This window comes from Salmo salar, chromosome ssa28 (genome assembly GCF_905237065.1).
Source record: "Salmo salar chromosome ssa28, Ssal_v3.1, whole genome shotgun sequence".
NCBI lineage: Eukaryota > Metazoa > Chordata > Actinopteri > Salmoniformes > Salmonidae > Salmo > Salmo salar.
Genome location: NC_059469.1, coordinates 15,670,168 through 15,773,664, shown reverse-complemented (window position 1 = coordinate 15,773,664; position 103,497 = coordinate 15,670,168). Strand labels below are relative to the sequence as shown.

The following is a 103,497-nucleotide window of genomic DNA, read 5'->3' as shown; positions in this document are numbered from 1 at the left end:
GTGTGGCCATATTTAATACTGGAGCTCATTACTGAGATGCAATCAATCAAAATTCACATTTATTCACACATTTCTAATTTGTGCTTCTGCTTCTGCATTGATTGCTTTTTGGGGATTTAGGCTGGGTATCTGTAAAGCACTTTGTGACAGCTGCCAATGTAAAAAGGCTTTATAAAATACATTTGATTTGAGATGCAAGCAGCATAACATCCGTTTTTCAACAGCAGGACAAATATAGCTTACATCAAACAAAGGTATAGCCAATAAATTCAATGATATACTCCTCCTAGATAGAACATGGGTGACTTCATAACTAATAAATAACGCTGGTCATTCCTAAGAAGTGTCCAGCAGATGTTTGTTGTGGGCCATAAACTAATTTCTTAATACCATGGACAACGACTTAGAACACAGCTCTTTGTGTTCCTAGAAGCACATGGTTAAAACGCATGGGAATTATTTCAGGCTTTTACAGGAATTTGGGAAACTTAAAGGCCATGAACAACTTTTTGGCAGCAGCTGACAAGACAGTTAAAGAATATATTATAGGTTGTTCATTTGAAGTGTCCACATTCCTTTGTTCTGGAGTAGCCTATACCAGTTGCCTCATCTGTGAGTGGACAAGCGCATATGTATCGGTAAATATGTGAGTTGCATGCGTAATATTCGAGTAAATAAGTAGAATTGTATTAAATATCAATTTTAATATATACTTTTATAAAATTCTGGTTTATGTTTTCAGAAATATAATTGTGGTGGTCTTCGTGTCACTTGCCCTGATTCTGAGCCCCCGGGTTTTGTGGCTCACAACAGACGGTTTGATCCATCTGAGTAAGTTGACTTTACGCGCATAACATTATTTCAATATAATAGATTTTTTAAAACAATTTATAGTAAACTCATGTTTTTGTAACTTTTTTCCTTCAGAAAATGTTTCGGGAAGCTCAGCTTCATTCAGAGGGAAGGGAATGCGACTTACGTGCGGGACAGGGAGCTGGCCTCGGAGGTTCCAACCGAGACAAAGTTCGAACCGTTCGATCCAAGGAACACTTTACGCACCGCCAAATTCAACTATACCTGGGACTTTGGCAACGGGTATATCTGCCTGTTTATCATCGAATATATGTTTTGTTGTTTTCCTTTTCGCAGGTTAGGCTATATATTTAAATATTATGTGGTTGTTTTATTCTGGTTTTGTAAGGGCGGTGCTTGAGGGATCGGAGCTGTATGTGCACCATAACTACTTGTCCTCTGGAAAATACACTCTGCGGCTGAGAGTGGGGGCCCAAGTGAACAAAAGCTCTACTCCACTAACTGGGGTATACACCATGGACATTACAGTGTTGGGTAGGTTGGCAGAATACACATCATTTTTGTTTAGAATTATTTCGTTTGAAATTGTATTGCATATCTCTGTTATTTTCCAGACCCCATCAGAAATATTGAGTTGAAAGGCCCTTTGAGTTTTCAAGGTTTCCAGAAACAACAGTCTGGCTATTCATGTGGATGGAAGGTGGATACAGTTTCTCAGTAGAATTAACACACATACAACATCATAAACATGCATAACACATCAAATAATCAACTCATTTATTCTCTCTCTTCCTCTCTTTGCTTCCCAGTCCTCCAATGTGGGCGTGCTATATTCATTGTCATTAGCTTTATCCTTCTCTCTCTCTCTCTCTCTCTCTCTCTCTCTCTCTCTCTCTCTCCCCTCCAGTCCTCCCATGTGGGTGTGTTGGAGGTTCCTACAGAACTGTGTATCAGCAACCCCCACAGGCTGTCACCTGGCCATGCTGTATGATAACACATTCAGACTGAACCGCATATTCACGGCTTTAGGAGTCCACTGTCTTGACATCAGTGCCCGCAAATACATCAGCAAACTGCAGACCTCCTACAGCATCTTTGTGAGGAGAGATCGTAAGTCAGGCGTTATCATGTGGTCTGTGGAGATACGGTCCAGTTTAGTCATGCTAGGCTGAAGCGACAGTACAGTACACACTCTCTCCTCTCACTATGAATACAGTATAGTATAGTATAGTTTGATATAGTACAAATGATCCATCTATTAGCATAGTGTCGCTCAGCAGTTCTGGTGGCACAAGGGGTTTTGATCTGAATTTATTTCATGGTTCTCCTTGTAATCTTAAGGGGATACTTTGGGGTTTTGGCAATGAGGCCCTCTATCTACTTCCCCGGAGTCAGATGAACTTGTAGATATACTTTTTATGTCTCTGCATGCAGTTTGAAGGAAGTTGCTAACTAGTGTTAGCGCAATTGCTAAATTATATTAGTGCAATGACTGGAAGTGTCTATTCATTGCGCTAACGCTGGTTAGCATTGGCTCGCAAACCTACCTTGAACTACCTTCATACTGGACACAGAGACATACAAATAGTATCCATGAGCTCATCTGACTTTAGGGAAGTAGATAAAGGGCCTCATTGCCAAAACCCCGAAGTTTCCCTTTAAACTGAACCGAGTGATAGTGTTTTTCAGAGAAATGAAAAGACGTCAATGGGACAGTGGCCAGGGTTGAGGAATTCACTAGGGAGTTCTGGAGGAGAGTAATTTAACTCAGGGACCCACAACCCATACTGTACATGTCTCCTGTGGTGAACTGATTCGTGGTGGGTGGTACACCTACAGAGGAGTTTCAGGAAGCGTGTGACCTCATTTTAATGCATATACAAATAGATTGTTTGAAACCAGAAGACTAAAATAATGATGAATGATGGCTATTGTAAATAGGAACATGATTCAGTGGTGTACAAAGTATGTCAAGAGGAGACATGCTGTGGTGCTTGAATAATCATGTATGCAGAAACTGGGGAGTATGACAGTTACTAATTGGGAGTGAATTGTAAATAGGAAATCAATTTTGCTTGCACAACTTCTGACCAGTTTTCAAGCTTGTCTAACTGCATCATGTAATACTGTAGCATTACAGTATGTGAAGAGTTTTCCCTACCTTGAACTATGGTAAAAACAGTTATCTCTGTCTCCTAATAGCCTCCAATAACCTACTCTTCATCCTGAAGGTGTGCTGGGATCATGTTAGCAATCCTCGCCTTCATCACTGTTATAGCCAGTCGCCCTAAGAAGGGAAACAACAAACCACAGGTAGGAGACTGACAGAATGTTAGGCCCTGTTTCAATACTCCTCCCAAAGAAATGAGGCTATTCTACAACATGTCCACAAGGGGGTGTTCTATACCTAACAAATTGACTTCAAATAATGGCCGTGGCTGTAGAAAGCACTGTCAAGCAGTGTCGTGGTACTCGAGTACAAGATTCAGACTTGACTCGGACTCGACCAGTGGTGACTCGGACATGGACTCGGATTTGACTGGTAGTGACTTAGTTGTTCGATGGTGATTTGCTCAGTGTATTTGTTCTTGTTCTGTATAAAATTGCTAGGACATGTTGAGACACTGTAGCCCAACAAATACCCCAAAAAGTGTCAGTGTAAATGTTTATATTTGTTTGTTTATTTTATTATGTTACAGATGTCTGGGTACAGTAATGCCACTTACTCCAGCATTAAAATGGAACTGCAGCCCCATCAGGACATCCCTGATATTAGTACGGATCTGTATGTGTCCAGGGCAGAGAAAGGAGAGGTCCAAACCCTTCTGTTGCAGCACGGTACCAGAGCTGACACCTACTCGTACCGCAACCAGTCTTCGTTTACACACTTTTGATCTGGGCTTTGTGCTGGTCTGATTCAAGTCCAATGCTAATAGTTTGCTAAAAATGTATGGTTTGAGATTAATATACATGTAAAGTAACCTTGAACTATAAATTATTTCACTGATGTACAAGTATACTGAACAAAAATATAAATGCAACATGCAACAATTTCAATAATTTTACTGAGTTACAGTTCCTATAAGGAAATCAGTCAATTGAAATAAATTCATTAGGCCCTAATCTATGGATTTCACATGACTGGGGAGGGGCGCAGCCAGTGGGGAGTCAGGCCCAGCCAATCAGAATGAGTTTTTCCCCACAAAAGGTCTTTATTACACACTGAAATACTCCTCAGTTTAATCAGCTGTCCGGGTGGCTGGTCTCAGACGATCTAGCAGGTGAAGAAGCCGGATGAGGAGGTCCTGGGCTGGAGTCGTTACACGTGATCTGTGGTTGTGAGGCCGGTTTGATGTACTGCCAAATTCTCTAAAACAACATTGGAGGTGGCTTATGGTAGAGAAATAAACATAACATTCTCTGTCAACAGCTCTGGGAGACATTCCTGCAGTCAGCATGCCAATTGCACACTCCCTCAAAACTTGAGACATCTGTGGCATTGTGCACATTTTAGAGTGGCCTTTAATTGTCCCGAGCACAAGGTGCACATGTGTAATGATCATGCTGTTTAATCAGCTTCTTGATATGCCACAGCTGTCAGGTGGATAGATTATCTTGGCAAAGGAGAAATGCTCACTAACAGGGATGTCAACACATTTGTGTATAAAATTTGAGAGAATAAGCTCATTTGGAATAAGATTCTACCAACTTAGCATAACTCTTAGGGCAACATATATCCACTGAAGTAAAAATATGACAGGAGCAAAGCTCAGGTAAAAAGTTAGTGGAAAACCCACATCAGTCTTCTGAAAACCTAACCCTGGGATAGGTTTTTTTTCTGTGGGACAATTACACACATTTATGCAAAAGCCACACCAGAATGGCTTTCCAAGAGGTGTTGAGTGTTCCTTAGTGGTCTAGTCTCAGTCCTGACTTATACTGAACAAAAATATAAACGCATCATGTAAAGTGTTCATGAGCTGAAATAAAAGATCCCAGAAATGTTCCATACACACAAAAAGTGTCTTTTGCATAAATGTGTGTAATTGTCCCACAGAAAAAAAACCTATCCCAGGGTTAGGTTTTCAGAAGACTGATGTGGGTTTTCCACTAACTTTTTACCTGAGCTTTGCTCCTGTCATATTTTTACTTCAGTGGATATATGTTGCCCTAAGAGTTATGCTAAGTTGGTAGAATCTTATTCCAAATGATTCACAGCTGTAATGGCTGCCAAAGGTGCTTCCACCAAGTATTGACTCAGGGGGGTGGAGACTTCTCCAATTATATACAGTACCAGTCAAAAGTTTAGACACACCTACTCATTCAAGGGTTTTTCTTTATTTTTACTATTTTCTACATTGTAGAATAATAGTGAAGACATCTAAACTATGAAATAACACATTTGGAATCACGTAGTAAGCAAAAAAGTGTTTTAAAAATCTAAATACATTTTATATTTGAGATACTTCAAACTAGCCACCCTTTGCCTTGATGACAGTTTTGCACACTCTTGGCATTCTCTAACCCAGCTTCACCTGGAATGCTTTTCCAACATTCTTGAAGGAGTTTCCACATATGCTGAGCACCTGTTGGCTGTTTTTCCTTCACTCTGCGGTCCAACTCATCCAAAACCATCTCAATTGGGTTTAGGTTGGGTGATTGCGGAGGTCAGGTCATCTGATGCAGCACTTCATCACCCTCCTTCTTGGTCAAATGGCCCTTACACAGCTTGGAGGTGTGTTGAGTCATTGTCCTGTTGAAAAACAAATGAAAGTCCCACTAAGTGCAAACCAGATGGGATGGTGTATGCTGTGGTAGCCATGCTGCTAAAGTGTGCCTTGAATTCAAAATAAATGACAGACAGTGTCACCAGCAAAGCACCCCCACACTATCACACCTCCTTCTCCATGCTTCACGGTAGTAACCACACATGCAGAGATCACCCGTTCACCTATTCTGCATCTCACAAAGACACGGTGGTTGGAACAAAAATCTCCCATTTGGACTCATCAGACCAAAGGACAGATTTCCACCGGTCTAATATGTCCATTGCTCGTGTTTGTTGGCCCAAGCAAGTCTCTTCTTATTATTGGTGTCCTTTAGTAGTGGTTTCTTTGCAGTAATTTGACCATGAAGTCCTGATTCACACAGTCTCCTCTGAACAGTTGATGTTGAGATGTCTGTTACTTGAACTCTGTGAAGCATTTATTTGGGCTGCAATTTCTGAGGCTGGTAACTCTAATGAACTTATCCTCTGCAGCAGAGGTAACTCTGGGTCTTCTTTTCCTGTGGCGGTCCTCATGAGAGTCAGTTTCATCTTAACGCTTGATGGTTTTTGCAACTGCACTTGAAGAAACTTTCAAAGTTCTTGGAATATTCTGTATTGACTGACCTTCAATTCTTAAAGTAATGATGGACTGTCGTTTCTCTTTGCTTATTTGAGATGTTCTTGACATAATATGGACTTGGTCTTTTACCAAATAGGGCTATCTTCTGTATACCACCCGTACCTTGTCACAACACAACTGATTGGCTCAAACGCTTTAAGAAGGAAAGAAATTCCACAAATTAACTTTTAACAAGGCACACCTGTTAATTGAAATGCATTCCAGGTGACTACCTCATGAAGCTGGTTGAGAGAATGCCACGAGTGTGCAAAGCTATCATTGAGGCAAAGGGTGGCTACTTTGAAGAATCTTGAATATAAAATATATTTGGATTTGTTTAACACCTTTTTGCTTACTACATGATTCCATATGTGTTATTTCATAGTTTTGATCTCTTCACTATTATTATACAATGTAGAAATTGTAAAATAAAGAAAAACCCTTGAATGTGTAGGTGTGTCCAAACTTTTGACTGGTACTGTATATACATATTTTTTATTATTTGTAATTTTGAAAATGTACTATAATTTCTAACAGTGGAGGCTGGTAGGAGGAGCTATAGGCGGATGGGCTCATTTTAATGGGTAGAATGGAATATTGGAACGGAGTCAAACATGGTATCCATACGTTTGATGTATACCGTTCCATTTATACCAATAATATATGCCATTTAACAGACCAATTTATCCAAAGTCATGAGTGCATACATTTTTACATATGGGTGGTCCCATGAAGCCAATCCACTATCCTGCCATTGCAAGTGCGATGTTCTATCAAATGAGCTACAGAGGATCACATTTCTGTACTGTAGGCCCTAAATATTTTCTCAAACAGAGATTGTCTATTCCCATCTTGTGGCAAAGGATTTGTTTCAACATCTAAGCAAGGACTATAGGACTGAACTGTGTTTGCTATATTGGATATATTACTACAGGGGACATTATTCACCGTAGGCCTATAATCACAAACTGACTTCTTGTAAAATGATCTTTATAGGGGCTAATGGCCAATGCTGGCTTAAAAAAAGAAAGACATAGCTACATACTTAAAAACATATATGACACATGCATACATTGTCTATATTTATATTTTATAATTCTATGCAACCTAAACACACAGCCAGCAACAGACCCAAGTGGGCAGACCACCAGAACTTTACGCTACATTGGCGCGCTCCACTGCATGCGTTGCGCAGTTTACCGCATAATTGTTTGCCTAGTAACAATCCGTAGAGCAGAAAAAGACCATCGAAAACGATGGTCTTACAACATCAAGCCGTTCCTGAATATCATTCCGCCAAGTACTATATTGATGAGGATTGTTGTAGGAACCTGAATAGATATCACATTACGGTATTATTTATGCATATATAAAAAATATGTTTCAAAGAATAGCATATGGGAATATAATTATTATCCTAGTAAAGTGCAAAAGTGTACATATATTAGACTGGCTCTCGGAGACCGGAAGTCACAGAGGTACTATTTCCTGTCTGTGCTAGTTGGTAAGTTTAAATGGGATGCTTTCTTTTTCAATTACTTTCCTTAAAATATAATGTATATTTTGCTTTGCATGCTCATTTTCGGATGATGAAGTCGTTAACTAGCGAATGCGTCCTCAAAAAGTAAAACATATATTTATTTTGTCGCCATACTAGCTAAACGGGGATGTGAGGGGTTAGCGCGAGTGGTTTCTTTCTCTTTGGGAAGCAAGCTAGCTAGCCTGGTTACTAAACCACAGAGTTTGTCTTTGACTAAACCATCTAATATGGTCACTTTCTAAGTTTGATTTAATGTGTGTAGTTTATAGCAGTAATTATGTGAGGATTGTCCGTGTTCGAAATATCCATATCTTACTGTTTATCTATTTATTTTATTCTACCACTTGCATGCTAGGATGCTATAGATTATGTCATCTTTGTGCGCCTGACTTGAACGAGAGGCACGTTGCTAGTATTTTATTTTTATTTAACTAGGTAAGTTAGTTAAGAACAAATTCTTATTTACAATGATGGCCTAGGAACAGTGAGTTAACTGCCTTGTTCAGGGGCAGAACAGCAGATTTTTTTTTACCTTGTCAGCTCAGGGATTCGATCTAGCAACTTTCCGGTAACTAGTCTAACCACTAGGCTACCTGCCGACCCAGTATGTTATGCTAGCTAGTTGAATCCTAGATCGCTGTGGTGGAATAGTAGACATTTCGTTACGTTAAATTCAGCCGTACGCATTTGCTCACTGACCATAGTACTGGAAATGGTCATACGGAGAATACATTTGTAATTTTATGAATATACAAAGACTGCGCGGTTCCTTGCTGTCATACTATAGAGAGTTTGCCTGTTAATTGTTGACACGTTCACTTGACTTGTTTTGTATGTTAGTTACTCATGCAAATCAAATATCGTATTGTCACTGATTTCTTCCATTTTCTCACACGCAGCGCACATTTATTCTCTGTGAGATAGGCAGACTCTTGTCTGCTCTACCCCATCGTAACCCTGTCTCTCCCGGCGGGAACCATGGCCTTCGTGCCGACCCCCAGCCCAACGGTGGTGGACCAGACCACTCTCATGAAGAAGTACCTGCAGTTCGTGGCAGCCCTCACGGACAACAACACCCGTAAGTGAATGAGAAACTATGATAATTGAGTGTGCCATAGTCCGAGAGTCAGCATGAGCCTGAGAATTCTCCTGTTCTCAAACATAATTATTTGCGTGATTTGATGTATACTGTAACTGTAGGTGCTATTGGTGAGTTGTGGCATAGTTATTCAGTAATCTATGGTTTAGGTATAATCTCTACAGCAGGGGCAATGTGATGAGAGCGATATTCTTTAGTCCAGAGTAAGGTACAGTGTGTTTGTGAGTGACTGAGTGAGTGCGAGTGTGTCTGATAAAGTACCTTAAAACAATCTGGGCGCTGTAAGTAAAACTGATAAGATCTGAGTGTCCCTGTCTGCTAAGAGATGAGAAGTATATGAGGACTCATTGTGTCATATGAACTGTTTTAATGTTGTTACTGTATCCTCCAACACTCAGCTGATGAAACAAAGTTGAAGATGATGCAGGAGGTCAGCGAGAACTTTGAGGTAAGTTTATACCGTAGAATAACTAGAATGGGTATACCCATTATGTCTGTGTTTCTACTACAGCTGTAAGTCACAACACTGTTCACTTATCTTGTCTACATAATGAAAACTGGTCTTATGTTAGTGGTGACGTCTTTTTCAGAATGTGACATCATCACCACAGTACTCCACCTTCCTGGAACACATCATCCCTCGCTTCCTTACCTTCCTCCAGGACGGAGAGGTGCAGTTCCTGCAGGAGAAGCCCACACAGGTAGGAGGACATTAAATAATTGTAATATTTATTTGCTTAAGGACAGATAAATTTAAACATGATGGCATTGAATGCAAAATAATCAGATTCACCTTGTATTACTTTAAAACAGCAACTGAGGAAGCTGGTGCTGGAGATCATCCACCGGATCCCAACTAATGAACACCTGAGACCTCACACCAAGAACATTCTGTCTGTCATGTTTCGCTTCCTGGAGGTAAGTTGTCACTCGCGTCTATGACAGACATGATTTATGTTGCATATCGTCTTTTCAGCAGAGGCGATGTGATGAGATCGATATGCTTTAGTTCAGAGTAAGGTACAGTGTATTTGTGATGGTGAGTGACTGACTGAGTGAGTGCGAGTGTGTCTGATAAATGTACCTTAAAACACTCTGGGCGCTGAAAGTAAAACTGATAAGATCTGAGAACGCCTGTTTGCTGAGAGACGGGAGCTGTGTGGTGGTGGAATGTTCCATAGGAACCAATAGTTTCAGAAAGGTATTGTCCACACATGTACTGAGTGGACAAAACATTAGCAACACCTTCCTAATATCGAGTTGCACCCCCTTTTGCCCTCAGAACAACCTCAATTCGTCAGGGCATGGACTCTATAAAATGTCGAAAGCATTCCACAGGGATGCTGGCCCACGTTGACGCCAGTGCTTCCCACGGTTGTATCAGGTTGGCTGGATGTTCTTTGGGTGGTGGACCATTCTTGACACATACGGGAAACTGTTGCATGTGAAAAACCCAGCAGCGTTTCAGTTCTTGCCACACTCAAACCAGTGCGCCTGGCTTGTACACCATACCCCGTTCAAAGTCACTTAAATCTTTTGTCTTGGCCATTCACCCTCTGAATGGCACACATACACAATCCATGTTTCAAGGTTTAAAAATCCTTCTTAAACCTTCCTCCTCCCCTTTATCTACACTGCTTGAAGTGGATTTAGAAAGTGATATCAGTAAGAGATCATAGCTTTCACCTGGTGAGCCTGTCATGGAAGGTGATCTTAATGTTTTGTGCACTCGGTGTATTTAGTCCAGATAGTTATCGGTCCCTAACCTGAACTGATTGACTCAGTGTTTTCTTTGCATTGCATCGCTCGTTGTTTGCTTTCAGATTGAGAGCGAGGAGAACGTGCTGATATGCCTGCGTATCATCATTGAACTACACAAACAGTTCCGTCCACAGATCTCTCAAGAGGTGAGAACCTTAATATTCTCCAATCTCACTTTGTGTTGATGAACAGAAAACCTGCCTACAGTGTCTTGCCATGACTCTATCTCAATTCCTCTTTCCGTGATTCTTCGCATCTCCTTGCCTCCTTAACTGTATTGGATCAGACCTTCTTCTCCAATGTGTTTTGAGAATAAAGCGAGGAAAGAAGATGTGAGCAATCAAGCAAAGATTAATTGCGATGGAGTCCATATCTGGATGCTGAACTGTGCTCCTCTGATCAAGGTATTAACTGTCTGCTGTAATCCTTTATTCAGATTCATCACTTTCTGGACTTTGTGAAGCAGATCTATAAGGAGCTGCCTAAAGTAGTGGTAAGACAACAGAAAAGCAGGTGGATTATTGAGCAGGGAAATATTTGGTCTCTGAGGATGTAGGAATCATGTTCTCACTTTTGCATTCTCCTTCCCTCTTGTCTTTTCTCTCTGTTCTTGTCCCTGCTCTCTCTTAGGCTCGGTACTTTGAGAATCCCCAGGTGATAGCTGAGAACACTGTGCCTTCTCCTGAGATGGTAGGCATGATCACCTCGGTGTTGGTGAAGACCGCCCCCGAGAGGGAGGACAGTGAAACACGCACAGTGAGTAGACCTGTCCTGGATACTTCTATCAACTGTCTGGAACTCCTCTTGTTACCACTTGGTGGTGTAGAAGCACTGGCAAAGCATCTCAGACCAGGGCTCGTTTTCCAGGTAGAAATGTAAGGCACAGATCTCATGTGATTCATCATAGAAATATACTGTGTAGAACAGACATGATTCAATCTGAATGTTCCATACTGTTGTACCGATCCTGAATATAGGCTGGCATTGCCCTTGCCTGACTGTCTTCTCCTGTTTATTTGTTACTCCAGCATACCATCATCCCACGGGGGTCCCTGTCCCTGAAGGTGCTGGCTGAGCTGCCTATCATAGTGGTGCTCATGTACCAGCTGTATAAACTGAACATCCATAACGTGGTGTCTGAGTTTGTCCCCCTCATCATGAACACTATCATGCTGCAGGTTTCTCCTCAGGCCAGGTAAGAAGCCTGTGTGTGCGCGATTGAGTCTGTCTTGATTCCGTCCTGTAGACAATCATAATTGTTCTTTTTGCTAAACAAGACCATGAAATGGTATTAAAGCATAAATCATTATTAAGGGTACAGTGGAATTGTTTGCTTTGTATATAAGGAGTTATTGTAAACCCTAACATGTAACTTTCAGGCAACACAAGCTGTATAACAAGGAGCTCTATGCTGACTTTATCGCTGCTCAGATCAAGACCTTGTCCTTCCTGGCCTACATCATCCGCATTTACCAGGTACGTATACCCATGTTGTGCTCTTCAGTTCCTGTGCCTGTGTTCAATTTCTCATTTCCTTTTCTGTATTGTATTTACCTGGCACACAGAGTACTTAATGCCCGTTTTCATGGAACTTTCTAAGCTATATTGTGTTTGTGTGTCCCTCTGACCAGGACCTGGTAGGGAAGTACTCCCAGCAGATGGTAAAGGGCATGCTGCAGCTGCTGACCAACTGTCCCTCTGAGACAGCCCATCTACGCAAGGAACTGCTCATCGCTGCCAAACACATCCTCACCACAGACCTGCGCAGCCGTACGCATTGACGCACGCACGAGCGCGCACACAAGCATGCACATACAAATGCAAACTCATTCACTCAGACTCATTCTGACACTTTATTTTCATTCTGTGTTGCAGAGTTCATCCCTTGCATGGACAAACTTTTTGATGAGTCCATACTGATCGGGTCTGGCTACACAGCCCGGGAGACACTGAGGTAAGACCATCCTCACCCTAAACCCCTCATCAAACACCAGCCTTCATCTTTCATTAGTCTCCATGTGAAACAAGCCGCAGCTATCAGACCTGGCAGATCTGTCGATGGTGGAGTATAATAAAGGTGTCTTCTAATGCTCTTTAAAGCTCAGTCACCTTCCTCCATGCACTGATTATAAGTCACTCTGGATAAGAGCCTTTAATGTCTGCTAAATGACAGATGTTACGTAAACTGTAAAAACTTTCCATTTGATAGTGAACTCTTCTGACCTCTCCCTTCCCCTCTCTCCTGTCACTCCAGACCACTGGCCTACATGGTAGTTGGTGATCGGACTCCCTTTCTCCCCTCCAGACAATGTCATGTAAAATGTAACCTTCCCGTTTTGATAGTGGTGAACTTTTGCAACTCCCTCCCCAGACCCCTGGCCTACAGCACGCTGGCAGACCTGGTGCACCACGTGCGTCAGAACCTGCCTCTCACAGACCTGTCTCTGGCCGTGCAGCTGTTTGCCAAGAACATAGATGACGAGTCTCTCCCCAGCAGCATCCAGACCATGTCCTGCAAACTGCTGCTTAACCTGGTCGACTGCATCCGCTCCAAGAGTGAACAGGAGAACGGCAACGGGCGGGACATACTGATGAGAATGCTGGAAGTAAGTAAAGCGAGATGGGAAACGACTCAATTATAAGGAAAGGGGCAATGTTGTGCCCAATCACAAATCAACTGTGCGCTTTTTATACTATCTCTAGGTTTCCCAGGTAAGATTGTTCCTTTTTATGATTAACGAGACATTGACTTCAATACATCTTCAATCTCCTTCTTCCTCAAGGTGTTTGTGCTGAAGTTCCACACCATCGCTCGCTATCAGCTCGCCACCATCTTCAAGAAGTGCAAGCCCCAGTCAGAGATGGGTGTGGTCGAACCTCAGGGGGCGCTACCCGGGGTCCCCACAACTCCTGCCCTCCCAGCCACCCCTGTCCTCCCTGCCCTGCCTCCCCTTGCGCCCCCTAACCCCGTCACCCCCGCCCCTCCTGCCCCCGCCACCCCCTTCGACCGGCTGGGAGAGAAGGAGGACAAGCAGACATTCCAGGTGTCGGACTGTCGCAGCCTGGTGAAGACGCTGGTCTGTGGGGTGAAGACCATCACCTGGGGAATCACTTCCTGCAAGGCTCCTGGAGGTGAGGAGCCAGAAAAATGGCCCTTAATACACGCAGAGGAGAAATGGACACTTGAGTTACGATGTCAACACTGACCCTTTTTCCCCCATCGATTTCCATAATTTCATGAAGATAACTCAGGATAAACTAACCTCACTGATTGCTTACCACTCCTTTTGTGTGTTGCAGAGGCCCAGTTCATTCCTAACAAGCAGCTTCAGCCCAAGGAGACTCAGATCTACATCAAGCTGGTGAAATACGCCATGCAGGCCTTGGACATCTACCAGGTATGACTGCCAGTGTACCAGTAGGGCTTTGTCTTATGGAGTTATGATTATATAGCCATACATTATACATATATACATTGCACTGTGTATAAGAGAGCTCCACTGCCCTCTGAGCTAGCTACAGATTGATCAGGATATAACCAGATAGAAAACGCTGGGTCATACCACTATATACTGTACATGTGTATACCAGCTCTCTTCCCCCTCCTGGCTAGGTACATTGCCCATGGTATTACCAGGGCCATACAATGTAGAAACTCCAGGTCGTACCACTATCAAGTCCAGGGTGTAACGAGCCATACATATTGATCAGCGTTGGTGTAATAACCATAATATAACAGCGCCCCATCCCCCTCTCCTGGCTAGGTACAGGGTACAGATTGATCAGGGTTGCCATAATAACCATAATATAACAGCACCCCATCCCCCTCTCCTGGCTAGGTACAGGGTACAGATTGATCAGGGTTACCATAATAACCATAATATAACAGCACCCCATCCCCCTCTCCTGGCTAGGTACAGGGTACAGATTGATCAGGGTTGCTATAATAACCGTAATATAACAGCGCCCCATCCCCCTCTCCTGGCTAGGTACAGGGTACAGATTGATCAGGGTTGCTATAATAACCATAATATAACAGCACCCCATCCCCCTCTCCTGGCTAGGTACAGGGTACAGATTGATCAGGGTTGCCATAATAACCATAATATAACAGCACCCCATCCCCCTCTCCTGGCTAGGTACAGGGTACAGATTGATCAGGGTTACCATAATAACCATAATATAACAGCGCCCCATCCCCCTCTCCTGGCTAGGTACGGGGTACAGATTGATCAGGGTTGCCATAATAACCATAATATAACAGCACCCCATCCCCCTCTCCTGGCTAGGTACAGGGTACAGATTGATCAGGGTTGCTATAATAACCATAATATAACAGCGCCCCATCCCCCTCTCCTGGCTAGGTACAGGGTACAGATTGATCAGGGTTGGTGTAATAACCATAATATAACAGCGCCCCATCCCCCTCTCCTGGCTAGGTACAGGGTACAGATTGATCAGGGTTGCTATAATAACCATAATATAACAGCGCCCCATCCCCCTCTCCTGGCTAGGTACAGGGTACAGATTGATCAGGGTTGCTATAATAACCGTAATATAACAGCGCCCCATCCCCCTCTCCTGGCTAGGTACAGGGTACAGATTGATCAGGGTTACCATAATAACCATAATATAACAGCACCCCATCCCCCTCTCCTGGCTAGGTACAGGGTACAGATTGATCAGGGTTACCGTAATAACCATAATATAACAGCACCCCATCCCCCTCTCCTGGCTAGGTACGGGGTACAGATTGATCAGGGTTGCCATAATAACCATAATATAACAGCACCCCATCCCCCTCTCCTGGCTAGGTACAGGGTACAGATTGATCAGGGTTACCATAATAACCATAATATAACAGCGCCCCATCCCCCTCTCCTGGCTAGGTACAGGGTACAGATTGATCAGGGTTACCATAATAACCATAATATAACAGCACCCCATCCCCCTCTCCTGGCTAGGTACAGGGTACAGATTGATCAGGGTTACCATAATAACCATAATATAACAGCACCCCATCCCCCTCTCCTGGCTAGGTACAGGGTACAGATTGATCAGGGTTGCTATAATAACCATAATATAACAGCGCCCCATCCCCCTCTCCTGGCTAGGTACAGGGTACAGATTGATCAGGGTTACCGTAATAACCATAATATAACAGCGCCCCATCCCCCTCTCCTGGCTAGGTACAGGGTACAGATTGATCAGGGTTACCGTAATAACCATAATATAACAGCGCCCCATCCCCCTCTCCTGGCTAGGTACAGGGTACAGATTGATCAGGGTTGCTATAATAACCGTAATATAACAGCGCCCCATCCCCCTCTCCTGGCTAGGTACAGGGTACAGATTGATCAGGGTTGCTATAATAACCGTAATATAACAGCGCCCCATCCCCCTCTCCTGGCTAGGTACAGGGTACAGATTGATCAGGGTTACCATAATAACCATAATATAACAGCGCCCCATCCCCCTCTCCTGGCTAGGTACAGGGTACAGATTGATCAGGGTTACCATAATAACCATAATATAACAGCACCCCATCCCCCTCTCCTGGCTAGGTACAGGGTACAGATTGATCAGGGTTGCCATAATAACCATAATATAACAGCGCCCCATCCCCCTCTCCTGGCTAGGTACAGGGTACAGATTGATCAGGGTTGCCATAATAACCATAATATAACAGCACCCCATCCCCCTCTCCTGGCTAGGTACAGGGTACAGATTGATCAGGGTTGCCATAATAACCATAATATAACAGCACCCCATCCCCCTCTCCTGGCTAGGTACAGGGTACAGATTGATCAGGGTTGCTATAATAACCGTAATATAACAGCGCCCCATCCCCCTCTCCTGGCTAGGTACAGGGTACAGATTGATCAGGGTTGCTATAATAACCATAATATAACAGCACCCCATCCCCCTCTCCTGGCTAGGTACAGGGTACAGATTGATCAGGGTTGGTATAATAACCATAATATAACAGCACCCCATCCCCCTCTCCTGGCTAGGTACAGGGTACAGATTGATCAGGGTTACCATAATAACCATAATATAACAGCGCCCCATCCCCCTCTCCTGGCTAGGTACAGGGTACAGATTGATCAGGGTTGCCATAATAACCATAATATAACAGCACCCCATCCCCCTCTCCTGGCTAGGTACAGGGTACAGATTGATCTGGGTTGCTATAATAACCGTAATATAACAGCGCCCCATCCCCCTCTCCTGGCTAGGTACAGGGTACAGATTGATCAGGGTTACCATAATAACCATAATATAACAGCACCCCATCCCCCTCTCCTGGCTAGGTACAGGGTACAGATTGATCAGGGTTACCATAATAACCATAATATAACAGCACCCCATCCCCCTCTCCTGGCTAGGTACAGGGTACAGATTGATCAGGGTTGCCGTAATAACCGTAATATAACAGCGCCCCATCCCCCTCTCCTGGCTAGGTACAGGGTACAGATTGATCAGGGTTGCTATAATAACCATAATATAACAGCACCCCATCCCCCTCTCCTGGCTAGGTACAGGGTACAGATTGATCAGGGTTGCTATAATAACCGTAATATAACAGCACCCCATCCCCCTCTCCTGGCTAGGTACAGGGTACAGATTGATCAGGGTTGCTATAATAACCATAATATAACAGCGCCCCATCCCCCTCTCCTGGCTAGGTACAGGGTACAGATTGATCAGGGTTGCTATAATAACCATAATATAACAGCACCCCATCCCCCTCTCCTGGCTAGGTACGGGGTACAGATTGATCAGGGTTGCCATAATAACCATAATATAACAGCACCCCATCCCCCTCTCCTGGCTAGGTACAGGGTACAGATTGATCAGGGTTACCGTAATAACCATAATATAACAGCACCCCATCCCCCTCTCCTGGCTAGGTACAGGGTACAGATTGATCAGGGTTGCTATAATAACCATAATATAACAGCGCCCCATCCCCCTCTCCTGGCTAGGTACAGGGTACAGATTGATCAGGGTTGCTATAATAACCGTAATATAACAGCGCCCCATCCCCCTCTCCTGGCTAGGTACAGGGTACAGATTGATCAGGGTTGCTGTAATAACCGTAATATAACAGCGCCCCATCCCCCTCTCCTGGCTAGGTACAGGGTACAGATTGATCAGGGTTGCCATAATAACCATAATATAACAGCACCCCATCCCCCTCTCCTGGCTAGGTACAGGGTACAGATTGATCAGGGTTACCGTAATAACCATAATATAACAGCGCCCCATCCCCCTCTCCTGGCTAGGTACAGATTGCCAACAACCAGCAGACGTACATCAGAGTGGCCAACTGTCAGACGGTGCGTATGAAGGAGGAGAAGGAGGTGCTGGAGCACTTTGCTGGGGTCTTCACCATGATGAACCCCCTCACCTTCAAGGAGATCTTCCAGACCACAGTTCCCTACATGGTGGAGAGGATCTCCAAGAACTACGCCCTGCAGGTAACCATGCTCTCTGGGGTTGTGTCCTAAATGGCACCTTGTTCGCAATGTAGTGCGCTACTTTTGTTCAGGACTCTAAGAGCAATTTCAGATCTGGGTTTAACGGAACATTTCGGGACGGTTTCCCGGACCCAGATTAAGTCTAGTCCTAGACTAAAGATAACTTTCAATTAAATGTGTGTGTATGTTTTTAAAGGCTTGGTTTTGTTTGGGGACTAATGTGTAAACCCTCCCATCTCCTTTATCCAGATCGTGGCTAACTCGTTCCTTGCTAACCTGTCTACGTCGGTCCTGTTTGCCACCATCCTGGTAGAGTACCTTCTGGAGAGACTACCTGAGATGGGCTCCAACGTAGAGCTGTCCAACCTCTACCTCAAGCTATTCAAACTGGTCTTCGGCTCTGTCTCGCTGTTCGCTGCTGAGAACGAGCAGATGCTCAAGGTTAGAGTGACGTTTATTTTCATAAACCATGTCGCATAGTTTCGATGCCTCTTCCTCTTGGAAGCCCTGTCCTAAATTGACAATGGTTGTTGAGAACTATCCTGACTGAATTGAAATGCAGAGGAACCAACATTAGTCTTGTCTGAAGGCTAAATTGTGATGTTCACCATACTTTCAAAACCAAATGTATTGATGTCAAACACAAATCATCTATGTCAAACACAAATCAGTCTCTTCCTTCCCCCAGCCCCACCTCCACAAGATCGTGAACAGCTCCATGGAACTGGCCCAGTCTGCTAAGGAACCATACAACTACTTCCTGCTTCTCAGGGCTCTCTTCCGTTCCATTGGTGGAGGCAGCCATGACCTGCTTTACCAGGAGTTCCTGCCCCTACTACCCAACCTGCTGCAGGGTAGGTTGCGCCACACACAAAAAATAAATTCCAATATTGTTTTGTAGTTTTTCAAGTTTGTAGCATGTCATTTCATATGCACTGATCTGAAGACAGGATAGATGGGTAAAAAAAACATGGTGGATGCCAAGCAGGAATTTGCTTTACAGCATGTCTCCAGTCCTCTCTCCTCACTTTCTCCTTTGCTCTCCTTCCCTTCTCCTTCCACCAGGCCTCAACATGCTCCAGAGTGGTCTCCACAAGCAGCACATGAAGGATCTGTTTGTGGAGCTGTGTCTGACGGTGCCTGTGAGGCTGAGCTCCCTGCTGCCCTACCTGCCCATGCTGATGGACCCGCTGGTCTCTGCTCTGAATGGCTCCCAGACGCTGGTCAGCCAGGGCCTCCGCACCCTGGAGCTCTGTGTGGACAACCTGCAGCCAGACTTCCTCTACGACCATATACAGCCTGTCAGAGCAGAGCTTATGCAGGTAAGGACGTACACACGGATGCAGGCACAAATACAAGCAAGCAAACACAACAGAAGCGTGCGCACACACATCCCTTCCCCCCCACATTCAATCTATACACACATCCCAGTCTCTGCTCTCACTTCCTAACCTTTGACCCCTCTTCCCCCCTCTAGGCGTTGTGGCGGACGCTGCGTAACCCAGCGGAGACCATCAGCCATGTGGCGTACCGGGTACTGGGGAAGTTTGGTGGCAGCAACAGGAAGATGCTGAAGGAATCCCAGAGACTGCAGTACGTGGTGACTGAGGTCCAGGGACCCAGCATCAAGGCAGAGTTCACTGACTGCAAGGCCTCTATACAGCTGCCCATGGAGAAGGTATGTGACTTGTCGGCCATTACGGGTGTGAATGGGGCTTGGTATGGTAGCCATTTTGGATCATGGTAGTGGTTAAGGTATTCGGCTGCTGTGTTGGGCTTTAAGTCACAGTAGCAGGGTATTGTAGTATGTTCTCAAAGCAAAACTCAAGTGAGCAACATTTTTTAAATCTAGGCAAGAGACCACTTCAAAACCCCTCTGTTAATTCCACTTATCCACCACTTTCTCCTTTTCTATTTCAATGTGATTACAAAGAAGAGAAAGTAGTTAGAGAACAGTGGAAGTAGCGAGAATAAGGGTTTTTTCCTCTATAGAGCTCGCCAGCTTGAAGTCTTAAAATCTGGAAATGAGTTCTCTGGTTCGTTCTGCCATCTCTATGGGGGAAATGAATGGGGTTTTGGGATAAATGCCGAAAATAAGGTCCGAGGTGAGGTTTACCACAGACCTTATTTTTGGCATTTATCCCCCCCACCGAAAAACAAAAAAACAATTAATTTCCCCATAGGCTTTGACCAAAGAGCTGTGGCGGAGTTGGTGCCTTCAAAAAGACACCATTACTATTGCCCTCCATTCTCACTCATTTTCTCCCTCTATCCCCTTCTTTTCCTGCTCTCTCTTCTCCCACTTACCCATGTCCTCTTTATCTCCTCCGGTCCCCTCTCTCTCCCCTGCCTCCTCCTTTTGAAGTGAGACACTCTGTCTATTTAAAGCGTCTGAGTCTCTCTTTATTCAAAACACTTTCTAATGTCTTTGTCTTTATATCTATGTACTTTGTTGAGATGGGATGAGTGCATGTCAGCCAGTAGCAGTGTAGCCCTAATATGCTGACAGGGCTAAGCCAGTAGAATTCAATTATGCACTCTTCTCCTCTTCTCCTTCCTCTTCCACCAGACAGACCTTCCCTCTCTCTTGTTCTTTCTCCCTCGCTCCTCTCTCTGAGTGGCGTTAATTAGTTCATTTTCTCCCTCTAAGTGTCCGGCCGCATTGGTTTGTCAGATCATAATCTGGCAGTTGAAATGGCTTCTGCTGGGCTCGGGCCCGGCACCATGTGTAGAGTTTCTCTCCATGACAGGTTACGCATAGTGCCGGTCTCAGGCATGAGTTAAACACACTGCCTGAGTGCAGCAAGGTTGTTATTCTACACAGGGTACAGGGCTCCAGTCTGCAACCATTTTGTCGCATTTTGTGACCCTGTTACTTGTCTGTGCGAGTTACGGTTAGATAAACTTCAAAGATTCTCCCTAATGTGACTAATTTATGTGTATGGATATATACAAATAAATATGATATTTAAGGCCGTCTCTCACTAATTGATTGTACAATGTAAACACACATTATGGTTTGAGTGTGTGATATGGGAATACATGTTTTTATTTTTGACATTATAAAGAACTTTTATAAACAATGGCAACACTGCCATGTTGATCTGAGCCTTGCTGTTGGAAAACCAGATTACTGTCTGACTTTTGGCTGTTGCAGATGCACCTCACCCGACTTCGCTCCCCGATTTTCATCTACAATCGGTTACTTTAGCCGTACCATTTTTAAACACGCCCAATATATGCAGTGCTGCTCGTGAATTTGACTTCATCATTTTAAAGGTAATCTCAATTTGACCCGCCAGATTCAGACGCTTGACAACACCAACACTACAACTGAACATAATTCATGATTCGTTTTTATTTTAGTTACTTTAGAGCCAAACATTATACGTTTTATGTATTCAAATGAGTTTGTTCATTTTATTTCCGTTTACTCAAGTGTTTTTTTCGTTTTAGTTTACTATAACCTTGGCTCAAAGCACCCTGTTTTACGATCATGATATCTGATATGGCTTTGAAATGCGGAGTGCATGGGGAATGGCATATTGGCCATCGCAAGTGAACGAGGGCTCATTGCAAAGTTTCTTTTTAGGGTTATATTTAGAGTTGGCGATCTAGATCACGTGTTTTGAGTTTCCACTTCCTCGGGTGGTGAATTAGCACATATTGAGTTAGGCCTATACAGTATTTAATACTGTTAGTGAACATAAAGATTAAGGCAAAAAAATCTTAATATTCTGGAGCCCTGTTTTGACAGTAAAATATAACAAAACCTTTCTCTGGATACACCAAAAACATTCACTGCATTAGGTTGCATATCAAACTATTTACAATCATTTATTCCTGCATTGACATGTTAGATGTAACAATCTCAATAGTCGATTAGCCTTCTTAATAAGGCATTGTGAATTACTTTATCACTTTCATAAGATGACGACTTGAATGTATTCTATTGTGATGCAGATTTACATTTCTGTGTGTGTGGGGGGGCACCAAATCATGGGGAAATGTTAGCCTTGAACCCTGGGGTATTTATTGTTCTACACAGATTATTTTAACTTTCAATTGATTATATTACATTTGTTAACTTGGTTCAAAGGGTCGTTTTAATGGGATGTTTTGAGAAGTGCTGAGCGAATAACAGAAATGTTAGTTATATTTCTGTTTTTAAACAACTCATTGATGAACATCAGTTCAATTATTTGAATTCCATTTCCTTCTGTTTTTTCTGTAAGCTCAATGCGAGCATTGCGTAGTTTCTATAGCGATAAATCTGCTAGGGAGTTGTAGTTTCCAACAGGACAAAATGCTACATACGTTTTGCTCAGAAAACCTGAAACTACAATGACCATAATCCATTATGTGCCGGTCTGTCTTTAACGCCTGTTATATTAGTGTCAGGCAGACACTGAGAGAAGAGACAGAAGAATGAGGGATAGAAAGCTGTTGCGTGGAGGTATCTCTGCCTGAAAATACATGATGTAAGTGATTGATAGTTGGTATTCAGCAGTCATAAAAGTATGTCTTATTTACTTTGAAGAACTACTAAAATAGTGATTTTTGTCAGGCAACGTAGGCAGCACATCTATGGAGATGAGATGATGACTTGGAATGAAATAATAACGTCCTCAAATAAAACCCATTTTAATATACACGACTGAAATATCTGATTTAAAGTAGGCCCTAAGTAATGTGAATAAATGATGGTTAATAAGTGATAAGCAGTAATGGACAGTCACTAGCATCATGAGGCTTTTATTCATTGTTTGATTCTGTTACAGCATTCAACCCACATAATGCATTTCATGTAAAAAATAACAAGAATCAAAAACCGTGATTTATTTTTAAAATAATCAAACCGAACCGACTTCAAAAAGCACTATTCGCTCAGCACTAGCGTTGAACATTTACATTTGGTTTTACTGCGTGTCAAGTGTCCTTTGTAAGTTCACAAAAACCAGCTCTTTCATCTTATAATGAATCCACCATGGTCAAGTAAATGATTTACTGTAGGATCTTATTTTGAAGCCTTGTCTGTATGGATGTTGGAAGGTAAACGTCTCTCTGTGTACGTTTCCCCTGCAGGCTATAGAGACGGCTCTGGATTGTCTGAAGAGTGCCAACACGGAGCCGTACTACAGACGGCAGGCCTGGGAGGTCATCAAGTGTTTCCTGGTTGCCATGACCAGCCTGGACGACAACAAACACGCCCTGTACCAGCTACTGGCTCACCCCAAGTAAGACTACACAAACACCCTTAACCCCATATGACTTCAGGTCTTTCTCCCTCTGCCCTAATTCATCTCCATATATCCCCCTCTCCATCCCTCCCTTCCACTTTGCCCCTCCTCTCTCATGTCTTCCATCACGTGTCAAGCTGCTTCATCAGCTCTGTCTGAAGTGTTACAGCTGCTGATTACTGATAGATGCTTCGGCAGAGAGAGACAGAGGGGGGGGAGGAGAGTGGGTCTCATTACTATCATTGATCCTCACCAGGGGCTAATTGACTTTCCCCTCTCTGTTTACACTCCTCCCTGCTCCACACACACACACAGTCCCCCCCCACCTCTGTCAGATGTTTTGATTCATGACTTCTGTTCTCTCTCTCGCTCCCTCCATTCTCTGTCTTACCGGTTGGTCACCGTGAAACGGGCCTTTCAGTGACCAGCATCAGAGCTTTTCTTTAATATCACCAAATGCCAAGAAGTGAGAATGGAGCTCCATCAGAGTGGCAGGGGCTGTAAATGAACAGAAATTGATCTGGCAGTCTGTCTGGCAGTCTGTCTAACTGCCCCCCCCCTCTCCTAAATCCCTCCCTCCCTCCTCTTCTCCCTTCTCAGCCTCTCCCTCTCCTAAAGCAAAAGTATTTTAAATGGTGATAATGAAATGGAGCAATCCATCAGGGGTAGCCATGGCATCTGGCATTATAAAACATAAGCTCAAGCATGGAGAAAACAGCCTCTCAATCAAATCAGGCTGTCCCCTTCAGCAGGGCTAAATAACACACACACCAGGCTGTCCCCTTCAGCAGGGCTAAATAACACACACACCAAGCTGTCCCCTTCAGCAGGGCTAAATAACACACACACCAAGCTGTCCCCTTCAGCAGGGCTAAATAACACACACACCAAGCTGTCCCCTTCAGCAGGGCTAAATAACACACACACCAAGCTGTCCCCTTCAGCAGGGCTAAATAACACACACACCAAGCTGTCCCCTTCAGCAGGGCTAAATAACACACACACCAAGCTGTCCCCTTCAGCAGGGCTAAATAACACACACACCAAGCTGTCCCCTTCAGCAGGGCTAAATAACACACACACCAGGCTGTCCCCTTCAGCAGGGCTAAATAACACACACACCAAGCTGTCCCCTTCAGCAGGGCTAAATAACACACACACCAAGCTGTCCCCTTCAGCAGGGCTAAATAACACACACACCAAGCTGTCCCCTTCAGCAGGGCTAAATAACACACACACCAAGCTGTCCCCTTCAGCAGGGCTAAATAACACACACACCAAGCTGTCCCCTTCAGCAGGGCTAAATAACACACACACCAAGCTGTCCCCTTCAGCAGGGCTAAATAACACACACACCAAGCTGTCCCCTTCAGCAGGGCTAAATAACACACACACCAAGCTGTCCCCTTCAGCAGGGCTAAATAACACACACACCAAGCTGTCCCCTTCAGCAGGGCTAAATAACACACACACCAAGCTGTCCCCTTCAGCAGGGCTAAATAACACACACACCAAGCTGTCCCCTTCAGCAGGGCTAAATAACACACACACCAAGCTGTCCCCTTCAGCAGGGCTAAATAACACACACACCAAGCTGTCCCCTTCAGCAGGGCTAAATAACACACACACCAAGCTGTCCCCTTCAGCAGGGCTAAATAACACACACACCAAGCTGTCCCCTTCAGCAGGGCTAAATAACACACACACCAAGCTGTCCCCTTCAGCAGGGCTAAATAACACACACACCAAGCTGTCCCCTTCAGCAGGGCTAAATAACACACACACCAAGCTGTCCCCTTCAGCAGGGCTAAATAACACACACACCAAGCTGTCCCCTTCAGCAGGGCTAAATAACACACACACCAGGCTGTCCCCTTCAGCAGGGCTAAATAACACACACACCAAGCTGTCCCCTTCAGCAGGGCTAAATAACACACACACCAAGCTGTCCCCTTCAGCAGGGCTAAATAACACACACACCAAGCTGTCCCCTTCAGCAGGGCTAAATAACACACACACCAAGCTGTCCCCTTCAGCAGGGCTAAATAACACACACACCAGGCTGTCCCCTTCAGCAGGGCTAAATAACACACACACCAGGCTGTCCCCTTCAGCAGGGCTAAATAACACACACACCAAGCTGTCCCCTTCAGCAGGGCTAAATAACACACACACCAAGCTGTCCCCTTCAGCAGGGCTAAATAACACACACACCAAGCTGTCCCCTTCAGCAGGGCTAAATAACACACACACCAAGCTGTCCCCTTCAGCAGGGCTAAATAACACACACACCAAGCTGTCCCCTTCAGCAGGGCTAAATAACAACACAGCTTTGTGAGAGAGTCGGAGGGGACAGGGAGGCAGATACCAACCAGTCAGGCACAAAGACTGTCTGTCTGTCGATCCTCAGGGTTATTAGGGACTGGCAGAGACAACAGATGATTTACCCAGAGATATTTACCGCAGGATAAAAACATGATGTGACAGGCCCTGTAAATGATGCATTACAGTTTTAATGTCATATGATGCAGTGTTTCCCGTATATGCATTCAGCAGCTGCGCACAGCCGTTGCTAAATCTTGGCCGCCACTAACTCTTCCCTCCTGAAAAAAAATCCTAGGGGAAACACTGTGAGGAAAATGTTAATGTGAGTGTTTTGTCTATTGAATGTCCTATGGCGGCATGTTCATTTAGTGTGTTTTGTGGTATGTCCAGTTTCACAGAGAAGTGGATCCCTAGTGTGATCATCTCCCACCGCTACAAGGCCCAGGACACGCCGGCCCGCAGGACTTTTGAACAGGCACTGACCGGTGCATTCATGTCTGCTGTCATTAAGGACCTCCGCCCCAGCGCTCTGCCCTTTGTGGCCAGCCTCATCAGACACTACACCATGGTGGCTGTCGCTCAGCAGTGTGGTGAGAGAATGAATCTTTCTCTCTCTGCTCTCTCCCTGTGTTTTTGTCCCACTCACCTTTTGGACTTGACAGTCTCTCCACCCTTCTCTTCTTTTCTCTCATTTGGCTGGAAGCTCTGCAGCTCTTTGTCTCTCTCCTTCGGTATCTCCTTCTCTCACTCTTTTCTCCTCCTCTATGCTCCTCATGGTTGTTGTGTTGGTCTCCCCCACCCCCAGGTCCGTTCTTGCTGCAGTGCTACCAGTTGGGCAGCCAGCCCAACACAGCTATGTTCCACAGTGAGGAGAACGGTTCTAAGGGCATGGATCCGCTGGTTCTGATCGACGCCATCGCCATCTGCATGGCCTACGAGGAAAAGGAGCTGTGTAAAATAGGAGAGGTGGCTCTGGCTGTTATCTTCGACGTAGCCTCCATCATCCTGGGGTCCAAGGAGAGGGTGAGTGAAAGGGGGCTTGGGGGTTTACCAGTGGGATTGCATCACTTTAATGCGTGCTGGTGGTGATTTCTAAAAATGGATATGTTTTAAGTAGGATGTGAAGTCTTGATTACTGTAAGTGTTTTCAATTTTGTCTGTGAATAAGTGCTTGCTATGAGTTGATTCTGCTAATCTTTCTATTCCCCCTCGTCCCCCCTCTCCCCTCCCTTCTCGTCTCCGTCCCCAGGCGTGCCAGCTGCCTCTGTTCTCCTACATCGTGGAGCGTCTGTGTGCATGCTGCTATGAGCAGGCCTGGTACGCCAAGCTGGGCGGGGTTGTGTCCATTAAGTTCCTGATGGAGAGACTACCTCTCATCTGGGTCTTGCAGAACCAACTCACCTTCCTCAAGGCTCTGCTCTTCGTCATGATGGACCTCACTGGAGAGGTGCAGTTACCTGTGTTAACCAACTGTTGCAGACCCTAGTTGTATGATTTGTGTTGACACACAGGGTTAAAACAATCAAATCAAAGAAAGATGTGTTTACGGGGAGGGTAAAAACAATAGTTAAATATATAAAGTTTGACCTCCAGGTGTCTAACGGTGCAGTAGCCATGGCTAAGACCACACTGGAGCAGCTCCTGGTCCGTTGTGCCACCCCTCTGAAGGATGAGGAGAAGACTGAGGAGCTGCTGGCTGCTCAGGACAAGTCCTTCCACATGGTCACCCATGACCTGGTGAGAGAGGTCACCTCCCCCAACTCCACGGTCAGGAAGCAGGCCATGCACTCCCTGCAGGTGCTAGCTCAGGTCACCGGGAAGAGTGTCACCATCATCATGGAGCCACACAAAGAGGTGGGTCTAAGATGCTGTACCAGGGTTTTGTGGCACATTTTGTATTTATTATGGATCCCCATTAGCTGCTGCTACTCTTCCTGGGGTCTGGCAGAATTAAGGCAGTTCTCCAATTTTTTAAAACATTCAAATACTTTCATTACAGAATTCACCATGCACTGTGTGTCATCAGGCCCCTACTCTACTACCAAATATCTACAACACAAAATCCATGTGTTACATGTGCGTATGTTATCGTGTGTATGTATGCATTCACCATCATAGAAATTGAATGGGTAAAACAGGATGTTTCGTAGCTCATAAAGTGGTGACTGTTAGGCAGTGGTAGATATGGTCCTTGCTCTACACATGCTACAGATATTGTGTGTATCAGTGGTAGATATGGTCCTTGCTCTACACATGCTACAGATATTGTGTGTATCAGTGGTAGATATGGTCCTTGCTCTACACATGCTACAGATATTGTGTGTATCAGTGGTAGATATGGTCCTTGCTCTACACATGCTACAGATATTGTGTGTATCAGTGGTAGATATGGTCCTTGCTCTACACATGCTACAGATATTGGGACGAAGGTCTTGGTGATCATTACCAACTGGTTAACAAGAATGGAATCACGGATGCGATTTCAACTGCACAACACAAACTAACCTTGTGTGTAACGCCCCCCCGACTGTAACCCCAGGTGTTACAGAACGTGACCCCCCCCTTAAGAAGCACCTGTTGATTTAACCTCCCACCCACAGGTGTTATAGGGATCCCCCCTTAAGAAGCACCTGTTGATTTATAACCTGTTAAACTCCCACCACAGGTGTACAGACGTGACCCCCTAAGAAGCACCTGTTGATTTATAACCTGTTATAACCCCTCCCACCCACAGGTGTTATAGGACATGATCCCCCCCCTAAGAAACACCTGCTGATTTATAACCTGTTATAACCCCTCCCACCCACAGGTGTTACAGGACATGATCCCCCCTAAGAAACACCTGCTGATTTATAACCTGTTATAACCCCTCCCACCCACAGGTGTTACAGGACATGATCCCCCCCTAAGAAACACCTGCTGATTTATAACCTGTTATAACCCCTCCCACCCACAGGTGTTACAGGACATGATCCCCCCTAAGAAACACCTGCTGATTTATAACCTGTTATAACCCCTCCCACCCACAGGTGTTACAGGACATGATCCCCCCTAAGAAACACCTGCTGATTTATAACCTGTTATAACCCCTCCCACCCACAGGTGTTACAGGACATGATCCCCCCTAAGAAACACCTGCTGCGCCACCAGCCAGCCAACGCCCAGATCGGCCTGATGGAGGGAAATACCTTCTGCACCACTCTGCAGCCACGCCTCTTCACCATGGACCTCAATGTCATGGAGCACAAGGTCTTCTACACAGAGGTGAGAGGTCATGGGCGTAGCCATGGCAACGGACTGAAAGGAATAGTTTACCACAAAGTCAAACGTTTATCATAGGTTTTGTTTTCATACCTTAAAAGTGGCCGAGCCAATAATTATCACAAACTGTTGTAAACAATTTGCCCTATTGAGTTAACAATGTATTGAGTTGACTGTATTTCCATCCCCTATTGATCCATATTGATTCCATTTCTTGCTCTTTCTCCAGCTGTTGAACCTGTGTGAGGCTGAGGACGCTGCTCTGATGAAACTGCCCTGCTATAAGAGCCTTCCCTCTCTGGTTCCCCTGCGCATCGCTGCCCTTAGTGAGTACATGACAGGAGTCGGAGTACTTACTACACTGAAGGACTCCAAATAATTCTGCCATTCAACATGTAGAACAATCAACTTGCCAAAATGGGGACAACATTCTTTCTAATTCTGCTTTGTTCGTCATCTACTATTCTACAGCATCTCAAAACAAATGTGTTAATCCAACATTTTGTCTTTTATAAAGCAGTAAATTGACAGTTGTTCTCTGTCTGCATAGATGCCCTGGCAGCTTGTAACTACCTGCCTCAGTCCAGAGAGAAGATCATTGCTGCCCTGTTCAAAGCCCTCAACTCTACCAATTCTGAACTGCAGGAGGCAGGAGAGGCCTGTATGAGGAAGGTTAGTATATTACACACCTCCCAGGTAGCCTAGCGGTTAAGAGCGTTGGGCCAGTAACGGAAAGGTCGCTGGTTCAATTCCCTGAGCCGGCAAGGTGTACAAATCTGCTGTTCTGCCCAACAACTGCTCCTGGGCTGATGATGTGGACGTCGATTTTAAGACAGCCCCCCCACCTCTCTGATTCAGAGGGTTTGGGTTAAATACGGACAGCCCCCCCACCTCTCTGATTCAGAGGGTTTGGGTTAAATACGGACAGCCCCCCCACCTCTCTGATTCAGAGGGTTTGGGTTAAATACGGACAGCCCCCCCACCTCTCTGATTCAGAGGGTTTGGGTTAAATACGGACAGCCCCCCCACCTCTCTGATTCAGAGGGTTTGGGTTAAATACGGACAGCCCCCCCACCTCTCTGATTCAGAGGGTTTGGGTTAAATACGGACAGCCCCCCCCACCTCTCTGATTCAGAGGGTTTGGGTTAAATACGGACAGCCCCCCCACCTCTCTGATTCAGAGGGTTTGGGTTAAATAAGGACAGCCCCCCCACCTCTCTGATTCAGAGGGTTTGGGTTAAATACGGACGACATATATTTTGGCTGAAGGCATTGTTGTGCAACTTACCTTCCCTTCTTTTATCCTCATCACCTCATTCATCCCTTTCCTATTTCTCTTCCTTGATTCCCTCATTGCACACCTTTTTTCTCCCTCCATCACAAAATCATTGATGAATGTCCTCTACATGTGCCTCTTCCTCAATGCAACACTGACCTCCAGCCTTCCTACCCTCAATCTACCTATCAACACCTTCATCTCTCCCTCCATCCAGCAATCATTTCTCCCTCCATTCTCTCCTGTCATTCTCGCCTCCTCTCATGCTGTCTTCCCTGGCCTAACACTAATGAGCGTGGCCAGGGAGCGGTCGATACAGGATGGAGTGTTTGTTCTGAGCGAAGAGGGGAGAATTAATGTGGCTGCCATGCATCATCCCTGTGTGTGTGTGACTGGCCCTGGCCTTATTGTTGCGGCCTTTCTCTCAGGCACTGGATCATCCAGAGCTGTTTTACTGGGCTCTTGGGTTGAGAGAGAGAAATAAAGTTGGTGAGAATAAGCCATGATTCATGCTGACAATGTCCTGAATTGAAAAATGATTATGCTTAAAGGAATGTTTTTTTTCTTCTTCTCTTTGTTCTGTCTCCCAGTTCCTGGAAGGGGCCACCATCGAGGTGGACCAGATCCACACCCACATGCGCCCTCTGTTGATGATGCTGGGGGACTACCGCAGTCTGACCCTGAATGTGGTCAACCGCCTCACCTCGGTCACACGCCTCTTCCCCAACTCCTTCAATGACAAGTTCTGTGACCAGATGATGGTAAAGAAGGAAGGCTGCTGAGTTTGGACTAAACATTATTTATTAAGTCGCTATTAACGCATCATGGAGGTAGTCATGCATTTTAATAAATGAATTATTAAATATCTGATTCATCTCTCTCTCAGCAACACCTCAGGAAGTGGATGGAGGTGGTAGTGATAACTCACAAGGGAGGCCAGCGCAGCGATGGCAGTGTGAGTATGAACACATAGGAAGATGACTTAACACACACGCACCCTGACAGCTCCTCAGTGAGGCCTGCTCCAGATGAGAAGTGAGTGGCCATATTACAATCAATGATTAATTAGGCGCCAGCCAGAGCGCAGAGCCAGCAGCCCAGCCACCGTCTCTCCACTCGTTATCTCTGACAGATAACCTTGTAAAGGGGAAGAAGAGGTGTTGCAGGGGGGAGAGATGCACCGTCCACCGTCAGCCTCCGCAGAAATAGCATCCATTATTTCCTGCTTTTCTTTTCTCTTCCCCTCTCTGCGCTCCTCAAACGTAGTGGTAATGAGATGTAAATTGGCCCTCTGTTCGCCTGCCACTACTCTTCTCTTTGAGGGCTGCCACTGACAATGAGGCAGGGACCACCAGGTCAACCGCACAGGAGAACAGGGAGAGAGGAGATGAGGAGGAAGGGGGGGGGCAGGGAGGGATAAGGGGAAAGAGGGATGACGAGTAGAGTGAGGGGGATGAGGAGGGGTAGAGAGTGGATGGAGGGATAAGGAAGGAAGGAAGCACAACTATACCAGTTTGTTTAATGAATTGTCCTCTTTTTTTCCCCCCCTTGTTCAGTATGAAAATGTTTGAGATTTCTCAGGTCTTTGCCACTGTCTGAATATTTGCACACACACTCATTCCACTCCATGCCATCCTTCATGCACACCCCACCCCACCCCCCCTCCACACACACACACACTGCTTTGCTGACTCTTTCCATTCTCTCCCATTCCGTTCCGGCACAGCCTGCATTGGAGGGCGTTGAGGTGAGACTGGGTCCAATGTTGCCCCCCCCCCATAGTTGAACTGTTGTGGTAGTGCTGGTGGATTGTATTGTCTGTTGTATTTGGTTGCTTAACCTTAACCTAACCTTACCTGGTGCTATACCGTATCAAAATGTTCTGTGACATTTTATACCAACTCAGTTTACCCCTCCCATTTCATTTTAACGTCATATAAGAGTCACTAATAGTAAAGTCATAGAAGTCAGCAAGTTGTAGATGGTACTCTCAACCCCTCTCATCCATATTCCAAAACAACCAATCACCACTCCCCTACTAGTGACATCACCTCCTCATCTCCTGAAGCTGTCTTCCCTTAGAAATGCCCTGTCGCACAGTTCCAAATTGACCCCTAGCCCCTACTCCCTAGGTACTCGTGGAGCTCTTGCCAATCCTCTCAGATCTCAAAAAGTGTCTAGGGATTAGGCTGGACTAAGGGGTCCATTTGGTATTGGGCTAGTGTATCTCTACAGTTACTGTAAAATCAAGATGTCTGTCCAAGACGTTGGTAAAGATTACTTAATACTATTTTCTTTTCTCACCTCCACCTTCCCTCTCTCCCTCTCTAGGAGATGAAGATATGTTCGGCCATTATCAACCTGTTCCACCTGATCCCAGCAGCTCCTCAGACTCTGGTCAAACCTCTGCTGGAGGTGGTCATGAAGACCGAGCGGGCCATGCTTATAGAGGTACTAGGCACTTCTCTAGCCTCAATTCTCTCCATCCCTCCACTCCCCTCTCTTTTTCTCTCCCTCTAATCTCCTCATTCTTCCTCTCCATCTACCCCTGAATTATAGTTCCCCTCCACTTCCTTTTCAGTCCATTTAAAGAACACTTTTTTTAGATTGTCAACACATCGTTGTGTGTCATGGACATGGTTAACTGATCTCCCCCCCCCAGGCTGGCAGTCCGTTCAGGGAGCCCTTGATCAAGTTCCTGACGCGTCACCCGTCCCAGACCGTAGAGCTGTTCATGATGGAGGCCACACTCAATGACCCACAGTGGAGCCGCATGTTCATGGTGAGACAAATGCCCTCCTGCCCAAGAGCCTCAGGCACATTATGTCTCACTACCGTGCTTTAACTGTGTCAAGGAATCCCTGTGTGAAACCAATTGCCAAATACAAGTGCCGTTTTGGCTGCTAACATTTTGCTCTAAGTGTTCTCATTAAGCTAGTTTGCTCTATGGATCTCTGTAAGAAATACATCTTATATTTCCCATTCTCTTAATCCCCTCTCCACTGTTGTGCTCCAGAGTTTCCTGAAGCATAAAGAAGCCAAGCCCCTGAGGGACGTGCTAGCCTCCAACCCGAGCCGCTTCGCCCCCCTGCTGGTCCCTGCTGGTACCGCAGCCACCGCTAGACCTGGGTCCCCCTCCACCAACACGGCCAGGCTTGACCTGCAGTTCCAGGCCATCAAGGTGAGTGAGGACGCACACGGATGCACAGCTATGGACACGAGCGCACTCCATTACAACACACACACACACACACACACACACACACACACACACACACATTCCTTACCCCATGACACTTCATGTTAATCTACCGCTGACAGGCTAGTTTCAGCCATATCGCTTACGCCTAGGGCTGTTGTGATCGTATTACCGCCACACCGGCGGTCACCAGTCATGAAGGCAGTCAAATTCCACGTGACCGTTTAGTCTCGGTAATTAAGCTTCTCCAAGCTCTGATGCTGCTGCTGGTCATTAGTAGTCTACCAAACTTGCTAACTGCCTGGTACTCAGCACTCTATTGTCTCTAATCACTCTGACATCAATGCAAATGTCTTTGTAAATCTAATCAAACACTTCATGAGAGCCCATGAGCTCATGTTGCGCAAGCAACATTTCAATAGACTATGTAATTGCTTGAGAAAACAGAGTGATTGCCTCTACTAAAAATAGCACGATCAGCTTTCTATAGGCTAGGCCTACTGTATTTATTTTTTTAACATTAAGCACATTGCTTATATTTAGAAAATGAGTGTAGCCTACCTGGCTGGCATGACAATAAACCATGGGGAAAGCGTCGTCCATTCGCTATTTAAGTGCATAGATGACGTGTTTTTTTCCCCGCTGCCCCTATTTCAAGACAGGTGCATTATAATGGTCCATTCTAAATCAAAACAAATTTCACATATTTAGTATATGTAAAGACAATATTAAATCAACAATGTGCTAATATTGTCACCCATCACACTATCACTTGTGAATGATGCGCAGGCAAGAAACAATGTATACCTTTTTTTTTGCGACTTTCATATCATCGTCGCACACCTCATGTAGGCCCATAGGCCTATATGTTTTAATAAGGTTTGTATCACAACTAAAGTGGCCAAATAACTTCTTTAAATTTAAGCACATTATCCGCTTTACAACAGGGTGTAGAGCCTAACTGGCATGCATAAGCAGCACGTGAGTTTCAAGTTTGGGTAAGTTAATTTTCACCATAAATGCACAATTTCTTTACAATAAAAGCATAACATGCATAATCGCATTTGCGGTCACTTTTGATAATGGTGTTTTCATGCTAATGGAACATTCACGCTTATAGCCGACTGCCGTGTGCGCATTGCTGCGCTTATAATGTGAATAAATAAACTATTAGGCTATCAACATTTTTAGCTAAATGTTCTGATCTGTTGCTAGTGGTTGTATTAATTAGGGATCTATCGCATCCCACAACTATCCCAGACTATGTTTGGAATATTTATTTCTCGAATAGAATAGGTCGAGCTTTGTACTATGGGGATAGTAGATTGACATAGGCTAGTGCTTTTGCTGTTTGTTAGGCCTACTCATCTTGTTGGCTGACAAAGTGTGGACTGTTCTTCCAATATCTTCAAAATGCACCTCAGAATTGGATAAGGATGCGCGCAGTTGCGTCCCCAATGTCCGTCTTCACTTGTAGCCTGTGAGAAAGACCAGATCACATGATGGAGAGCCGTGTGAGTGAGATAAGGGCTTTGAAGCGGGCAGGATTTAGGGAGAAGGGCTGTAAAAGGCATGGATTTTTTGGGGGGTGCATTATGGCCATACAAAGGGGATGCTGCCTGGAAATTCTAGGCATTATCAAGTGCTTGTCAAATTGTGAATGAGAGACTGATGTAGTGTGTACAGCCTGCGCAGAAAAACTAATCAGAGCTCATGTCTTTCAAGCTACTTTTTTCAAATCATCATTAGTCTCATCATGCAGCCTTACAATGTAGTAAACATCTAAACATATAGCCTAACCTTTGTAGAACATTCATTAATAACTTATATTAATAACTCTAAATTAAGCATATAGGAATACCTGTTTCTTTGTTAACTGCTCAACACAGAATAGCCGCATGTGCGCACTCGTTTGTAGAACATATCAAATCGTTTGGAGGAAATATCCTTTCTCTTTTATTCAGCTTTGTTCAATTGTATTCTTCATACTATAACATAATGCCATGGAATTCTAAGCAAATCTTGTCTGCTAAATGAACTAGTGTAGCCCACAGCCATATGGCATAGCCAGATCAGGACCTAATATAAGGACAACTCAGAGTATCCTATTCTGTTCTTCTGAAATAGACTACATTTTCTTATCATGTTTCTTTAGACCTGTCTAAAATAAATAATGGATTTATTGTGAAGTTTAGGCTATATTACATGGTTTTATTAGACTTTTTAAAATGTAGATGTTCTTAAGGTCTGCATCAGTGGCTTGTAGGCTGTGTGGAAGACAGGAGATGCTAAATGCTTGTTAATTAACAGTCAATTACTGTGAGACTAGACAATCACCGGCTGACAAAATGTCATCACAGCCCTACTTACACCTATCAAATGTTTTCCAACAGAGTGAGTTTGTTATACCTTCTCACACCTGAGTCTACTGTTCTCTATCCCCTCTTTCTCTCCTCAGATTATCAGCATCATAGTGAAGAATGAGGAGGGCTGGTTGGCGGGCCAGCACTCTCTGGTCAGCCAGCTCAGACGGGTCTGGGTCAGCGAGGCCTTCCAGGAACGACACCGCAAAGACAACATGGCCGCCATCAACTGGAAGGAGCCCAAGCTGCTGGCCTACTGCCTGCTCAGCTACTGCAAGTATGTACCTCACACACACGCCATGATGGTGCTGGCCTACTGCCTGCTCAGCTACTGCAAGTATGTACCTCACACACATGCCATGATAGTGCTGGCTTAATGCCTGCTCAGCTACTGCAAGTATGTACCTCACACACATGCCATGATAGTGCTGGCTTAATGCCTGCTCAGCTACTGCAAGTATGTACCTCACACACATGCCATGATAGTGCTGGCTTAATGCCTGCTCAGCTACTGCAAATATGCATCAGTTGCACTACCACTGTTGTCAATATTTTTTAACTCAAGAGGCTTGAGAGAAATGCATCCTTGACTGTGCAACCTTGAACTTTCATGTAAATCTTCAGACATTGATGTATGACTTATACAAAAGTCAAAGGATTTGTACTTGTACTCACCCTCTCTCCTTGCACCCCCTCCAGACGAAACTTCAATGAGATCGAGCTGCTGTTCCAGCTGCTGAGGGCGTTTACGGGTCGTTTCCTGTGCAACATGACCTTCCTAAAGGACTACATGGAGGAGGAGATCCCTAAGAACTACAGCATCGCTCACAAACGAGCCCTCTTCTTCCGCTTCGTAGAGTTCAATGACCCACACTTTAACGACGAGCTCAAAGCCAAGGTAACCAACCCATTCTCGCTCTCGTACTCTTTCACACACACACAGAGATGTATATGGGAACACAGCATCCCCTCAAATACATTCACTCACACCAACAAATATATGGTGAAAGACCATTATATTAAAAGCAAAAAATGTGTAATTAAATGGCAATATTCTTCACAAACTCGTGAGTGTTCCCTGCTGAACTGCAGAGTTTTAATTTCAGCGGTGCAGCGCCAGTACTACCCCTGATGAATTATGCTGCTCATATAGTCATCCTCTTAATTGTTCTCTAGCGAAGAGCAGATGCTGTCCGTGTGTGTGTGCTAGTGCTTGAGTGTGTGTTCTTGTGCCTGCGTGTGTTTAGAGCTGGGACGATAAACTGAAAATGATCAACACTGACACACCGATGACTTATCGCAGGCATTTTTCTGATATCGTTCATTACAATAAGTAGCCGATACTAGAGAAATGTGAAGTTTGCCTTGAACAAGGTTAGCTAATATGGGTGATTGTTAATGGTACGACTGGTGGCTACAACCATCACATTACTAGAAGTAGTTGAAAGTTTAACTAAAAAGCTGAAGTGCACATTAATATTATAAACTTATCGTTCTATTTTTCGTTCTCGCATCAATTCAGGCAATTTATCCAATATGGGTGTTTGTCCATATCGCCCATATCTCTACTGTGAATCATTGTCTTAAGCATTTTCCTGAAAACAAGGCTCTATAGGGAGAAAGGGTGTGCTGTGCAATAGCACTAGACAGATGGGGTGTGGATATTTCACCTTAACTGAAACAGCAGCCAGGACCTCCACACTCACAGGGTGCGTCTCAACTGGCACCCTATTCCCTTTATAGCACACTACTTTTATGGGCCCTGGTCAAAAGTAGTGCACTATATAGGGAATAGGGTGCTATTTGTGATGCTGAAATAGAGGCATATTCTCATATGGTGAAATATTAGGCCCACTGTTGCTAACAAAGGGCTGTTCTTCTAGTAGCCCTCCTCCCCTAGCCTAACATCTGGACCATTTAACATAATGCATATCTCTCACACTCTCTCTCTGGTTCAGCCACAGGCACTGCCTCTGCTTTCATAGATAATGCTAATGTCTCCGCTAGAGAGAGAGACGCACACTGTAGAAGGACACTAATCATCTAATGGCAATAAAGTAATGTTGGGCGACGTCTGTATGATTGATATCACAGACACTCTAAATGAATGGGAACATATGAGACCAAATAAGAGAGCGTGGTGCTATGCATTTCCTCTCCCTCTATTATCTGTTCCTGTGTGTGTTAATGGCAGCGTCGGAGCATATGCTGCCACATGATGCCTCTATTAAAAGATGTCCTGCCTAGAGGATGATGTATAGGGTGGAGACTAGTTCATTAGGAGATGGTATCTATAAATGCTCCGTTATTCTGCTGCTGACTGCTTAATCATTCCTTTGTCTTTAATGTCTACCATTGATATATGCTCTTATTATTGTGAGGAGTTTAAATTATTAAGTTGTACTTTTTATTGATTTATTTTTGATTGAAAGATTTGACTAAGTCGCTCTGGATCAGATTGTCTGCTAAATGACCATTGTAAATGTGTATTTTTATGTTTTTTAAACAACGTGGGATTTTATTTAACTGACATTTCCTGCTCTTATCTCCTCTATAGACCTTTAAAAAAAGACCACACCCATTAGTGAAGTTAGAGAAGTTCCCTTCTTTTAAGTGTGGCTCTGTTATTACAACCTGTCCCAGGTGTTGCAGCACATCCTGAACCCAGCGTTCCTGTACAGCTTTGAGAAGGGGGAGGGGGAGCAGCTTCTGGGACCGCCCAACCCCGAGGGAGACAACTCCGAGAGCATCACCAGCGTCTTCATCACCAAGGTATAAAAACCAACCGCCGCCTCGCCCTCAAGACTCTTCATGGATGGCCCATCCTTTCTCTACACCCCGTCCTTCTCTCCTCTTTTCATCCCTTTCTCCTTCATCATTTGTTACATCCATCACTACCTCTTTTTTTCCTCTTATTCTGATCGTCTTCTCCCTTTCTCCTCTCATCCCTCTCTTCCCTTGCCCATCTTGCCCCCTCTTCCTGATCTCATCCTATTGCCCTCTCTCCTCTCATCACTCTGTCCATCCATCAGAGCAGTGTGTAATGTCCTGGCCTGCCTGGCAGTACTGTCACCGTGGCAACAGTAAAGGTCACTGTTTTGTTTGTCTTGAACACGATCTAATCATAGTCTCTGACTCACTGTCTGACCAACACCAGACCTAGTATGGATCTGATCGTCTGGTTGGGTTTTAAAGTCATTTCCTCTCTCCTCCTCTCTACATGACAAATTATGCATTTTAAGTCTTTGTGGAAAATGCCACTTCCAAAAACAACTTGTCGCTCCCCCCCAAAATCTGATTATATTGTATTTATTAAATTATATCAGTTGCTTTGTTTAAAAATACCTATAGAATGTACATCTTCTCTCTGGAAAGAAATGTCTTGAAGGATAGAAATATGTAATACATCCATCTTCTCTCCCTTATAGGTCCTGGATCCAGAAAAGCAGGCAGACCTCCTAGATTCCCTCCGTATCTACCTGCTCCAGTTCTCTACTCTCCTGGTGGAGCACGCCCCCCACCACATCCACGACAACAACAAGTCCCGGAACAGCAAGCTGCGGCGCCTCATGACCTTCGCCTGGCCATGCCTGCTGCCCAAGGCCTGTGTTGACCCTGCCTGCAAGTACAGCGGCCACCTGCTCCTGGCACACATCATCGCCAAGTTCGCCATCCACAAGAAGATCGTACTGCAGGTTACTTTACTTTTTAAAAATATAGTTGGAATTTTCTGTGAAATAGCTTATAATGAATATATTGTGGCAGGTTGTTGCCATCGATTATCAGCTGATTATCAGTCTTGTCCACATTGATGTGGAGGGCACTTGACCGGCACCATTCTTGGAGGTTGCTGGCCTGTTTTTAGGCTACATAATCCAATTTACAAAGGATATCCGCTCACTGATTTATGCCCCCAAAAGTAACGTTTTACATTTGACATGGGTCATATTTCTTCCACCTGTGCGTGTATCTAGGTGTTCCACAGCCTGCTGAAGGCCCACACTATGGAGGCCAGGGCTATAGTCCGCCAGGCTATGGCCATCTTGACCCCGGCCGTGCCAGCCCGCATGGAGGACGGACACCAGATGCTGACCCACTGGACACGCAAGATCATCGTGGAGGAGGGACACACCGTCCCTCAACTGGTCCATATACTGCACCTTATCGTCCAGCACTTCAGAGTGCGTAACAAACACTCACACACACACATCCTAGCACGCAGGGTGGATTTTTCTGTATAATTCTACTTTATAGAATCTACTAATTCTATGGGTTTCCCCCCCTTGTGCTTCCTACACCCTTTGTCATTATGATCCCAGCCAGCTGTTCAGAACTGTAGACTGACGCCTGGTCAAGTTCATTCTAGATTGAACTGTGGCACTTTGACACACTGCTCTCTGACCGAGACCACTCATATCATCATTACCCTGGAGAGATGAGTCTGTCATGATGGACGTGTGTGTGTGTGTCTCCATCTGATGATCTCTGACAGTGTAGATTGCACTCGGACAGGAAGCTCATCTCACTCTCTGTGCAGTGTGTATGCATGTAGACAGGGCTTAGCTGTGCTTTCTGTCTGGGGTTGAGAAGTCACTGTCACCCATCGGAGATAATCACTCCATCTGAACAGCTCTAATCATCTCTGACAATGCTGACAGCACTCCGATAGGAGTGTCATAGAAGCACCCTCTTCAGAGCGTTTGTGTCTGTGCGTCTCTGCACTTGACCCTTTTGGGGTTTGAGTGTGTGTGCTCTGGCTAAGTATAGGCCTAATAAGTGTGTGGGCTTTGTCAGAGTTTAGATTGATGGTATCTAGAGTCTCGAGCATACCTGTGTGGCCTAGATGAACACACACAAGGTATTTCCCCTGTCCCACTGTTTTCTCCCATGTGGTGTCTAACCACGCATCCCTCCCCGTCCCCGTCCCCAGGTGTACTACCCGGTGCGTCACCACCTGGTGCAGCACATGATCAGTGCCATGCAGCGTCTGGGCTTCACCCCCAGTGTGACTATTGAACAGAGGAAGCTGGCAGTGGACCTGGCTGAGGTTGTCATCAAGTGGGAACTACAGAGGATCAAAGACGCACTGGTACGCGTGCAGACACATTTAATGACATGGATAATTATTTGAGGAAAGAACACGTTAATTGTTTCTCCTACTCTTCCTTTTACAACTGTAGAAAGTAGACTTTGATATTTGATTCCTTTTTCCTAGCCGGAGGCGGAGGGGGCCGACCCAGGTGGTAGTGGTGAGGGGACCAGTGCAGGCGGTACTGGGGGGGTGAAGAGAGGCCTCTCTATGGACTCTGCTGCCGGACAGGACGTCAAGAGGTTCCGTACCGCCACTGGAGCTGTCGCCGCGGTAACACCGCCCAGCACAAGTGTATGTATCAGCAGGGAACAGATTATTTTCTCCAGTCACATGATCAGGAAACCCTGATGGGTCTAGGGAACAGCTCCACCATGCCTTCTGATTGGCTAGGTGGAATATGCATGCGTGTTTGACCTCACCCTGTCCCGTGTGTGTGTGTGTGTGTGTAGGTGTTTGGCCGCAGTACATCGATGCCGGTAACAGAGACTCTCCTCACCAAGCCAGTGGAGAAACAACACACAGACACCGTGGTCAACTTCCTCATCCGCATCGCCTGCCAGGTAACACTTTTGTCATGATCACCTTGCTTACACAGTGCCCTAGGTACCCCCCTCCCCGGTAGCAGCAGCAGATGTTCACCCCTGGACTTGCAGAGGGACATGTCCTTGGTTCTGGATCTGTGGGCTTTACCTGAAATAGAACCAGGAAAGAATGTCACCACCTCCTCTGGGCACCATTGTACATAATTGCCGTGTGTAGCCGTCTCTGAATGTGCTTCATTTTACTTATATTACAATTGTCTGACACTGAAACAGCTGCTGCTTTTTCTCCATTTTGTTTCACAAGACCCGAGGACCCTTAATTAACCTCTGTCTATTTTCAATGGAAGACGATAATGATTGTTACTTTCCCCAAGAAAAACAAGGTTACTCAAACAGAAGTGGAACTAACAAAGTCACTGATGAACGAACAAACAAACAAAGTGGGGTTTTAGGAGGGGTTCTGAAATACACTCATGGGAGAGTCCACTGAAAGTTGATTAGCAACAACAACCGGGACCTGAAAGACACCCACAATGAGTGTGCACTAAGAGGCAAACAAAGGAAAAACCTACACCAAACTTAAAGACAGGAAGCAAACCAAAAGGAGGAGCAAAATGATGTAGACAGGGAAGATAAGATGAAGGATTGTCTTTCTAGAAATCAAACGAGGGAGAGCCAACTAAAGGTGTTGACCCTCCACATCTCTCTAGACAACTGGAGCACTGGGCCAGCAGCTCTTAATTAGCACCTGGGCCAGCACAGGTCAAACACCTTCCCATTTAACAAGATGGCAACCAGCACAGGTGTAACGTATACTGACTAACGAGGTGACACCAATCCCTCTAACCTCTAAACATAAATGGAACAACCTGTAACATGATGTTTATGATGTGTCCTCCAGGTCAATGACAGTGCCAACGTGGCGGGGTCTCCAGGTGAGCTCCTGTCCCGTCGCTGTGTCAGCCTGATGAAGACTGCCCTCCGCCCTGACATGTGGCCCAGAGCTGAGCTCAAACTACAGTGGTTTGACAAACTCCTCATGACTGTGGTAAGGCTTCACAGAAATCTCCACTTCTAGCTTTCTAGTTGTTGATTTTGGTTTCACATTTGAGGTTTTACTTCTCTTCCGGTCAAAATTGCTTTATCATGCCTCCCAGAAATGATTTGTAATACTCACATCATACTTGCATCAGCTCAAATCCACCATGTGGAGCTGTGTTTTCAATGAGTGAGTAACCGAAGTGTGTTCTTGCCAAGTTTCCTCCTGGGATTTGGCCTTAAGGCCGTTGTTTTCCTCAGCTCCTAAGTTTGTCTTCCTATTTTAATTCCTTTGTCCCTTATCACTTCCCTGTCATTATTTAGTCATTATTTGAAGCAGCAGCCTCACTCAGTGTAGGAGAGATAACTAAAGTAAATCCACCCGGACTGACTTGACTGTGTCCCGTCCTCCACTCCTCCTCCCTATTCATAAGCTTCCTAAGACAAGGTTATCTGAGGGCAACCCCAAATGTCTGACAATGATTGTTTTTCTCTCTGTGGGTCACTGCAACCCCCCTCAAACTGAGCCCCAACCTTACCTGGGGGTGGGACTGAACAGTACATGTCCAGCAGTCTTATCCAGACCAATGAACAATGCTGTAAATCAGATTGCCTTTTCTCATCTCATTGTACTGCCATGTCAGTCATTAAAGGGACCGCGGGAGAGGGCATCACACACACACACCTCTATCTGAAACACACCAGAGACTAGGCCTTATTCTGTTCCTGCAGCGCTGAATCAATACCGTTTAACTTAAACCAGAGCCTTATCAACCGAGTCACCTTGTTCATTATTACACATTAGACCAAATGGTCTGCTCCAAATCATCTTTCTATCTCTCCTCCCTCTCTACTAGATAGAGTGAAATTGACAGCACTCCAAAAGGATTGACGTATTACCCTGCACTCACATTCTATTTCTCTCCACCTCTCCCTCTCTTCCCTCCTCCAGGAGCAGCCAGCCCAGGCTAACTTCTCTAACATCTGTACTGGCCTGGAGATCCTGTGCTTCCTGCTGACGGTACTCCAGTCCCCAGCCATCCTAACCCACTTCAAGCCCCTCCAGAGGGGCATTGCTGCCTGCATGACCTGCGGCAACACCAAAGTCCTGCGGGCCGTCCACTCTCTGCTATCCAGACTGATGAGCGTATTCCCCACCGAGCCCAGTGAGTCCCAGCTGTGTTAGTAGATCCCAGACTGGTGTCTGCTGTGACATACCTTTAGGACTTTTCCTGTGACCCCGTTGACCCAAAAAGAACCAGCTGCAGACACGCCTATTTGGGAAGCTGCTTTTTGAGTCGATAAGCCAAACTTCATTCTACTATAATCAAATATGTTGCCTTTTTCTGTTCCTCTCCCAGGCACGTCAACTGTGGCGTCTAAGTATGAAGAGTTGGAGTGTCTGTATGCAGCGGTGGGGAAAGTAATCTACGAGGGCCTCACCAACTATGAGAAGGCCACCAGCAGTGCTAACCCAACACAGCTGTTTGGTAAGACACCTACCAGAACCAAGACACTTTTACTTTCTCTGTCGGTCTCCTATTCTCCCTTGCACTCATTCACTCAATCATTCATGCTCTCGCTCTCTCAGGCGCGCCTGCACACACCATCTCTCTATCCAGTAATTAGAGGAGCAGGTGTGTCGTTTAAATCTAAAGCAGTGGTCTATGCTGGGTGGGTTAACAGCTCGTTTGGTTAAATGAACGGTGCAGCACAGGTCAGTCAGTCTGTGGAGGTAAAGCCAGATTTTTCTCTTTCACTACTTCTAATATCACGTTTAAACCAGATGTCAGAAGTTTTTCTGAAAAGCTTATTTTTCATGCATGAGAATAAAGTCTCAATTTACATGGAGGTGGCATTATTTATTTAAGTGGCACAAAGTGAGATGGCTATTGGAGAACACTCTAAAGGTAACGCTATTTGATACCGTTTCCCGAAATGGCAAAAGTGGTCAATAACTGCTTTCATACCCTGTCCTCTCCTTGAGGGGTTGTGTTACACACACACACACACACACACACACACACTGCTGGTATGATGCATGTCTCGCCGACGGTGACATTGTAACATTCGTCTCCCCTCTACAGGAGACCGATGCTTTTTCTGTAATTTGGTTCGATTTCCTCCAAAAACGTCTTTAGTGTGGGAGACAGTGGCATTGTCTCAGATGTATTTTTCTCTCTCTCCCAGGTACGTTGATGATTCTGAAGTCGGCTTGTAGTTACAACTCCAGCTACATTGACAGGCTCATCTCTGTGTTTATGCGCTCGCTGCAAAAGATGGTCCGAGAACACCTCAGTCCCCAGCAGGCCACCCCCGGGCCCACCGAGGCCAGCACAGGTTGGGAATACACACAGACTCACACGCGTTCAGAGACACTAACACACAGGGCTCCAGACTAACTTTCCCCCTGGTTTCACTGGAGCTACTTACTTTTTCAGTTGGTGGCACCAGCCCATCATTTGGTCGCACCGAAATTTTGCCGCAGTGTCACGCAATACATTTTTCCCCCGTAATCCTCTCATAAATTATTCACGGTGCTAAAAATGTTTTCGTCTAACATGTCCAACTTAAATCAGTGGTTGTCATGTATTTTTTGTTGACAGTTAGGCTATTGTTGCTATACACTGAGTGTACAAAACATTAGGAACACTTGCTCTTTCCATGACAGACTATCCAGGTGAAAGCTATGATCCCTTATTGGTGTCTCTTGTTAAATCCGCTTAAATCAGTGTAGATGAAGGGGAGGAGGATGGTTAAAGAAGGATTTTTAAGGCTTGAGACATGGATTGTGTATGTGTGCCATTCAGAGGGTGAATGGGCAAGACAAAAGATTTAAGTGCCTTAGAACGGAGTATGGTAGTAGGTGCCATGCGCACCGGTTTGAAAACCAAGCAGCGTTGCAGATTGACTTATCATGCTCAGCAGTTTCCTGTGTGTGTCACTAATGGTCCACCACCCAAAGGACATCCAGCCAACTTCACACAACTGTGGGAAGCATTGTAGTCCACATGAGCCAGCATCCCTGTGGAACGCTTTCGACATCTTGTAGAGTCCATTCCCCGATGAATTGAGGCTGTTCTGAGGGGAAAAAGGGGTGCAAATCAATATTAGGAAGGTGTTGCTAATGTTTTGTACACTGAGTTTGTTTTACCGTCAAAATAGAAGTGAATTATTTTTTTATTTTGTTCAATAGATTCATTTGCCTAAATCTTTTTAGTCCACTAATATCACATGCAGTAGGCCAACTGGTGGCCTGTGGGTGATTTTAAATTATTATTTTTTACATTTAATTTATTTATATTTGGATTTATTAATACTAAACACCAGCAAATCCACTCCAAATTGTTTTAATTTTGGAACTGTGTTTTACAGGATTCCCACACATAGTAGAGACATGGTGCCTTCAGAAAGTATTCACACCCGTTGACTTTTTCCACATTTTGTTAAAATGAAGAAGAAAAAAATATTAACATTTATTTGTCTTTTTTTTTTGTTGCCAGTGATCTCCACAAAGTACTCAAATGTAAAAGTTGAAGAAAAATTATAACATTTGTAAAGAAAAACATGGCTAAAAAACACGAATATATCCTTGATTAAATATGTATTCAACCCCCTGAGTCTATAAATGTTAGAATCATCTTTGGTACCGATTACAGTTGAGTCTTTCTGGGTAAGTCTCGTAGAGCTTTGCACACCTGAATTGTACAATATTTGCACATTATTATTTTTTAAATTCTTCAAGCTCTGTCAAGTTGGTTGATCATTGCTAGACAGCCATTTTCAAGTCTTGTCATAGATTTTCAACTTGATTTAAGTCAAAACTGTAACTAGCCCACTCAGGAACATTCAATATCGTCTTGGTAAGCAACTCCAGTGTATGTTTGGCATTGTGTTTTAGGTTATTGTCCTGCTGAAAGGTGATTTATCTCCCAGTGTCTGTTGGAAAGCATGATGCAGCCAACACCATGCTTGAAAATATGAAGTAGTACTCAGTGACGTGTTGTTGGATTTATCCCAAACATAACGCTTTGTATTCAGGACATAAACTTAATTTCTTTGCCACTTTTTTTTGCAGTTTTACTTGAGTGCCTTATTGCAAACCGGATGCAAAATATTAGTGTTCTGTACAGGCTTCCTCCTTCACTCTCTCAATTAGGTTACTATTGTGGAGTAACTAAAATGTTGTTGATCCATCCTCCGTTTTCTCATTTCATAGCCATTAAACTCTGTAACTGTTTTAAAGTCATCATTGGCCTCATGGTGAAATCCCTGAGCAGTTTCCTTCCTCTCCGGCAACTGAGTTAAGGACACATGTGTCTTTGTAGTGACTGGGTGTATGAATACACCATCCAAAGTGTAATTAATAACATCACCATGCTCAAAGGGATATTCAATATCTGCTTTTTTATTTTTACCCTTTTACCAGTAGGTGCCCTTCTTTGCGAGACAGTGGTAAACCTCCCTGGTCTTTGGTTGAATCTGTGTTTGAATGTCACTGCTCAACCGAGGGACCTAACAGATAATTGAATGTGTGGGGTACAGAGATGAGGAAGTAATTCAAAAACATGTTAAATGCTATTGCATATAGTGAGTCCATGCAACTTATTATGTGACTTGTTAAGCACATTTTTTCTCCTGAACTTATTTAGGCTTGCCATGGCAAAGGGGTTGAATACTTATTGACTGAGGACCTTTCCGCTTTTCATTTTTAATTCATAAAAAAATGACCATAATTCCACTTTGACATTACGGGGTATTGTGTGTAGGCCCGTGATAATCTCAATTTAATCCATTTTAAATTCACTCTAACTAGGAGTTGGAACCAAAATTATATTATTTTTCCCCCGTTCCGACCAGCAAAACAAACTTAGGAACCGGTAAAATGTTTTATAAAAAAATGTTTTGTTCCTTTTTAAACCTCTTACATTACTTCACCAATGGATAGAGCAGCTTGCTAAGGAGTGGGCAAGCTATGTACATGCATTGGATGGACAAGTCTAGTGTAGGGTTGGACATACGACTGAAATTTTGCGGGTGAGGTGAACGCTGGGCATCTTGCTTGGGCCTAACTCATGCATTATCTGAGTTAGGCCCATAGAGTTATACCTACAGAGGAGTTGCTTTTATGGAGGAACTTTTAATGTTTTTAAACTTCAAAGAGTTTGCTTAGAGTTTGACCAGAGCTAGCCCTTGACCACGACTCTGTTACATTACACATAATGCTGCCTAAGTTTAGGAGCTAGATTTGAAATATGAACTTGTCTTGAGTTTTTGTACTTGGGGGGGGAGTCATGAACACAAAATAATGTTAACTGGTTCCCATGCTTTTAAAATAACTTGTTTTTGGTTCCAACCCCTGCCTGTAACACTACAACATGTGGAAAAAGTCAAGGGGTGTGAATACTTTCTGAAGGCACTTTATATGTGATCTATACAAATGTAAGCAGGTTAGAAATGATGTTTTAGCCAAATATATATGTTTTGACTTCTTGCGGTCAACTTTCACTCTACAAAGTATCTGTAAATATATTCCGGTCCTCAGACCATCCTCTCAGAAAAAGTCGTCCCACGGCTGAATCTAGTTGTTGATCCCTGCTGTCGGCTAATTCATTTGGGACTAATTCACCTCTTAAGGAAGTGGAAATTAAAAAAAACATTTGCCAGATAAATATACATTTACTAAATAAATATACTATGGCTGCTAGTTAGCCATGTAATTGATTTAATATAACAGTAAATTAATTGTCCCAACAACAAAACGAAGCCACCCGAGTGACTTATATAGGCCTACCGGTATGCACTGACTCACAAAACACTGCGGTATGCACTCGCGCATGCGCTCTGTATCTTAAAGCTGTAAACGGTGCCAATCACTCAAATATTGAGAAATAAATGTTATACCTACAGCAAGCTGGGATCCTCTATCCAACAAACATTGTGCTTTCAAAACAATTTTACAGTTTGAAATGTTGCGCAATCAGAACACATTTTTCTCTCCCTCTAGAGCGCACAGGAGGGAGAGGGAGTGAGAGTGGCTCGCTCATCACAGCAGCCGCCAGCGAAACAGGTACAGGGGCAGATCAGACACGTTCATTGTAGGAATCAGGATAACTCTGTTTGACCAAATCATGGTTTTGAAAAATAGGGAGTTGAATGAGATGCGACCATTTCAACATTTAACTCGCACAGCCAAGTCAAAGGGACTTAAAATGCGACTAAATGGTTGCACTCTGGAGCCTTAACACACACACACCTTTTACCACATACTCAGGCCCACCAGTCCCAGGTCTCCCAATAGATGTGTTACCCAGCGCCAGCAGCCCAGGTGGGATGGCATCAGGTTACTTCTTACACGGCCTGGTTCTCTGCTCCATTTCCTCCAGTCATCAGCCATTATTGTTCTCCCAGTTCTATAATACAGTCTTCCTTAGTTAGCCTTCATCAAACAGGGGTGACATTTCAGCTGGCTGACCTTGGCACCCCCTAGAAACAGTTGGATTTCCTTATGTGTGACACTGAGATGAGAGGGTGTAGCAGTCAAATCACAATGTGTGTGTGTTCCGGACACCTCCAGAAACCCCTCAGGACCCAGAGCTCAGATATCCCCCTATCTCGGGTCTGTTTGGCCCATACAGAAGCCCCTGTATCAGTGTGAATGGCTGGAAGGTCTGGCTCATCCACTGGGCTGATAGAGGTCTCACTGGGGATCTACCACGGCTCTGATTCCCCTCCTGGGTTGTAGATACAGTGCGATGCCTCTGGCTGAGACAAACAGTCTTTTTACCTTGCACAGTTTCTCCAAAGGTTAGATGGTCCTCCTGTTTAGTGTTTTCTGCAAGTTCAGTGTTCGAGTGGCCACTGGGTGCTGCTGCAGTGAAACTGCATTTACTGTTGGTCATAGCCAATGAGCCCAAGCCAAGCATCTCTATCCCTGCTCTTCCTAAGACCGGTAATGATAGTGAGATGCTATCAGGCTTTTTAAATGGATCTCTAATGACCTATATGTTCACTGTCAAAGAACCCAAACACACTCTTTTACACTTTGTAGTGAATTGACATTCTATGTCATGACCTCTAACCTCTCCCTACAGTGACTAGCGAACTAGTGATGCTGTCTCAGGACCTGGTGAAGACGCGTCTGTCCGTCATGACCTCTAACCTCTAACCTCTCCCCACAGTAACTAGCGAACTAGTGATGCTGTCTCTGGACCTGGTGAAGAGTCGTCTGTCCGTCATGTCCATTGAGATGAGGAAGAACTTCATCCAAGTCATCCTCACATCGCTCATCGAGAAGTCGCCTGACGCCAAGATCCTCCGCGCCATCGTCAAGATCGTGGAGGAGTGGGTTAAGAACAATTCCCCCATGGCAGCAAACCAGGTGAGAGGACCATTTTTCATCACATTTCCCTGTTGGCTGTTTAGCAAACACTGAAAACCCAGGACATGCATTGCTAATGATCTGTGTAAGAACAACTAGCCAGCAAAGCAATCTGGGAACCAGGAAACACAAATCTACACAGGTGTCTTTGCTCTGAGTCCAGCAGAGACAATGAGGGGGGAGCGAGGACCAAAGGTGCTACACACTCCCCCCTTCAGATGCACTAAAGATAAATGAACTGAATCAATCTGCTCTCTCCTCCATATCTCTCTCGCTCCCTCCATCCCTCTCTCCATCCACAGATGCCCAATCTTCGTGAGAAGTCCATTCTGCTGGTGAAGATGATGACCTATATTGAGAAGCGTTTCCCTGATGACCTTGAGTTAAACGCCCAATTTCTGGACCTCGTTAATTACGTTTACAGGTAATTACACCCATTAATCACCTGGATGAGTATGCACGGCAAACATACTCGCGGCGCTATGCTATTTCACCCATCAATTGGGGGGCATGGGCGTAGAGAGAAAGGCGGGAGGGAGTCTGCTGCAGAGAGAGGAGTATGCCAGGTCATCGCCACAAACCATTCATCCATTGAGCAGAAGGGAGTGGGGTGGAGAGAGCGCGGGAGTATGCCACCACACCACTCCATCTATAGAGAGAGAAAGGCAAAGACAGAGGTTGGGGATAGGGTAGACAGAATGATGGGGGTTGGGTTTGAGGGTCTTCCAGTGACAGGACACATGGTGTGAGGGAGAGATGGGAGGGTGGCAGAGGGGTGAGGCAGCCAAGCGAAAGATGACTGACTCCTCAGCCCACTGCTATTCATCCTGGCTGGCCCTCTAACCACAAATACCACTCATCCGTTCCTCTCCTCCAGTCCTCAAGACTGCCCCATCCCTTTTCCCATTCTGCCTGTCCACAGACGATCTGCTCTGTAAGTCACGTAACTTTGAACAAGCTGTAAAACTATGATTGACGCATCACCGTCCACATAGCATCTGCTCCACGACGACGTCTTTGAATAAGTAGATGGTTTAGTAGCTTCAGTATAATACACTCACTGCTGAGACATTACTCTTCCTCTTTTAAATACTCTAGAGACCCATTCACCAGGGCTGTGGAATGATCTAGAAATGATTGTATAGCTTATTACACAGCATTTAATGTGGGATGTTAACCGTTTTACTATTCCGCTAGGATTATCATTAAAGATAAGGTGCTCCGTTTTTTTAAACATTAAGTTTAAGTAACTGTCTGCATCCTACACTGTTTCACTTCAATGACCTTCATTGCTTCTTCACTCATTGCCATGATGCTTTTAGCTCCTTTTGTATCTTAATTGTTATGAAGGAGCTTGCTCTGAAATGCATTAGCGTGAACAACTGTATAAGATAAATAAATTGCAGTCGTAAACCATTTTCAATTAGATATAAAGAATGCTTACATAGATGCATTTCAACCCTCTTTGTCCAATCAGGGACGAGAGTCTCTCAGGAAGTGACATCACGTCGAAGTTGGAGCCGGCCTTTCTGTCGGGGCTGCGTTGCGCCCAGCCTCTGATCAGGGCTAAGTTCTTTGAGGTGTTTGACCTCTCCATGAAGAGACGTGTCTATGAGAGGCTACTCTACATCTGCTGCTCTCAGAACTGGGAGGCCATGAGCAGCCACTTCTGGATCAAACAATGCATAGAGGTAAGGACATGTACTGGGACGAGGGGTCCAGTCATGACTGTTTTGATGTCAGTTGAGACATTTGAGAGCTTGGGGACTATAAGGTTAACTGCACTTTTGTCAATGTAGTTAACAGCTTTGTTCTCTGTTTTCAGTGTACTCTAAATACTCCCAATTCATGTTAAGTTCAAAAGAACACAAGATAAAAATGTTAACCAATGAGGGTTCGGCTCTCCATGTTTCTGAATACTCCAGTTAGGACTAAGTCCTTTGAAGAGGTTGCTGATTTTGAGCTTTGAAATCTAACTATGTCCTGTTTTAGCACAAATAATTATTGTATACAGTGGTATGTGATGTAGCTTGTCCATAGTGTCTGTACAGACTGCCTTTTTTGTGAAGTGTCTCCATAATGCTTCAGACCCCCTAGAAAGTGTTAACCTGAATTTCTGTGGTCTTTTTTTCTGTGTCACTCTCTCTCTGTTAGCTGCTGCTGGCGGTGTGTGAGCGTAACAGCATCATCGGGACCAGCTGCCAGGGCTCCATGCTCCCATCCATCACCAACGTCATCAATCTGGCCGACAGCCACGACCGTGCCGCCTTCGCCATGGCAACCCACATCAAGCAAGAACCCAGAGAGAGGGAGAACAGCGAGACCAAGGAGGAGGTGAGGATGCTGCGCAACAGGAATCCGAGGGTCACACGGACACACACACTAAGAGACGTGTTGACACACACAGCCCCATTATCCCATCGTGTGTTTGTTATTGGGGAGGAATAACATCTAGTTCTCCCTCTTTGTTGACCTGTATTTCCTGCTGCAGCAAACTGTTTCCCCCACAGATTTGATGCAGTATTTATATAACAGTCAATATTTTCTGTTTACCTTTCCTCCCCCATCTCATTATGATCATCTCTCCAAGGGGAAAGACTAAGTGCTTTTGCATATATTACAACAAATGACTAAATGTATCCCCCATCTCTTCTGTTCTTCCTTTCCTCAATCATCTTCTACTCTCTCCCCCTGTCCTTTCCTCTCCCTCCCCCCTCTCTCTCCTCCAGGATGTGGAGATCGACATAGAGCTAGCCCCAGGGGACCAGACAGCCATCCCCAAGAACAAGGAGCAGGCAGAGAAAGACACAGGCAACCAGCTGCACATGCTCACCAACCGCCACGACAAGTTCCTCGATTCCCTTAGAGAGGTCAAGGTGAGTTATGACACAAACCCTTGCCCTGTTAGTTCAAATCAACCCTCCCCGCCCTCACTGTCAAGTTCAACGCTTTTAGCAAAAAAGACTTTGGCTTTGAGCACACATTCTACATTTGATAGATTATATGGATGAACCTTAAGGAACCAGATTTGGAATGTGCTAACTTGACCCCTGAACCTTTATCTTGTAGGTTGTTCCACAGGAAAGTAGCCACAAAATCCTGTGGAATTTCCTGCACAACCTTTAATGTGGGATTTTTGCTGAATGATTCTTGTAGGTCTGTTTTGTAAGAGCGAGATGTTAACCCCGTATTGTCATTTTGTCTGATGCCTACCTGTGTTGTCATTGTGTCTGTGTCAGACGGGGGCGCTGCTGAACGCCCTGGTCCAGCTGTGTCACATCTCCACCCCCTTGGCTGAGAAGACCTGGGTACAGCTGTTCCCTCGACTGTGGAAGATCCTCTCTGACCGTCAGCAACACGTAAGTACTGCCAGGTCAATGTGCATTAACATGTCCTGTACTTCCAGGTCATAAGGTTGGCACTAGATGGCCAGGCTACAATGGACGGTAAATTCAATGTGCTCACAACTGGATTGGGGCCTGTTCAAAAGGGGGCAACATTCTGCAACGTTTAGGTGGAAGAAATCATGTCCGCTCCATAGATGCACTATTGTAATAGTAATTATTTTCCAATGTCTATTCATGGTGTTTCTATCTGCAACGTTGATATGAGCTATTTATACCTTCTGTGCAAGTTTACAGGTCAAAACCCTGGTTGTCATGCCGTGATAGAGGTCAAAGGCTATGGCGTGACTCATTCTCTCATCATTATTTACCTGGACAGGGCCGTCAAGGGCCGACACGGGTCACAGGCTCTGGCCTGACCTGACTGGTCAGCACCACACTCGCACACAGACACTCTGAGACACACAGACACTGAGACGTGCACTCTCTCCAAGACAAACATACACCTCAGCTCTGTGACGTTGGTTAGCAGACAGTCAGCCTGACCTTGGCTCTGCCATTTCTTCCTTAAAACATGCAATTTCCTCTTAATGAGGAACCATTCATTTATGCAGAATATGTAAGAAGAAAAAACATACTGAGTTTAATGAACCAGATGCCTCCAGTATTAAGAGGCTCATTTAAGGGCTCCTGATTTGAAGTGATTTGAGCTATTAACTTTCTGAGACGCGTTGGAAATAGAACTAGACGTCTTAATGATGTTTGTCACTCACAGACGGACATGGATAAAGACTTAAATAGGTTGCATATTTACGCTGATAATTATCTGGTTCTAAATATCTTCATGTGGTTTCAGGGTACTGACTGCTGGAGGAAAAATCTATTCAAGGCATTCAAATAGTGATTCTTTTGGCTGAGGCTGTCTCTTAGATGATTATTCTGTGCTAGCTAGTATGGTGGCGTCCAATTTACTTCTAGCTTGTTTTCAGTTGTGCATAATATTGCATGCTTTTGGCCATAGAAACACATTCTGTCTGTCCTCTTTAACCTTGACTCCCCTTCCCCTCCTTTCCTCTCCCCAACCATCCTTCCACGTCACCTCCCTCCCAGGCCCTGTCAGGTGAGATGAGTCCTTTCCTGTGCAGTGGGAGCCACCAGGCTCAGAGGGACTGCCAGCCCAGTGCCCTCAACTGCTTCGTGGAGGCAATGTCCCAGTGTGTGCCCCCTATCCCCATCAGGCCCTGTGTGTTGAAGTATCTGGGGAAGACTCACAATCTGTGGCTGCGCTCCACTCTGATGCTGGAACAGCAGGCCTTTGAGAAGGGCCTCAGCCTGCACAGCAAGCCCAAACAGAGCACCAACGAGTTCTACGAACAGGAGAGCATCACTCCACCACAACAGGTACGGGTTTACAGACGTCATCTTGTTCACTTTCAGTTCTATTAGATGAGTACATGGTTAGCTTGGTAACTTTCCTTCAGACATTGCCTTTGTACTTACTGTACTGTCCATTCATTAAATGGGTATGGCTGCTTGACAGGCACTGCATCCTGACTAGGGATGTAACGATTCATTGATACGAATTGGAATCCAGTTCAAACGTTTAAGATGCAAGTGCATCGGTCCACAAAACTCCAAACCGATTCAAATGTAGCATGAACCAGTTCACTAACCTTTCACCATTGAAATGCTTGTAAGATGACTTGTGCAATAATCATAGGCTTTATTGGTTGCAAGACAACCCACCGGTGCCCACTGTCCAGTAAACTCTAGTTGTACATACTAGAAAGCACAGCTTTCTGTATATCGTTGAAGCTTATAGGGAAACTAACACGATCAGGACTACTTAAAATAATTTAAAAAAAATCCAAAATCAAGTCTCCATTTTATGGGTAGAATGTGTTGTTTTAATCAAATTGCTACAATTTAGGCGATTTAAAACTGAATTTCAACAGTATCCCCCTTTAACCATGTCAACGTTCCGAACTGAACTTTACCTGCGGTGATCTTTGTGGCATGACAATGCATGTGATTGACTGGAAATTATACCTACAGTAACATTATTTCTTTAGATTGATTTGAACCTGCAGTGACATTATGCTGGAAGTAACATTAGATTGATTTGAACCTGCAGTGACATTATGCTGGAAGTAACATTAGATTGATTTGAACCTGCAGTGACATTATGCTGGAAGTAACATTAGATTGATTTGAACCTGCAGTGACATTATGCTGGAAGTAACATTAGATTGATTTGAACCTGCAGTGACATTATGCTGGAAGTAACATTAGATTGATTTGAACCTGCAGTGACATTATGCTGGAAGTAACATTAGATTGATTTGAAATGTACACATTCTCTTCAAGAACATGCATTTACATTTTTGTAGCTTTATGTTATGAAAACCATGTCAGTTTAACTTGAAGATTAGGGTTAGACATGCCTCTTTCATTTTATATCATGATAGTAGAAACTGTCAACCATTCCCATACCCAACAGACACTTCCTCGTCTTTATACTTGTGCTCAACTTTAGATTCTATTTTTATTACCCTTTTCTATTGTTATTGTTGCATATCGAGAGGTGAACCTGCAAGTAAGCATTTCATTGTGCTATGTACAGTGTGTATCCTGTGCATATGATGAGTCCATTTGACTTGATACAGCTCTGACTGATCCTGCTCAGAGAGGCCCAGCTCCATGAGCAGCAAATTTCCATTTAGACTGGAAAATGAATGTCTTCATGCAGTAACTGTTAGTGCATTGAATCTAATTGTATCGCATTGATTTGTTCCTCTTATCAATCCGAATCGTTTCAAACTAAAAAGAATATAGTTCCTTTATCGGGGCCCATGTATCTAGATGTGTATGGAATAGTCTTTGAAAGGGAAGATGTACACCCCTGATCCCAACTCTGTGTGGTCCTTTAGGAGATCCTGGACTCCCTGGCAGAGCTGTACTCTCTACTGCAGGAGGAGGACATGTGGGCGGGGCTGTGGCAGAAACGCTGCAAGTTCCCAGAGACCTCCACGGCTATTGCCTACGAGCAGCACGGCTTCTTCGAACAGGTGAGGTCTTGTTGATTGATGCACTGGCAAATGTTATAATGTTGAAAACATTGTACAATTTCGACTACATAGCCTACAGCTGGGTAGGTAGCCTTGCACGAGCCTTGGCTTGCGCGAGCCGGAACAGCTCATGGGAGCAAAAGCCTATCTCCTGTTTCTGTAGCATGAGGCAGCTTGATTTACAACACCCCTTGGACAGGGCGCTAGTCTATCGCAAGGGCTTGCCCCCAATCTATCTCCTTAATGCCAAGCCGAAGGCAGAGATGCACCGTGTCCCATTTTTCCAGTATTTGGTATGACTCGGCCGGGGATCGAACTTCCAATCTCAGGGCGGACACTCAACCCACAAGGCCACTGAGTTGGTCACAGCTGGGTAGTGCTGACTATTTACTATTTTTACCTTCAACAGGCCCAGGAGAGCTATGAGAAGGCCATGGAAAAAGCCAGGAAGGAACACGAGAGGAGCAACGCCTCTCCTGCCATCTTACCGGAGTACCAACTCTGGGAGGACCACTGGATACGGTAAATAACTGATCTATTTACTGGTGTAGTTGTTACTCCATCGTAGGTGTAATAACTACATAATTACTGTCATAACTATGCAGTTACTATGTCATATCTGTATTTGCCATGTAGTTAATCGTGTATAAAGTAACTACATGTTCCTTCCATGACATTAGGAACACCTGCTCTTTCCATGACAGACTAACCAGGTGAAAGCTATGATCCCTTATTGTTGTCTCTTGTTAAATCCACTTCAATCGGTGTAGATGAAGTGGAGGCTTGTTAAGCCTTGAGACATGGATTGTGTATGTGTGCCATTCAGGGGGTGAATTGGCAAGACAAAAGGTTTAAGAGCCTTTGAACGGGCTATGGTAATGAGTATCAGGTGCACTGGTATGAATGTGTCAAGAACTGCAACGCTGCTGCATTTTTCACGCAAAACAGTTTCCCTTGTGTGTCAAGAATGGTCCACCACCCAAAGGACATCCAGCCAACTTGACACAACTGTGGGAAGCATTGGAGTCCACATGGGCCAGCATCCCTGTGGAACGCTTTCGACACCTTGTAGAGTCAATGCCCCGATGAATTGAGGCTGTTCTGAGGGCAAAAGGGGTTGTGCAACTCAATATTAGGAAGGTGTACCTTTTTATGTTTTGTACACTCAGTGTATATTATTCAAATCAAATGTTATTAGTCACGTGCCAAATACAACTGGTGTAGACCTTACAGTGAAATGCTTACTTATGAGCCCCTAACCAACAATGCTTTAAGAAGTAAAGAAAAATAACAAATTATTAAACAGCAGCTGTAAAATAACAAATGAGACTATATATAGGGGGTACCGGTGTGGGGGAACCGGTTAGTTGAGGTAATATGTACATGTTGGTAGTTAGTGACATTTACATTTACGTCATTTAGCAGACGCTGTTATCCAGAGCGACTTACAAATTGGTGCATTCACCTTATGATATCCAGTGGAACAACCACTTTACAATAGTACATCTATATATATTTTTTTTTGGGGGGGGGGTTAGAAGGATTACTTTATCCTATCCTAGGTATTCCTTAAAGAGGTGGGGTTTCAGGTGTCTCCGGAAGGTGGTGATTGACTCCGCTGTCCTGGCGTCGTGAGGGAGCTTGTTCCACCATAGGGGTGCCAGAGCAGCGAACAGTTTTGACTGGGCTGAGCGGGAACTGTGTTTCCGCAGAGGTAGGCAATGCATAGATTATAAACAGAGAGTAGCAGCAGTGTAGAAGAGGGGTCTGGGTAGCCCTTTGATTAGCTGTTCAGGAGTCTTATGGCTTGGGGGTAGAAGCTGTTTAGAAGCCTTTTGGACCTAGACTTGGCGCTCCGAAACCGCTTGCCATGCGGTAGCAGAGAGAACAGTCTATGACTAGGATGGCTGGAGTCTTTGACAATTTTTAGGGCCTTCCTCTGACACCGCCTGGTATAGAGGTCCTGGATGTCAGGAAGCTTGGCCCCAGTGATGTACTGGGCCGTACACACTACCCTCTTTAGTGCCTTGTGGTCGGGGGCCGAGCGGTTGCCATACCAGGCAGTGATGCAACCAGTCAGGATGCGCTCGATGGTGCCGCTGTAGAACCTTTTGAGGATCTGAGGACCCATGCCAAATCTTTTCAGTCTCCTGAGGGGGAATAGGCTTTGTCGTGCCCTCTTTACGACTGTCGTAGTGTGGTTGGACCATGATAGTTCGTTGGTGATGTGGACACCAAGGAAGTTGACGCTCTCAATCTGTTCCACTACAGCCCCATCGATGAGAACTGGTATTCATCTTGATATCAACTCTCCTCCCTGTTTCTGCAGCTGTTCTAAAGAGTTGAACCAGTGGGAGCCTCTGACAGAGTACGGCCAGTCGAAAGGCAACAGCAACCCCTACCTGGTACTGGAGTGTGCCTGGAGAGTCTCCAACTGGGGCGCCATGAAGGAAGCGCTGGTACAGGTAGGGGATGCCCAACACACACACACACACGCTGACACAGCTATACACAAGCGCACATAGACAGTCAGACAGACACACACACTCGGCTGAGGTCTGGTTCCCAGCTCCAGAACTCTCGGAAAGCTGTGGAAATGTAGTTTGGCAGTCGTTAGGAAGGTTAATTTATCAGCCTCGTGTTTTCTAAAGCAGAGTAGAGGAGGGAACGTGATAGTAGCTGACACATAACAAATACTCCTGTCTTGCTTTCTGCTCAAGGAGATTTTGAAACGAGCCACTGTCCTGAGGTGACATCTCATTAAACTGTCCAGCAAAACCTTTAACTAGCAGCCTCTTACGTTCAGTCTTTCTCTCTTTCTCTCTCTCTCTCTCGGTCTCTTGGCATGGGAAACATATGTTTACATTGCCAAAGCAAATGGAATAGACAATAAACAAAGGAACATTTTGTAAACATTACACCATTTTTAAAAGAATATAGACATTTCAAATGTTATTATTGGCTATGTAGAGTGTTGTGCAAGTTTTCTTTGAAGTTTTAAAGGAAAATAAATATGGTTTGTAATTACAATGTTTGTGCTCCACTGGTTGCCTTGCTCTCTCGCTCTCTGGCTCTCTCTGCATAGATCTAATATTTCTGTGTGATTAATTGGCCCAAAGTCTGTTGTGCGTTTTGTTACGTGGCGGTGGTAGAAGACAGAGTAGAGCAGGCTGCTGCTGTTGTGGTGAGGCTCCGTCTGTCTATCTGAATGGCCCAGCTTTCAATTAAACAGCCTCTGATAAGGCCACCACTGTCTACGGGAGATTCATCACCTATCCCCTCGTCTGTGATAAGTGCACGTTGACCGATCGCTGTAATTCTCTCCCCCATCAACACACACAGACCGAGGGACACCCACACACCTAATAATGTTTCCCAGGTTTGACTGCGCAGAAGGCAGGCTTCCATTGGGGTTTTGTTGTGTTGTGGTTAAAGCACTCAGTGGTCTGATCAATATAGTCTCTGCTCACCTCCGTGTCAGGCTGATTATTCATTAACCACTCAGGCCTTTTAAAAATGATGAGGAGAATGAATAGAACAGGTGGTGTATTGTGTCCTGTTAGAGTGCTGCTTTGTGACAGTGGCATGAAGTAATTCACTTGAGATGCACACACAGAATTGCAGTCCAAATGTCAGCTGACAAAGGCTCACGTGTTACTTTCTCATCTGCACCAAGCGTGCGTGATGTGTGTGTAAGTTGTGTATAACCTTATGTTTTCATAGATGGGTAACGTGTGTATGTAATCTGTCTGTAAGGTGGAGCTGAGTTGTCCTAAGGAGATGGCGTGGAAGGTGAACATGCACCGTGGTTACCTGGCTATCTGCCATCCAGAGGAGCAGCAGCTCAACTTCATAGAACGGCTGGTGGAGATGGCTTCAAGTCTGGCCATACGGGAGTGGAGAAGACTGCCTCACATCGTGTCCCACGTACACACACCACTACTTCAGGTAAGAGATGAGGGAGGCAGACTCACAAGCACCACCTGAATATGTCTCAATTCTTAATCAAGATGAAATAAAAGTCTGGAACACATCTCTTTTGATCACTGTATTGCCAAATGAAGAGTCGATCAGTGATCCCAGCCAATTTACTGGGGAAAACACTGATAATCTGTTTTCTGGGAATGAAGAGGGGAAAAACACTTCCCTGAAAGTGCAATAAAAACCAGAGGGAGGGAGATAATGGAGTGAGACAGACTGAGAAGGAGGAAAAGAAAGAGGAGAGTGAAATAAAATGGAAGAAAGAGGAGAGGGAGTGAGAGGAAAAGAAAAATGGAGACAGAAAGTAAAGTGGCGAGACTGAGGCAGTAACTTTAGACTGTCTGTAATTGCTTCCCCCCCCCATCAGATAGTGTTTGAATAAATACCTGCTCCAAAATTACATTTGCATGATGAATGGCCACTCCAAAATGAAGGTTATAAATGTGCCATCAGCTGAAATTAACAGATAATTGTTAGAATATTGTACTGCCCAATTTATTTTCTTTCTGGTGATTTGATTTGGTGGGTCCACCGACCGATTCAGGACATTTCTCTTTTGAAGGCAGCTATTTGAATTGAGTGCCGCTACATTCATTTGTCTGTGGTCCCATTCATTATAAAAGCAGGAAAACAACGTTTCTTTCCTGCTTAGTGAACTCAGCAGTCGTAAATCTTTATTTCAGTACCATACACTTAAAACCCTGAGAGCCTCTAAAACAAAGGCTTTCTGCAGGTAAATAACTACAATCAAACAGCATTTGGAATCAAGCCATCAAAATACAGGACTTTCCAATGAATTTACACTAGCTATATTGATCGTTGGCTTTAGTATTAATCTTGATTGATGGGTTGATGAAAATGATTGATCATTCGTGTGTAGATTCTAGCAGCTCAACAGCATTTCAGATCCCAGTTCAGAGACTCTGTACTCACTAAAGATCCCATGGCACTTATTGTAGGGGTGTTAACCCCGGTGTCCTGGCTAAATCCCCAGTCTGGCCTTCATACCATCAATCACCTAATCATCCCCAGCTTCCAATTGTCTCATTCATTCCCCCTCCTCTCCCCTGTAACTATTCCCCAGGTCGTTACTGTAAATCAGAATGTGTTCTCAGTCAACTTACCTGGTAAAATAAGGGTTAAATAAAACAAATAAATTAGACCCTTCAGAATGGAGTCTCCATATCTTTTAGTCTTTGTTCTGTCCCTGCCACCAGCCCTAGCCTTAATGAAGTTCTGTCCCTGCCACCAGCCCTAGCCTTAATGATGTTCTGTCCCTGCCACCAGCCCTAGCCTTAATGAAGTTCTGTCCCTGCCACCAGCCCTAGCCTTAATGATGTTCTGTCGCTGCCACCAGCCCTAGCCTTAATGAAGTTCTGTCCCTGCCACCAGCCCTAGCCTTAATGATGTTCTGTCCCTGCCACCAGCCCTAGCCTTAATGATGTTCTGTCCCTGCCACCAGCCCTAGCCTTAATGATGTTCTGTCCCTGCCACCAGCCCTAGCCTTAATGATGTTCTGTCCCTGCCACCAGCCCTAGCCTTAATGATGTTCTGTCCCTGCCACCAGCCCTAGCCTTAATGATGTTCTGTCCCTGCCACCAGCCCTAGCCTTAATGATGTTCTGTCCCTGCCACCAGCCCTAGCCTTAATGAAGTTCTGTCCCTGCCACCAGCCCTAGCCTTAATGATGTTCTGTCCCTGCCACCAGCCTTAATGAAGTTCTGTCCCTGAAGGTAAATAGATGGATCAAAGTGTCTTATCAACTATCAGGTGTTTGCTTCTCGGACCTCATTTCAGAGAAGGTTTTTCATAAGCCTGTAATACAGTGGGCTAATGGCTTTGGAATTGGCCTGGACACCCTGCCTTTTCTACTGTCATAGAGAAAGAACAGAAACCCTCCGCCAAGTCTCATCCCTTTTAATTGTTTTATTTATCTCCATCCCTCCGTCTTCTGTACCCTTCTCTTTCTCTGTTTACCCCGTCTCCTAATCATTTCCTGTCACCACTGTTCTCCACACATTCTTTCTTCATCTCCTCCCCTTCTCGCTCTCCATTCCTCCATTCTCTCAAAACCCTTAAACTTTCCCACCCCTCTCCTCCCCTACCAGGCTGCCCAGCAGATCATCGAGCTCCAGGAGGCGGCCCAGATCAACGCTGGACTGCAGCCAGCTAACCTGGGCCGTAACACCAGCCTCCACGACATGAAGACTGTGGTGAAGACCTGGAGGAACAGGCTGCCCATCGTCTCTGACGACCTCTCCCACTGGAGCAGCATCTTCATGTGGAGGCAGCACCACTACCAGGGTAGGACTCACACACCTATTGCTTTTCACAATGGGGACGTTTCTAAAAGGCCATAGTGAGCTGAACCCCTCAGGCTCTCTCTACCTTCCCAAATGTCAGCTCTCTAAATGACTTGTTTACTCTGCACCACACACACACACACACACACACACACACACACACACACACAAGAGGGGGAGAGAGAGAAGAGGCAGAGACAGACAGGGAGTTGGAAAGAGAGAGGTAGAGGGGGGAAAAAGCAATGCAGAGAGACTGCAAAGGGACTGCATGACAGCACAGACTAAGTTGGAGGGAGGGAAAGAGCTGGAGATAAGAAGAGATGAAACTCTGTGGCAAAGAGGGGGAGGAAGGAGGAGTGGATATGAAAAGGACAAGAGGAAGGAAAGAACAGTACAAAAAAACAAAAGAGGGGAAAGATGGAACAAATTGGAGGTAGAAGATGAGAAGACATGAAAAGAGATGGTAAATAAAGGGATAGTTGAGTGAATTAAAAATCTGCTCTCATTGTCGTCTGTGTCCTCTACAACATGACACACGCTGTGGAGCCAGGCATTGTCCTGCAGTGACTTTGAAACCATTCAGACTCAGCATCCTGAAAAAGATGTTGTCTGTGGCAGCTTTCGTGCTACTATGAAACTACTACAGCTATGATGATTGGTGTAACTACAAAACTCGAGATAACATGAGACAACTTTGTCTTTGATATTCATCCTTAGAAATGTAACTAATGCTTTCATCCAAATTAACTTTGTTTCATAGTCAAGCTCAATAATATGGAGCTCCCTCCACTCTCTACACTGACTGGACTGTAGTGACATCTTGTTCTCCTCCTTCCTATCCCAGCCATCGTGACGGCGTATGAGACCAACACGCAGCACGACCCCAACACCAGCAATGCCATGCTGGGGGTCCACGCCTCCGCCTCTGCCATCATCCAATATGGCAAGATAGGACGCAAACAGGTACCACGCCCACTGTGTGATAAATCACTATCTGTCAAGATTACGTGTTCACCAGGGTTGGATTTCATTTCAGTTGTCAATTCTGGAAATTAGATTAGAGCATTGAAAATGAAATTTCCCATTCTTTTGAAGATTTTCCAATTTATGAATTGAATTGTTTTCAACTCCTGTGTGGCTCAGTTGGTAGAGCATGGTGCTTGCAATGCCAAGGATCGTGGGTTCAATTCCCACGGGCCACCCATACAAAAAAATTTATGCATGCATGAGCTTTGGATAAAAGCGTCTACTAAATGGCACATACAGTGCCTTCCAAGTATTCACACCACTTTACTTTTTCCACATTTTGTTGTTACAGCCTGAATTTAGAGATTTTGTCACTGAGCGACAGTGACAAATGTCAAAGTAGAATTCTGTTTTTAGATTTTGTATTACAAATGAATTAAATGAAAAGCTGAAACGTCTTGAGTCAAAGTATTGAAGCCCTTTGTTATAGCGAGCCTAAATAAGTTCAGGAGTCAAAATCATTGTGGAAAATGAATGCTCAGTTTCAGTCTCGCACGGCGTTGCAGTACCACGCACCCCTAGCAGCATTTTAGCCACAGACTTATGTGCTGTCTAGTTTGTGTTTTATAATTGTGCAATGAGCATAGCAACTTTTTCTATGGAATTGTCATATCGTTCTCATTCTGAGAAGTAGGCTTATTTTTCTCCAGGTAGGACACTTGATTTCCAGTTGTTCAACCAGTTGGAGATGGACGAGAGTGTATTCATAACAGGTCAACTCTTCTACCTTGTTAGCAAGCAAATAGATCAAAGTTGGCTAGACTTGACATTTTAACTGGCTTACTCACTAGCATGTGAGCTTGGGAGATTGTTAATGAGACCTGTTAATTGTTGGTCATTATTGGTGGATGTGCATGGTTCTTGTTACATTTGAAAGACTTGAAAGACTGAAGTGATTTTTGCAAAATAAAGCAGGTAAAACTATTTCGATTAAATTATTAGTGGGTCTTGTGGTTGTGGAAGGCTTATATTTAGCCTTGGTATCATTTTAGAAGCCCTGAATTCATTAGATTATTCCTGACTTCTTTAAATGTGGTGTAGTGACCTTTAATTGTACATACAAAGCTTATTCAGAGATTGTTTAAAAAGGAAAAAAGTTGAGGGTAACCCTGAATGTAGAAAACATTAATACATTCCAAATATTGAGTTGCACCCCCTTTTGCCCTCAGAACAGCCTACATTTGTCGGGACATAGACTCTACAAGGTGTCAAGCGTTCCACAGGGATGCTGGCCCATGTTGACTCCAATGCTTCCCACAGTTGTCAAGTTGGCTGGATGTCCTTTGGGTGGTGGACCATTCTTGACACACATGGGAAACTGTTTTGCGTGAAAAACCCAGCAGCGTTGCAGTTCATGACTCTACCATACCCCGTTCAAAGGCACTTACATCTTTTGTCTTGCTCACTCAACCTCTGAATGGCACACACACAATACCTGTCTCAAGGCTTAAAAATCCTTCTTCAACCTGTCTCTTCCCCTTCATCGACGCTGAAGTGGATTTAACAAGTGCCATCAATAAGAGATCATAGCTTTCACCTGGATTCATCTGGTCAGTCTGTCATGGAAAGTGCAGGTGTTCCTAATGTTTTGTACACATAGTATATTGTGAATTCCCCATAAGTTTAAAAAAAAAGTAGCTATGGTTTTTAGGCCATATAGCCCAGCCCTAATTCTGTGTTCAATAATAGTGGTTAACATTATTTTTGAGGGACCTTACAGACCAATTATCTGTAAGGTCCCTCAATCGAGTCATGAATTTTAAGCACAGATTTCACAACAAAGACCAGGGAGATTTTCCAATGCCTTTCAAGAAGGGCCCCGATTGGTAAATATGTAAAAAATAAAGACATTTGAATTTCCCTTGGAGCATGGTGAAGTTAATAGTCAGGCTTTAGATGGTGTATCACACCCAGTCACTACAAAGATAAAGGCATCTTTCCAAACTCCGTTGCCGGATAGGAAGAAAACTACGAGTCCAATGGTGATTTTTAAAAATATTACAATGGCTGTGATGTGAACTGAGGAAGGATCAACATTGTAGTTACTCCACAATACTAACTTAAATGACAGAGTGAAAAGGAAGCCTGTATAGAATAAAAAATATTTCTAAACATGCATCCTGTACGTAAGGCACGTAAGTACTACTGCATACTTTTTATGCTGAATACAAAGCATTGTTTGAGGCAAATCCAATGCAACACTTCACTGAGTACCACTATTCATATTTTTAGGCTTGTTTGAAAGGAGTTTTTAGGATAAAAAGAAATGGAATACAGCCAAAATCCCAGAGGAAAACCTGGTCTGCTTTCCAACAAACACTGGGAGACAAATTCACCTTTCAGCAGGACAATAACATAAACCAAGATGACATTGACTGTTCCTGAGTGGCCTAGTTACAGTTGACTTAAATCAACTTGACAATATATGACAAGACTTGAAAATGGCTGTCTAGCAATGATCAATAACCAACTTGAGAGCTTGAAGAGTTTTAAAAGAGAGAATAATGTGCAAATATTATACAATCCAGGTGTGCAAAGCTCTTAGACTTACCCAGAAAGACTCACAGCTGTAATTGCTGCCAAAGGTGATTCTGACATGTATTGGGGTTGAATACCTATCTAATCAATATTCAACATTTCCTTCCACTTTGACACTGGAGTATTTTGTGTAGATCGATGACCAAAAATGACAATTAAATAGATTTTTAATCCCACTTAGTAACACTGGATAAAGTCAAGGGGTGTCAATACTTACTGAAGGCACTGTATTATAATGTTATTACTATTTTTAATGTTATGATGTTAACCTGTGTGTGTTTCCCCTCAGGGTCTTGTGAACGTGTCTCTGGACATCCTGAGTCGTATCCACACCATCCCCACGGTGCCCATCATAGACTGCTTCCAGAAGATCCGCCAGCAGGTCAAATGTTACCTGCAGCTGGCTGGGGTCATGGGCAAGAACGAGTGTATGCAGGTGAGGAAGTCATCATTTGTAGCTCAGTTGGTAGAGCATGACGCCGGCGTAGAGGGTTCAATCCCCGGGACCACATGTTTGTACATGTGTGCATGACTAAGTCGCTTTGGATAAAAGCATCTGCTGAATGGAATATAGTATTACATGAAGTATTTTTTTAGTGATGATGATACGACCTTTTTTTATCTGATAAATGTTCCCGTCTGAAGTTTTTCCCCCCCGTTGAAGACTTCACTTCAATGCCTTTTTAAATACATGATCTTAAATGATGAGAGAACACTTATTGAAATTCTCTTTCTAAATAGTGACTGAGTATATTTGGTGAACAAAGTTGTTTTCATCTTCCCCTGCAGGGTCTGGAGGTGATAGAGTCGACCAACCTGAAGTACTTCACCAAGGAGATGACAGCTGAGTTCTACGCTCTCAAAGGCATGTTCCTGGCTCAGATCAACAAGTATGTACTCATCGAGACACTTACAAGTGATGGCTGAGTAGGAGTGTCTGAGTAGGAGTGTCTGAGTAGGAGTGTCTGAGTAGGAGTGTCTGAGTAGGAGTGTCTGAGCTCTTCAGGTTGACTTGGTGATGGACTCAGGTTCTAATCTCAGACTCTTATTTCTACCCGTGTCATCAACACACGCCTGTGTCTACACTACGTTCTCACTGCAGGGGGTGCCTGCAGAGCAAACACACACACGCCTGTGTCTACACTACGTTCTCACTGCAGGGGGTGCCTGCAGAGCAAACACACACACGCCTGTGTCTACACTACGTTCTCACTGCAGGGGGTGCCTGCAGAGCAAACACACACACGCCTGTGTCTACACTACGTTCTCACTGCAGGGGGTGCCTGCAGAGCAAACACACACACGCCTGTGTCTACACTACGTTCTCACTGCAGGGGGTGCCTGCAGAGCAAACACACACACGCCTGTGTCTACACTACGTTCTCACTGCAGGGGGTGCCTGCAGAGCAAACACACTGCAGAGCAAACACCCTTCCCCAATCACACACACAAATAAACATGCACGCACACACACAACCCTCTATGCCCTTCCCAAATCACACACCCACACACAACCCTCTTTTCCCCTCACCCTTCAGTGCCCACTCTCCTCATCAGCCTGGACATGATGACGGCTCCCCGCGGGGGTGAAATAAAAATGGGGGATAGCTTATTAAATATCCGCGCCCGAATAATTAACTCGCTGGCAATTTACTGGAATCTCTGGTATCAGCAGAACTTAGCCTAACCTCAGCAGTAGGGACCTAACACAGTCATTACGAACACACACTCACTCCGCAGGAGTATGAACAGCTTTGGGCCTGGGGTTTGGACCTGAGGTAGACTGTTGGGGCGTACAGTCATTACGAACACACACTCACTCCGCAGGAGTATGAACAGCTTTGGGCCTGGGGTTTGGACCTGGGGTAGACTGTTGGGGCGTACAGTTAAGTGTTGTATCTCTATATGACTTGACACTCTGGGCGTTTCTCCCCCTCTACTCCACTCCCGCTGAGGAGAAACTGTTTATGTACTTTGACACGGCCAATGTGACGAGCACATAAAGTATGTCTGGAGGGGCCTGGCTTAGACTCCCACAGCAATCAGCCTCCATGTTCCTTTATCACAATGCCAAATAGGTTGTTATAGTAACCCTTTGTAATTGATTGGCCCGTGAGCCATTTTAAAGTAGGTGTGCTTACTCCTCTCTGTTTGAAACCTCTCCCAAAATGGTGGGGGAAAGGTTGTTTGACTAAGTCCTGTTGAGCTCTTGTTTTGTTTACAGACAAGTGTTTTTATTTTGACTGATGGGCAGATGTTTATTTTTTATGGGTTGCCTTGCCCCTTATTCCTTAATCAAGTCCTGAATTGGTTGTAAAATGATTCAAATGTTTTATGCTTTAGGGGGGACGAGGATGCATTGAAAGCGGTTGATGGCTGTACATATTTTTCACCATCAGCATAAACAACATTCAAACATAGGTCTCTGCCAGGTTCCACCCTGTCTGTCTCCCTCACTCTTCTTGGTATTTTAAGCCATTAACTTGAGCTCAACACTTGAGCCGTGTGTTCCAGATTCTGAAAGCAGGATCAAGAATCCTCTTCTGGGTTGAAGTTTATTCCAGTATACAGAGCCATTACCTGCTTTGTGACGTTGGTGAAATGTTGCGATGCTGTTAAGCTGCAATGTCACTGTTATTAAAGCTCATTGATCAGCTCTGTGTAATACTGTGAGGCTGGCTCTGACGTACTCCACAACATTAAACGCTCTAGACCTTCACTGACATAGTCATGCTACTTTCTAACACTAGCCGTAATAATGGGAGGAGAGCCTTGTCGATGTGGGGAAGTTTAAAAATGATGGCTATTGATGTACATATTCCAAATATCATTTTAACGCTATCCTCGCTCTCTGCCGTGCTCTACCCTTTCCCAATCTCCATTTCTCTCCATCCTTCATCCCCTCTATTCTCTCTTCCTCTCTTCCTCTCCATATCCCCATCTTCCCATTTCCCCCTCTCTTTCTCCTCTATCATCCCTTCTCCCTTACTCTCTCTTCATTACTCCCCCTCTCCAGGTCAGAGGAGGCCAACAAGGCGTTCTCGGCAGCGGTCCAGATGCATGATGTCCTGGTGAAGGCCTGGGCCATGTGGGGGGACTACCTGGAGAACATCTTCGTTAAGGAGCGCCAGCTGCACCTGGGTGTCTCCGCCCTCACCTGTTACTTGCACGCCTGCCGACATCAGAACGAGAGCAAGTCACGCAAGTACCTCGCCAAGGTGGGTTAGATGGAGTTCTGCTTGTGTGATCCAAGCACATATAGATGAGCTGGAGTTCTATGCCTCACGAGGAACAGCTACTAATAACTTTCCAGCTTCTGTGAAGGACATGGCTCTAGCATGTCATCATTCGGTGTAAGCAACTGCTAATATTATGGATCACAAGGCTAGAGGTACGTTTATTTGCTTGCCTTGCAACTTCACCTGTGAAGGTCTCACACACGGATGAACAGGAAAGCACTTGTGAAGTTAAACCCACAAATGGTTTTCAGTGTGTAGAGTTATTTTCATTTAGACATAATTTAGACTCCACCGGGCTGTAACTAGGTTCTCGAAATGGAGTATTTAGAGAAAGCACTTTCTCTTTTTGATTGTTTGCGTGGCGCACCTGTGTCAAAGAAACACCATCTATTCTTCACCACCAATCACTACTATAGTCTCCTTTTCTCTAGGGAAGGGATTATCAACTAGATTCAGTCTGAGGAAGATTTATTTTCTTGAGTGGATGGTCGGGGGGCCCGGAACATATCTACAAATAATTTGTAGACTGCAAATTGACTGCCGGAAGCCGAAACAGATAATATTTGACTAAAACGGCATAATTTCAGACCTTGCATACATTTATGTATGATCACATATCTCTTTATTATGCGTGGGAATATTTTGGAACTTCGAGCTGATTTGCCCCCCAACATGCAACAATTTTAATATTCAGAAGTCAGTCATTTGAAATGAATTCATTAGGCCCTAATCTATGGATTTCACATGACTGGGAATGATCACAGATGCCTTAAAAAAACTAAAGTGTGGCGTGGATCAGAAAACCAGGCAGTATCTGCTGTGAACACCATTTACCTCATGCAGTGTGACATACTTCCTTTACATAGAGTTGAACAGGCTGTTGATTTTGGAATGTTGTCCCACTCCTCTTCAATGGCTGTGCGATGTTGCTGGATATTGGTGGGAACTGGAACATGTCATATACGTCGATCCAGAGCATCCCAAACATGCTCAATAGGTGACATGTCTGAGTATGCAGGCCGTGGAAGAACTGGGACATTTACAGCTCCCAGGAATTGTGTACAGATCCTTGCAACGTGGAGCCATGCATTATCATGCTGAAACATGAGGTGATGGCGGCGGATGAATGGCACGACAATGGGCCTCACGATCTCATCACGGTATCTCTGTGCATTCAAATTGCCATAGAAAAAATGCAATTGTGTTTGTTATCCGTAGCTTATGCCTGCACATGCCATAACCCCACCGCCACCATGTGGCCTATTATAGCTGGCAGGAAGCTTGGCCCCAGTGATGTACTGGGCCCTACGCACTACCCTCTGTAGTGTGTTATGATGGGATGCTGAGCAGTTGCTATACCGGGTGGTGATGCAACCGGTCAGGATGCTCTCGGTGGTGGAGCTGTAGAACTTTTTTGAGGATGCCCATGCCACGTTCTGTCTCCTGAGGGGGAATAGGCATTGCCGTGCCCTCTTCACAACTGTCTTGTGTTTGGACCATGATAGTTTGTTGATGAGGTGGACACCAAGGAACTTGAAGCTCTCGACCCACTACAGCCCCGTCGATGTGAATGGGGGCGTGTTCTGCCCTCCTTTTCCTGTAGTCCACGATCAGCTCCTTTGTCTTGCTCACATTGAGGGAGAGGTGGTTGTCCTGGCACCACACGGCCAGGTCTCTGACCTCCCTATAGGCCGTCCCATCGTTGTCTGTCGTCAACAAACTTAATGATGGTGTTGGAGTCTTTCTTGGCCACGCAGTCGTGGGTAAACAGGGAGTACAGGAGGGGACTAAGCACACACCTCTGAGGGGGTCCTGTGTTGAGGATCAGGGTGGAAGATGTGTTGCCTACCCTTTACATGTTGTGTTTATTTTTGTTCTATGTATGTATATGTGTATGCACACACTGAGTGTACAAAACATTAAGGAAACCTGCTCTTTCCATAACAGACTGACCAGGTGAATACATGTTGAAGCTATGATCCCTTATCAATGTCACTTATCCACTTTAATCAGTGTAGATAAAGGGGGGGGAGGTGTAACTCAATATTAGGAAGGTGTAATATTGGTATGCCAGTTGGGGAACACTGCTCTAGAGGGTCAATCTCATACTGCACTCTAAAATGGCTGAATACAAGTTCACCAGCCACCCCAATCCCCCCCCAGCCACCCCTTGTCTTTCTACAGTGACTTGAGGTTGCGCCACTTTCTTTAAGAGATTAATGGCTCCCCTGTCACTCCAATCTAACCAGCCCCTGTTACCATACTTAGACTGACCCTCACCAACAACCAGACCAGACCAATCAGTAGTACACACTCTGATCCTTTGATGCGCTCTCTGGAGGTCATGACCTAGCTGACTGTGGTACCAGAAACGGCGATGGACAGTTGTAACTAATAGTCCTACAGCAAAGCTATTGCAGGGGGGGGGGTGCTGAATCTTCTGCTCTGTGTTGTAGAAATATGTCCAGGTAAGATGCTGTAATTGGATCTTGTGTGATGGTGGACATTGGACAGCAGCGTAGAAAACACTAAATGGGCAGTAGGGCATCATTAACATGACGATCCCCTGACTCTTTCACCTGTTGTAAAAATGAGAAACGGGACAAAAGTCTCTCCCTCTCCAGTATTAGCTGTGAATATTGGCCGTCACACAAGTACTATAATCAGCTCTTACAGAAATAATCAGGGCCATTAGCTTCCATTTCCTCTGGGCTGGTGTTTCTGGGGGGAGGACATTAAACAGTGCACTCTCACACAAAGAGATGGGGCGGGGGGGTCTGTTGCCCTTGCTATTGTGTGGAGAGAGGAGATGGCTGGCCGGGGCTCGGTAACTGGGGCTGTGTCCCAAATGGCTCCCTTATATAGTGCACTACTTTTCAAAAGTAGTACACTATATAGGGAATAGCTTTCCGTTTGGGACACACATTGGGTCTGGTCCTGGCAGCGTTTAGAGCCTGATGGATGAGCAGAGATGTCCAGTGATTATCAGTAATTATACACAAGCTGTGTGGCCTAGCTGGCTGGCTGATAGGGGGTGGGGGGGGGTTAATGTCTCCATCAACAGCCCCCCCAGGAGGGAGTTCACCTGCTCTGTGACCCACTCCTCCCCTTCTCAAAGCGGCTAGAGCTTGCCAGGAAAGCAACCTCCCTCTCACTGTTCATGTGTGCCACTGATCTGAGCTCCAGAGATGGTCTGGTGACGATATTACAGGCAATTAAGCCCTTTAGTCACCATTTGAAATGTTGATGTAATTTGTGTCCATACTGCCTGAGCTCGCCAGCAACCTCCCTCTAACGGTGTCACTGTTCTCTCTCCTGCCCCCCCCCCCCCATTCCCAGGTGCTGTGGCTGCTGAGCTTTGATGACAAGAACACCCTGGCGGATGCTGTGGACAAGTACTGCATCGGGGTGCCGCCCATCCAGTGGTTGGCATGGATACCACAACTCCTGACCTGCCTGGTGGGGTCAGAGGGCAAACCCCTGCTCAACCTCATCAGCCAGGTACGTCAGTCAACCTGTGTACCTACAGCACACCTGTACCCACAGAGATCCTATTCAATGAAGTTCTAATATGTAATTCTATGCTTGTACCCACCTCCCGTCCATAGAATAAGCACATCTGTCTACAGCGCAGCCCGTTAGAATTCTACAGTAGAAAAAAGGAAGGGAAGCATTGCTGCTCTATAGGTCTTATTAGATTGGTGCTGATTGGTCAATAAAAAACAAGGAGCACCAAGGCACTCTTCATACATTTTAATTTGTCTCAACTTTCCTGTACCAGGGACGGACAGGACCTTTCTGTACTACAAGCACTCAGCCATCCTATCCTCCTCTCCTAAATGTAAATGTTTCCCCGTCTGTATCTGGCCTTGCATCTGTCCGTCTGTAAGCTCTGAGTGGACAGGGGTGTGTCTGTGTGCATTAGTGTGCAGGCACGTCAGCCTAATCGAGATGGATGAACAGCACTCAGTGCCAGAGTGGCCTCTCTCCAGCACTTTCTATTTATCAAATTAACCATTCAGATTCCTCTCATGTATTGGCTTCCCCTTTCTCCAGTGAGCCCTTTTCAATTATTTATTGAAGGAATGAATATTAAGTTAATATCAAACTCATCCGCAGTGCAGGAACAGAGCTGACAAATAAAGTAAGGGACTAATTTGCCTTCCGTTAATGGAGTATTATTTCCGAGCAATTGAGAGGTGGGAACTTCAAAGAGCATTTGGCTACATCAAACACCCCTTATCCACCCAGTAGAGCGGGAAATGGGAGAGGAGAGACAGCGAGGGTGGGAGAAGAGAGAGCCAAGAGATTTAAAGATAAGCTCTCACGTGAAGTGGAAACACACTATTCTAAGGCTAGTCAGTCAAGCCCACATGTGCTTAATGGGATATAAATATGGTTTGTTTAGTTATTAAATCAGGCTTTCTCAACCTTTTTGTAACCTATTAAGGTAATGGAGAGATCATGGAGAGGTTTATGAAAGGCTTTTGCAGTTTGGTATTTGGGGAATGGATGGGTGAAGCATTTTGTCGCCCGTCTGTCTTCCTCCTCACCATATGATGAGTGAAGGGTAAAAGGTTGACTGTAAAACAGAAAAGCACCTTTTAATGGATGGAAGCCTTTATCTTAGCGACGCTGAATAATTTAGTGTTGTGGGCGGCGGCCACGCGGCGGGATGCTTTAAAAACAGACAGTGAAATATTAATGAAGGTTAACCCTGAGGGGTAGAGGAGAGATGAATCACAGCGTTAACAGTCTAATCCCCCTCCAAAATATAACATCCTTCATCTCCCATTAAGAGCCTGATCTCTCCTTACGCTCCTCCTCCTTTCTCTCCTTCTGCCTCATCTTTAATGCCCTGCTAAGCTGCCACTTATCTATCAATCCCTCCACCCCCCCCTCCATCCTCCTCTCCATCACCCAGCATAGCCCTCCCTCTGTGCTCCTCTGTGCTGTTAATGGGAGGCTGAGCCAGGGTTAGCTAGGTGTCGCTTTACACCTACAGGTTACTCCTCCGTCAGCAGGGTAGGGGAACAGGGGTGTAGGGTGTCAGTCTAATGGGGCCGGAGAGGAGCTGTGGTCTGGGCTCAACCACCTTGTTGTCTCTGTCATCAAGGCCTCACTGTCACTGTGCATAACTCCTGTGTGTTGAGTTGATCGCCGTTCTATCTCCCACCTAACGAAAGGTGCTGAGCTCACACCTATAGCCGTCCACCTGTCAAACTCTTACATCCATCCTGTTCATTCTCTGGAGTGTTTGTGTCAAATCGGGTTTGGTTTTCTGAGGCGTCTTGATGACGTCTGTAGAAATGTAGATTATGGAGTTTATACTTAGTTTGCGGAAAAATGGAATGCCGCTGAACTTAGGTCAGTCTCTAGCAGTCTAGGCCGAGGCAACCCTCTAAATTTAATGGAATGCCGCTGAACTTAGGTCACTCTCTAGCAGTCTAGGCCGAGGCAACCCTCTAAATTTAATGTAATGCCGCTGAACTTAGGTCAGTCTCTAGCAGTCTAGGCCGAGGCAACCCTCTAAATTTAATGTAATGCCGCTGAACTTAGGTCAGTCTCTAGCAGTCTAGGCCGAGGCAACCCTCTAAATTTAATGGAATGCTGCTGAACTTAGGTCAGTCTCTAGCAGTCTAGGCCGAGGCAACCCTCTAAATTTAATGGAATGCCGCTGAACTTAGGTCAGTCTCTAGCAGTCTAGGCCGAGGCAACCCTCTAAATTTAATGTAATGCCGCTGAACTTAGGTCAGTCTCTAGCAGTCTAGGCCGAGGCAACCCTCTAAATTTAATGGAATGCCGCTGAACTTAGGTCAGTCTCTAGCAGTCTAGGCCGAGGCAACCCTCTAAATTTAATGTAATGCCGCTGAACTTAGGTCAGTCTCTAGCAGTCTAGGCCGAGGCAACCCTCTAAATTTAATGGAATGCCGCTGAACTTAGGTCAGTCTCTAGCAGTCTAGGCCGAGGCAACCCTCTAAATTTAGCCACAGAGTTGTTGGAACCTGAAACACCCTCCAGGGTTTCATATCATAACTCCATCTCCATTACAGAGCTGCTTGCAGGGTATCAATGTTTGATATTCTTTGGGATTCTCTGCAGCGTACACTCCTCTCCTGTGTGCAGTGAGATCTCTGAGGGTAGCTGCTTCTTTGAATGGTAATCTGACCCCCCCCGTCTGCTAGGTGGGACGAGTGTACCCCCAGGCAGTCTACTTCCCCATCCGCACCCTCTACCTGACGCTCAAGATAGAGCAGAGGGAACGCTACAAGAGCGGTAAGTCGTGTGCGTGCTGATTTCACCATGGTTTGAACATTAAAGGTGATGTTATGTCCCCTTTTGGAGACGAAGGGTATGACTGTGTTTAAAAGCAGAGCTACTGTTGAGTAGGGTGTTGATGTATTCACCTTGTAGATACAGGAGGGTTCTAGCTCACTGACTTCTTAAAGGAAAGTGTTTATCAAACAAAGCTATGACTTTGTTTTGCAGGCTTTGAAGTGCATTTTAGAACTCATCAATGTCTTTTTGTCTCCTAACGCCTTTTATTTTATCTACACTCTCTCCTTTTCTCTTCTCTCTCCTCATCTTTCTCACATCACTACCCCTCGATTCTGCCTCCACTGTCTTCACACCTCGTTATTCTCTCTCCCCACCTCTTCCTCCTCTCCTCTCTAGACTCGGGCCAGCAGCAGCCCAGTTCGGTGGGGGCCCAGACCCACTCGGCGTCAGACCCGGGCCCCATCAGGGCCACGGCCCCTATGTGGCGCTGCAGCAGGATCATGCACATGCAGAGAGAGCTGCACCCCACCCTGCTCTCCTCTCTGGAGGGCATTGTGGACCAGATGGTCTGGTTCAGAGAGAACTGGCACGAAGAGGTGAGGCAGGGGCACCTGGTCACCTGGGATGGTGGTGAGGGGGGGTGTGTGTGTGTGTGTGTGTGTGTTAGAGGACTGTGTTAGTCAGCGACCCATGAATCCGTCATCCTCCTGAGTATTTATTTATATTCTACTCAGAAATGCAACAGACAGACAGGTGCAGACTGGCCCCCGTAGAGACATTTCTAAACAAATTCTTCTTTTTTGGAAATAGTACGTTAACCGCCAGGTTTAACCACAGTTCAGTTCCCTGGCCACTGGTTTAAACTAGACAACTCTGCATCAACCTCCAACTCCTTCCCTGTGTCCACACAACTCTCCCTCCTCTCCTCTGGCTCTCTTCTCAACACTGTATGACTGAGTACACACACACACACAGAGCTGCTCACTTCCTGTCCTCCTACACACCCAGGCACTCATCTGTCATCCTCTTTTCCACCACTAACATTAGGCACATCTGTTCAGTCCGGTGCTCCTCTCTACCTGAGTAGTCTAAAGCCCTGTTGAAGGAAGGGCTCTGTCATGTTTCTGACATGATGAAGCTAAACTGCGACTTTTCCATCCAACCTCCAACACAGCGTGCTTGCAGATTAGAAAATGGAAATGACTGTCAGTGAACGCAACATTTACACAGAGGATTAACTCTTTTTTTAAAAAACACTTTCTGGAATCACTCCCTCATCTACAACACTATATCCTACCCCCCTATAGAAATGTCAGTCAAGGTTTCAATAAACCGGGAGAGAGCTGACATAACACAAGCTTCCAAATGCAACTCGGCGGTGCTGCAAAGTGCTTTAGCCATGCTGCGTGGGAGAGGGGGGTAGTAGTGTCTGCGCTCGAGGGGCTCACAGAAGGCGCAGCGCCGCAGTCCGTTCCATTGGTTAAACCTGGACAGAGGAATGCCATGGGAACAACCTGACCTGGATGCACCTGCCTGGGGAGAGGAGTTTTCAGTAGGGGGGAACTATTGGAAAAGGAGGGAGGGTTGGCGGATTAAGGGAGTATGGTGAGCTTATGGGTGGCATTTTTAGGGTCACAGTGTATTAAACATGTTCATGATCAATCTCTTCTTCCCCCCCCTTCCCGTTCAGGTCCTGAGACAGCTCCAGCAGGGTCTGTTTAAGTGCTACTCGGTGGCGTTCGAGAAGAGCGGCGCCGTGTCGGACGCCAAGATCACGCCGCACACGCTGAACTTCGTCAAGAAGCTGGTGAGCACTTTTGGCGTGGGGCTGGAGAACGTCTCCAACGTTTCCACCATGTTCTCCAGCGCGGCGTCCGAGTCGCTCGCCCGCCGAGCCCAGGCCACCGCTCAGGACCCGGTCTTCCAGAAGATGAAGGGACAGTTCACCACAGGTACACACTGCTCTAACCTCATGTAGTTTGTCGCTTCTGCTAGGTTAATTATTTCCCTGTTATTGATTTTATTTTTAAGAAATATAACTCGCTTTTGGAATCTTACCAACAGTGTTGACCCATAGGAGTCTAGGGGTAAATCTCAAATCACCCCCTATTCCTTATGCAGTGCTCCGTCTCATTCTAGCCGTAGCCAGACATAACCAAGCTGCCAGATGTAGCCACGCTGTGTGCATCAGCAGGCCAGGGTTATTTTTCACCAGGCAGAAACAACAGAACAGTGATGTTCCGGAACGTAATTGGGGCTTCTGAACCAGATGATTTGATTTAATGGAGGGCTGACGTGTGTGTGTGTGTGTGTGTGTGTGTGTGTGTGTGTGTGTGTGTGTGTGTGTGTGTGTGTGTGTGTGTGTGTGTGGCGCTGGGCTGGTTTGGGGTGTTGATTACACAGGCATTACACAGCTCTGCTAATCCAACCCACCGACTTGCCCTCCAGGCCTGTTTAGCGGTCATTTGGGTACATACAGGCACAGCATGTGGAGAAGAACTAAACCCTGCTTACTGCTACTGGAGCTCCAATGAGAGTTCAATTTGAACTGAAGGATGTTTAATAGCAGTAAGAGAAACTATTTGAAAAACTTTTTTATTATTGTGGCCATTGTATTTGACCTCAGCAACTGTTGTAACTAAAATCATCAGCCTACCACATACTGCTTTCATAACAATACCTTGAACAGTTATGCAGACGTTAAATTGAATCATGAAGCGGTCCGTTTATCTCTCGTATGCATGTATTTGTGCATGTTAGTCAGCGACCCATGAGACAGACACTCATCCTTCTTTATTTATATTCTACTTAGGAATGCAACAGACAGACAGGTGCAGACTGGCCCCCGTAGAGACACTTCTAAAAAACAAATTCTTCTTTTTTGGAAATAGTACGTTAACCACCAGGTTTAACCACAGTTCAGTTCCCTGGCCACTGGTTTAAACTAGACAACTCTGCATCAACCTCCAACTCCTTCCCTGTGTCCACACAACTCTCCCTCCTCTCCTCTGGCTCTCTTCTCAACACTGTATGACTGAGTACACACACACACAGAGCTGCTCACTTCCTGTCCTCCCTCGGTTCCCCTCTTTTCCTCTTCTGTTTTCCCCTCCACCAGACTGGAGAGGCTAGCTGAGCTAATGTGTCTGGCTAAGGTACTGCATTTTGACTGGGCAGGGAGAGGGAGAGAGGGCCAGAGAATAGAGAGCGAGAGAATGAAAATAAAATACAAAAGAGGGAAAGATAATTGAGTAATGGAGAAATTGAAAATTAGGAACACGAGCCTGAGAGAAATGGAAAGCGGTAGAAGGGGAGCGTGTGGCATTCATTCATGTTACCAGATGTGTGGGTACTGGGTGCCAGCTGTGTTGGCTCGGCCAGGCGTCACCGGAGCTCCGACTCACAGGGTGCCTGCCAGGCGACCGGCCGTCGCTCCCCAGCTGTGCCCACGCCAACCGAGCGCCGCAGAGAAACCCGACAAGCCTCCGGAGCGGAACAAACAGGGTTTACAGCCCCGCACTTCTGCTGCTGCCGAGCAGCCAACCTCGCCGCGTTACCCGCTCCCTCCCTCGCTTTCCCTGGGTTTGTGGGCCGGAAAATCTGTGTTTATGTGCGCACACATAACATTAGTCAGAGGGGACTGGGGGGGGCAGCATTCAAATCCAATTATGGGGAATGCTCTTTGCATGAGGTACTGTTTTATAAACGGATTCACTCCAAAGCTCTACTTGTCAGAACCCTGGAAAAAATATTTTCAATAACTTCGCTGTTCACAGCAGCCAGCGCATGTTTTCACCTGCAATGTTTTCACCTGTCTCTGTCAGGCTCTCAAACTACAGTACATTGGCCACATCGCATGTGAATGCTCTTGACTCTTTCAAACTATTTTCACACTGAAGTAACTGTTTTCTGTAAAAGGACATTTTACTTGGCTATGAGAAACACGCTGATAGGATTGTCTTATTTTGTCTGATGGTTTGTGCAGGTGAACATACAGGAATAAGTCTCCCTGCACTGAATCTACCGGACTCTCAACACATCTTCTATTTTTATCAATAACAAATATAGCAGTTCAACACACAATCACACCAGTAGCCTTCTGCACCGCTGTTGTTGTTGTATGAGACTGATTGGCTCTGAGGTCCAGTCAGCCAACCAGTGGTCATCCAGCCGTTACATCTATAGCTGAACAAACCACTGAGTATAACTCACCTGAGACTTCCTGCTGCTGCGATAAAGTCTAGGGGCTATTTATAGAGACGGACCACCGACCACTGTGGTTCTCTGGTTATGAGGGGAGGGGGGGGAGATGGAGAGGGGGCAGAGAGGGAGAGGGCAGTGAAAGAGGGAGAGTTACATGCCTCCTAGTGTTCCAGTCTCCAGTCAGGGAGAAGGTAGCTGTTTTAGGAGACTATGGATCAGAGAGAAGGGGGCTTGTTGTTCACAGAAGCATGAGATGACTGATCAGCGGTCAGAGAAAAAAGGGGCTAAAATAGCCCTCCTTACTTCTGCTCTGACTCAGTTTCCACTATATGGCCAAGCTCCAATGTGTCAAAATGTGTTCTTTTCTGCTCTCTTATTATTTCTTATTTTTACCTACCTTTTTACTTCACAAAACAATTGAGACAGTAATGAATTCTTGTAAAATAAAGACAGCCACAGTTCATGTATTCTATTTGTAGGTTATATATACTTTTATGCTGCTGAATCATTGGCAATTCAACAAGACTAGCCTAATTCACCGTTTCCCTTAGGCTAGCAAACAGCAGGCAGGTAAAATGGATGCTACGAAGGAACATTGGATTTTTTAAAAGGTTTATTTGAAGTGTAAGAGTTCACTCAGAAAGGGGGTTTGAAATGGCAAGGCCTTTCATTCTCTGATACACTTTCATGGTTTCATTACAGCAAGCAGAGCACAACAGGCTTGTAATAATGGAGCAGGTTTGTACCTGCTTGATAAAGATGTCCTGGGGTCATCACCGTGGCTCCCCTTCTGCTTGCACCTTTTGTTCTACCGCTCCCTCCCAAGAATATGCACAATGTCAGTTGTGACTTGAATATGAAATGTAAACCCTTGTGATTATATCAGTAGACTAGCTCCATGGGGGACTGGGTGGAAAACGCTTATTTCTGCCTCTTACGCATTGGTTCTTTTCAGTCTCAGCTTTGCTGTCATTGGTCATTTATCTTATTGCCTTATATCCATCCGTCGAAAATCAAAAATTGTTAGATTATCTTTGACCCTTAATAGATAAACCATTTGAACCCATACTTTGAATTTCATAGTTGTCCGTCTAGGCTTTGGTGTTGGCTTCCTTCTATTCTAACAGTGTCTACCTCCACTTAATAATAACCTCCTGCTGGTCATCTGTCTCCATGCAGACTTTGACTTCAGCGTGCCTGGCTCCATGAAGCTCCACAACCTCATCTCTAAGCTCAAGAAGTGGATCAAGATCCTGGAGGCCAAGACCAAGCAGCTGCCCAAGTTCTTCCTGATCGAGGAGAAGTGCCGCTTCCTCAGCAACTTCTCAGCCCAGACCGCCGAGGTGGAGATCCCTGGGGAGTTCCTCATGCCCAAACCCACACACTATTACATCAAGATCGCACGGTGAGGAGGGTACACGTGTATATAGAGACAGCGCGTGCACACACAAGTGTTACACATATATTACCTCCAGGTACCAACTGTGTGTCTGTGCGTTTCCTTCAGGTTCATGCCCAGAGTGGAGATAGTCCAGAAACACAACACGGCAGCACGACGTCTCTACATCAGAGGTCACAACGGGAAGATCTACCCCTACCTGGTGATGAACGATGCCTGTCTGACTGAGTCTCGCAGGGAGGAGAGGGTCCTGCAGCTACTGAGGCTGCTCAACCCCTGTCTGGAGAAGAGGAAGGAGACCACCAAGAGACACCTCTTCTTTACTGGTATGACACACACTGGGCTAGCTCTCGCCACCGTCTCTAGTCTCAGACCACCAAGAGAAACACATTATTCCTGGGACAACTCTCTGGACTATTGTTTTACATCTTCTGGTCTTCCCTTTCCTCTCTGACTCTCCTCTTTCATATATCACTCTACAGGTCTGTCTGGTCTTCCCTTTCCTGTCTCTCTCCTCTTTCATATATCACTCTACAGGTCTGTCTGGTCTTTCCTTCCCTTTCCTGTCTCTCTCCTCTTTCATATATCACTCTACAGGTCTGTCTGGTCTTCCCTTTCCTGTCTCTCTCCTCTTTCATATATCACTCTACAGGTCTGTCTGGTCTTTCCTTCCCTTTCCTGTCTCTCTCCTCTTTCATATATCACTCTACAGGTCTGTCTGGTCTTTCCTTCCCTTTCCTGTCTCTCTCCTCTTTCATATATCACTCTACAGGTCTGTCTGGTCTTTCCTTTCCTTTCCTGTCTCTCTCCTCTTTCATATATCACTCTACAGGTCTGTCTGGTCTTTCCTTTCCTGTCTCTCTCCTCTTTCATATATCACTCTACAGGTCTGTCTGGTCTTTCCTTTCCTGTCTCTCTCCTCTTTCATATATCACTCTACAGGTCTGTCTGGTCTTTCCTTCCCTTTCCTGTCTCTCTCCTCTTTCATATATCACTCTACAGGTCTGTCTGGTCTTCCCTTCCCTTTCCTGTCTCTCTCCTCTTTCATATATCACTCTACAGGTCTGTCTGGTCTTTCCTTCCCTGTCTCTCTCCTCTTTCATATATCACTCTACAGGTCTGTCTGGTCTTTCCTTCCCTGTCTCTCTCCTCTTTCATATATCACTCTACAGGTCTGTCTGGTCTTTCCTTCCCTTCCCTGTCTCTCTCCTCTTTCATATATCACTCTACAGGTCTGTCTGGTCTTTCCTTCCCTTTCCTGTCTCTCTCCTCTTTCATATATCACTCTACAGGTCTGTCTGGTCTTTCCTTCCCTTTCCTGTCTCTCTCCTCTTTCATATATCACTCTACAGGTCTGTCTGGTCTTTCCTTCCCTTTCCTGTCTCTCTCCTCTTTCATATATCACTCTACAGGTCTGTCTGGTCTTTCCTTCCCTTTCCTGTCTCTCTCCTCTTTCATATATCACTCTACAGGTCTGTCTGGTCTTTCCTTCCCTTTCCTGTCTCTCTCCTCTTTCATATATCACTCTACAGGTCTGTCTGGTCTTTCCTTCCCTTTCCTGTCTCTCTCCTCTTTCATATATCACTCTACAGGTCTGTCTGGTCTTTCCTTCCCTTTCCTGTCTCTCTCCTCTTTCATATATCACTCTACAGGTCTGTCTGGTCTTTCCTTCCCTTTCCTGTCTCTCTCCTCTTTCATATATCACTCTACAGGTCTGTCTGGTCTTTCCTTCCCTTTCCTGTCTCTCTCCTCTTTCATATATCACTCTACAGGTCTGTCTGGTCTTTCCTTCCCTTTCCTGTCTCTCTCCTCTTTCATATATCACTCTACAGGTCTGTCTGGTCTTTCCTTCCCTTTCCTGTCTCTCTCCTCTTTCATATATCACTCTACAGGTCTGTCTGGTCTTTCCTTCCCTTTCCTGTCTCTCTCCTCTTTCATATATCACTCTACAGGTCTGTCTGGTCTTTCCTTCCCTTTCCTGTCTCTCTCCTCTTTCATATATCACTCTACAGGTCTGTCTGGTCTTTCCTTCCCTTTCCTGTCTCTCTCCTCTTTCATATATCACTCTACAGGTCTGTCTGGTCTTTCCTTCCCTTTCCTGTCTCTCTCCTCTTTCATATATCACTCTACAGGTCTGTCTGGTCTTTCCTTCCCTTTCCTGTCTCTCTCCTCTTTCATATATCACTCTACAGGTCTGTCTGGTCTTTCCTTCCCTTTCCTGTCTCTCTCCTCTTTCATATATCACTCTACAGGTCTGTCTGGTCTTTCCTTCCCTTTCCTGTCTCTCTCCTCTTTCATATATCACTCTACAGGTCTGTCTGGTCTTTCCTTCCCTTTCCTGTCTCTCTCCTCTTTCATATATCACTCTACAGGTCTGTCTGGTCTTTCCTTCCCTTTCCTGTCTCTCTCCTCTTTCATATATCACTCTACAGGTCTGTCTGGTCTTTCCTTCCCTTTCCTGTCTCTCTCCTCTTTCATATATCACTCTACAGGTCTGTCTGGTCTTTCCTTCCCTTTCCTGTCTCTCTCCTCTTTCATATATCACTCTACAGGTCTGTCTGGTCTTTCCTTCCCTTTCCTGTCTCTCTCCTCTTTCATATATCACTCTACAGGTCTGTCTGGTCTTTCCTTCCCTTTCCTGTCTCTCTCCTCTTTCATATATCACTCTACAGGTCTGTCTGGTCTTTCCTTCCCTTTCCTGTCTCTCTCCTCTTTCATATATCACTCTACAGGTCTGTCTGGTCTTTCCTTCCCTTTCCTGTCTCTCTCCTCTTTCATATATCACTCTACAGGTCTGTCTGGTCTTTCCTTCCCTTTCCTGTCTCTCTCCTCTTTCATATATCACTCTACAGGTCTGTCTGGTCTTTCCTTCCCTTTCCTGTCTCTCTCCTCTTTCATATATCACTCTACAGGTCTGTCTGGTCTTTCCTTCCCTTTCCTGTCTCTCTCCTCTTTCATATATCACTCTACAGGTCTGTCTGGTCTTTCCTTCCCTTTCCTGTCTCTCTCCTCTTTCATATATCACTCTACAGGTCTGTCTGGTCTTTCCTTCCCTTTCCTGTCTCTCTCCTCTTTCATATATCACTCTACAGGTCTGTCTGGTCTTTCCTTCCCTTTCCTGTCTCTCTCCTCTTTCATATATCACTCTACAGGTCTGTCTGGTCTTTCCTTCCCTTTCCTGTCTCTCTCCTCTTTCATATATCACTCTACAGGTCTGTCTGGTCTTTCCTTCCCTTTCCTGTCTCTCTCCTCTTTCATATATCACTCTACAGGTCTGTCTGGTCTTTCCTTCCCTTTCCTGTCTCTCTCCTCTTTCATATATCACTCTACAGGTCTGTCTGGTCTTTCCTTCCCTTTCCTGTCTCTCTCCTCTTTCATATATCACTCTACAGGTCTGTCTGGTCTTTCCTTCCCTTTCCTGTCTCTCTCCTCTTTCATATATCACTCTACAGGTCTGTCTGGTCTTTCCTTCCCTTTCCTGTCTCTCTCCTCTTTCATATATCACTCTACAGGTCTGTCTGGTCTTTCCTTCCCTTTCCTGTCTCTCTCCTCTTTCATATATCACTCTACAGGTCTGTCTGGTCTTTCCTTCCCTTTCCTGTCTCTCTCCTCTTTCATATATCACTCTACAGGTCTGTCTGGTCTTTCCTTCCCTTTCCTGTCTCTCTCCTCTTTCATATATCACTCTACAGGTCTGTCTGGTCTTTCCTTCCCTTTCCTGTCTCTCTCCTCTTTCATATATCACTCTACAGGTCTGTCTGGTCTTTCCTTCCCTTTCCTGTCTCTCTCCTCTTTCATATATCACTCTACAGGTCTGTCTGGTCTTTCCTTCCCTTTCCTGTCTCTCTCCTCTTTCATATATCACTCTACAGGTCTGTCTGGTCTTTCCTTCCCTTTCCTGTCTCTCTCCTCTTTCATATATCACTCTACAGGTCTGTCTGGTCTTTCCTTCCCTTTCCTGTCTCTCTCCTCTTTCATATATCACTCTACAGGTCTGTCTGGTCTTTCCTTCCCTTTCCTGTCTCTCTCCTCTTTCATATATCACTCTACAGGTCTGTCTGGTCTTTCCTTCCCTTTCCTGTCTCTCTCCTCTTTCATATATCACTCTACAGGTCTGTCTGGTCTTTCCTTCCCTTTCCTGTCTCTCTCCTCTTTCATATATCACTCTACAGGTCTGTCTGGTCTTTCCTTTCCTTTCCTTTCCTGTCTCTCTCCTCTTTCATATATCACTCTACAGGTCTGTCTGGTCTTTCCTTCCCTTTCCTGTCTCTCTCCTCTTTCATATATCACTCTACAGGTCTGTCTGGTCTTTCCTTCCCTTTCCTGTCTCTCTCCTCTTTCATATATCACTCTACAGGTCTGTCTGGTCTTTCCTTCCCTTTCCTGTCTCTCTCCTCTTTCATATATCACTCTACAGGTCTGTCTGGTCTTTCCTTCCCTTTCCTGTCTCTCTCCTCTTTCATATATCACTCTACAGGTCTGTCTGGTCTTTCCTTCCCTTTCCTGTCTCTCTCCTCTTTCATATATCACTCTACAGGTCTGTCTGGTCTTTCCTTCCCTTTCCTGTCTCTCTCCTCTTTCATATATCACTCTACAGGTCTGTCTGGTCTTTCCTTCCCTTTCCTGTCTCTCTCCTCTTTCATATATCACTCTACAGGTCTGTCTGGTCTTTCCTTCCCTTTCCTGTCTCTCTCCTCTTTCATATATCACTCTACAGGTCTGTCTGGTCTTTCCTTCCCTTTCCTGTCTCTCTCCTCTTTCATATATCACTCTACAGGTCTGTCTGGTCTTTCCTTCCCTTTCCTGTCTCTCTCCTCTTTCATATATCACTCTACAGGTCTGTCTGGTCTTTCCTTCCCTTTCCTGTCTCTCTCCTCTTTCATATATCACTCTACAGGTCTGTCTGGTCTTTCCTTCCCTTTCCTGTCTCTCTCCTCTTTCATATATCACTCTACAGGTCTGTCTGGTCTTTCCTTCCCTTTCCTGTCTCTCTCCTCTTTCATATATCACTCTACAGGTCTGTCTGGTCTTTCCTTCCCTTTCCTGTCTCTCTCCTCTTTCATATATCACTCTACAGGTCTGTCTGGTCTTTCCTTCCCTTTCCTGTCTCTCTCCTCTTTCATATATCACTCTACAGGTCTGTCTGGTCTTTCCTTCCCTTTCCTGTCTCTCTCCTCTTTCATATATCACTCTACAGGTCTGTCTGGTCTTTCCTTCCCTTTCCTGTCTCTCTCCTCTTTCATATATCACTCTACAGGTCTGTCTGGTCTTTCCTTCCCTTTCCTGTCTCTCTCCTCTTTCATATATCACTCTACAGGTCTGTCTGGTCTTTCCTTCCCTTTCCTGTCTCTCTCCTCTTTCATATATCACTCTACAGGTCTGTCTGGTCTTCCCTTTCCTGTCTCTCTCCTCTTTCATATATCACTCTACAGGTCTGTCTGGTCTTTCCTTCCCTTTCCTGTCTCTCTCCTCTTTCATATATCACTCTACAGGTCTGTCTGGTCTTTCCTTCCCTTTCCTGTCTCTCTCCTCTTTCATATATCACTCTACAGGTCTGTCTGGTCTTTCCTTCCCTTTCCTGTCTCTCTCCTCTTTCATATATCACTCTACAGGTCTGTCTGGTCTTTCCTTCCCTTTCCTGTCTCTCTCCTCTTTCATATATCACTCTACAGGTCTGTCTGGTCTTCCCTTCCCTTTCCTGTCTCTCTCCTCTTTCATATATCACTCTACAGGTCTGTCTGGTCTTTCCTTCCCTTTCCTGTCTCTCTCCTCTTTCATATATCACTCTACAGGTCTGTCTGGTCTTTCCTTCCCTTTCCTGTCTCTCTCCTCTTTCATATATCACTCTACAGGTCTGTCTGGGCTATCTGTTTCTCTCATTTTCTTCTTGTCAGTTTTTTTGACAGGCAGTCTAAAATCTCCTCTCTGTGTATCTTGGGCTCTCAACCCAGGAATAGAGAATTCAAGGAGCGAGTAGAAATGTCAAGTGTAGCTCAGTCTAAACTGTTTTTCCAAGGGCATGTCTATACAGTCCGATAAGGCAGGCGGGTGATGTTTAAATCCTAGCAACCTCTTTAGCTGTACTGTACATGCGGTTTTCTTTCAAGAAAAATATGGCAGAGGAGCGAGGAATGGGAGAAATGAAATTGAGGTGAATTGTCGACATGTGTCAGGGCAGAGAATTTGTCAGTGAGTGAATGAAATAAGATGCAAGGTTATTCCCACGGGAGGCTGGCTGGGAGATTGAATCTAAATTGCCTTTCTGTGATTGACTTATCAGTATTGTGGTGAACCACTTCCAGGTCAGAGGTCAAGGGCATCCTCATAAGGGGGCTACATTCTTCTGGTCTGATGACCTAAAGAAGTGCATTTCAAAATAGAATAAGAGGGCTCATGTCTTTCCTCTCATCTGCTCTGATCTAAAGAGAGAGACATTGGAGCAACTGAGTGTTCAAAACTTTAGGAACACCTTCCCAATATTTAGTTGCACAACCCCTTTTCCCCTCAGAACAGCCTCAATTCATCAGGGCATGGACTCTACAAGGTGTCTGAAAAGCATTCCACAGGGATACCGGCCCATGTTGACTCCAATGCTTCCCACAGTTGTGTGAAGTTGGCTGGATGTCCTTTGGGTGGTGGACCATTCTTGTTAAACAAGGGAAACTGTTGTGTGAAAAACCCAGCAGCGGTGCAGTTCTCGACACACTCAAACCGGTGTGCCTGGCACCTACTACCATACCCCGTTCAAAGGCACTCAACTTGTCTTGCCCATTCACCATCTGAATGGCACACATACACAATCCATGTCTCAAGGCTTAAAAATCCTTTAACCTGTGTCCTCCCCTTCATCTACACTGAAGTGGATTTAACAAGAGACAACAATAAGGGATCATAGCTTTCACCTGGTCAGTCTGTCATGGAAAGAGCAGGTGTTCCTAATGTTTTGTACACCAGTGTTGATTAGGTAGATGGGTTATACATTAGAGGGGGATGGGAGAGACTCGCTCACTCTCTCTCACAATTCCATTGTATACACAATTTTCTTTCCTGTCCTCCCCCAGAGTTTTCCTTCCATCCAGATGTTTGCCCACTCTCCCTCTCAGCGGCTGATTGGGTTGTTTAAGAGGGAATGTGGACTTCTGTGGTCCCTCTACTCATTCCCTCTAAGTGAAATGGTAGTGTTCAGTTGGTGGTTGACCATGTTATGTAAATGTTTCCGTGGGTGTGATTATATTCCAGGTTCTGTCCTCTGAACCTCTACTAGTGTTACATTATGACCCACATGAGCCCTAAACCTCTTGTTGCCACATCTTAGGTTAGATATGTAGACCTGTTGTGCAGTGTTGGGTGTACTAGTTTACTTTCCACAGTGTATTGAAATGAAGATGGCTTGTTTTGCCTTAGAAAATGTAGATGTTTAGTATTGCAATGTTGTATTGAGGTGGCTTTCTCTCCCTCTCTCGTCCTCCAAGGTTAGGTTGTATACAGTGTATTGATGTGTGTAATCAGTTTACCATGTTATTAAATTGTGCTTACTCTCCCCCTTCCTATCTCTCCAGTCCCCAGGGTGGTAGCTGTGTCTCCTCAGATGCGTCTGGTAGAGGACAACCCATCATCTCTGTCTCTGGTGGAGATCTATAAGCAACGCTGTGCCAAGAAAGGCATTGAGCACGACAACCCCATCTCACGCTACTATGACCGCCTGGCTACTGTACAGGCTAGAGGAACACAGGCCAGCCACCAGGTACTGTCTAGAACATACGCATGGAGACACATACACTATGACCGCCTGGCTACTGTACAGGCTAGAGGAACACAGGCCAGCCACCAGGTACTGTCTAGAACATACGCATGGAGACACATACACTATGACCGCCTGGCTACTGTACAGGCTAGAGGAACACAGGCCAGCCACCAGGTACTGTCTAGAACATACGCATGGAGACACATACACTATGACCGCCTGGCTACTGTACAGGCTAGAGGAACACAGGCCAGCCACCAGGTACTGTCTAGAACATACGCATGGAGACACATACACTATGACCGCCTGGCTACTGTACAGGCTAGAGGAACACAGGCCAGCCACCAGGTACTGTCTAGAACATACGCATGGAGACACATACACTATGACCGCCTGGCTACTGTACAGGCTAGAGGAACACAGGCCAGCCACCAGGTACTGTCTAGAACATACGCATGGAGACACATACACTATGACCGCCTGGCTACTGTACAGGCTAGAGGAACACAGGCCAGCCACCAGGTACTGTCTAGAACATACGCATGGAGACACACACACACTATGACCGCCTGGCTACTGTACAGGCTAGAGGAACACAGGCCAGCCACCAGGTACTGTCTAGAACATACGCATGGAGACACATACACTATGACCGCCTGGCTACTGTACAGGCTAGAGGAACACAGGCCAGCCACCAGGTACTGTCTAGAACATACGCATGGAGACACATACACTATGACCGCCTGGCTACTGTACAGGCTAGAGGAACACAGGCCAGCCACCAGGTACTGTCTAGAACATACGCATGGAGACACATACACTATGACCGCCTGGCTACTGTACAGGCTAGAGGAACACAGGCCAGCCACCAGGTACTGTCTAGAACATACGCATGGAGACACACACACACTATGACCGCCTGGCTACTGTACAGGCTAGAGGAACACAGGCCAGCCACCAGGTACTGTCTAGAACATACGCATGGAGACACATACACTATGACCGCCTGGCTACTGTACAGGCTAGAGGAACACAGGCCAGCCACCAGGTACTGTCTAGAACATACGCATGGAGACACATACACTATGACCGCCTGGCTACTGTACAGGCTAGAGGAACACACTCTGACTCTAACCTCCCCTGTCCCCACCAGGTGCTGCGTGACATTCTGAAGGAGGTGCAGGGGAACATGGTACCTCGCAGCATGCTGAGGGAGTGGGCGTTACACACCTTCCCCAACGCTACAGACTACTGGACCTTCAGAAAGATGTTCACCATCCAGCTGTCTCTCATCGGCCTGGCTGAATTCATGTTACACCTCAACCGCCTCAACCCTGAGATGCTGCAGATAGCACAGGTAGGGGGAGAGAGACGAGCACACACACACACACACACACCTGGACATACACACACACCTGGACACACACACACACCTGGACATACACACACACACCTGGACATACACACACACACCTGGACATACACACACACACCTGGACATACACACACACACCTGGACATACACACACACACCTGGACATACACACACACACCTGGACATACACACACACACCTGGACATACACACACACACCTGGACATACACACACACACCTGGACATACACACACACACCTGGACATACACACACACACCTGGACATACACACACACCTGGACATACACACACACACACCTGGACATACACACACACACACACCTGGACATACACACACACACACCTGGAACACACACACACACACCTGGACATACACACACACACCTGGACACACACACACACACACCTGGACATACACACAGAGACTCGTGCATGCACACACACTAGGGCTGGGTGACATTGCCAAAATATCATATCACGATTTTTCAAATGTTTATGGTATTTTATGTTTTTTAATAATAAGAGTTCTGAAAATGCTTTATGGGTAGTTCATGACCCCAGGGTGGCAACACATGCATTCTAAATGATTTCAATGGGTCTTTCTCCATTCTGATTGTTTTATACTGTTCAATCCAACTTCAAACAACAATCATTTTCATCAATTTCTGCATTTCTTGCATGTTTGTGTTCATTTCCACACTGCCACGCATTGCTGCATGATATTGGCAGAAAACCTAGGCCTAGTTAATTGGTGAACTGTTGGAGTCATAGACATATAATGATAAACTATAGTTTATATATAGTGGGAAGCACCTTGATACATTGTTTTGACATGACAGCTAATTAATAAGCCAGGGAGGAATTATTGAGAGGGTAGGAAGCAAAGTGTTGGTCAGTGTTTCCAGGGGACCCTAATTTGATGTTACATTACATGTTTTCTTACCTTATGTAGCTAGCGAACATTCATGCTTCGCCTAATCCTCTCTGATTTAGAAGATGGTGTGATTGAGCAACTGCTCTCCTTGAGTGACAGGGGCAGGGCAGGGCATGCAGCAGGAGAGGAAGAAAGACGACTCGAGTAGCAAACAGCGTTAACTATAAAAACGGACATTACATTCGCTGGAGTTGCGTATCACATTTTTACAAACCAAACATTGAAATACCGTTATGGAAGGTAAAGTCAAAAAAGTAAAACTGGTCCGTGCATTTCTCCCGGTATATAGTAAAATATGGTTTACCGCCCAACCCTAACACACACACAGATAAACGCATACTCACACTCATAAAAGCATGCACACACACCTAACCCAGCCAAGGACACATGGCGAAGGGAATTTGAAGCAGTCTGTCAAAGGAGGATTCATGTCTAGGAGACTAATTCAGTATGGAGATGTTCCTGCTAGACCCTTAGATTCATTAGAGATGAGCTCTGACTGGTAATATGCATGACTTCCTCTCTATGACATCAATGCAGCCCTGTCAGTCAGTGAGCCTCTATGGGACGATGCTGTTTTGACAGTCTTATTCCAACTCTTTGCTCTGCTATCAGAGACCATTCAATATAAAGAGCCAGAGTGTGTGTGTCGCACCAGAGCAGTGGTACACACACACACACACACACACACACACGCGCGCGGTCCTTTCGGAGAGCAGAGAGTATATCTCTGAAAGTCATTATTGAAGATGATTGTGTGGAACAGACGGACAGCCTCCTCTCCTTTCCCCTCTCCTCTTCTATGATCTGCTGACAGGCGTTCCACTGGGCAGCTAAGCGGCCGCATTAAGCCCCCTCTCTGCCTGTTCCACGCCATAGATCCCATTAGACACAGGCAGGATTACACACGCGCACGCGCACTAGCACATCAAGGACATTACTGACATGTGTAACCACTAGCCTAGCCCCAATAAACACCCCAATAACCCCATATTTTACCCCTAGAATAGCCAACTTTTCTAACATAGTGCATTGAGATGGTTTGGCCTCTGCATGCCCCCATCCTCAGAGTATGGATTGTAATGTCACCTCCCTCGTATTGTGTTGACTCAGTCTATTGATACAGCGTCAAAGTGGATTAGCAGTCACCTGTTAATGTGTTATTATTCAGGACCCTGCCTCTGTCCGGAGCCAGAGGAGTTTCTCCCTGAGCTTCTCTGATCCTCCTGGGGTCTAGCATCTAACCCTGTTGGCTCAAGGCCATAGCTTTGAGAGACTGAAAAAAAACTCTAATGAAATGTGTTTGCCATAAAGCTGTCATAAGCACACTCCCTTTCTCCCATAAACAGCTTATCTTCCCAGAATGCTCTTTGCTCTTCATACATCATACGGGTCCCTCTTTACACAAACGCAGGCTTAAAGACAAAGTCCTGCTGTATATACTTAACTCGACAGAGAGAGTGATGGAGGGATTATGGATGTGCTTGGGGTGATATGTTGTTTTCTGGTGCTCTGTCTATGGCAGATCAATAAAAGCAGCCATTTTGTAGTTAAACACACGCACACTTTACTGGAAGGCAGCTGTATCCTGTCCATGGGTTCTATGAAGGAGTAACATGTCCATAGAGAATACCTCAGGAGAATGTTTATACATGACTTGTCTTGGTGATCGTACGCGGTGGAATCCAGACTGGAATCTACAGTGCATTCGGAAAGTTTTCAGACCCCTTGACTTTTTCCACATTTTGTTAGGTTACAGCCTTATTCTAAAATGGGTGAAATTGTCCCCCCCCCCCCCCCCCCTCATCAATCTACACACAATACCCCACAATGACAAAGAAAAATAAGGTTTTTAGATATTTGCAAATGTATTACATTTTTTGTTGTTGTTCAAATATCACATTTTACATCAGTATTCAGACCCTTTACTCTGTACTTTGTTGAAGCACCTTTGGCAGCGATTACAGCCTAGAGTCTTCTTGGTATGATGCTACAAGCTTGGCACACCTGTATTTGGGGAGTTTCTCTGCAGATCCGCTCAAGCTCTGTCAGGTTGGATGGGGAGCGTCGCTGCACAGCTATTTTTAGGTCTCTCCAGAGATGTTCGATCATGTTCAAGTCTGGGATCTGGCTGGGCCACTCAAGGACATTCAGAGATATGTCCCGAAGCCACTTCTGCGTTGTCTTGCCTGTGTGCTTAGGATTGTTGTCCTGTTAGACTGGGGCAAAGGTATACCTGAGGTCCTGAGCGCTCTGGAGCAGGTTTTCATCAAGGACTTTGCTCAATTAATCTTTCCCTCGATCCTGACAAGGCTCCCAGTCCCTGCTGCTGAAAAACATCCCCACAGCATGATGCTAAATCTGTTTCTTTCTTTGTCATTATGGGGTATTGTGTGTAGATTGACGAGGAAAATGTTTAATTTAATCCATTTTAGAATAAGGCTGTAACTTAACAAAACGTGGAAAAAGTCAAGGGGTTTGAATACTTTACGAATGCACTGTATGAGGCAATATCAGGAAGTGACACACACACACACACACACTGATCCTAACCGTTCTACTTCTCTCCTCCAACAGGACACGGGGAAGCTGAATGTGTCTTACTTCCGCTTTGACATCAACGATGCCACTGGGGACCTGGACGCCAACCGGCCCGTGCCCTTCCGTCTGACGCCCAACATCTCAGAGTTCCTGACCACCATCGGCGTCTCTGGCCCCCTCACCGCCTCCATGATCGCTGTGGCACGCTGCTTTGCTCAACCCAACTTCAAGGTAGGCCCGACAACAAGCACACACCTGTTGCACAACAGCAAATGACTTTCATGGTTTGTTAGCTATGTTTATTGGACAAAAATAATGAACCGGCATATCACAGTTTAAATTAAAGCCATGGTTGGTGAGAATTGTCCTTTACAGCGGTACACCACTGCTGTGCACCGTGTAGAACTCACTGGTAGAACCATATACTTGAATTAAGTTTAGTGTGAGCGGACTCATTTCTCAATTCTTGTCTTAATTTAGACACTATAATTCTTGATGGATGTTATTCTGTGTGGGTGTTTTACATCCCACAAATGTAAACTTGGAGGGAAATTCACTGAGGCGTATCAAAACAAAAACAACAGCCTCAGTCCCAGCTGTGGCAGGAGGAGGGCTGTATATCTATGTTGGTCCTGTAATGATAGGGCAGCAGGCAGGCAGCTATATATCTATGTATAGCTACAGCCAGAGAGGAGAGGGGCTGCTTCCTTCAGGAGGTGAACAAACTGGGATGTTGCAGACAGGGACTTTTGGATGGAGGGCGTGCAGAGATGCACGCACACAGAGAGCTAGAGATACACACACACACACACACACACACACAGCTAGAGACGTATCCCAGAGGCCACTGCTTTCTTTGGTGGGCGGGGTCGGAGCGGTGGTTACACACACTTACTGGGAGAGGAGACGGTTGTTCTGACAATCAGGCCCTCAACGCACCATAAAGTGGAGAAGACCGAGTACCCAGCTAGGTGCTTAGCTAGTATTGTGGCCTCTATAGTTTATATGGCTGCTGTGTATAGCCCTACCCAACATGGTGAGTTAACAATACGAGGTGGTTTCAGTATGGCATGATCTCACAGTATCTCATGGTTCCTGAATTAGTATGAATTCATAGTTAGGTTCCTCAATGTTCCCATAAATAGTCTTACTAGAGCGCAAGATGCATTTTGCTGCTCCCCATCATTCTCTGTTCTCTCCTCTCCTTCTCCCCCACTAGGTGGACGGCATCCTGAAGGCGGTGCTCCGTGACGAGATCATCGCGTGGCACAAGAAGACCCAGGAGGACACGTCCATGCCCCTGTCCCCAGCAGGCCAGCCTGAGAACATGGACTCCCAGCAGCTAGTGTCCCTGGTGCAGAAGGCTGTGACGGCCATCATGACCAGGCTCCACAACCTGGCCCAGTTCGAGGGAGGTGAGTCAAAGGTCAACACCCTGGTGGCTGCTGCCAACAGCCTGGACAACCTCTGTCGCATGGACCCTGCCTGGCACCCCTGGCTATAAGGGGGGAGAGGAGATGCCTGGCAGCCCTGGTTGAGAGGGGGGAAAGATGAAGGCAATGGACATGATAACACCTATGAAATGAGGGGGTTCTAATGCACATTATAAACAGGGTGGTTCGAACCCTGGATGCTGATTGACAGACAGCCGTGGTATATCAGACCTTATACTACGGGTATGACAAAATATTTATTTTTACTGCCCTAATTATGTTGGTAACCAGTGTATAATAGCAATAAGGCACCTTGGGGGTTTGTGGCATATGTCCAATATACTGTACCGGGCTAAGGGCTGTATCCAAGTACTTCCCGTTGCGTCGTGCCTAAGAACTGCCCTAGCCGTGGTAATTTGGCCATATACCACACCCCCTCGGGCCTTATTGGTTATGCTGCTCACGCAACCATAAGATGTCATCATTGGCCACTGAATAGCGTGACAGGCGCCTTTCACTATTGAGCCACAGAAAAGAGGAAATCATAAGATGTAAACTGGAACTGAAGAAAATGCTTTTGTCATGTTAAAATGGTTCTGTCAGGTATTATTTTTGAAGAGGGCTTCCTGGTCTCAAGTTGAAAGGATGCAGCGATTTACTGTAGCAAGCAAACAAAGCAAGGGACCGATGTAGCGGAGTTGAGTGCTGCAGAACCAGTCGGGTACCCATGTTATCAGGAAATAGCCTGGTAAAACCAGTCTGGACGCGTTCAGTCTTGTTTAACCAGGCTAATCAGGAAACTCACTATGATGGAGAAACTAATTAAGGCACTCGAACCAAACGTAGTCTGACACATGTTTATTCTGCATCGCCTCTCTCTGTACTTGACTTACTGTGTGTTGTGTATATCATCCCTCCATGAAAATGGAACAGTAGAGGGAGTATTGGAGAAAGTACAGTACTGTTTTATAATGCTCATTTTGTGTCGAGGTCATATGATTTTCAGTTCACGTTGTTCTAGTCTCAACGAGTCTTTTCTAAGTTTACACGTTGCCTCCAGTGAATCAACAACGCAATGTTAAAACTATTCAAAGTCCTTCTTTTTGAGTTTGTATCATTATTTAAATACCAAATTATGTATTTGACATTTTTATATATATCCCTAAAAAATGTAGAATATAATGCTCTTGTGAATAATTATGCTGTGACATTCCTTTTCACTGCCTGGAGTGTGTGTACTGTACAATGTCCGAGCTACTCAAAAGCCATTTTTAACTTTAGGTTTTGGTTCTATTGCAGCTGTCAGAGGTCTAGATAAGGATTTTTTTTTTTAAGCTGATTGAATTCCCTTTAGCACAACTGTCTTGCACTCAAGCGTTCAGGTTCAAGACTCACACTGTACTCCGTAAGCAGTATCCATAAATGCAGCATGTCTGTAGTGGCCTATATGGGCTACACTGACCTGCGTTATCCCCCATTTTGTAAAGGTATAGTGCTTTTCGACCAACTGAAGGATTGTTACCTCCTGCCTTGTAAATATGCATTTTGTTTTAATAAAATGCTCTTTTAAATAATTTCCATTTTCTGGAGACCCTTGTTTGTGTGTCGCCATTCAATTTCACGGTAAAGAGAAACAAGTCCTGGATTTGAATTACATATCAACCCAGACAGTTACAATAGAGTTGATGAAATTACACTTCTTTCAGAAAAAAAGACCTTGTCTTACATTGCAGTCGCTACCTCTCACATTGCACACATCATGCTTGGCACAAAGGGAGATAAATCAATCGTGCAACACTTGGACAATGTTTTTTTTCTTCTTCTATTCCAAGTAAGTGAAAATGAAAAGCACTACATTTAGCTGGTCTGCAGTTTCAAGTAAATCCCTGTTAACATTTTGGCTGAAGGCTATGTGGAGACAGAATAACCTTGTTTGCCTTTTTTTATTTATTTTTTGTCCTCCTGCCTGGGCCCCCCCCCAGGGGAAGACTACTGAGGTGGGGTCAGCCTCACCCCTGGTGACTGATTTTATCCATGTCCGTATATCTCAGTATGGTCTGGCCTACATTGAGTTATACTGTCAGCCTGCTCTCCACACTCATAAACCATGTCTTTAATACTGTAAATGTCTCTTTCTCTCGCTTAATCTCACTCTCTGTCATCCAACTTCTCTCTGTTGCAGCTCTCTCCCATCTCTCTCTCGCAGCTCACTGTCCCCATTTGTTGTTTGTCAGACTACCAACCTGCATTTAACAATGATACTTTATGGCTATCTGTTTGGCAGGTTAAAAACAAGTGGGCCTGAAGACTGCCACCCAGGCTACCATCACATCACATGGGGCCTCGCCAGAAAATGTCAAATATGACATCTGAAAGAAAGTACACCACCATGTACTGTATGTCCATATATAATGTTTCCCTTTCCAATGGCACGTAACAAACATCTAGGACACCCAGAATCCATTTCTCTCTAAACAATAGCATTTGAACTTGTGGGTGTCCTTATTGGCCTTTGTAGTTAAGGCATCCATTTCACGCCTCAGGTGTCTCTTCTGATATGAGGCTGGCAGTGAGATATGAAATTCAACAGCGCACACACACATCACAACAAAGAGATGTGTTGTATCCTGTGTGCTGTGTCCTGGCATGTGTCCCGGCCGGCCTAGGCGTCTGCTGATGTCTAGACTGATATCTGGGAAGAGGATGTGATTGATGCAGACCGGTGGGATTGAAGTGGGGAAGGAAGAAGAGGGAGGGAACGTGGTTGCTGGCACTGCCTGGGACTCTAAGGACACACTCAGTGGAATGGGACCTGTCAGGAAGAGGGATCAGAATTCCCTCTGCTGAATTATCCGCAACCTGACAATGGATGGGTGGATGGATAAAGCAAGAAAATAAAAAATGTTTTGTGCATCGTTAGATTATATATTAAAGAATTTTAACGTGTATATCATGAATATGAAATGTTATAATATTGCAAGTCAACATGTATTATAATAGTACAGCATTCTTACCCTTTATAGTTCACAGCATACTTACATTGTAGTAATTTAGCAGACACTCTTATCCAGAGCGACTTGTCAGCATGCTAACAGATACCCATAGACTTATTCAATGTGCTAACACTAGTTAGCATTGGCTCAGGAAACTACCTCAAACTTCCTTCATACTGGACAGAGACAGTATGGTATCCACGAGTTCATCTGACTCTGGGTAAGTGGATAACGGGCCTGTCTCTGTGTCCAGTAGAGTAGGCCAGTCAAGTTCTTCCACACTGATCTCGGCAAATCATTTCTACATGGACCTCGCTTTGTGCACAGGGGCATTGTCATGCTGAAACAGGAAAGGGCCTTCCCCAAACTCTTGCCACTAAGTTGGAAGCACAGAATCGTCTAGAATGTCATTGTATACTGTAGGGTTAAGATTTCCCTTCACTGGAACTAAGGGGGCCTAGCCCAAACCATGAAAAACAGCCCCAGACCATTATTCCTCCACCAAACTTTACAGTTGGCACTATGCATTGGGGCAGCTAGCATTCTCCTGGCATCCGCCAAACCCAGATTCGTCCGTCGGACTGCCAGATAGTGAAGCGTGAATCATCACTCCAGCGAACGCGTTTCCACTGCTCCAAAGTCCAATGGCGGCGAACTTTACACCACTTCAGCTGACTCTTGGCATTACACATGGTGGTCTTAGGCTTGTGTGCGGCTGCACAGCCATTTCATGAAGCTCCAGTCGAACAGTTCTTGTGCTGATGTTGCTTCCAGAGGTAGTTTGGAACTCGGTAGTGAGTGTTGCAACCAAGGACAGATTACGTTTACGCGCTTCAGCACTCGGCAGTCCCGTTCTGTGAGCTTGTGTGGCTTACCACGTCGCGGCTGAGTCTTTGTTGCTCCTAGACATTTCCACTTCACAATATTAGCATTTACAGTTGACCGGGGAACTCTAGCAGGGCAGAAATTTGATGAACTGACTTGTTGGAAAGGGTGCCACGTTGAAAGTCCCTGAGCTCTTCAGTAAACCATTCTACTGCCAAAGTTTGTCTATGGAGATTGCATGGCTGTGTGCTCGATTTGATACATCTGTCAGCAACAGGTGTTGCTGAAATAGCCGCATCCACTAATTTTGATTGGGTGTCCACGTACTTTTGTGTATATGGCTACAGTAAATCTGTCTAGTGACAAGGAAAACATAATCGTAATCTGTTTGGATTACTCTACTGTAATGCATCATTCAAGATCAGGATGTTATCGCCCGTCATACAGCAGGCCTATGGCTTGATATAGATCTGAGGGATTTATTACATCAGCGTCCCAAAAGTGCCCTATTTCTTATTTAGTGCACTACTTTTGACCAGAGCCCTATGGGCCCTGCTCAAAAGTAGTACACTCAATTATTGATCCCCTCCCCACTATATAGGGGATAGGTTCCCATTTGGGAGGCATCCTGCATGTTTTATTTTTATGTTAAAAAACAACATTAATCCAGACATCAGATTATATATCACAGTAGTATTTTTTTCTTTAAATGCCTGTTTTCATCTGAGGAAGATTTGATTCCTGTTCTATGACAGAACACCATTAACACAGCTAATGGAATTCATTAAACATGTTTCCCATGATCCTTCAGGCTATTAGAATTTCACTGTGTCAAACGTCATCACATCGCACGGTTGTTGAAACCAAGGTTGAAGAATGAATTACATTGTCTGCGTAAAAAATGGGTCAGTGCTGATGATGATTTAAATGTCCATTTCCATTTCATTTCTTTCAGTTTGTGAGCAGATATTTTCAGTCTTCTGTGAATTAAAATCACATCAACTGTAGTCATTATTATGGTCATTCACTGACTTCTTCTCTACAGGATCCATTCAGTACATTGCTGTAATGCTTATGCTTACTGACTGTTTCAGCATCCAATCCCTTGTTCCAAAGTTAGGAACAGTTCATTGATATTCTTAGGAGTTGGGCAAGAGAATGAGAGGGGTATTTTACACTGCACTTCATCACAGCTAGTGCTGTAGTTTTTTTGTATGTCAAAATCATGGATGATGTAAAAAATATATATATTTGGATGAAACCAGATTGAAGTATGATGACCAAAGTATGAACAATGACTTTTGCTTCTACATCGATAAAGTTAGTGATCCCCTTCCCCGTGTCAAACGCTTGGATTCAGGAGGCGGGATTATTAAGGGGATAGGGTGACATCACTCTAACTCTCATTTTAATACACCAATAGTAACATGATATTTTCTTACCTAATTTAAATAAGGTACCGCCTTGTAACCAACATCGGAGAAGTTGTGTTTGCGGATTTATGTAGCTACAGTGTCTTCAGAAAGTATTCACACCCCTTGACTTTATCCACATCTTGTTGTTCCAGCCTGAATTTAAAATGGGTTAAATTGAGATTTTGTATCACTGGCCTACACACAATACTGAATTATGTTTTTAGAAACATTTGACAAATTCATTAAAAATGAAAAACTGAAATGTCTTGGAGTCTAAGTATTCAACGCCTTTGTTATGGCAAGCCTAAATAAGTTCAGGATTAAACATTTGCTTAACAAGTCACATCATAAATTGCATGGATTCACTCTGTGCCATACTGTTTAACATGATTTTTTAAAAGACTACCTCATCTCTGTACCCCACACATACAATTATCTGTAAGGTCCCTCAGTCAAGCAGTGAATTTCAAACACAGATTCAACCACAAAGACCAGGGATGTCTTTGTGGTTATCCTTTGCCTTGCGAAGAAGGGCACCTATTGGTAGATGGGTAAAAACAGAAAAAATCTGACATTTAAATATCCCTTTGAGTATGGTTAAGTTATTAATTACATTTTGGGTGGTGTATCAATACACCCAGTCACTACGAAGATGCAGGGATTTCACCATGAGGCCAATGATGACTTTAAAACAGTTTGACGGTTCTGTGACAGTTTTCTCCTGATGATGGATCGACAAAATCGTATTTGCTCCACAATAATAACCTAAACGACAGAGTGAAAAGAAGGAAGCCTTTACAGAAAAAAAGATGAGAAAACATGCATCCTGTTTGCAATAAGAAACTAAAATAAAACTGCAAATGTGGCAAAGAAATGAACTTGATGTCATGAGTACAAAGCGTTATGTTTGGAGGGTGTCATCAAATATAATAAAAAGTTTACACTTCATCTCTGGCAAAGATACTTATGTCGCCCCTTTCATCTGTGTCAGGTGTTAGCTAGTTACTGGCTAGCTAGATCTTCAGCCAGCATGGAACAAAAGAGGGGGGAGGGTAGTTCAAAACTGATACAGTTGTCATGTCAACACATCCGTCACTGCTGCTGTGAACCGCATCACAAACAGACATGCCGAACGGGAGATATAGACTGAGTATTATCACAAATAGACATGCCAAACGGGAGATATACACTGAGTATACTAAACATTAGGAACACCTTCCTACTATTGAGTTGCACAACCCCTTTCGCCCTCAGAACAGACTACATTTGTTGGGGCATGGACTCTACAAGGTGTCAAAAGCGTTCCACAGGGATGCTGGCCCATGTTGACGCCAATGCTTCCCACAGTTGTGTCAAGTTGTCTGGATGTCCTTTGGGTGGTGGACCATTAGTGATACACACAGGAAACTGTTGAGCGTGGAACACCCAGCAGCGTTGTAGTTCTTGATACAAATCGGTATGCCTGGCACTTACTACCATACCCTGTTCAAAGGCACTTAAATCTTTTGTCATGCCCATTCATCCTCTGAATGGGAAACATACACAATCCACGTCTCAATTGTCTCAAGTCTTAAAAATCCTTCTTTAACCCGTCTCCTCCCCTTCATCTACACTGATTGAAGTGGATTTAACACGTGACATCAATAAGGGATCATAGCATTGACCTGGTCAGTCTGTCATGGAAAGAGCAGGTGTTCTTAATGTTTTGTATACTCAGTGTATAATATATTTTTTTTAATTGTTGATGCAATTTCTATGTTATCTGAGTTACTTTGTGTATCACCAACTTTGCTTGAGATGATTTCACTGCAGCTCCACTCACTGCATCCACATTTCTTGAAATAGGCATTTCAAAGAGCTGTCAGTCAAGCCAAGCTCATGAACATAAGCTCCCCGCCCACTTCTCTGACTTCCTGGTAGTTAGCCATCAGAGAGAAAGTCATTTTTCTCAAATTTTGAGCATTTCTATCCCCCAAAAATATTATGAGTGATTTTTATCAATCAAAAGGCTATTTTACATGGGAGTCAGAATGATTATTCGGGACCTTCTAACCATTTTGAAGGCTTTCCCATCAAGCATATAATGATACTGTAACAAGATTAACACTCAGTCACTGTGAGAGTTGTATTCTAGCTAGTTCTGTGTTAATGTCCAGGCATCATGGCTCTCTCCACCTCTCTTCTCCTCCCTCAGCAGCACTGCCTGGCTCCAAAAAGCTCAACATCCTCAACCAATTATTGACTCTCTTAACAATGTCCCGATCCTCTGGCAGACGAGGCGGGAAGGAGACTAGCTCAGCCCTGTTTGACAGCCTCTCCCCCCCCCCTCTTCTTCCACTCCTCATCCCACCACCCTACTCTCCTCTCCTCATCCCGCTTTCTCCCAGACGTGTGATTTAATTTGTTTGGTAATATCAGGATTGGCATGTTCAGCCCAGCCTCACTCCAAAGTGAAATTGGACAGGGGCATTGGAGCCTCACTATGTAAAACTGTCTCACCTTGACAGCTGCTTGAGTGGGCAGAGGATTGCTGCTGTGGAGAGGAGCACCTGAACAGGGAGGCCGACACCAATTTACTTCCGTTCTTTACTCAGGGGTGTGCTCTGTCAAGACGCGCGGCACTATGAAGACGGAGGTAAATGGGGACAAAGAGCCAGGTGCAATGTTCCATTCTGTATCCCTGTAACTTCTGCAGCTAATCCATCCATTCTGTATCCCTGTAATTTCTGCAGCTAATCCACCCATTTTGTATCCCTATAACTTCTGCAGCTAATCCATCCATTCTGTATCCCTGTAACCTCTGCAGCTAATCCATCCATTCTGTATCCCTGTAACTTCTGCAGCTAATCCATCCATTCTCTATCCCTGTAGCTTCTGCAGCTAATCCATCCATTCTGTATCCCTGTAGCTTCTGCAGCTAATCCACCCATTCTGTATCCCTGTAGCTTCTGCAGCTAATCCATCCATTCTGTATCCCTGTAGCTTCTGCAGCTAATCCATCCATTCTGTATCCCTGTAACTTCTGCAGCTAATCCA

At 45.1% G+C, this 103,497-nt stretch overlaps 1 protein-coding gene across 12 annotated transcripts; it reads left to right on the top strand.

Annotated features, from left to right (window-relative positions):
• The first annotated feature begins 7,619 nt into the window (after positions 1 to 7,619).
• trrap (transformation/transcription domain-associated protein) lies at positions 7,620 to 96,802 on the top strand. 12 transcript variants are annotated; one of them, XM_045710316.1, is made up of 73 exons: positions 7,620 to 7,704; positions 8,640 to 8,818; positions 9,238 to 9,287; positions 9,430 to 9,540; positions 9,653 to 9,757; positions 10,663 to 10,746; positions 11,037 to 11,093; positions 11,231 to 11,356; positions 11,629 to 11,795; positions 11,980 to 12,076; positions 12,232 to 12,370; positions 12,476 to 12,554; positions 12,972 to 13,206; positions 13,384 to 13,732; positions 13,901 to 13,998; positions 17,890 to 18,084; positions 18,334 to 18,525; positions 18,773 to 18,938; positions 19,150 to 19,406; positions 19,562 to 19,762; positions 23,170 to 23,321; positions 26,040 to 26,239; positions 26,455 to 26,672; positions 26,899 to 27,096; positions 27,243 to 27,503; positions 28,752 to 28,913; positions 29,140 to 29,236; positions 29,461 to 29,582; positions 30,777 to 30,947; positions 31,073 to 31,141; positions 31,913 to 31,933; positions 32,518 to 32,637; positions 32,849 to 32,968; positions 33,203 to 33,367; positions 35,844 to 36,085; positions 36,448 to 36,646; positions 38,392 to 38,520; positions 39,177 to 39,443; positions 39,723 to 39,929; positions 40,679 to 40,837; positions 40,964 to 41,131; positions 41,290 to 41,400; positions 42,284 to 42,430; positions 43,373 to 43,586; positions 43,782 to 43,910; positions 44,611 to 44,760; positions 48,428 to 48,490; positions 49,602 to 49,801; positions 50,104 to 50,225; positions 51,279 to 51,492; positions 51,956 to 52,135; positions 52,531 to 52,677; positions 53,041 to 53,160; positions 54,256 to 54,546; positions 56,076 to 56,213; positions 56,623 to 56,735; positions 58,543 to 58,678; positions 59,970 to 60,161; positions 62,302 to 62,497; positions 63,341 to 63,459; positions 66,350 to 66,496; positions 66,850 to 66,950; positions 69,077 to 69,278; positions 72,639 to 72,800; positions 75,485 to 75,575; positions 75,975 to 76,174; positions 77,269 to 77,530; positions 80,961 to 81,186; positions 81,289 to 81,506; positions 88,740 to 88,924; positions 90,078 to 90,281; positions 93,832 to 94,026; positions 95,015 to 96,802. In XM_045710316.1, exons 2-73 carry the CDS (start codon positions 8,719 to 8,721, stop codon positions 95,297 to 95,299), a joined length of 11,715 nt encoding a protein of 3,904 aa, XP_045566272.1. In that variant the 5' UTR covers positions 7,620 to 7,704; positions 8,640 to 8,718; the 3' UTR covers positions 95,300 to 96,802. The 12 variants fall into 12 exon arrangements, with proteins under 12 accessions (XP_045566272.1, XP_045566274.1, XP_045566273.1 ...); XM_045710318.1 differs by lacking the exon at positions 48,428 to 48,490 and having other exon boundaries at positions 35,844 to 36,025; XM_045710317.1 differs by lacking the exon at positions 48,428 to 48,490.
• Positions 96,803 to 103,497: the final 6,695 nt, after the last annotated feature.

Excerpts from the sequence above, each read along its gene's own strand:
- trrap (XM_045710307.1), top strand. The coding sequence starts at position 8,719 with ATGGCCTTCGTGCCGACCCCCAGCCCAACGGTGGTGGACCAGACCACT. Across the intron at positions 9,541-9,652 it reads TGCAGGAGAAGCCCACACAG|CAACTGAGGAAGCTGGTGCT; the intron begins GTAGGAGGACAT and ends ACTTTAAAACAG. Across the intron at positions 27,504-28,751 it reads TCATGGAGCCACACAAAGAG|GTGTTACAGGACATGATCCC; the intron begins GTGGGTCTAAGA and ends TCCCACCCACAG.